Source organism: Leopardus geoffroyi, chromosome A2 (assembly GCF_018350155.1).
Source record: "Leopardus geoffroyi isolate Oge1 chromosome A2, O.geoffroyi_Oge1_pat1.0, whole genome shotgun sequence".
In the NCBI taxonomy this organism is placed as follows: domain Eukaryota; kingdom Metazoa; phylum Chordata; class Mammalia; order Carnivora; family Felidae; genus Leopardus; species Leopardus geoffroyi.
Window position 1 is genome coordinate 85,259,730 of NC_059331.1, and position 144,179 is coordinate 85,403,908.

The 144,179-nt window shown below is 36.0% G+C and overlaps 1 protein-coding gene across 5 annotated transcripts; it reads left to right on the forward strand.

The window, feature by feature from the left end:
* The first annotated feature begins 37,377 nt into the window (after positions 1–37,377).
* Positions 37,378–114,686, forward strand: CD36 (CD36 molecule). Of its 5 annotated transcripts, none has more exons than XM_045494616.1 (15): positions 37,378–37,407; positions 83,251–83,344; positions 83,831–84,036; positions 93,546–93,706; positions 98,109–98,256; positions 98,694–98,873; positions 100,186–100,277; positions 102,602–102,648; positions 105,547–105,616; positions 106,985–107,172; positions 110,011–110,129; positions 111,150–111,223; positions 111,810–111,864; positions 112,748–112,912; positions 113,753–114,686. In XM_045494616.1, the coding sequence occupies exons 3-14, from the start codon at positions 83,917–83,919 to the stop codon at positions 112,910–112,912; spliced, it is 1,419 nt and encodes a 472-aa protein (XP_045350572.1). In that variant the 5' UTR covers positions 37,378–37,407; positions 83,251–83,344; positions 83,831–83,916; the 3' UTR covers positions 113,753–114,686. The 5 variants fall into 5 exon arrangements, with proteins under 5 accessions (XP_045350572.1, XP_045350570.1, XP_045350571.1 ...); XM_045494614.1 differs by lacking the exon at positions 37,378–37,407 and adding an exon at positions 59,806–59,922; XM_045494615.1 differs by lacking the exon at positions 37,378–37,407 and adding an exon at positions 69,783–69,823.
* The last annotated feature ends 29,493 nt before the right edge of the window (positions 114,687–144,179 follow it).

The following is a 144,179-nucleotide window of genomic DNA, read 5'->3' on the forward strand; positions in this document are numbered from 1 at the left end:
ATTCACATTATTCACTGTCATTCAACTGATATCATGCAATACCATTCAACCCTTTTGTTTTTATCTTTTTCAAAATTGTATTTGTTGGTTTAATTTTAAATGATATTTGAAATTTTTAAAAAAATAGACAATATAGAACCTCTAAAAAGAAAAGGTACAATCTGTGTCCCATTTCTGCCTACCCCCTGGCCCATTTCTCTGAAATAACCTGTTTTAACCATTTCTAGTTTTAATTCTTGTAGTAGTTCCTTCTGCAGCTGTATGTACAATTAGCATAACATAGTGGCTTCAAGCATGGAGGCTGGAGCTAGACTACTGGGTTCAAATTCTGGCTTTACCGCTTACTAGCTGGACAACCTTGGGCTTGACTTTCTGTGCCTCCATTTTCTTATCTATAAGATGGAAATGCAGGTATCAGGTTTAGAAGTTGTAATACAGTAAAGTATTTTTTTTACATTTTTTTTAACGTTTATTTATTTTTGAGACAGAGAGAGACAGAGCATGAACAGGGGAGGGTCAGAGAGAGGGAGACACAGAATCTGAAACAGGCTCCGGGCTCTGAGCTGTCAGCACAGAGCCCCACGCGGGGCTCGAACTCACGGACCGTGAGATCATGACCTGAGCCGAAGTCGGCCGCTTAACCGACTGAGCCACCCAGGCGCCCCTACAGTAAAGTATTTTAGAATACTGTTTGACATGTAGAATGTTAGCCATTCTTAGGAACTCTAAATTTCTAAATATTAACTAACTAATTGCTATACTGCTACTTTTTAAATTATCAATTTAAAATATTTTCTATTGATGAGATGAATATTTAACTCACATATATTGGCTCATCTGTCTGGTCCACTGCGGCCATTTCTGTATGTATTTTAGGCCATGGCTTCTGGGTTTTTACTTTATCTTTTTAGTAATTTCTGATCCCTTTACCCTTTTCCAGAAAACTGTTGGAATCCTGTAACCTGAAAGTTCTTCTCCCATTCATTTTACTAGGTTTATATATTTGTTAGGTTCTTACTATTATTTGAGTGAAGTTTGGGAGGAAAGGAGGTAAACAATATGAGTTTCATGGTGTATTTTCTTTAAAAATCAAGAGTGAGATAGAAGGCAAAATGATATATACTTGTATGTGAACAGGGAAGATAAAAAATTTCTTACAAAATTACTTTATGTTACCTAGTATTTCTGATACTTAATTTCTCATCTGTGAAATAAAGTGATTGAGCAAAATGACTTCTAAGTTCCTTTCAACTTGAACATGTTATTATTATATTTGTTTCTTTTTTCCCCCCTCTCTGTTATAAATCTCTACCCTCCTTCACACTTAACTATTCTGGCCTAGTTAGTTTCAATGAAATGTAATCTACACAAACTGCCCTTCTCCTTTGTTTCCTAACTATGTTCATGTCTATACATGAAATTTGAAAGATAACACATAAACATTCTGCCACCCTTCATAAATAATCAACTTCTTTCAAGATTAGCAAATCAACAGAAATACTTTATAAGCTTTTTTTCCGATTGCTGTTGAAGAAATAAGCTCAAAAAGCCATTTTAGTGTAATTGGGCAATATTTAGTTATGTGTTTGGGGGATATATCTATTAGAGGCTTCTGCATGTTTTGACCTAATAAAGCTGGTAGAACATGACTCTCTTCAAGAAAGCTTGTTCACCAAGGTTGAGTTAAATAGCCCTTCAAAGACAAACATCCAGGATTCATCATGATTTTTCCTGTTTCTTCACATCCTACATCCAGTCAGATCATCAGCAACTATGCTTTACCTCATATACACGTGTAAGAAGTTGACCCTTGAACAATGCAGGGTTAAGGGCACAAACCCTTGCCCAATTGAAAATGCATGGATACCTTTTGGCTCCCCAAGAACATAATTACTAATAGCTTACTGTTGACCAGAAGCCTTACTGATAACATAACTGGTCAATTAACATATATTTTGCATGTTGTATATGTTATATACTGTATTCTTACAATAAATAAGTTAGAGAAAAAGTGTTATTAGTAAGGCCATAGGGAAAAACATTTACTATATTTATACTGTATTGTATTTATTGAAAAAAATCCACGTGTAAGTGGACCTGTGTAGGTCAAACCCATATTGTATGTATGTATGTGTGTTATTGTATGTGTGTAATCACGTGTGTGTGTGTGTGTATATATATATATACATATATATATATATATATATATATATATACATATATATATATATATATATATATATATATATATATATGTATAAAATCCAGCCTTTTCTCAACAACTTCACTAAGACCACCTTCTGTCAGGTCAACCCTATACCCAGTGCCTCCTACACTGGTCTCCTAACTAATCCCTTTGCTTCTACTCTTTCCCCTATATTTCCCTATTTTGAAATGGCTTCCCAACACACATAGAATACAATCAAAACTCCTACCATGACCTATAAACCTTGCTTAATCTGACCTGGCCTCCTCCTACCTTCTCTTCTATCAATTCTCTCCTTTTCCTTTACTCCATTCCCACAACATTGGCTTTGTTGTTCCTCTAATACACCAAACCCTTTCCATCCTTTGGGCCTTTATGCTTGTGGCAGCTCTGGAATGTGGACCATCTGGACTGGTCTCCCAGATCTTTGCTTCAATGCAACACCTCAGAGCAGCCTTCCAAAGCAGCCATGCTCTTCTTCACCCCCTGGCATTCTGTTCCCTTTATCCTAGCTTATGATAATTTAGGATAAGCACTTACTATTTTGTGACATCATATAGAACTATTGATACTTATAGATACACATTTATCTACATTTTACTTCTGTCTCTGTCTTTCTGTCTCTTCATCTGTCTATCTTTCTGTCTCTGTATTTTTCTCTTTCTTTCTCTTTCTACTTCTCCCAACCCAAGGAAGGGTAAGGTTAGGTGTGTGGTCAGCCTCCTTCTCTGCTGTACTGCTGCTTATAGCACCTAGGATAGTGCCTGAAAAATACTAAGCATTTAAAATATTTTTATATTGAATTCTCACTGGCTATTTAATTGCTTCTAAATTGCTAGTCTGGAAGCAATTACAAAGTAGGAACCATGTATATCTTACCATTTGATTCCTAACACTGACTAGAGTGCTTGGCAAAAATAACACTGTGTTAAAGACAGAAGGAATAAAAGTTCTGAATTCAACAATGAGTCTTATTTGGAAACCACCTATTATGACATTTATATGAAGTATTCTAAAAATTATAATAAATCACTGGCTTCATAAAATTTCTAGGCTTATGAGCACTTTTTGAATAATTTTTTAAAAAATGACAGCCAACTTTTGAAATTCAAAATCCATTCAGATTTTGTGATGATCACTTTTCAAATATCTGTGGTTTTCTATTATATACAAGTATCTTGCATTTATCAATGTCCTACATTGCAATTGGACACACTGTATTAGAAATGAGGACATTTTAAATAACCATACGAATTTGGGCAAGTCCCTGAATCCCAGGGTATCCCATTTGCTTCATTTGTAAGTTGAAAAGAATCCTATACATGACATGCAAAATGCTGTTATTCTTGTCATACCACATGTGTTATGTCATAATAATATTGGCTTTTTATAAAAGAGTAGTGAGTCATCATTAATCATACAGGCACACTTGAGTACCACTTGGAGATGGGCTTAGTTCTGCATAACTGTTTCAGGAACATTGTTCTGGCATGTGGGCAATAGTGAACTACTCATGAGCTGAGTACATTAGCATCTGCTGTGCTGTCTGTATGGAAAATATAAACAGAGCCTCTTCAGTTCAGTTAGGCAAGATTTCTGACCCTTGAATCTATTTCCCTGTTGGATTATCATATCTTATGAAGGCAGATGACTTTCTTTTTTTTTTTTTTTTTTAATTTTTTTTTTTTAATTTTTTTTTTTTTCCCAACGTTTATTTATTTTTTTGGGACAGAGAGAGACAGAGCATGAACAGGGGAGGGGCAGAGAGAGAGGGAGACACAGAATCGGAAACAGGCTCCAGGCTCTGAGCCATCAGCCCAGAGCCCGACGCGGGGCTCGAACTCACGGACCGCGAGATCGTGACCTGGCTGAAGTCGGACGCTTAACCGACTGCGCCACCCAGGCGCCCCGAGATGACTTTCTTTGAATTAAAAAAAAAGATGTAAAAACCATGTTCAGTGCTTTATTGTTTCGCAATGTTTACAGGTAAAACAAATTTATTCTTTAGATTAACAAATCACATGTCCAGTGATGGCTTCCACTCAAATATATTATTTACTATGTACACATTCTTTATTTTTGAAGAACTTGAGAGTCGATCAAGAGAAAGAACTACAACATGACTTGCAAGCAGAATAGTGGCATTTAGAGAAGTGAACAAATTTTGTTTACTTCTCTAAATGCCACTATTCTGCTTGTTAGTCATGTTTTGGTTCTTTTTCTTGATCTAAAGTTCTTCAAATTCTATTTAATATAGAACCCAAACTACAAAGATAGGGCAACAAATATGGTTAATAGAGACCATAAAGGAACTCCTTTACAAGGCATTAATTTTCAAGGCTCACTAATATTTCAATATTATCCTATTTTTTAGAAATACCCAAACATTGGTGATACAAATTAGAGCTTTACCAAGAGCCTATTAGTAGGCAGAAATAGATGTGGTAGGCTACACATAATGATTACGGGAATGCACTTTGCTTCAAAAGAAGTAAAATAAACCAAAAAAAAAAAAAAAAGGAAAAAATCAACTAAAAAATCTATGCCACCATTACTGTTTCCTTTATAACTTTAAAGTGTTTTGGTTTTATAAAGTTACCTTTAAGTTAAAAACATCCTTGTATTAAATTATGGAGTATTTGAATGTTAGGAATAATGGGTATTTAGTTTTAGTTTCAAGGTTTTGAGTACTAGACAGGCATTGTGCTGTATCAATATCAAGATAAGACTAAATCAAGAGCAAAACAACAGAAAAGGCTAGAGAAATTGCAGATCAGGATTAGTACTCTTGGTAGATATAAAGTAAAATATGGAAGTGAAATCCTGGAAGATTAGCTTAGACTACAAAGACAGAAAAGCATAAAGACTTAAGAAAATAGTAAAATTCAGGAAAGCATAAAGACGGGAGTAGACATTAGAAACATGAAATTGAGGAGCTGAGACCCGATAATCAAGAGACAGGACCAATGATCATATGTGATGGGGAGTCTTTATTTCACTGAGGAAAGAATATTGAGTTCAAAGGGGTAATATAGCAGAAGCCCTTGAGTTAGGAGTAACTGATGAACATTTCATTACTCACTGGGAAGTTCACTTACTGTGTCCTTATCACCTTATCACTTGGTAGGAGTTACCAGAAATAGGGTTCATGGTAGTGACCTTCAGCATTTGTAGGTATGTCTTGCAGTGGATATGGCTTTATAGCCATAAATCAAAGAGTGAGAAGTATGTCATATTAATATGGTTCTTTTTATCAACTCAGATTCTGAGTATCCAGTCCACTGGGAAGTAATTCAATCTCTGTTATTATGTTCCCCTCCTTGTCCAAGTCATGGGTAAGTCCTAGAGGCTTAATCTATACTAAAGCCCCACAGGCTGCGCTTTTCTCCTGTTCTGATTATCACTAAAATATCTAATGACCAAGTCTCATAGTGCCCTGAGTTTCTAGGCTTCTTTTTGAAATTTTGGATACAAAAACCTCTGTAGAAGGCAAAAGTCCTGGAGATGCTTGGAGATACTTCCCTAGGCACAGCTCACAGCCATTGAGATCCTACCCCTTTAAAAAGTCCTAATGTGGAGTCAACTTCAAAGGACCTCTATTTGATGCTCTGCAAGAATATTCATGGTAAGAGCATTCAAATGGCATAGCAAAATGTTTAGAAATAAGGGAAGTAAAAATGGAGATCAGTGACATATGTACCTCAATATTTTATCTTGTTACTTCCCCCCACTAGTAAACCTCTATGTCTTCTCAAACAACATATGTTTCCCATTCCTGTGTGGCCACATACTATCACCACAGTCAACATCTCCACCACCACTAGAAAGCTGAAACATGTGCATGTTATCCCATAGGGGGATGTTACCCCCAGCATAGTGTGACACATGTGCAAAGTGGTGCCTGTCAACACCTCAAGAACTAAAATGATGAGCTTGAGCACCAAGATAATGTTTGACAACCCCTTTTAGGAGCCCATTTTTCTTAATTTTCCTTCTAAAATAACTTTACCCTACCCAGGTTCTCAGTCTTAGGCTCCGGGGCCCCACTTGTCCTCAGAGATAGGTGAACTAAACATGAGCAAGGCTGACCTAACGGCAGCTGTATAAAGTTTCTATTTGCTACTAGTAATTACAGCAGCCACTGAATCCTATTCTCCAGCAATACCGTATCATCTTCCTAACCATTTCCTTCCTTTTACCACACCTATATCAAGACCTCCTGATGATATCTTCCTAGATTAAGCCAGCTGGGTATTTTTATCTGACCTGTATGAGGTCCAGGCTTTCAAGGGCAAGAGAAGAATGGGGATTTATGGAGAATAATTCATATAATATCATATGTGTAGTCTGCACCTGTGTTCTCAATAGAGGGTGGCTGGATTGCTCTGGCACATAGGAGGCTCTCAACTAATTGTTGAATGGGTTATTTTCCTTATACTCCTGTAGCTTCAGTCTCTGCCTTTCTATGGACTCCTTCCCAGTAGCAGTTCACCATACTGTCTCGCCACCCCTCTACTTCATCTTCTCAAATCCTTATGTTCTTCTCCACTGCTTGATCTCCCTCTGTCAGCCAAATTTCCCAGGAAAGTTCCTTGTGCTTGGCCATCCCTTTCCAGTTCTTATCCCTCTCCAGTCTGACTTCCACCCCCATAAATGCCTCTGATTGAGGTCAGCCATCGTCCTACTTGCTAATCTCACATTTCTCAATTCTTACTGTACTTGCTCTCCCTTTGTTGAGAAATACACTTCCATCAGCTTTTGTGACCTTAGCATCCATTTGTTTTCTTCTTCTTCCTCCCCCTGAGGATGTTCCATCTCAGTCTCCTCTGCAGGTCCCTCTTTCTTTGCCAAGACATTAAATGTACTAGGTATTAATATACCCAAGAACTCTGGCCTTGTACTTCTTCTTGCTCTCCATTTTCCCTGGCACATCTCACCTTCTCCTTTGGCTTCAGTTGTATGCTGATGCTTCTCGATCTACTTATAATTCAAATACATCCCCTAAGGCCAGAGGTATATATTCTAGTACCTATCAGATGTCTCTATGTACCACTGGCACCCCAGACTCAAAATCGCCAAAGCTGAACTTATCATTTCTCCTTAAAACCCACTGGTTCTCTTATTTTTCCTTCTCTCTCTCTCTTTTTTTTTTTTTTTCATTCTGATGCTATTATTGTCCTTTTACCTTTAGACTCCCACCATTTCTCCCACTTCTGGCAACCACCAGTCTTTTCTTTGTATCTATGAGTTATTATTTTGTTTTTAAGTGTCTACATACAAGAGACATTATATGGTATTTGTTTTTCTCTGTCTGATTTCACTTAGCATAATGCCCTTGTTGCAAATGGCAAGATTTCATTCTTTTTTATGCTGAATAATATCCCATTGTGTGTGTGCATACTGTAATATGTATACTAGATATACAGTAATATAGACACATACACTCTCTCTATATAATATATACTCTAATATATCTGTATATATATAACAAATTTTTATCTGTTCATCAATCATTAGTCTCTCAGGTTGCTTCCATATCTCAGCTATTATAAATAATGCATTTAACCTTTTCAAGTTGTGTTTTGTTTTATTCAGGTAAATATTCAAAGTGGAATTGCTGGATCATATGGTTGTTCCATTTTTAATTGTTTAAGGAACTACCATACTGTTTTCCATAGTAGATACACCAATTTGCATTCTAAACGTGCAAAGTATTCCCTTTTTTCCACATGCTTGTCAAGACTTCTTATTTCTTGTCTTTGTGATAATAACCATTATAAAAGGTGTGGTTTTGATTCATTTCTCATTGTGGTTTTTACTTACATTTCCCTGATGATTAATGGTGTTGAACATATTTTCATGGGTCTATCATGTGTATGTCTTTTTTTAGATAATTGTCCATTCAGGTCCTCTTGTCCATTTCTGAATTGGATTATTTGGGGTTTTAATGGCCATTGAGTCTTATGTTCTTCATATATTATGAATATTATCCCCTTATCAGATATAGGATTGGCAAATATTTTTGCAAATAGTTTGCCTTGTCAACTTGTTGATTGTTTCCTTTGCTGTGCAGAATCTTTGTAGCTTGATATAGTTCCACTTGTTTATTTTTGCTTTTGTTGCTTGTGCTCTTTTAAATTTTTTTACATTTATTTATTTTTGAGAGACAGAGAGAGACAGAGCACAAGTGGAGGAGGGGCAGAGGGAAAGAGGGAGACATAGAATCTGAAGCAGGCTTCAGGCTCCGAGCTAGAGCCCGACGCGGGGCTCCAACTCACAAACCTCGAGATCATGACCTGAGATGAAGTTGGATGCTCAACTGACTGAGCCACCCAGGTGCCCCGCTTGTGCTTTTGATATAAGATTCAAAAACTCACCACTGGGGCACCTGGGTAGCTCATCAGTTAGGCGTCTGACTCCATCTTGGCTACAGTCATGATCTCACAGTTTGTGAGTTTGAGCCTCACGTTGGGCTCTGCACTGACAGTGAGGAGCCGGCTTGGAGTTCTTTCTCCCTCCCCCTGTACCCCTACCCCACTTCTGCTCACTCACTCTCTCTCAAAATAAATAAACTTTAAAAAATTAAAAAAGAAAAACCAAACTCATCACTAAGACTGATGTCAAAGAGCTTACCACTTATGTTTCTTCTAGGAGTTTTATGGTGCCTGGTCTTATGTTCAAATCTTTAGTCCATTTGAGGTTAATATTTTGTGTATGGGATAAGTAGGGATTGAGTTTCATTCTTTTGCATGCAGCTTTACGGTTTTTCCAACACAATTTATTGAGAGTCTGTCCTTTCCCCATTGTATACTCTTGGCTCCTTTGTTGTGAATTAATTGACCATGTGTACAAGAGTTTATTTATGGGCTTTTCATTCTGTTCCATTGGTCTGTGCTTCTGTTTTAATGCCAATACCATATTATTTAATTACTATAGCTTTGTAATATAGTCTGAGTGAGGGAGCATGATGCCTCCAGTTTTGTTCTTTATTTCTTTCTTTTTTTTAATGTTTATTTATTTTTGAGAGAGAGAGAGAGACAGAGCATGAGCAGGGGAGGGGCAGAGAGAGAAAGGGAGACAAGGAATCTGAAGCAGGGTCCAGGCTCCAAGCTGTCAGCTCAAAGCCTGATGAGGGGCTCGAACCCACAAACTGTGAGATCATGACCTGAGCCAAAGACAGATGCTCAACCGACTGAGCCAACCAGGTGCCCCCCCCCCAATTTTAAATATTGCTTTTCAATATTTTGTTATTAGTGTAAAGAAATACAACAGATTTTTGTGTATTGATTGCATATCCTGCAACTTTATTGTATTTGTTTATTAGTCCTAAAAGATTTTTGATGAAGTTTTTAGGGTCTTCTATATGTAATACCATATCATTTGAATATAGTGAGAGTTTGACTTCTTCCTCCATTCCTATTCATACATACCTTTAAAAAAGTTTACTGATTTTAAGCCTGGGATGCTCCCAGTTTTGAACATTGAGCAACCCAAGAAAACCTGACTGCAGACAGAGTATATAATAGCATTTTATCTTCTGTATTTCCCTTCTCTGTGCTATAATCTCAGCTCTGCAGACCTTCCTACTTGCATATCTTATGTTCCCATCATCTCCTCACACAGTCCTCTCTGACCACTTTCCTTGGCTATCAATAGCTGAGCTGAGATTACACTTCTATCTGTCCTTTTACCTTATTTTGAATTGAGCAGCATAGTGATAAAACATGGGTCTACTTACGAAATAAAAGGAGCCCATTCTGCAATTAAAACCAAGTCTTAAGATACTAATATCCTAAAGACACATGATTACGATTTGCCTATTTTACTTTTTAAAGTTTATTAATTTATTTTGAGAGAGGAGGAGAGAGAGAGAATGGGAAAGGGACAGAGAGAGAGGGAGAGAGAATCCCAAGTAGGCTCTGACTGTCAGATGCAGAGCTTGATTTCACAAACTGTGAGATAATGACCTGAGCCTAAATCAAGAGTCAGACTCTTAACCAACTGAGTCACCCAGGTGTCCTGCCTATTTTAAATATTAAGCAGTATAAGTGTAAATTTTCAAAAGAGGATACAAATAAAAATGACACAAGAGCATTGTTTAAAAAATAATTTATTTATTTTGAGAAACAATGCACAGAGCCCAATGCAGGGCTTGAACTCACGAACCATGAGATCATGACTTGAGCTGAAGTCAAGAGCCAGTTGCTTACCAGACTGAGCCACCCCGATGCCCCAACACAAGAGTTTTTGATCGGAGAAGGGAAATACCAAATCTAAAATAGAAGAGTTTCACAAGGATGGGAAGCCAAGGAATCAAAATAAAACTTCTACTCCAGATTTTTGCCTAAAAAGGAGCTCTAGGAGTTTCTGTCTTGCAAGAGTTCCTATCTGGGTAGACACAGCTGTACTGAGCCCCTGCTTGTCACCAGGCTTTGCTGTAGACACTGGACCATTCTGCAGTAAACCACAAGGCTACCGGATTAGTAAGGCAAATACTTTTATTTCAATTTAACAGACAATAAAACTGAGGCCCAGAGAACTTGACTGAGTGATTTTCCTGAGGTTCTTGGAGACAAAGAACTGCATCAAGAATTCGAGTCTCCTCATTGTTCTTAGTAGACCATAACTACAAATCAGACTTTAGCTACAGGATTCTAATAAACCTTGTCACGGTTTCTTACTTCCTGCACCCATCTGTTCTTCACTTACTGGAGTATCATTCTCCATTTTTCTCTGTCTTTTCCTCTATTTCCCAAGAACGTTTTGCACTTTGGCCTTGAGATTATATGCATTGCTCCATTATCTTAAATAGACCCAGTCAAAGATTCACATGATAATCTCTGCTGTATGCACATTGGTCAAGGTGCGAGGGAGGCAGGAAGTGTGCCAATACATTGCATAAGTGCCATGAACATGTAATCGGATAGCGTGACATGGGACAAAGTGACCAAGGGAAACAAAGAATAAGGCAGAATAAAAGCAAAGGGGAGAAAACCACCGGACTGTTACTACAATGTACTAGAAGCAGAATAGGCTAGGATTCTTCTGTAACCACAATGTTGGAGAGTTTACTGACAGAAGGAAGTCTAAATAAAATCCAGAATCTAATTACATGAAAAGTTATTAGGCCATTTGATCCATGATCAAAGACAAGAAATAGACATTTCCCCTGCAGCACAGAGTATGTGATCTCCCTATGGGTGCTGAGATATACAAAGCGACATGGATGTCTGATTTGCTCACTAATGTTGTTTGTAGTTTGTTTGTTTTTTTTCTCTCTGAAGTGTGTTGCAGTTTTTTACAAAAGATCATAGAATTGGGGAAAGTCTTAGAATATTCTTTTATGCAGTCTCTGAAATGCCATGTTTTAAAAATGTAAAGGAAAGGTATTCACTTCGCATGGTATTTTCTCATTTTAGGAACCATTTTCTGCTCACCCTCAAATGATTGTTTTGTACTATCTTTGCATGTTTAGCAAAAAATGGGTGATCTGTACACTCTAACTTTATACATAGCAAAGGTTGGAAAACAACTCTGGTAAGGATGCCTGGGGAAGGTGCTAACATCTCTACCTTTCCCTTATAGAAAAGTCTAGAGACGATAGTTTTTCAAATCATCTTATTCAACTCCTGCTGTCACACACCTTGATGTCACCACTTATCAGTATCCAAGATTTTCTAAATAGTTTTTAGACACATTCTTGGAGTGAGTGTACAAGAGATGTCTGGATATTACAAAAAGAAATGTTCTGGGAGTGGGTATACAAGAGATTTCTGGATGTCAGAGAATTTAGGATATGAGCTCATTCTGTTTATTTACAGCTTGGTTTCTCTTGGGAGGAAATGTACTCCCTTTTCACTTACAGGATCTCCTACGTGGAAGACAATTGTTCTTAAGTCCTCCTGTTTGTCCTTTCAATCAAAGGTCTTGGGCTTGAGATTGATTTTTCTTCAAGGCTATATAAGTCTTGGTGTTGGCAGGATGATTTTAGAGAAGGTACAAGATGGAAAAAAAGGAGTACAAGTTATGAAGGCAGTGGGTTGACATGCTATTTCTTGTAAGTCCTTAAGGAATCTTCAACTGTGATCAACTCCTCCCAACTGAATGAATACCACTTTTAAATTGAATTAATATCATAAAGCAGTTGTAAAAAACAATAGCAAGTATATTGTTTATAAGGCAATGCTAGTTCTATTTCCTATTCTACTATAAGAAAATGAACATATTTTATTTCTTATACTCTTATGTTAAAAATATAAGTATAACCGGCAGGCTGCATAAACTAATATTTCCTTGGAACACTATTCAAACCATGGTTTTAATATTGTCTTTCTTGATATAATTTTTAATTTTTTAATTGATTTTTTCTGCTTAAAGATGAGAATGTTCTTCAAATGTAAATAAATACTTAAAAATGAAATATATATATATATATATATATATATATATATATATATATATATATATATAATTTATTCCACTAAGTAAATGTGAGCACTTTAAAGGTTTCATTTTTTTTCTTCCAATGAAAACGCTATTTCTTTTCTTTTCTTTTCTTTTCTTTTCCTTTTCTTTCCTTTTTTTTTTTGTTTTGAAAATGCTATTTCTTATTGCCTAAGAGTGATTCAAGACTGACTGTTGTATAACATCAAAATATTAAGAAATTCAATGTCATTAATTAGGATTTAAAAGGAATGATTAGAACTAAGATGGACATATTACATTCATCATGACAACTTAGTTCTCATTCATTTAGGCTTTTCCACTATTCATATATATGTATTTTTTTTTGGTTGGGATATTTTTCTGATGTTCTAAATACATCTTATTATAGTTCATTTGACTATTATTCCTAGATATTATGACAACAGATATCTACAGAGCATAGTCAAAAGACAAACAACTTTGATTATGATGGCAAGCTTTTTTGTTCATTTTTTATGTCTTCTAAAGTCAAGACATATGTTTAATTATCTTTTTTTTTCTTCTAAGATTTTATTTAAATTCAAGTTCATTAACATATAGTGTAGTATTGGTTTCAGGAGTAGAATTTAGTGATTCCTCACTTATATACAACACTCAGTACCCTCCTTAATGCCCATCACCCATTTAAAACATCCACCCCATATCCCCTCCAAAAACTCTCAGTGTGCTCTCTATAGTTAGGAGTCTCTCAGGGTTTGCCTCCCTCTCTGTTTTATCTTATTTTATTTTCCCTTCCATTCTCCTATGTTCATCTGTTTTGTTTCTTAAATTTCAAATATGAATGAAATCACAAAGTATTTATCTTTTTCTGACTGACTTATTTCGTTAAGAATAATACACTCTAGTTGTATCCACATCATTGCAAATGTCAAAATTTTATTCTTTTTGATGGTTGAGTAATACGCACACACACACACACACACACACACACACACACACACCCCACAATCTTCTTTATCCAAAGACAGTCTCTTCAGTAAATAGTGTTGGGAAAATTGTACAGTGACATGCAGAAGAATGAAACTGAACCACTTTCTTACACCACACACAAAAATAAATTCAAAATGGATGAAACACCTAAATGTGAGACAGGAAACCATAAAAATCCTAGATGAGAACACAGGCAGCAACATTGACCTTGGCCTCAGCAACTTCTTACTAGACATGTGTCCAGAGAAAAGAGAAACCAAAGCAAAAATGAACTACTGGGGCCTCATCAAGATAAAAAGCTTCTGCACAACAAAGTAAACAATCAACAAAGCTGAAAGGCAGCCTACAGCATGGGAGAAGATATTTGCAAACGGCATATTGGATAAAGGGCTAGTATCCAAAAATCTATAAAGAACTTAGCAAACTCAACACCCAAAAAATAAATAATCCGGTTAATAAATGGGAAGAAGACATGAACAGATATTTCTCCATGAAGACATACAAATGGCTAACACACACATGAAAAGATGCTCAACATCACTCATCATCAGGGAAACCAAATCAAAACCACAATTAGATACCACCTCCCACCTGTCAGAATGGCTGAAATGAACAACACAGGAAACAAAAGATGCTAGCGAGGATAGGAGAAAAGGGAAACCCTCTTACTGTATTGTTGGGAATGCAAACTGGCACAGTCACTCTGGAGAACACTATGGAGGTTCCTCAAAAAGCTAAAACTCATTCGAGTTTTAACCTATGACCCAGCAATGGCATTACTAGGTATTTGCCCAAAGGATACAAAAATATTGATTTGAAGGGGCACATGCACCCCAATGTTTATAGCAGCACTATCAACAAGAGTCAAATGTAGAAAGAGTCCAAATAGCCTTTGTATATTTCAATTTCAAATTTATATAGTGATAAATCAAGGAGAATTTTAGAATCCATATAACCCATAATCTAACTTTCAAAGGCCCAGGATTCTGATATCTCTTGTTCATAGCTGAAAAAATGTTTTATTTAGGTTTTATTAAGTCCTCAGTCTTTCAAAAGGCAGTCTTAGTTGAGGCAGCTGAGTATTGGGAAATCATCCAGGTGTTTGGAAAATATAGAGTTATGGGTAATCCATTAGATATCCATTTCCTATTAAGAACTATAGTTGTAAGAGTAAAAACATAACAACTGATTACGAGGATAAGAAAGGATGTTACAATCAAACTACATTTTGACAATTGATAAGGAGTGGTTCTAGCAGCAAGGATAAATAATAAAGCCTGGCTGATAAATGACCATTTCTTTTTCTAGTAGTTTATCCGCACTATAGTGTTCTTTACATGAGACACTTATAAGGCTTAACTGAAACGGGTAAAGTAAATAACTGTAAGGTGGGGTGTCATAGCAGGAACCAGAGTAGTCAAAGAGTACGTATAAGCTATACCTTGAGGGAACATAAACCCTGAGTTACCCCTTGGAGACATAAATTCAGTGTAGTGTAAAGATGAGGAGTTTGCAGTGGAGTTATCCACTAATAGCAGTATAGCAGTGACCCGGAAGAAGGCATTTACCTTTTCTCATCTGCCATCTGTGTGACTTGAGTTAGCACTTATGGTTTGAATTCATTTTGAATAAATTAGTTCATGTATATGTGTCAGCTAGTCTGGTTTTTATAATTACAAGTCATCAGAATAGTTGCTCTCAAAAGTCAGCCTTGCTCGAGAGAATGCAAACATAGAGGTCCTTAAGGATGGCCTGATATTGGAGAGAATTCTGAGACCCAAGGGGAAAGATAGGTTAACTTGACTTGAAAGCTAAGCTTCAAAATTGTTTGATTGTGAAATAGCAAATCCCTGTGCATGATGGAGGCTCACTGTTCGTGATTCTGATACTACAGATGATCAGAATTCCATCAAACTTTTGATTGATAATTATTACATTATACAATGCTTTGATGAATCCATGCATTAAAAGTACCCATTGAGTACCCACTATGTTCTAGACACAGCGATGACTGCAAATCACTTCCCTCCATGAGCTTCCAATTTAGTGGATAATGATAGTTAATAACACAAGGCAGCATTTGTTAATTTTCAAATGAGTGTCATTGACAGTAAATTCTCCAGGAAACAATCTTTCTCAACAGAGAGGCTCATAAAGCCTCTTTGCTCCCTGACATTAATCTGTCCATCTTTCATGTGAAACCAAACATTCAACTAAATTTACATTCTTCTCCAAGGAGAACCAGCTGGTGTTTATAGTGAATCCTTTTGGCTTGATTATTGCCATGTACAACTTATTCTTTATTTCTATTTTATAACATGACTGGAAACAGCAACAAATTTAAACAGAGACATTAGCAACGGTCTCCAAACATAGTTAATTTATGTCTTTTAAAAATATGTATTTTTAAAGCATGGTGCAAAATTACCAGAAGTTTCTATAGCATGATTATAAATGTGAAATACATTTTCATGAAGCCACCAAAATATTTAACCTAAATACCCCTTTCTGAGAGAAACTGATAGAAAAGCATATGTGGCATGCTGTTTTTCAGGTCGTTATTCAAAGGACTTCGAAAGGAAGTTTGTGAATTCATACAATTATTTGCAGAAAGTTAGATGACTGTAATGTTCATTAATCCAATGAACCTATTCAAAGGTATCAGAGGTATCTCACAGAATGTAGGGATATAAATATCTTTCCTGGCTCTTATGTGTGCTGTGTCGTATGGGTTAAGAGGATATCTAAGTGTTTCTCGGTGATTTAAGATAAATGAGACAATTCTTGAGACTGTCCTTAGAATATTTTTAAGATTTTTACAGATCAGATTGCTGCCCAAGATACTTATTTTCTATGATTACGAGAAGAGTAAGGGGATCCGGAAATCCTACTTAGTTGTATAGTCTGAAAATGTTTTCAGAGATGAAGGGAAGCAAGGTTTGGGTAGGGAGGAAAGGAGGATGGAGAATCACTGGTCACATACACCTTTTGTTTTTAGGACCTCTTTGGTGCCCATTGGAGTGTGGGAAGATTTGCTAATGTCACCGGTAAGCTAACCTAGTTCTCTCACAAGCCCACCGCTGGCATGGCTCCAAAATGTCAGGTGGGTGACTTCTATCCTCAGAGTCTGATCAACTCCCCCTTTAATGATTCTTTATCACCTTGGTAACACATCAGTCTCTCAATGTAACCAGCAACATTTTGTCATAGAGATCTTAGAAATAATTTGTCCAATTTCCATAGAAAGCCTTCAGTGTGACAGGCCCTGAGCCAAACAAGGGGCAACTCACTAATACTGAGTTGTTACTGGCAAATAACTGAGCCAAACTTCCAAGGGCATTTATATGATAATGCAACAAAGGCAGTGGAATACAGTTCTCATTTTGGGTATCATGAAGAAAAGTAGAGGTAACATTCTTAGACTCAATGATTTATGTTATCTCTTTGGTCCTATAGATTTCTAAATTTCTATTATAGCAAAACGAACCCGATCAGTTTCTTCTGTCTTGTAAACTGCCTTTCAGGCAATACAAAATTTCACTACGGCTTTTATCTACTGACCCCCAACCTTAGTCTTTGCAATTCTAATCTAATCTCTGATTATGCTTTCAACTTTCAATATTTGCATGTCCATTCATTTTTCATGTGTCCTCCATAATTCCCTTCCCTTCATCAAGGCCTTTTGGGCAAATATATCAAAGTGATCTGCTGTCCAAATGGCAAAATGTTGATAAACGCTGAAGCTGGGGAATGATCCTGTAAGGTCATTAATTATACCTTTATTTATACTTTTTAACTTTTTTTTTTAAGTTTGTTCATTTATTTTGAGGGAGAGAGAGAGAGAGAGAGAAAGAGGCAGGGAGAGAGAGAATCTCAACCAGGCTCCGCAGGACTTGATCTCATGAACCGTGTGACCATGACCTGGGTTGAAATCAAGAGTCAGATTCTTAACTGACTAAGCCACCCACATGGCTCTATTACAAATTTTACAGAAAAAAGTTTATAGGAAGACTCACAGACTTAAATGTGCTTCTTCTATCCATTAAAGAACATAAATACGTCCATTAAAATACATAAGTATTTTCTGTATTAATTTCATGTGGAATCAAGTCTTTGTATGAAAGTCTGTGGGTCTCCTATGGTTTCTAAGTTTCCTTGATGAGGTGATGTCCATGTAAATCTTGATCAAGAGTTAGGCCCTGAAGTCCCAACTGCTAAATTCACCGTTTCTATGTGGGAGTCATTGTTGTTAAATTTAAAATTCCACAAGTCTGTGACTCTTTTTGTAACACATCACTAATGTTAGGGACCAGATGTTTCCTTTAGATCACATTAGGGTTTGTTATGGGTTTCCCTTTTTTTTCTCTTATGATACGTATGTAGCAATATGCACACTGAAGGCTGTTGTTTGAGGAACATTACAGTGTAGAGTCCTTCAGGTGGAAGCTTGAAATAGTTTCTCAGTGACAAGGAAGGGAAATGTGACAAGGGGAAAATGTGGAAAGGAAAAAAAAAATAATAAGAGGAACAAGCACAATGTATATACCAGATGAGGCTAAGGAGAAAATAGAAAACAATCTCTAACTTGTTGAACTACTGTGATCTTAATGCGAAAAAAAAAAAAAAAGGGGGGAGAAATGTTCCAATTTGCATTGTTAGTTTAATATTGAGAAACACTTTTAATAACTGTCTTTTAGGATGTGAATATATCTCCATGGCTTGATATTCTCACTGTAACAGTAAATTTTCCATTATGTATCATTTAATGGGAAAAACAAAAATACTGATGTTACTCACTGTGCTTCTTTTGATGTAACTTTTGCTCCCTATGATCAAGTAGAAAATATGTACCAGCAAAGGGCATTCAGGATTGTCATGGCTATTATAAAATTCAAGTTAATTGAATGGTTTTATTAATATATCATCTTTTTGCTGACTTTTACAAGTGATAAAATTAAGATTTAGAGAAGTTAAGTGACCTGTGATCACATGTGTTATAAGTGGGAGAATCACCATCCCAGATCTCCTCGGTCAGAATTGTTTAATTTTCAAGGACTCCCATTATATGAACAGCTCATTTTTTCCCTTTGATACTAAAAAAATAGCATTTAAAAATATATTTTGAGGGTTTTTTTCAGCTTTTCAAGTCTTCCACATAAAATTTAAATGAGTCTCAACAAATTGTCATTTAATTTTCAAACACTGAATTGTTGAATCCTATATTTCATCTAACTCTCATTGCAAGTGGTTACAAGTTTTGCCTGATAAACATTATTTCTCGAGATCTCATTATATTTGGAAACAGGATATTTCCAAAGGAAAGAAATGACAAGGCTGCATCTTTTTTTAATATCTTAAACAACTGCTGTATTTTAGGGATGAAGGCCAGCTTCTTCAAAGTCTCATGAAAAATCATGATGAGGAATCACATGTGACTAGGAAAAAACAGGCACTAAATTTTGTTTGTATGCATGCCAATTCACAGCCCAGAAAGGAACTGGTTGGTTTATTTTGCTATCTAGTAACTTTATGTATAAGCATATATACAGAATATAAATAAATTCTGAAAATACCTTTAAATATTCAAATGTCTGTTTTAAAATGCATTCTAATAGGTGATGTATGAATTCAAGAGGCCTAGATAGACTTCATTTTAAATTCCAAACTGTTAAACACAGGCTGGTCATTTGGGACATCATCTGAGAAGATTTATTTTTTCAAGGGTCGAGACCTCATTGAAAATATCCCACTCAAAAACTGAGAAACCCTAAATGCAGATGAAATGAGCCGAAGCAAAGTCAGTAAGATAAGGCTGAGATCCACGTTCCTGGCCAAGAACCTAGGCACACCATGGTCGGTGGTGAGGCTTGAGGATAAACTCAGAGAGCAGTTTCAGAGCTGGGTGTGAGAGTTAGGAACATCATGAATACAGACTGGAAGTGAGCAGGCCGGTCTGAGTTTCATAGGCTGTGTGAGCTGAGCAGTAGAGTTCAGATACAGCGATGCAGACGAATTTCTCACAGATTCTGAATAGAAACCTATGTCGGTAAATAGATAAAATGACGGGACAATTTTCTTACCTTCCGGCTGGGCTTTACCTCTGCTGTCAATGAGGGCCTCACACTATGAACCCCACGGCCGCGCACCCACACAGCCGCTAGGATATTTAAACTGGGAGTCAAGGAAAGAAGTTCTGTGATTACATGCTGTGATCAGTGTATTGGCCTATTCTATTGGCACGTGTGTGAAACATACCTTAAGCACATCACTTAACAATGTATAATTTCTACAATCTTCCTTCATTGCAAAATTCATGGCAGGCACCCCGTTGAGTGTGTTTGTCACTCCCTGTGGCTGCTCTTGAAATATTTACGGGAACATTAAAGAAAAAATATCCTCTATCACGATAAGTATGGGATAATGAAGACAATTGTTGAATTTTATATTGTACACATGAAAATAAGCACTGTATGTTAACTCTACAGGAATTAAAAATTTAAATGTAAATATGAATATAAAAATAATAAATACATACATAAATAAACAAACAAACAAACATACATATATACATTCTCAGGTTCCACAATCTCAGAACAAAAAGTCACCCATGGATAGGTTGCAGGGACCCAAGGTTAAAAACCATGGTAGTGACTCATATCAAATACACTGCTGAATGAGCAGTCATACAAATGAATACATTAACAGTACTGGTGGGATCAGCAAAAAGAAAGTTTCCACGATTGCACAGATAGGGCAAATCTATATACTATTTTCAGACCTTTGACCTTTGCTCAGATATGACCCAGCTAGTCTTCTATGCCTTGGCCTTTGTATTTTATCTGACCCTTTACTGCTAATAGACATGAAACAAATCGACAGCCTTTTCTTAAAATTTTCCATTTAAGTTTGTGCCCTTTTTTCCCTTAGATTTTTTTAAAATTTATTTTTAAATTTACATCCAAGTTCTATAATGATTTCAGGAGTAGATTCCAGTAATTCATCCCCTGTGTATAATACTCAATGCTCATTCCAACAAGTGTCCTCCCTAATGCCCCTTACCCATTTAGCCCATCCCCCCACCCACAACCCCTCCAGAAAAAAACTTCAGTTTGTTCTCTGTATTTAATAGTCTCTTATGTTTTGTCCCTCTCTTTGTTTTTATGTTATTTTTGCTTTCCTTCCCTTATGTTCATGTGTTTTGTATCTTAAATTCCTCCTATGGTTGAAGTCATATGATATTTGTCTTTCTCTAATTTCACTTAGCATAATACACTCTAGTTCCATCCACATGGTTGCAAATGGCAAGATTTTATTTTAAAAAAAAAATTTTTTAATGTTTATTCATTTTTGAGAGAGAGAGCAGAGACAGAGCATGAGCGGGGGAGGGGCAGAAAAAGAGAGAGACACAGATGTGAAGCAGGCTCCAGGCTCTGAACTGTTAGCACAGAACCCGACGCGGGGCTCGAACTCATGGACCACGAGATCATGACCTGAGACGAAGTCAGATGCTCAACTGACTGAGCTACCCACATGCCCTGAGATTTCATTCTTTTTGATTGCTGAGTAATACTCCATTGTGTGTGTGTGTGTGTGTGTGTGTGTGTGCGCGCGCGCACGCGTGCGCACGCGCCCCACATCTTTTTTATCCATTCATCCATCCGATGGACATTTGGTCTTTTTCCATACTTTGGCTATTGTCAATAGCGTTGCTATAAACATTAGGGTGCATGTGCCTATTTGAAACAGCACACCTGTATCCCTTGGATAAATACCTAGTAGTAAGTTTGTGCACTTTTAAATAGGATTTGAAGTAGCCTATATTAAGGCACAATGATCACTGCTTCATTTTGCCATTTTAACCACCATTAGTGATCAGAGACAATAGTATGCTTTGAATACTGTGTATAATTTAGTCAATCTGCTTATCGGTGCTTGAAAAGGCAAAAACAAAACATATAGCTGCTAGAGACAAGTAAACTAAAAACTCCAATCAACGATAAAAATTATGGCGTGAAATGAAGACTAGAAAGCTATTAGTGTTGTGTATTTTGAATGTATTCATAACTACAAATGAAAAGGCCAAGGTTAAAATCAGTTAACATAGCTTACTTCTTGCAGGAATCTATGACAACAGTGTCTAAATAAATAATAAAGTATGATCAGCAAACATACAGGTTTTCTTTATAATCTTGTAACAGAGACTATTGTAACACATTATGTAACTATAAAATTATTTGAACTTTCATACAAAAATATAAAAAAACATCTTGTTACATAATATTATTATTAAGTCTTTAGGCTTTATGCCAAAAGTGTTACAAGTTTGATAAATAGGAAATCTCTTTTCCTTGTACCTTTATTGTTACAACTGATGTCTGGCTACATGTTGACTATATAGATAACAATCAAATCATGGGCATGACCAGTAATTATGATCTTAACTTGGTACAGAGATGTCGTGGGTTTGGTTCCAGGCCACCACACCAGCAAATATCACAATAAAGTGAGTCAAATGAATTTTTTTTTTTACTTCTAGTGCCTATGAAAGGTATGTTCACATATACTATAGTTTATTAAGAGTGCAATAGCATTACATCTAAAAAACCCCAATGTACATGCTTTAATTTAAAATGCTTTCTGGATAAAAAAACATTAACTATCATCTGAAGTTTCAGCAAGTAGTACCCTTTTTGCTGGTGGAGGTTTTTGTCTTGATGTTGACGGCTTCTGACTGATCACAGTGGTGGTCGTTGATGAAGGGGGTGACTATGGCAATTTCCTAAAATAAGACTATGAAGTTTGTTGCATTGTTTTCCTCTTCCTTTCATGAATGATTTCTCTGTAGCATGTGACTCTGTGTGATAGCATTTGACATTTGACCCACAGTAGAATTTCTTTCAGTCCTCTCAAACCCTGCCACTGGTTTATCCACTAAGTTTCCGTAATATTCTAACTCCTCTGTGGTCATTTTAATAATCTTTATAGCATTTTCATCAGGAGTAGATCCCATCTCAAGAGACCACTTTCTTTCCTCATACATGAGAAGCATCTCCTCATCTGTTCAACTTTTGTCATGAGATCACAGCCATTCAGTCACATCTTCAGGCTCCGTTTCTAGTTCTCGTGCTATTTGCACCCCATCTGTAGTTACTTTTTCCACTGAAATCTTGCCCCCTCAAAGTCATCTATGAGGGTTGGAGTCAATTTCTTTCCAAATTTCTGTTGAAGTTGCTTTTTTGGTCTCTTCCCATGAATCATAAATGTTCTTCATGGCATCTAGAATGGTGAATTCTGTCTAGAAGGTTCTCAATTTATCTTGCCCAGATCCATCAAGAAATCACTATTTACAGCAGCCATAGCTTTACAAAGTATATTTCTTCAATAAGACTTGAATGTCAAGATTGCTCACCAATCTTTGGACTGCAGAATGGATATTGTGTTAGCAGGCATGAAAACAACATTAATCTCCTTGTCCACCTTCATCAGCGCTCTTGTCAAAGAGCAGTAGTATTTTGAAAGCAATCTTTTTTTTTTTTTTTCCTGAGTAGTAGGTCTCAAGAGTGGGCTGCAAATATTCAGTAAACCATGTAAACAGATGTGCTGTCATCCAGGCTTTGTTGTTCCACTGATAGAGCACAGGAAGAGTACATACAGCATAATGCTTAAAGACCCTAGGATTTTCAGAATGGTCAATGAACACTGGCTTTAACTTAAAGCCACCCACTGCATTAGGCTCTAACAAGAGAGTCAGCCTCTGTCCTTTGAAGCTTTTTAAAGTCTTTTTTAGAGTTTATTTATTTTGAGAGAGAGAGAAAGGGTGAAGGAGGGGAACCGAGAGAAGGAGAGAGAGAGAATCCCAAGCAGGCTCCTCACTGTCAGCACACAGCCCGACACAGGCCTCAAACTCATGAACTGTGAGATCATGACCTGAGCCAAAACCAAGAGTTGGATACTTAAGTGACCTAGCTCCCCAGGTGCCCCTGTCCTTTGAAGCTTTGAAGCCAGGCACTGACTTCTCTCTAGCTATGAAAGTCCTATCTGGCATGTTTTTCTAATATAAGGTTGTTTTGTCTCTCTTAAAAATCTGTTGTTTAGTGTAACAACCTTAATTATTTTAGCTTGATCTTCTGGAAAACATGCTGCAGCTTCAACATCAGCACTTGCTGATTCACCTTTCACTTTTGTTATATGCAGATGGCTTCTTTCCTTACACGTCATAAGCCAACTTCTGCTAGCTTCAAACTTTTCTTCTGCAGCTTCCACAACCTTCATAAAATTAAAGAGAGTGAGAGCATTGCTCTGGATTAGGCTTTGGCTTAAGGGAATGTTATGGTTGGTTGACCTTCTACTCAAGTCACTATAACTTTACATCAGTAGTAAGCTGTTTCATTTTCTTATCCATGTGTTCATGGGATAGCACTTTTAATGTCCTTCAAGACTTTTCCTTTGCATTCACAACTTGGCTGTTTGGTACAAGAGTACTAGCTTTTGGCCTATCTTAACTTTTTTTTTTATTTATTTTTTATTAAAAAAAAATTTTTTTTTCAACGTTTATTTTTTATTTTTGGGACAGAGAGAGACAGAGCATGAACGGGGGAGGGGCAGAGAGAGAGGGAGACACAGAATCGGAAACAGGCTCCAGGCTCTGAGCCATCAGCCCAGAGCCTGATGCGGGGCTCGAACTCACGGACCGCGAGATCGTGACCTGGCTGAAGTCGGACGCTTAACCGACTGCGCCACCCAGGCGCCCCGCGGCCTATCTTAATTTTTGATGTGACTTTCTAACCAAGCCTAATCATTCATAGCTTTTGATTTAATGTGAGATATGGGATACTTTTTCCTTTTACTTATCACTTACAGGCCATTGTAGGGTGATTGATTGAAATAACTGACATACAATGTTATATTAGTTTCAGGTGTACAGCATAGTAATTTGATAATTTTCTACATTATGCTTACCCTGATAAGTATTGTCACCATAAAATGTTATTAGAGTATTATTGACTGTATTCCCGATGGTGCACTTTTCCTCTCCAGGACTGATTTGTTTTATGACTGAAAGCTTGTACCTGTTAATCCCTTTCATATATTTGACCCATCTCCTACCCACCTCCCCTTTGGAAACCATCAATTGTTCTCTGTATTGAAGATTCTGTGTGGTTTTTGTTGTTTGGTTGTTTCTTAGATTCCACACGTTAATGAAATCATATGGAATTTGTGTTTGTCTGACTTGTTTCACTCAGCATAATTCCCTCTAGATCTGTCCATGTTTTCACAAATGGCAAGATCTCATTCTTTTTTATGGCTAATATTCCTTTGTATATGTATACCACAGTTTCTTTATCCACTCATCTATGGATGGACAATTGAGTTGCTTTCATGTCTTAGCTATTGTAAACAATGCTTCAGCAAACACAGCGGTGCATATATCTTTTTGAATTAGTGTTTTTATTCTATTTGGGTAAATACCCAGTAGTGGAATTACTGAATCATATGGTATTTCTATTTTTTAATTTTTTGAAGAGCCTCCATACTATTTCCACAGTGGTTGTGTCAATTTACATTTTCACCAACAGTGCACAAGAGTTCCCTTTTCTCCACATCTTCACCAACACTTACTTCTTGTCTTTTTGATACTAGCTATTCTGACTGCTATGAGGTCATATCTCATTGTGGCTTTGATTTGCATTTCTCTGATGATTAGTATTTTGAGCATTTTTAATGTATCCGTTGGCCATCTGGATGTCTTTTTTTTGGAAAAATGTTTATTCAAATATTCTACCCATTTTTTTGTGTTGAGTTTTGTATGTTATTTATACATTTTGGATGTTAATCCTTTGTCAGATGTATCATTTTCAAATATCTTCTTCCATTCAGTAGGTTGCCTTTTTGTGTTGTTGATGGTTTCCTTTGATGTGCATAGGCTTTTTATTTTTTTTTTTTTAATTTTTTTTTCAACGTTTATTTTTATTTTTGGGACAGAGAGAGACAGAGCATGAATGGGGGAGGGGCAGAGAGAGAGGGAGACACAGAATCGGAAACAGGCTCCAGGCTCCGAGCCATCAGCCCAGAGCCTAACGCGGGGCTCGAACTCACGGACCGCGAGATCGTGACCTGGCTGAAGTCGGACGCTCAACCGACTGCGCCACCCAGGCGCCCCAATAGGCTTTTTATTTTGAAGTAGTTCCACTAGTTTATTTTAGCTTTTGTTTCCCTTGCCTAAGGAGACATACCCATAAATACATTGTTAAGGCTGATGTCCAAGAGATTATTGAGTATTTTTCTTTTAGGACTTTCATGCGTTCAGGTCTCACATTTAGGTCATTAATTCATTTTTAATTTATTTTTGTATATGGTGTAAGAAGAAAGTGGTCCAATTTCATTTTTTTTTTTGTACATAGCTGTCCAGTTTTCTCAACAATATGTATTGAAAAGACTGTCTTTTTCCCATTGTATATTCTTCCCTCCTTTGTTGTAGATAAATTGGCCTTACAAGTATGGGTCTGTTTCTGGGCTCTCTACCCTGTCCTACTGATCGGTCTATTTTTGTACCAGTACCATACTGTTTTGATTACTATAGTTTTGTAATATATCATGAAATCTGTGATTGTGAGTAGGGTTATTAATTGGCCTAATTTCAATATTATTGTGTCCCAGGGAACAGCGAGGCCCTAAGAGAGGGAGAGAAACCAGAAACAGCTGGTCAATGAAGCAGCCAGAACATAAACATTTATCAATTAAGTTTGGTGTTTTATATGGTGGTTTGTGACACCCCAAAACAATTACAATAATAACATCAAAGATCACTGGTCACAGATAACCAAGAAAAATATAATATAGGTGAGGTAAACAGCATTTTCCCTATCTATTCTTCTGAATGTTAATAGTAACAAATTTGGTTGGACTTAATTTATGATAATAGCATATTAAGTGCAGGAGACAAGATTCCATGAAGGCCCCCAATATTCCTGGTCCTGATATACACACCTTATATGATTTCCTGTCCCTGTGAATATTGTAATTTTCACTCCAGTGATAGTATGTTTTATTGCAAAATTGAAGGGAATCAATCAGAGGGAGGCCTTAAAAAGAGACAGATTTCCAGTGTGAGAGATTCTCTTGCTGTTTTCAAGAAGTAAGCTACTGTGTTGCGAGAGGGCCACATTCAGTTAGGGTCTGAGGGCAGCCTCTAGGAGCTGAGGACAATCTCTAGCCAATAACAAGCAAGGAAGAATGAGCCTTAGTCCTACAACCACAAGGAACTCATTTTGCCCAACAAACACATGAGAGTAGAAGATGACCCCAAACCTTAACTGAAAATGTAGCCCAACAAAAACCTTGATTTCATCCATGTGACCATCTCAGAAGAGAATTCAACAGCCCCCTGCCCAGACTTTTAAAATACACAACTGTGAGATAATAAATAGGTACTTCTTTAAGCCACTAAGTTTGTGGTAATGTGTTATGAAGCAATAGAGAAATAACTCGTTAAGATTTTTTTGTATTGTCTTGTTTTGTTGTTATTAATTCTCATCATTTCTTGTATTCAAAACAAAACAAAACAAAAACATGAAAGCTATTTCATGAAATATAAATATTCTTTCCTCCACAGAAATTCTTTCATGGACTTAGGGTTCAATTTTCAATTTTAAACATTTTAGTTGTGGGCTAATGTGATAAATAAATATATGACAAATAGTTCATTTAACATGTTAGTAAATATTTCCAGTATGCCTTTTGTGTGCTATGTAGTATTCTAAGCAGCATGGAATATGGCAGTAAGCAAGACAGTGAAAATTCCCTGGCCTCAAGGAGCTTACATTTGCATATGGTGGATACTAAAAACTTAAAAAATACCAAATAGATATTTTGGAAAATCAGGAAGCATAATAAACAGAATAAAGAGGAGTTGGAAGATACAGGATGATGAGAAATTAGTAGTTCAAACACATTGGCCCTGAGAGAGGTAACATTTGGGCCAAGGAGCTGAATGAAGAAAGGAAGCAGAACCAGCACACAAGTATCTTGGAGAAGAGGGTTTTAAGTAGAGGGAACAGCTGTGGAAGGTCCCAGATGTAGTCTGGCATGTTCCAGGAAGGCCTGTATGGTTTCACCAAAGTCCATGAAGTGGGACATAGTAAGAGACAGGCATGAAGCAGTGGTCAACATCAAAACCATAGGAGGTCTTTTGTGTTTTGTTTTGAGTAGGCTCTACACTCCATCTGGAACTCAAGCACATGACCTCAAGATCAAGAGTCGCATAATCTACCAACTAAGCCAGCCAGGAACCCCCCTATGAAGTCTTTTAGATTCTGAATCTTTGAAGATATTTTCTACTTCTCAACCTTTTGTTAGAGCTCTTTGGAGACACTGTCCCTTTTAATGTCTATCTCATAAATGTCTACTTAATTAAATTAACTTACAGTACATGAAGAAGTTTGATGTCTTCTGAAGGACTGTAAGTTTTCTTTTAGGATGAAAGCTGTGATACATATCAGCATTCCCTTGTGAGCCTGGCTGCCAGGAGATACCAAGCTTGACTTGAATGAACTAATTCCTCAGGTTGGCTTTTGGGATAAATCCATCTTTCCTCCTTCACAGTTGCCTTTGTTATTTATTTATTTCATGTATCCATGGATCTTATGTTGTTTATCGTTTTTAGAAATAGGTACACTGAAAAGGGGGGCGGCAAAACTACCACATTTGCCAATTAGAGATCTTTCTTTCTAAAACTATGATTTGTATAATACTCATTAAACAACTGGTTAGAATCTAGGGACTATGGATTAAATTTAAATGAAATAAGCCCTCAAGGTCATCAAAGAGATTAAATATGTATGCTAAGTATGATAAAATAAGGTTTAAGTTTACAGGGAAGTAAAGGGTCACATACAATACTATGGGAGGTCAATATAAGAAAAGCTTATGCCAACGGGAATTGATGAAGACATGACAGAGAGGAGAGGCTTTCATTGAATTTTGAAGCAGAACTACTGTAGGCTGCTACATATGATAATGCTTATTGTACACTGAACAATACTAAGGGGTACCGTTTACACCGTATATGTGATAAATTATATATAAATATAAATATTATGGTATAAGAAATATTATATATATGTATATGTATATATATATGTATATATATGTATATGTATATATATATGTGTGTATATACATATATATATATATATATATATATATATATATATATATATAATATGGCACTTTTCTTGCAGAGTGCAGTGGAGTGTCTTGAAGAAGTGGTTCCTTTCATTTGCACAAAGTAACCATATGGGCTAATAGCAGCATTAACAGTAATTTTTAAACATGGGAGTATTCATTAATTCTGATTTAATTTGTCTGGGATGGAAATTGAGCATGTTATGTTTTTTAAGGCTTCCAGTATACACACCATGTTAAAGGATTCATTGATTTTGAAGAGTAACATTTAAGTAGAACATCAAAAATTCTAAAGGAAATACCTGAAGCAGTGGGAAATGCAAGGTGAGAATGCAGAGACCATTTCCCTGAAGGACAGACTTCATGCAGGAATAGAAATGATAGTTGAGAGCCTTCAATGGTGGTCTAAAGAGGTTAAAGTCCATTCTCTGGGCATTGGCTACAATTAATGTTTTATTGTAAATAAATAAGTCATAAAATCTAATTTGTTTTTAGAAGATTAATCTATAAGCAGTAGGAAGGATAAATGAGAGAGGAGTAATTCTGCATGCAAGAAAGTCAATTAGGAGACCATGGCAATAGTCAAGGTAGGTTGGAATAGAAACCTGACTTGGGTAGAGGCAGTTAAAATAGAACACAGGAGACAAACGGAAGATACATGGTGAAGTTAGAATTGTTAGGGACTGGAAGATGATGGGGTGCATGGGCAGCAGTTTCAGGCTGAGTGACAGGAAGCACAATGATATAAGTGCAGAGACTGGGGGCACAGTCTCAGAGATAGGGATGTGGAGACGTATGTTTAGGGCAGCGGGGTAGAGATGTCCACAGAAATGCAAGAGTATTATATCACTGTGGGTCAATTACAGAACAGTATCTCCCAGCTCAAGATTTGAGTCTATGGAGAGAGGAACTCAAATCTGGCTACCTGGAGCACTCTAACCATGAAGCAGGTAACTTAACATTACTAAACTTCCATTTCAACTTGTTAAATGGTAAATATTAGTTTTATCTTCAAAGTTTTTTTTTTTTAAATTACATGACATAATACAGACACTGTGCTAGTATATAGAGAATTCTCAAAATGCTAACTAAACTTACTATTAAGATAGAAGTTTGGGGTAAAAAATAGATTTGGGGATTAACTGGAAAGGTGCTAAATCAAGCTCATAGAGTTGCCAAGGAAGAGAAGATATAGGAGGAAAAGAACAGGGATAGGCCTAGACCTTCTTAGATGCCTACATTGAGAATGCAGACAGAGCAAGGGCAATCCAAAAATGGACAGGAAAAGGACAGTTAAGAAACTGGGTATCAGATCTTCACATGAAAAAAAAAACAAGACACAGAGAAAAAAAAAAAAGAATCATGTGAACTGTGATCTGAAGAGTGGCGGTCTTAATTCCAGAACTTTGTTAGAACCTTCTGACTGACTCAGGATAGTCTTATTTAATCCTCCCATTTCTCTTAAAGAGGATCCCACTACAGTGTACTAGACACTGCTTTGTACAATTGCTCACCAAGAAAGTACTAAAGGTTGCTTGATTATTAGCTGATTATTATGTGATAACATCAAAACAAAATACTACAAACAGAAAGTGCTACAACATGGAAGTAATAATTACAGCTACCAAGGCTCTGTCTGGTTTTAAAAACCGATGGGACATCTGCTTAGCTGCTAACCATAATTGGTTACCAGCCTGTTGTTTTGTTGTGCTGGAAGAAGGACTTTATGTTCTGTGGATAATATTTGCTCTTGGTCCAGGGGGACCCAAGTTTCCATTAGATTACAAGCTCTACAGACATAGCCACATGTATGCAAGACACTTGCACAGTTTCTGTAGTCACTTTAAATTTCCTTTTAGTACTGGATTCTTTCAGGGGCTTTTTTGGTTCCTCTTCTGTTAGAACTAACAATCCCATGAACTTCTAGTCTCTAAGGTGTCACTTTGTGTCTTGTGACACCTCCTGTCATAGCTTTGGGAAAACTTCCTAGGATAACCTAAACAAACAAAAAAAAAGATAGATGATGTTACAATATAACCATTCACTCCTGCTCACATTGTACTTAATTCCACTCATTGATCTCTTCATTTATACTATCTTTAATTCAAGAAATATTATTTCAGCATTAGCTCTGGGCCAATCACTGAGCTAGATGTATTCTCACGTTATCTGTAGAGTAAGTGTTCATGATAGGGTGCAGAATGACTTTTGGAATAGCTTCAATTTAAAGACTTCCTCAATGAATTACTCTGCCCCTTTCTTCGTACACCACAACTACTACCATCACCAAAATCTGTTGATTATACCTTCCAAATATTTTTTTAAATCTATGTGGATATTTTCCTCCATTTTTCCTACATCCATTTTTGGCCATGTGACCATTCAAGTCAGTAATAACTCCCTGACTAGTTTCCCCACATCCATTCCTACCTCTTTTCAATCCCAGCAGCCATGATGCTATCAGAATTTGTTTTTTAAATGTAATTGAGATTCAATCATGTATCTCTCTTGAAATTCTTCAAAGTCTTCCCATTGTTCTTGGGGTAAATCCCTGCAAATATCTATGATATCTGGCTCTTTCCTAACCCCTCTGCATCATCTCCTTTTACTTTTCCCTATCCTCGCTCATCCAGCCACATTGTCCTTCTTCTTTCCTGTCCATGGCAGGCTGCTTACAGTTGCTGGCTTCTTACCTCTGAATGCTTCCCTAATCTGCTGCTTCTTAAAATTTATACTCACTCTTAGAAATTAGTGTGTGTCTGTGTGTATGTGATGTATATCTATATACATTTGAGCTCAGTGATAAATAAAAAGCCAAAGTTTGTGCTCCCAAGTATTGTTTAGTGAAAAAAGTCAGGCATTATTTAAGAAATACTAATATACAACCATAAACTGAAGTAAACTGGAATAAATTGAGAAGGGATGTTACATTGTGATAAGATAAAGCTGAGAGGTCAGAGTTGCTTCCCTGATAAATAACACACACACACACACACACAGTTTCTTAAATAATATGTATATATCTGTATATAGATATATATCCATATCTATATATAAACAAATGCTTACAATTTATATACACACATATATATGATCATACATATATATAATATATACATATACACACATACATATGATCATACATATATATATAATATATATACATATATATGTATATTAGAGAAACCTCTCTGTTCAGTTTAGCTTATCACAATGACACTTTCATTATTTATCACAGTTTATGATAATGCATTATGATTTGTTAAATCGTGCTTGTTTTCCTTCACTAAACAATAAGATACTTGAGAGCCCAAAGCTTGGCTCTTAATTAGCCATTTTCCCCCAAAGGAGAAGCACAATCCTGTATACATCAACAAAATTTCAATATATCTTGCTGTTGAATTAACAAATGATTAAATGATGACCAATCCAACTTAAACAGGAAGAATGCTGGGGCTATAATATTTCATGTAAATTCTTGACAAAACTTTTATAATTAATGCAGATGACATTGGAAGGGAGATAAAAATAAGGCTATGAAATTTAGCAGTAATTTGAAGCTTCAAAGACTTAAAAAAAAAAAAGCAAAGAGAACCACTCTGTTAGATTATTTTTAATGGTATAAATTACAATTGATCCTCATTACTTTTGAATAACAGAGCTAGAATTCTCTCCTAAAGTCAGTTTCGAGAATAAATGGTAAGAAAATCTTTACCCTAAGCTGATGTTCAGAATAAAAGCATCTCATACACATACAGATTTGAGGAGAGCAAGAGAAGTTTACTGTGAAGTCTTTTCACAGCTTTCCTACAGGTAAATGCTCCTTATGGAGAAGGTCTTTGAGTGAAATTATTCATTACATGCTAACATGGGAAAGCAAACAGACAAACAAAACTCTGGTAAGAAGAGTCTGATAATAGAATCAGTTACAAATGAGCCCCAAAATGTCTTTCAGATCCTGAAAATACACATTAAGTAAGCTGATAATAATCCAAGGGCGTTTTCCAAATATGTTTTTCCTAAAAACAAGTTAGCAAGGTTAATGTGTTGAAGTGTCTTGAATATTTTCATTGTTTTCAAGTGTGGACGGGGGTTTATGCCAAATTTCCCCAACAAGGCCACAAACTGTTCTTTCCCTGTTATGTTACAGAGCCAGGGACTCAAAAGCGCTTTACTGTTAACTCTTACACAATGGACAGAAATATGAAATAAGGGACAAATCTTTGATTTAAAATTTGAGTTTCTCTGAAGAGAATTTTTTTCAAGCATATTATTAATTTAAAAGTCCTAAACATACTCGGCATGGCATGCTTAAGGATGAAGTCAGTACTGTTATTAATACTTGATGAAGCCCACTGGATGATGCTGGTTGGATAGAGAAGAAAGATATCTGGAAGAATAGCACCCAGAGGCATCAGAGACATATGATTGGGAGTTGTTGAGAGGGAGAGAAAATATGATTACTCTTAATGCCACTGTATTGATGATGCTTTGCATACCTTATTTTGAGATGAACTGCTTGTTTGGAGAAAAAATTTTCACAAAGAAATGGGAAATTCCTTAATAACATCTTGCGGGGAACAGTATCAACAGCTGTTAACAGCTGCTATTAACAGCAGGATTATGGGTTCAACTTTAATGCCTTAAAGTTCTGCCATGCAGCATGCAACCAAAATCAGAAGAGGTTTTGGTTTTGTCTGGTTTAAAAATTTAGGTTCATGATTTGTTCATTATAGCCACTCTGACTGGTGTGAGGTGAAACCTCAGTGTGGTTTTGATTTGTATTTCCCTGATGAGGAGGAACATTGAGCATCTTTTCTTGTGCCTGGATGTCTTCTTTAGAGAAGTGTCTATTCATGTCTTCTGCCCATTTCTTCACTGGATTATTTGTTTTTTGGGTATGGAGTTTGGTGAGTTCTTTATAGATTTTGGATATTAGCCCTTTGTCTGATATGTCATTTGCAAATATCTTTTCCCATTCTGTTGGTCGCCTTTTAGTTTTGTTGACTGTTTCCTTTGCAGTGCAGAAGCTTTTTATCTTCATGAGGTTCTAATAGTTCATTTTTGCTTTTAATTCCCTTGCCTTTGGAGATGTGTCAAGTAAGAAGTTGCTGTGGCTTAGGTCAGAGAGGTGTTTTCCTGCTTTCTCCTCTAAGGTTTTGATGGTTTCCTGTCTCACATTCAGGTTCTTTATCCATTTTGGGTTATTTTTGTGATTGGTGTAAGAAAGTGGTCTAATTTCATTCTTCTGCATGTTGCTGTCCAGTTCTCCCAGCACTGTTTGTTAAAGAGACTGTCTTTTTTCCATTGGATATTCTTTCCTGCTTTGTCAAAGATTAGTTGGCCATACTTTTGTGGGTCCAATTATGGAGACTATAGATACTGGAGAGGATGTGGAGAAATGGGAACCCTCTTGCACTGTTGGACGGAATGTAAACTGGTGCAGCAACTCTGGAAAACAGTGTGGAGGTTCCCCCCAAAGTTAAGAATACAACTACCCTATGACCCAGCAATAGCACTGCTAGGAATTCACCCAAGGGATACAGGAGTGCTGATGCATAGGGGCACTTGTACCCCAATGTTTATAGCAGCACTCTCAACAATAGCAAAATTATGGAAAGAGCCTAAATGTCCATCAACTGATGAATGGATAAAGAAATTGTGGTTTATATACACAATGGAATACTACTTGGCAATGAGAAAGAATGAAATATGGCCTTTTGTAGCAACGTGGATGGAACTGGAGAGTGTTATGCTAAGTGAAATAACTCACACAGAGAAAGACCAATACCATATGTTTTCACTCTTATGTGGATCCTGATAAACTTAACAGAAGACCGTGGGGGAGGGGAAGAAAAAAAATTACAGAGGGAGGGAGCCAAACCATAAGAGACTCTTAAAAACTGAGAATAAACTGAGGGTTGATGGGGGGTGGGAGGGAGGGGAAAGTGGGTGATGCACATTGAGTAGGGCACCTGTTGGGATGAGCACTGGGTGTTGTATGGAAACCAATTTGACAATAAATTTCATATTAAAAAAACAAAAATAAAAACATAAATAAAAATTTCGGTTCATCCACACTTGAAAAGCAACTGATTTGGGAGGAAAAGAAAGTCTTGGTTTTGACATTCTGTGACGAAATGTTTAATTTTGAAGATAGTTGGTTAAGAAAATTCCTGATGATTCTCTGGATGAAGGGGTCAGAGATCTTGTCCTTCTTCATTATCCCAGAGCCAGAGTCATTTTTTTTTTAGTTCACTCCACCACTATTCCTTCCTTTCCCTCACCACTACTCATAAGTTGGTGTCTAGCAGGGAGTGAACAATGGAATGACAATGAATATATAATTCATAGAAAGGAAACTCAGACTTTCTTATTCTTATTTATAGGACATAATCCATATTTCAAGATGATGGTGCTTAGAATGTTGAAGGCATTCTGATATTCATTGTGTTTCGTAGAAAATACGTGTGATCCTGAGTTTCATGGAAAAAATGCTTTGCACACATAGAACAATACTTTTTTTCAATGAACAGGGTCACATTTTATGATAGTTGAGAACGTGACCCCCTCACTTTCTCATGCAAAATTTCCCTGGTATTGGCTACTTGACCTTACCAGCTGACTCTGCCACATGGATATCCCTCCTCTATGCTGTTCATCCAATCTCTAACTGCCAGACATGCTATTATGGCTGAGAAATGGCCATCAGCTCTGGAAGGTCAAACTCTGCTTACACAAAATCAAGAGGGCATGGGGCATCTGGGTGGCTCAGTCAGTTAAGCATCCAACTCTTGATTTCAGGTCATGAACTCATGGTTTCATGGGTTCAAGCCCAGCTTTGGGCTCCACACTCTCAGTGTGGAGCCTACTTAGGATTCTCTGTCTCCTTCCCCCTCCCCTCTCCTGCTCTCTCTCGCTCTCTCAAAAATAAACTTAAAAAAATTAATGAGGACGAGTTGTCAAAAAAGAGAAATGCAAGAGATGAGAAATATTTCTGGCTAGAGTCATGCCTTACAGATCTATATTTTCCTTGTGCTGGAAACATAATGCTTCTGGGGATTTTCTGGTGTCATAGCAATACTCCACAGGGAACATTTCTGTATTTTCCCTAACTTTGTCTTAAATAAAGAAAGAAGCCTTGGAATTACTCACAGGATGGGTAATCTGATACAGATAAAGTATGGATGACACTCATTTTTAACCTGAAACTGTATTGTATGATGGGAAAACAACGTACTTTCAGTCAAAATCCTATGAGTTAGACTCTTATATGAACCACTTATTAGCAGCCATTGTCAAAATCTACCATTTAAGTTCTAGTTTTCTATTCCGTAAAATGGAACATAAAAACATTAACTTGATTTGAAAGGGTACTTTTGGATTAGGAAAAGAGAATGAAATGATATCTACTTAGCAAAGTGCCAAGAACATGGACAGTTCTCAATACATGGGACCTATTATTAAAATACAAAAACACTGGTTTTGGTAAATTGAAAAAAGAATCATTCTCCCTTCTGGGATGGCCGGTACGACTAGTTACAGATCAGCTTCATTTAGAAAGTGGTAACCCAAAATCCATTATTTTTCTTTAATGCTGTTCAGTAAAACATACTATTGGTTAAAACATTTAATACCTCAAAATCTCAGGGGAGCAGTATGGCTTTCCTAGTTCCTCTGTTCGATTTGTTCAAATATAGAATTAGAGATCCTTAAATTATGAGTCCCAGAGAGTGATTTATTGTTAGAAATCTTGCCATTATATCTTCAGAGTAAGAATTTTAATCATAGCTTCTCAGGCTGAAGGTAACTTCATTTATATGTTTACAAAGACTACTAAGCAAAATTCAATTTAAATTAGCTACACTATACAACTATACCAAAAGTTGAACTTAAACCAAAGCACCTGGCAATGGATGACACTTTCTGGCTCCATAATTGAGGCAAACAATAAAAGGACCAAATCACTATCTGCAGGATATAGGAGAAAAGATACTAGAAAGTTTACCAAATAGATGCTCACATTTAAGGACTCACCTGCCAAAGATCCTTTAAAAAATAAACAACTGAGAAAATAATTCTTAATGTTCACTGTTATGTTTCTTTTATACTTCACCAGGAAAGGAGAATTTGAGCCTGTCTCTATACTATCCCAAAGATGGTAATTATGGAGAGAAGCGAATTGATTATTAATGATTATTTGAATCCTCATGTTTCATAAGCACTGAAGCTATTTTTTAAGGGGAATAACAGGTTTTAACAGGAAAAGGATTAATGGTTTTATTTTCCTCAACTGAGGCACAAAATGAATGAGAATTTTCAAGCTAACGTTCCTTCCCTCTGGCTCAGGTGTCTGGGATCTATATTTATCTTGTGTCAGGCATGCGCCTGAAGTGCTGGAAGGCTCAGGCTGTCAATGGCTTTCAGATGTCAGGATAACCTTAAAGACAGATGAATGGCCAAGACCCCGTGCCTCATTTTTGAGTTCTCAGCTGCTGCGCTGTGGAAATCATGTGTTTATTTTCTGCGTCTCCTCCTACCACAGTCTCTCTGAAGCTGACTTCAGATCCTACATCGAGACAAGCCAGCTCCCCTAGAAGTTGGTGAGCAAAATCACTTTTGTTTAGGGGTCTGACTGTTAAGGTCTTTGTTGTTGATGGGTTATCATCGGGCAGGTATTAATAATTATTATTTTTAGCTGTTTAGGAAGATAAATATTATCTGTTGGAATAATTTCATCTATGATGCTTCTTCTAACATTTGTAAGCTTTCAATGAAATAGATGAATAGACTCTTGACACTTAAATTTAACATTTCCACTAGTGTCTAAATTCATCCTATGAAATTCCCATTTGCACATTTTCCTGGCTTTTATTTCGAAAGTATCAGAAAATGTAGAATTCTTATCAAAAGTATAATATTACTGGCAATCTTATTCCCTCAGATTATCTAAGTTGATATGGCTTGTCCTTATCTAGACTTCTTATTTAAATTGCTATTTGCCTTCTTATAGCATTTTTAAAATATCCTTTTGAAAAGGACACTGTAAAGCCTGATTAAATTTTTCTCTTCCAAATTGGAAAAACTTTATTTTAACTGAGACTAGAAGTTGAATATTGTTCATGATATTCTGAAAATGTTTTTTGGCACATTGTCATGACTAACAAGTATATTTAAGAACTAATTTAACATACCCAATCCTCTAAACAAACTGACTCTTAGAAGGAAAGAAGAAAATAATCTTTCCATATATAAACATATTGATCATTAGTGGTCATACAAACTGTAGTGACTGTGGGCACTGCATATCTTATTTTGGAGGGAGGGGGTTTTGTCACATAGCAGAACTTTGTTACACGGTGTGTTTCATAGTATGGCTATTTAAGGCCAGAAAACAGTGCAAAGAATGATAGAGGAGTAACTTATGCAGAAAGGAAACTTAGCGACATACTCATTTAGAGACAAAACCAGATGCTGATTAAAATCAGTAACCTGTGACTCCCCACATTATTTTGCAAAGTCTTGAAATGAACTGGGTAGAATTCTTTACCTTTTAAAGAAGATCATTTCCTTGTATTCTTTGAAGAAATGGTTGCTTGAAGCTGTGCTGAATTCTGGGGAAAGCATTCTTCACTGATACTTACAAAAGTGTCAACTTCCTGTTCCCTTCCTGTGTGAGAGCCCAGAACTCAGATGGGATTGGGATCAGGTGAAAAGGAAAAGGCAGCCTGTGTTTTTCTCAGGTATACCTGACTAAATAATGAAAGTGGGATTTGTGGGGCAATACATGAGACTCCTGTAATCTTGGCAAGGGAAGGAGAAATATTTTCAAATGATGTACAACACAAACACTAATTATTTGGAATCAGATCCCTTTGTAAAAGACAATGACAACTTTGCAGCTAACTGTTCTGAGAGTTTAAGGAAGAAAGCAAACAACTGAGGATAATAAAACAATTGTCACCTGGGAAAAGGTAAGCTCTTGAACTCAGAAGAATCATTGTCAGGCAAAAAAAGGAGGAAACAAACAAAAAAAAGCTTTCCAGTGGCTAACAAATCAGTGGCAAAGACCATGTAAGACTGCAGAGTAGGCCAATCAAATGGAAAAATACATTTTGTTTTGTTTTTTTAGAGTGGAGAAATACATAATAATCTACTGATGTTAATGTGACTGGCTAATTTTGCTTTTGGCACCGACTGCTAATTAAGATTACTCATTAAGGAATTTAATCTTCTTAGTTTTTAGCTAAATTTCACAGATTTCTGAAATTAAAAAAATGCTTTCAAATGTATGAAAAGGGAAAATTTTTTTTATTGGTAGTTTTCTTTAAAAATTTTTTTTAACGTTTATTTATTTTTGAGACAGAGAGAATCAGAGCATGAACTGGGGAGGGTCAGACAGAGAGGGAGACACAGAATCCGAAGCAGGCTCCAGGATCTGAGCTGTCAGCACAGAGCCCCACGCAGGGCTCGAACTCACGGACTGTGAGATCATGACCTGAGCCCAAGTCTGACGCTTAACCGACTGAGCCACCCAGGCACCCCATGGTTGGTTGTTTTTTATTGCTCTTCTGATGAAAACTGCAAAGCACATACCGCTTTACTATAGCTTCAGTACAGCTTCAAAGGAGTGGTGGGCAGTGAGGCACGGGGAGCTATCGCAGGTGGAGGAGGGACACTGTGTTTTTATCAGGGTCCTGGAATCCTAAATGATTCCAGGTTAAGAGTGATTCTCTCCATGACAAACAATGAACTGTTGTTCATCAGGAAAATGAAACTGTCTAAAACTAGCACAAGTACACAGAGAATATAAAAAGAAACCTAGGTTAGTAAATAATTAGTCTTACTGTTTGCTGTGTTGTATCACAGGGCAGAAATTGACTAAGACACTAAACTTTTACAAAAGGCTTTGAGTATGCCACTGGCTCCCCAGTGAACTTCCCAGCCATTTCTTTTTGAAGATTGGTAAGATGGATTTTGTTTTGTGTCTTCTGACAAATTTAGCTGTGTGGAAAATGATGAACACTTTTAAGGTGTTTGTTGGTACACTGTTGTGTAAAATGTTTTGAAATATACCTAGAGACCTTTGTCACACAAACACTGTCATCTCACAGAGGAAATGACAGAAGGTTGGCAAGCATTATTGAGGGGCATAGCAGACAGCTTGGCTCCATTCACCAAGGACTCCAGAGTGCCCCCAAATAGAAAAGCGTTGTTTTTCCTTGAATGCTTGTGAAGTTTACAAGTGGAATAATAACAGCGCTTTAAAAAGAACTACTAGTTTCATCTCTTAATTTCGCTTCCCTCATTAAATCTTCCAAATATAAATGTTAGATTTCTCCCATGTTAATTTTTAGGAAATTGGAAAGGATATTAGTATTCATGTCATAGTTTTAAAAATTAAGAACACAGTGTAATAGAAATGCAGGCAGAGGCTCATTTTGCTCTATTCTGGAATTTCATTATTACTCTTTGAAATGTAATAGGAGCCAGGGTAGAGTGTCCTTCTTGTATCTCAATCCAGGAAGCTTTAGAAATGAAATAATAAAAGTTAGTTTATTCACTACAGTGGTCCCATAGTATGGACCCTAAACACAAGATCTTTTTAGAGAAGGCATAAATTTGTAGTAAGTGAGCAGGATCTTTTCAACAAATATTCTTGCTTTAAGAGCGAACCCTAAAACAGCAAACCTATTTTGAATACCTGATGGAGTCAACTATCTTTCAGAGTCACTTATTCATTGATGCATTTGTTAAAATACATATGGATGAGCATTCACTGTGTGTAGGACAGTGTTGTAGGCTCTAGAGAACATTATTAACAATTTTCTGCTGGATGTTTATAAGGATCCTGGATCTTTTTACAGGTGGTGGTTCTAAATTTTGTTTACATGGAATGAAATCTTTTGATGAAAGTTAAAAAAAAAAACTGTTAGTAAATGATAAAGATGTAGGATGATTTTGTGGACATTTTCCCCACCATGCACACAAGCAAACCACTTAATGAACCATCCATCTCCTGAAGAAGATAGGCTGAATAGGTGACTGTTACCTTTACCGAATTAGAAGGAAGATGATGGGCACAGTTGCCTCCTCTGCCTGCTCTCAGCTTCTTGCCATTGCCCCTACAAATGAAAAAGCCATATTTAAAATGCTGAGTAACTTACATAAAGCACACGGAAACCCCTTCCGAATACACTAACATAACTGAGTGTGCACCCTAAGCTTTAATAGCCTATTTAATAGGGTTTAATAGCTCTTAAGGGTTACTTTTTGTTGAAATAATCAATATGAAATGGGGAACAGGCACAAATCCAAATTTTAGCTCAGTCTCTTGGAGGGGAAGTGGGGAAGACCTCTAGTTTTTACAGAAACCTCTCATCTCTAGGAGCTTCTCATGCTTCTAAGAGCTGCTTGGTCAAAAGTTAGATCTAAGCAGACACGTGGAGGGGCAATTAGAGTGCAGGAGGACACATGCTGTGATAAGGGTATGCACAGTGATCAGGGCACTGGGTACAGACCTTTGCTATTCCCTAGAGACAGCTCTTGGGCGGGGCTATAAACTTCAGGGAGGCAGGGGTCATTTGTCAACTGGGTATCATCAACATTGCCCAGTGCCTGACACGTAGTAAGCACTCAATAGCTAGATTTTATTCATCTATTCAAAATTATGTCTAAATCTTTTCTAACTCCAGTGTTCACCTTTCACTGATTATCTCTAAGCGGGTCAAGTCCATGGACCTCATTTATTTCACCTACTACCACTGATTTCTTAGTCTTCTTCCTCCACCCTCCACACCTTCCCCCCACAGTCTGCATGCAAAACTTAGATGTGCTTGCTTCTGCATTCAGCCTCAGAGATGTCTTTACTCTGTGTGCCAAGTTTTGGATAAAGCTAGAGAAAAACAGCACTGTCAGTTCTACTCAGGGTCCACTGGCCACCTTCAAGATTTTCTAACCTGGCCCCAGGTACAAGTTATGATTTCTCTTCTCACACTTTATGAGAAATCACAACATGCATAATAGTTGTTTGCCAGTCTAGTCACACAGAACCCCCAAAACCTTCCCTGGGCTTGGAAGCTGTGGCCAGCTAGTGGTAGAGGGGTGGTAATCATCTGTTGTCTTCCTCAGCCCCTTGGTCAGTGCTCCTCTGTGACTTTACTGAGAGCATCTTGCAAGTTTCTTCCTTCAGTCTGGCAAACCTCTGTGTATTGCGTCTGTACTCTGCACTCCTATTATGATAACTCAGTAGTAACATTTTATGTTTTACCAAATGAAGTCAGGAAACAATAGGATTAGGCAAGGAAAAAAGTAAATCTTGCTATGAAGAGGCATACTGCAGGAAGCTTACTATAATTGTGCCCATTATCTTCTCTACCCCATTAATATTCCTCTTAAGGAATAAAGGTGCCATTTTGTTTTCTCTCTAAAATCTCCCACACAGAACTTCTGTACATAGTAACGGCAAGAACATTTCTGAAGCTGAAATCCTCTAAAATAAATAAAAGCAATTGAAACTAACTGAATGGTCTTTTGTGAAAAGAAAACTACTTACTAATTATTTACCATGGCAAAGCAACAGCTATGAAGCTTGGCTTTTTTCTGAGGTTTAAAGCTGGAAGTTGACTTTCGGTGGCTCTCCCAATGTTTACATTTGTTCACAGCAAAAACTGCAAACATTAGAAGTCGGAATAGTTCTTAACATACTCTCAAACCAAGATCCGCTAATTTTATAAGTGAGAACCCCAAAGCCCATAGACATTAAATGAGTTTTATGCGCTTCCCTAGGCATTGGATTGGCAGTCCCCCTGTTTGCAGTTTTTCTAGGGTCCCCTTCCCCGCCAATATCTGTTAGGTGACCTCATCAACTTTTACAGTTTCACCAATAGTCTATATTTTGCAGAGAAGCCAAATCTACATCTCTTGGCCCCAGTGCCTGCTAGTCAAGGTCCCAGTGTGGATGCTTTATGTCCTATGTCAAAAGTATCTGACCCCTTTAAAAACATAATCTGGTTTTGTGTTTCATGATACGCATTTTATGTTCAAAATTAAACTGTAATCAGCCCCAAGATAGGTGTGACATCATACTTGAATTTATCCTAGTGTTTAGTAAAATATATGTACATCCATATACTCTGCAAATACTTTTCAAACAAATGCATAGGTTAAATAGTTAAGTATATCCTGCCAGTGAAACCAGAGATTATAATCACTCTGATAATAATTATATGAAATGGTTAGTATTTAATGAGAGGCACTGTAAACATTGGCTGAAGCACCCTCTCTATAGTCAGATTGAAGAGGTTTGAAATTTGGATCGGTCACTTCCCAGCTCCGTGGCCTTGGGCAAGATGGTAAACCTCTCTGTGCCTTTGCTTAATCTGTAATATAGAGATTATAAAAGTACTTACTTCATAGGGCAGTTGTTTAAAGTAAGCGAGTGACTGTATGCAAGATACTTACTCAAGTGTCTTCCTTGTACATGATAAGTGCTTAGAAGGGTGAACTATTATTTAATTGTCAAAATAATTAAAACATGTCTAATGTTATCCTCATTTTAAGAATGAGTAAACGGGTACCTGGGTGGCTAATTTGGTTAAGGATCCGATTTCAGCTCAGGCCATGATCTTGTGGTTCACAAGTTCGAGCCCTGCATCAGGCTCTGTGCGGACAGCTCAGAGTTTGGAGCCTGCTTCAGATTCTGTGTCTCCCTCTTTCTCTGCCCCTCTCTCTCCTTCCCTTCCTCCCTCCCTCCCTCTCTCTCTCTCTCTTTCTCTCAAAAATAAACATTAACAGTGGGTTAACAAAAACATTAATATGTAGTGGGTTAACAGTTAACAAAAACATTAATAATGTTAAAAACATTAACAAAAACAGTGAGTAAACAGAGAGATTAAGAAACTGTCCCAGGACCTTGGAGCTAATTAAATGAAAATGGGCCTAACCTGAGCCCACCCTCACATCTAGTCATATTGTTTCCTTTCTATTCTTTTCTTTCATCTTGTTACTAGACCTGAAACCTGGGACTCATTCTTGATTTTTTTTTCTCCTTAACCTAGCTATCTATTCACCAAGGCTTAGCTCTTCATGCTCCCTTCTAATATCTCCCCATCTCTAATAAGTATTTCTGAAATCTTTCTCAACTTCTTCTTCTCCAGCCCACTATAATTCAGACCATATACTTTTCTGCCTAGAATAGTTCAGAAGATTTCCTCTGGCTTTCTGTCCAATCTACTCTCCAGAGAGCCAGAGCCATCTTCCAACCCTGAATTTTATTGATTTTATCCCTAAAATCATTGAGTAGCTCTCTATTGCTTTCAAGAGAAATTCTTGACAGAAAGAATTCCTAGGTATTTAGGCACACGTCTTGGTGTGGTTTGTTTATATTAGGTCTTTGTGTTGTCATCTGTTCCTGCCTCTCTCGTGTCCTGTCTTGTCTTTCCAAAACTCATATGCTATACCAAAGCCTTCTCAAAATATCTATTTCCTCACTGTGTGTGTTCTTCTGGATTTATATATTTGGGGGGAATGGCTCTGATCCCTTTACCTTCTCCCACTTTCTTTACCTGGGCCTGTATTCTATGGTTCTCAAGGAAGATCACACTTCTTCTACCAAAATGTCCTTCATCTCTCTTCCCCAATCCACTATTCTTCTCCCCACCTGAGTGCAGGTGTCACAATGTATCATAACAGTCTGCTTAGGAATTTATCTTCCTAGCCATGCTGTGAGCTACTTGAGTGTGATACCAGGATTTTGTTTTGGTCATTCTCCTATTTTGTCCCAATTAGAAGTCCAGACCAAGAATGCCAGTGGAATTTATTTTACTCTTGCAAAGGCTACAGATTAATGAAACATTTGCCAGTGTCCTGGAGAAATAAAAGTATAAATAAGTGAAAAACGAAGTTAATGATAGGAAAGCATCCTATCATTTCCTATGATAGGAAAGTAGCTCCAAAAGCAATCTGAAATTTTCAAGAATGAGGAAGAGTTTGATAGGGGAAATGACCCAGTATTTTAACCTGTAGAAGTAACTGCAAAAAGCCTGGAGCAAGAATCTGCATATCCTCTGGGTTGTGACATGGAGGTGAAGGGAGCCAGATCACAACTTGGTTCAGGTTCCAGGCATGACCGCCCAGCAGGTGCTTGCTATGTAGGCAAAGGGTTGAGGGCACGATAAGATTAGGAAAGGACATGCACTACGATGTTGAGTCAAACTCCGAGTCTGATCTAGTTTTAAATCCTTCTTTCTTTTGGAAAAAAACTCCTGGCAAGTAAGGGCTAGAGATTAGAGAGTGAGAAGTATATCTCCTAGCACTCAGTTCAGTTTTAACAGCTATTTAAATCAGATTGGATTTAACACAGCTGTTCTCAAAAAAATTGTTATATATGTGAATAACCAAAAATGTTTAACTCAGTTCTCATAATGCTTGCTTTTCAGAAATCGTTGTTACATTGCTGTTTTAATTACCTTCCTCATCACCATCCTTAGGATCACTCTTGCCATTTTCTTAATCTACACTTGTACCCTGTACTTCCTACCCTGATTACCATAAAATTTTAATCCCTATTAAATACAGACTTTATCTTAATCCCTTTTAAGAAGTTGCTTAAAATTAACCGACCATTATCTTGATGGCCCTTTACTTGGAGGGCCATTAGTTCCCTAATTATATGACCCTATGCCTATGCTTTGTACATACCACAATAGTATATTATCTTCAATGTTGTGACCTAGACTCCTTCCCTTTAGTGGGATTTTAGTGAAAAAGACAACATTCTCCCCTAGCTTCTTTTGAAACAGGATTATAAAGCTCTTCAGTGGTTCAATGTCCTTCAGCTCTTGATGTGTCCTCCCCGTGCCCTGGCTTATGTCCCCTAGCTTGGCATATTCTTTTATTCTATATTTGATATGGCTGCTCTAACCTTAAGATCTTTGTTTGATGCCATTTTGCACACCCATAATCATTTCTCCTGTTCCTCATCCCTAAGGCATCTTCTAATTATCCTTCCTTTAAGTTCCATTTAGTCTTCCACAACATTCTGGAGTATTGTGGTACCAAATACGTCAGAGCTTCTTGATAACACTGGCAGGAAGAGCCAAGCTTGTGAGATACTTTATCACTGTCAATGGTCTTTAGCCAAAGACCTGCAGGAACACACCGGTAGTTGAACAAGTTGAGTTGATTATTCATCTCAAAGAGGGCAAAGTATATCACAGGGAAACAAGGGTGACTCAGTAAGAAGGTGGTAAAAAGAAACTCATATAGAATTTGGATTTGGGGTGATTAGATTGGAAGTGGGGTTAAGGAAACAGAGTTGTGCTCTGAATTGGATGTTGTGGGGAAGCAAGGTAATTTTACCACTGGGGGTCTAATAAACCTTATCTAGGAGTAGGGAAGAAGAGACTGGCTAAGGCTGTGATTGGCAAAGCAGCAGCAATGACCCATATTAGCTGGGAAAGGGAGTTATGTGGTATCTTAGTGTTCATAAATGCTCTGTGTTTAGACATCATTATAGAGCGCTTGGTTTTTGTCATGAACCATCATGATCATAGAGTGGCCTTTTCTAAAGTTGATGTTCTGTCAAATTGTTGATGTTCAATAAGAGGATACCAAGGCCTGGCTGTGAGTACCAGGCCAACGTCTAGAAACAACAAGACCTACCAGATAGCAGCAGACCAGGTCCTGGACATCAGGAGCTATTTTCTCTTTCACATGACAAAATTCTTTGTTGCTTCAGTAATGAAACTTACCTCTATGAAATCCACTTTCCACTACTTTGGTTATAAGATTCTAATAGAGTTTCTTTGTAATTTTCTCCCTAAGCCCTATGGTATAGTCACTGCACAGTGTTTTAATACAAAATCTCATTAATTTGATGCTAGTAATTTGATGGTCACTGAGAACCACAAGAGATCAATCTGTGTATAATAACTACAACATGCACAAACTGTTTAGGGAATTGATTCAGTTCCTTGCATTTACACTCTAAAAACTAATGTGTTACATAAATGAAAAAAATATACCATTGACAGATAAGAAATAAATGGAATAAAATCTTAATTTCATGTAGTGAAAGTTACTTGTGGAAAAATTAAGCAGTCTTTCCACTTACTATACAGGATAAGAATGTAATTAACCAGAGATTGTAAAATCTTGGAGTTGTGAATTATTGTAAATACAGTATTTCTGGAAATCTCCATCTAAGTTTAACTTAAATAAATGTGGTTTAAAATATATGTGTCAATTTTCTACTTAGATATTCTAGATGCCACCTAAAATAAATTGAATCATCTTTTTCTTTTACATAATAGAAAATCATCATAAATTTTGCTTAAAAGAACATCTAGTGAGTGATTCAAGTTCATGATCGAGTATTCAATGTTTTAGTAATGTGTGGATTTCAAATGAGTAGAAACATTAACAAATGACCCATGCTTCTAATTTGCTTAAGAACTTGTTATCAAGTCTACAGAGGAGGTGTTGTGGGTGGGGATGGGACAGGAGTGGGGGGAGGGCGTTAAGGCTACAAATTAAGCTTGATTCCATAAGTGAAAATTACCTTTCCATAATGTATATTTGAGACATTTGGATTTGGAATATTGTTAAATATACCACTCTCTTTATATGTATATGCTTTTTAAACATGAGCTGCATAATAAATGCAAGGTTTCAGTCCCATATATAAGGTTAAGATTTTCCACCTTTGAGTTTTTTCAATTGGTCTTAAAATAGAAAAAAGGCAATACAAAATAGAGATTTGTTATCCACCTCTGCTTTATTTATCATATTATTAATAAAGAGAAGCTATTTTCATTGAACTTTATAGAATTTGCCCTTAGTTATCTTTGAAGATAGGATCTAAGCAAACAAAGATGTGCATTTTTTACTTTCCCCTTAAGATTTACCCTTTTGCATGATCCTAGTTCATCTTTCCTGTTTTCAAGTGAAACATGTAGCTTTGTTTTATGCGAGACAGTAACTGAACAGGAAACTGACATTGAGAAGTTAAAACTCGAGTTAAACATTTCCACTGTTAATTAAATAACAAGGTTTAAGTCTTTTTAAAGATTACAGATGTCTGTTATGAGCCTAGGCGATGTGAGTTGATTCAAGTCTTGTACAACCACTGCCATCGTTTTGGATGCGACATCTGAATGGTTCAATAGTTAGAGCAAGGTCATGGTAACTGACTTAATTCCCTGTTAATAGTAATAAAAGGAGAACAATACCAATAAGTATAAAAAAATCCATTAGTTAGTTGGGAAATCAGTATTCTTGGAGACCATTCTTTATTTTTTGCAGAGTCAAATTTGCATAATGTACTCGGGGATATGTGTATATTTTAACATTACAATCTGGAAGACTGCTGTAAATAAACATAATTACTGCTTTTTGTGATGGTCAAAAGGAGTACTTCGTGTGCCCAGTTTAGCAAGAGATACCTATTTTAAATGGAAATTTAAAAATTTAGGGTCAATCACTTTTCTTACCTGAAACATTCCTGCACTTGGCGTGTTTCTGCAAACTACATCCATCATGGATATTCTTAAAATGATTGTTGTATGACTTATGCCAGAATAAAATGGCACCTTTCTCCTCTTACATCTGATCCTTGTTTTTCCAGGGCATATTATTAGCCTTAGGGGCAAACAGTAGTGATTGTTTTTAATTGCAAAAACCACACAGAGGGGCGCCTGGGTGGCGCAGTCGGTTAAGCGTCCGACTTCAGCCAGGTCACGATCTCACGGTCCGTGAGTTCGAGCCCCGTGTCAGGCTCTGGGCTGATGGCTCAGAGCCTGGAGCCTGTTTCCGATTCTGTGTCTCCCTCTCTCTCTCTCTCTGACCCTCCCCCGTTCATGCTCTGTCTCTCTCTGTCCCAAAAATAAATAAACGTTGAAAAAAAAAATTAAAAAAAAACACACAGAGTGTTTCTTGGAGAATATTCTTGTTTTCCACTAGCTTAGATTCTCTTTTTTCCCTTATCCTTTACCTCTTTAAACGGTCCTAATGCATTTACATTTTATGCAGGCACTGGTCAAACAACTGCACCAAAAAGCAGGTTCATGTAATCCTTTCATTTATTGCATATTCTTGACAAGGTCCTTCTGTAAATTACTGAGCCTAGTCTAAGCAAATGAAAGGATAAGTGTCTCCTACATATTGGTCCATGGCCTTTGCAATACAGACCTCCATCTCTTGACCTTTGTTCCCCACACTTACCTCCACATCTCCCCAACCCCCATGATGATGCTAAAGTGCTGCCCTGATTCCACACCACTACCTTAAAAGCTAAACCACTGCCTGGAATGTGAAGTGGGGAAGAGGAGAAATTAAGAGATTAAATACTTCCTAATAGCAGTGGAAGTGTGTGAGTGTTCCTGTTAACAGCTTAACTGCTGTGCTATTTGTTAGCATTATACTATATTTGACACTTCAACCGGTGCCGGTATAAGAGAAGTGTCCAGTTCTAGGTTCCTTTGGATTTTAGTGTTTTGTTTCTGCTTTTACGGGAGCTCTTGGTTCAGTTTTTACCCAGTTTTCATTACTTCTCCTATTCCTACCCCTGCTGTTATGCTCCAGAGCACCATCAAAAAGCTTTTCAGGAGAGTATTTCTCCCACTCAGGAGGAGAACTCCTGGGGCTGGCTTCGTTTTATAGCCCTCCTCGCCATGGATGCCACCACACACTGCAAGTATCTTCCTACTACGCCAAAAGTCTGTCTAAAGTGAGTCCATCTCCTCTTCATTGACTGAATACAAGTTTTAGTTCAGAGCCTCATGTCTTCCCAGTATTCATTAGTCTCCTGTGTAGACTCTCATCCCAACTTATTGCCTTTCATATGACCCTTTATAAGTAACAACTCTTATCTTGTCATTTCCCTGACTTAAAGTGACTTAATGACTCTATTGTGCTTACAGAATAAAACTCAAGTTTCTTAGAATCATGCAAAGGGCTTCAAAAGCTGGTTTCTGCTCATCTTTCTCACTTTGTGCCATTTCTCTGCAAAGAATTTTGTGGTTTTCCAAATACATCATTCCCTTCTGGCTTTGAATTTATACATGCTGTTCTTTCTACTTGTCCTGACTTTACAACCTCTTGGATGGTTAGAAAATGTCTACGTATCCTTTGACGCCTTTCCATTAATTTATAGTGTATCTCCTCTCAACAAAACCACAATCTCTGAAAGACATTTCTTTTTCATCTTTGTGTCCCGGCACCAAGATCAATGTCTGGTTATAGTCAGTGGTCAGTAAGTGTTTAAGTGAATATATGAGTTAATGAGTGTCCAAATACCTTTCCTCCTTTTTCATCCGAAGCTTGGAACTTTCTTTATTCTACTCTTTATCATTTCTCTCAAATAAGCTTAGGGGGAAAGCTTCATGAAAACTCTTGGAATTTTCTCCAATAGTAGTTCCCAAGTGTAAAAACTATAGGCTATATAATTATTATTTATTATTTATTAAATAAATCTGAATTCAAGTGCTACATATTTTGTGACATTGAATAAATTGTGTAACCTTTCAGTATCTTAGCTTCCCCATCTGTAAAATGGGTGCAAAGTTATCTTAGGGTTAAGATTTTAAAAGCCAAACTATACATATACATATATATGTGTATATGTGTATATATATATATATATATATATGTATACACACACACACATACATATTTATGTATATATATAAATCTGAAACTCCATTTCCTCATCTGAGAAATAAATCATTTAGATTAAATGACTTTTAATATCCCTTGCAGGTTTCAGATTTAGGGGACATGAACTTTGGTCCCTCTTCTCTTACTATCTGTGACACTGAGAAGATAAATTTTCAGGTCCTCTCTGTGCTTCTTGGCTAAAATGAGGGGGTTGTACTAGGTGATCTATAAAGAATCTTCCAATCTAAGTTTACTGGATCATCTGTTATCTAAATCTATACGTCTTTTTCCTTTCTTTTGTATATACTTACTACCATACAGCGTCCCAGGTTTGTTTTTAAAATTACTGACTAATGAATATAATTTCACCAGGGGAAAGTGTTCTCGATTTACAGATATACAGGCTGGGAGCTGGTAAGTAACAGGTTATATAATATCTTGGTCAAATTCCAAACACAAGCAAATTTCCGTGTGTTGACTTTCTGATCTACAGAATTCTATAGCAACTGTTTGTAAAGACTTCAAAAAAATTTCAGATTAAATAGGAGTAATGTCAGCAAAATAGCAGTTTTAGAAATTTCTAGCACCCATTCTGTCTCAGAAACCTCAATCTGAACCACTACCCACATGAAAATACCTTTATAAGAGCTAAGGTTTCCAGGTGATGATTTACGTATGTGTGTGAAGCAGGTACCATGTTTTTGTAGAGACATTGAGACTATAGCCCATGGCCTCAATCGTTTCCGTAAAGTAGAAAATAAAGCAGTTTCCTGAGCAGATACATTTCCTGGGAAATTGTTAAGAAAATGAAGATGTGGCACAACCAAGGGAGTGAAGGGAAGAGACACAAGGTAGGAAAAGAAGTAAAGGATTGGTAAGTAGTTACTGCGGACAGCTCAATTCAAATGTAATCTTGTTTTGGGCGCCAGGGTGGCTCAGGAGGTTAAGCTTTGGACTTTGGCTCAGGTCCTGATCTTGAGGTTCATGAGTTTGAGCCCCACTGTGGGCTTTCTGCTGCCAGTGCAGGGCCCACTTCCTCTGTCTCCCTCTGTCTCTGCCCCTTCCCTGCTCCCCTGCTCATGTGTAGGTTCTCTCCCTCTCCCTCTCCCTCCCTCCCTCCCTCTCTCTCTCTCTCCCCCCCCATAAACATGAAAAATATTAAAAGAAACAGATATAATACTGTTTTAAAATGTATTTGATTATCAAATGAATGTGATTGAAAAAAGTCAAATAGTATTTTAGCACCTAAAGAAAAAAAGACCATTGTCCTATTTTCCCTAGCTTCTCCCATTCCCCATGGCTCTTTCCAGGAGAAAAATATCTTGAACTATTTCTAGATAACATACTTACAGTGTTAATTCTTGATTTTATGAAAAGTATTCTCTTTTACACATGGCCTTTGATTTGTTCCTATGGAGAAGGATCTAGTTTTTACACTACACTACAGAACCCTCCCTCCATTTTACCCACTTGATATAGTGACCTTTCTTGATAGTATTGACGGTCTACCTTCATGTTACACATTTTCGTAAAAGGAGAGCCACAAGTTTGGAATGAGTGCTTTCTTTCTGGTAAAATTTATTTTTTCCTGGTGATGATAATCACCTCCTAAAATCCTGTCATCCTCCTGACCCAATACTAACTTCACCACCACCCCCAAGGCCTGTGACATAATTCTTATCCTAGAACTTCTTTTAAATTTCTTCCTGGAAATTCCTTTTGTCTCTCGGTTGTCAGACAAGCTATATTCTCCATCCTCTGTCTTCTGATTTCTTTGTTTACTTCCTTACTTTGGTGGAGTTTCTGTTCTGGGAGTTCTTTGAACTCCTTAGGAAAGGATAAAAGACAAGTAAAATTTGGGAACTTGCCGATATTAAAATTCTCCTTCTTGAAAACATGTTTGCATATAGAATTACAGTTGGAAATCCTTTTCCCTCAGATTTTTAAAGAGATTGCTCACATGTCTCCTAAATTCCCAGTGTTCTGACTTGGTGTGACGTTATTCCCAAGTCCCCCGGGAGGCTTTTAAGATCTTCTGTTATTCTTGATACTCTGCAAGCATGTGAAGACAGACAGGTAGGACAATGGCCTGTGGCCATTTCAATCCACCATGCTAAGCTGGCTGAGTTCTTGTACTCTGGAGACTTACATCCTTCAATTCTGGATAACACTCATGCATTCTATCCTTACCCCCCCTTTTTTTTTCTGGTTTTATTTTTCTTTCCCTGGAAAACCCTTCCTATGAATGTTGGATCTGTTCTGTTCCTCTGATGGTGCTCTTGTGGTTCCTGTACTGATGTCATGCCTGTGATATTCCAAATGCCCTGCTGACTGTGTTATTTCTACAACCATTGCTTAAATTTTCTTTATTGCTACCTTTTATTTCCCTTTCTATGACTTTATGATTTTCTGTTTCACTGGTTTCATGATGGAGTATCTTCCCTTAGTTGTCTGAACAGAGTAATCACAAAAAAATATTTAGTGTTTTTTATTCCCTTTTCTTATATTTGTCCTTATTGTCTCCTTGCCTGTTTTAAATACTGTCGTGCATGTCAGAAGTGTTCCTCAAATGTTTGGTGATTGTCCATTTACATTTAAAATTGTGGCATATAAATACGAATCTCATTCTAGAGTTTCATTGACCAATATGGTAGCCACTAACCACAGGTGGCTATTGAGAACTTGAAATAGACTTAGTCCAAACTGAGATGTGCTACAACAGTAAAACAAAAACCAGACTTGTAAGTCTTTGTATATAAAAAAAGTAAATTATCTCCTTAATAATTTTATGTCAATTATTATAATACATTATAATAATGATAATATAATTAATATATTAACACATAATTTATATATATAATTATTATATTAAAAGGATAGTATTTATGATATTGGGTTAAGTGATATATTAATATTAAAATTAATATCACCCATTTATTTATGCTTTTAATGTGGCTAGTGAAGATTTCAAAAGTATATATAACATGAGGCTCACGTTCTGCTTTTATTGGACAGTGTCCCTCTAGAGGGATCAAGTAAGCTTCTGGTCATTTCATTTTCCTCCCCCATTACCCACTTCTACTAGGAAGTAATGTAATGTGTTCTCTTGGACCAGTCAGTTCCCCCAGAAAGAAATCCTGTCATTTCTTGCTCACTAGAGCTCTGGAAGTGGCAGTAGAAAAGGAATCAGTATGTGGAATTTCACTTAAACTTATTTCTGCATGGATCTCCCTCATGCCCCTAACTGGGCCTTCTGTTTTTAAATCCAGAGTTCTTTGCTCAATATTGTCAAAGCAGAAACACCCTACTTTTTAACAGGGTGAGGAAGGAGAGTGCATTGGCTGAGTGGAGTATTTGAAGAGAAGATCTGGGGTTTAGGACTTAGACAGTCAACCAAGTTAGACCCTGCTTCCCATGGCACTCCATGCTGCTGGTTCATGACCCTTTCTGGAGTTATTTAGCAGATCCTTTTTGCTTCATATTGGCTTTCTGTTCTAGGCATAGATGTTGAGAATCTGACATTTTAGGGCCCATTATCATGAGTCCATTTGCTTTCTAAATATTGACTTATTTTCTGGATTTTGTCATCTAAATATCTGGGCTGAACACACGTGTTCATGGTTTTGTTTTTTTTTTAATTCTATTACTTTCATTTTAATGAAATTTCAGGTGCATGTGAAAATGGATTCAATCTTCCATGTTTAACCAGAGGTCTTTAAATCACTCATCTTTTCCTTCATTATTTTCTGTCAGATTATGCTCAGGCATTTAAGTTTCCCATAACCTGGTCTAAATATACTTCCCTCTACCTGAATAGGTCAAACCAGGCTTATATTTTCCACATGCCTTTTTTTTTCAACCATACCAATGATAGTGCTAAATGCTTTATGTAATTACCTAATTTTATATTCTGAGAACCCCACTTCCTTCTACTTATTTATATTCAACTAATCTTCTAGGGAAGATTAAGGATCTGTGAGTTCTGTGAACATACTCTTAGGACTTCATTGTTTCCTTGATTGTTTCCTACATTTTACAGTTTTTATAATATGATGAAATGATATTGTGAGATATTAATCCACATGATTTTATCCCTCTACCCTCTTCCTTCTCTTTGAACTGCAAAATAGGAAGCTGCAAATTGGGGAAGGACCTTGAGTGAAGACAAGAAATAGACTTTATGTGAATATTCAGTGTTAATAAAGATATGAAAAGCAGTTATGATCAAACTGACACATTGTTCTCAACATTATTTCAAAGTAGCGCAAAGGGCAATAAACTTGAATAGAGGTGGGAACAAAGGAGCTTAGATGTGGAGGAATCCCAGAGAGCTACTGTGGTCTGCCTTGCCGCAGACACATTCCTAAAGGCAAGCTTTCTCACCTCCATCCCCAGAGGCGAATATGAGGATCTCAGAGCTGAGGCATGCCTCAGAGAGAACAGCCTCCGAAAACACTGTGTCCATCATGGCTTCAGAGCAGTGGTGTATAATAGGCTGTGTGTGATGTGTAGGCAGCTATGTTTAGAAACAGATTCACAGAGCTCTTGGGGCCCTATCACTCTGCTCAAGGCCCTACACAGTTGCATAAGTAAACCGAGGAAAACAGGGCCATTACCTGCCAAGTGCTCACAACCAGGACAAGGAAAGCCACAGCCACCAGTTTAGAGAGGGTATTCTGTGTTCTAATCTCTTCGTCCGTTTTTTTGGTAAAAACATGCTTCTGATAAGATTATCATTTCACAAAGTAAATACAATGTGATAGTGCAAGAAATAAAAACTGTGATGTGATTATTTAAAAAGTCAACCAACACACATCAATGCTACGCGTCACCTGCCCTGCAATCAGATTCTGGAGATAAGTGCAGTGACTTTGGAAAGGACTCACTAGAAAGAACTTTGCTTGTACGTAGCCCAAAGGAGGAAGGGGCACAAGATACCCTTTCAGTGGTATTTAAAACTAGATTTGAATAATTATTTGTCCAGTTGTCTCATTCTAGGAGCTTACCCATATATCTGACACTTATTGTGGGTTTAAACATTGAGCTAGGTATAGTTCAGAGAGAGAGGAGTCCAGTCCCTGCCTCCAGGGAGTTTGGGAGTTACCTATTTGATAGAGGGAAGCAAGACTTGGCTTCCTATTACCTAATCCAGTTGAGCAATAAACAGGGAGAGACTCCAGGATAAAGTGCCTGACAGAGGTCAGAGTAGGGGTTGCATGTGAGAGAGTGTCCTGTCCTCACATAGCCTCTGTGTCTTGTAAGGAGAGCCTTGACATGAATCTGACCAGAAGGCTTTATATTTGAGTGGCATCTGTAGGAGTAGATTTTAAAATGATTAATCTGGGATTGGGAAAAGATTTCTAAAGTGGGGGAAATAAAGGATATAAGAGGATAATCAGTGCTTCTAGAAAGCCAATGTCCCTGACTTAATGCTATGATCTAGACTTTACAATTTCAAGAATGTTTTATTGTCAAAAATAGAAGGACTGAGAAATTTTTATTTAAAAACAGTTTTCCTCTGCTTTCAAGTGGAAACACATCTACTGCATTTAATTTCTTTATATAGGAATGCATCATTGAAGTTTTTATCTTCTGTGAATCAGTACTTGTACAACCTCAGGTTTCTTGTTTCCTGAGGCATGAATATGACTGTTTGCTTTCTTTAAAGCCTAACATTCATAGTAAGAGGATATGTTTTATCCTGAGTAAGACATACACAAATATACTAAGATCTTCTTAAAATTTACTTAATACAACAAAGAAATCTCTAAGTGTCATAAGCATGTACCTTTTGATATGTTCAGCCTGATTAGTTTTAGATTTAAGAATCATTAAAGTGCTTGCAAAGTTATATATACACCTTAACTTTCAGTCTTCATTATTTTCAAATCAAATCACTGAATCAAATTAAATTGGTATGCTTACCAATTTATTGGTATGTCAACATATTTACTCTCATTTTCTAAATTTAAATGACTTTCCACTATCTGTGAACGTATGGAAACACCAAAGACGTTATAAAATGTATCCAGTATGTTGTTACTCTTTTTTTCAGCATTAAGTAAAATTTGGGGGCTTTGAGGAAGAAGTTTTAGTTCCTTCTTGGACTTATTTATGCAAAGTTATAATTCTTGGCAGCTTAATACAAATTGCTTTTGAATTTTAAGAAGAAACCACATTTTTCCCCTAACAATGCCTGAACATAGCAGGCATGCAATTAATTTGAAATTAATTTCCTCTAATCTTATTTTGATGTTGCTGGCAACAACTTTTTATATTTTCTTCCTTGAGGTCACTAGCTTTTTGGTAGAAATTGCTCTTTTTAAAGATGGAGAAATACCTTCTGCCTTTAACCTTTCTCTGTGTTGGCCAATACATGGTAGTCAGTCTCTGACTTATGCTTGCGGAAGAAGCTGGAAATATTAATCCCTCTGTGAAGCTTGGCATCTCTCCTGCTGAAACTTCCCCCTCTGTATGTCCTCCGCTGTGCCATAAACCTTCCATTAAACCACCTATCATATTACTATAATAACTTTTCTGTATGTCTATCTCTCCATGAAGATAAGTTTTATTTACCTTCATAAACTCTGGACCCAGAAATACCCAGTGCCAAGAGGAATAGTTTAATAAGATAAATTTCTTTACATTCTTATTTAATGTAACTATCATCTCTATATAAGAGTGATGAAAATAATTTTAAAACCTCAGGGTAGCATAGCAAAATGTGTCTGCTGAGAGCTTGATGTTGGCAAAAGGTAAAGATTTAGATCTGGGCAAGGAAATGTTTGTATGTGACCATGTATCCTTATGTCTTCCTACTAATCTTTGCTATTGCTTGTTGTATGGATGCATAAACTCAAGGTCATCCATTTCATACTGATGCTGAAAATTTTAGCATTTATCTAATTTTCTTAGTTTTCCTTGTATTATCTCCTCTGTAAAAATGTGGCTCATAATACTCAATTAGAGAATTTTTTGTGGACATAAATAATGACAAATGGAAGCATTTAGTATGACACCTGGCCCATGGTATAATATTAACAAATAGGTCTTCTCCCTTACTCTTTCCTAGAACTTTTCAAAGTGTTCTATGTGAAAGGGAAGAAATAGAATATATTAATCAAGTAGAAAATTTTTATTTTCATATTTAATAACTAAATTTAAATAATGTTGAAAGTGTTTAAATATTTAAAATAAATTTGAGAAGTCCAAAGAACAGGAACCAGAATAGCTTTAAAAAATGAACTTCACTCTAGGGATAGTATCTAGTGCATGACAATCAAAAAGAGGTAAAAATTATTCTAATTATCCAGGAATTGAACTTTAAGTTGGTGAGCATTGCTAAAGAGGAACAAAGAATAATGATATATACACAAAACGAAAGCAATGCTTTAGCAAATATCAAACCAGAACCTAGAAGAAGATATGTGACAAGAGGTAAAAACTAGAGAAAACAGAAGCATAAGGAGAAAAAGAAAGCAATGTTTTTTTGAAAACCATTAGGGCAATGTAGAATAAGCATTTCCAGTTCTCTGGGTCTCTGTGACCTCTTCTGCTCAATTATCAGGACCAGATGATTCCTAAGATTCCTTCAATTTCTGCAGTATAAAGGTCATGAACAGAGAGAAGAAATGTGTCATGCGTAGAAGTGGGTGAAAGGTCTTTGAACTAAGAGTAACAGCTATTTATATCTGAGTAAATGTGGATGTTCTGGGAGCCTAGGAAACTCTGTTATCTTCTACCGTAGAATCTTTCTATAGAATTGTCCTCTGCATGTGAGGTGCGTCCCCAGAATGTGAGCTCCTTGCAGGGAGGCATTGCTAACCTATCCAAGCTGATTTGAATATATTCTATTATTGGTTTATCTTAGTAAATATTGGTAGCCTTCAACAACTAACAGCAGGGAGAGCTATAAATCTCCTTCTTAAAACAAAGTGAAAGCTCTCTCAGATTGGCTTCTCACTGAAGCAGATGAGCAGCAAGCAGCAACTCAACCTGTTACCCATGCCCCACGAAGCTTTCATGCTCTACTTTTCAGTTTCTCAGTAGTCCTTACCTGGACAATTCAAAGGCATATGCTTAACATGCTAACTATGGAATTCAACTAACCATACTGTCATAGTCAGACAATGGGGAATGCCCCCAAATCAAAAGCTACACAATGGGCCATTTCTCCACTGAGCCTTAGGCATCTGGGCTTGGTGGGTTTTTATAACCTGTGATGTAAGAGTAGGGAGTTAGCCATATTTCTAGCCAACTCATAAATCTTTGAAGCCATTCATTTCACCACTGGGAACCTCATTATTATTTTTTATGGAGAGTTTCAGATTTTACGAGATAAAGGTAATTAAATTACAGATTTTGATTACATGGTAAATAGCTCTAGAATGAATGTTCACAACCAGGGTAGCACCCCACTTTAGAAGGTGGATTGAAAGTGTTCAGTACTCACACATTGTATTTATTCTGTTTGTTTCAAGTTTTTGTTTAAATTCTAGTTAACATAGAGTGCACACGTTGTATTTTATATGGAAATATTTTCAGTGCATTGCAGAAAAACTCATGGTAGGAAACATGCTTTCTTCCTCTTTGTGGCCGAGTTCTTGGAACACAGTGGTCACATGATAAATCTTCACCAAATATGTGTATGTATAAGGATGCATATTATCAACAGTAATCCCCAGGAAATTACTGCCTAAATGATGGGAGAAAAATCATATTTTTTTTGTCTAATTTAGCTTATATTATAATGGCTCGATTTGTTTTTGGAGTGTCTTTACTTTTTTATTCTAATGAGTTGCAAAAATAAGAGTACACCCACCAAATATTGCTATCTTAGTTCTCTTACATGGCAAAAGAATGTCATAACTATTGTAGACCCCAAGCTGTTGATTTTGCAATGCCCTGACCAAGAAGCCTCTTCTCTCCAGCTTCCACAAACTAGAATATTCATCGATGCTTTGATTCTTCTCCTAAGAGAAGTGTGCATGTTTTTATCAGGTTCCTATAACAAAGACACAGGATGAAAAGAGTCAAGGGAACCGCTCTAAGAAAATAAGTAGGAATATCCCTGGAGAGGGATCTGCTTCTGTGTTCTTTTAAACGTCACGGCGTAATTGTTTCTTTCTATCCTTTTTTTTTTTTTTTTTTTTTTTTTTTTTTTAAAGAAAGAACCAGGGTGAGGAGCAGCTTACTTGTAAGCTGGGGAAGTTGGCAAACACTGGCGGCAGAGCCTAACTTTGGTTTAGCAATCATACTGCCTCTGTGGAGTGTCACTCAAAACTCCACAGCCATTCTTGGATACTTGAAGGTGGGGCTCACAGCAGTCAGCAGTGATTTGACCCAGCACTTGGGGCAAACATAACCACAGTTATCAGTGTTAATTCCATTGTCTTCCAACCAGCATTTTGCAAGTGAGTTAATATTGGAGGATTTGCCCTTTTTCATCGGACTTCAAACTGGTAATTATGCTTATGTAATCCCTGTGAAGTTTTCTACCCTAACAACATAGGATGCAAGACTGGTTCCTTTAATACTAAAATCTTACTTTGATCTGGTTTTTTGCTTTCTTCTTGTCCAGTTTAAGCTCTGCCTGCATTTCTCTCTTCTCTCGGAGAGTATTTGAGATACAGACCTACAGGCACCCTGTCCCCAGCTTTTTGATAAGTTTTATCTAAAAGAAAATGGAAGCAGTTGTAACTTTACCATGTATGATCTTGCCAGTAATAAATACAATACTAAGTGATAAGAGGATATTAAAAAATACTCAGAAGTATCGAAACCCTCCAACAAACATGTGGTTATATACATGCAGCAGTGGAGGAGTATCTTAACAGAGCAACAATGTACTAAAAGGGCAAATTCATGCACAGTTCTTTTATTCTTAAGAATATCTGTGCCCAGGGAGACTGTTAAACTGCAGATGATTTTTTATAATTGCCTGAAGAGGCAATTATAATATAGTTATGCAAGTTTTGGACTCTCTTATTTGAAGATTGTAACGTAGAGTGGGTGTCTTTCCAGTCTTGAAGAAGAATCTATCCTTTCCCATTTAGAATCAACAGTAATCAGTAGATATCACAGGAAGAGTTTCGACTGCTGACATTCCTGGTATGTCTCTAGTCAACAGGTGGCTTCCTGGGACTTGTATGAGAGGTGATATGTCAACTTTATTTTACATTCAGGTTACAGAACTCTATCATCATATTGTATATGCAGGTTACTGAATCTTTGATGCAACAGCTAACAGGATACAGGAAGTAATGTTACAAAATTTACCATTAAATTAGAACCAGTTTTCAATTTGCACATCATTCCTCCAATGTTTTTCCTGGTAAGAGCTAGCCACATGGAATGATAATGGGAGGCAGGTACTAGAATTAGGTAAAATTTTACAGATTTCAGACTTAATCATTTTACTGTTCACATATAACCATTTCTAGTAATGGCATTTTATTCTGACCTGCATTGTGATACAGTATTCTATAGGAACGGACGATATCTGTCTGTGTGCCTTAACTCTCTTTCACTTTGATTATCTCAAATAGTTGGAAAGTAAGCCTTGTGAATTAAGAGCTCTAGAGGCAGTGGTTTGCCTCTGTGGGTACTGTGTGAAGACAGGAGACTCGGGGAGAGTGTTTGACATAGACAGGGGCGGGAAATGCTAATATTACCTCATTCAAAGAATTCCTAACCTTGCTTGTACCTCAGACCTATACAATTCTATTTGATGTTTGGGTAATTATTCAAGCATTCTAGACAAACCATAATTAAACGATTTCAATATAAAATCACAAGCAATTACTGGTCTATAATTATGTATGCTACCTAAGTATAAATAATTAGAAAACAAAAAAATTGAAATGACCTGCTGTGTGGTAATGCTGCTAAACAGATATATTTTTTTACACTAAAAGGCAAGGACTTTATGAATGCTGGCATTATGTAAATGACTTTGTCTTTAGAAAGTTGGATTGTGCATGGTATCTTGTCTGTTTACTCAAATATTTGCCTGCTCAACACATACTAGGTATTGATCATTTTCTGTACCTAATTTCATCCACTTAGCACTTTAATAATCAATTAATTCCCTATCACAAATATTATTATTTGATCAATTAAATGGATACCAACACAGGGACATTTTATAGCAGGTCACTGCTCTACTGGGTCATCAGGGAATCTTCCACTGAGTCTGGTACCACAAGTTTTCATATTTCTCCCTTAAGGATGATGAAAGATCAGTGGATTCCTAAGTATCTGAAGTCTGTGGAGCCTTGGGTTGCTTAGAAACAGTGAATATGGGCTTGCTATGGCAACCCAATTTATCAGTGAATGAAAAGCCAGTTTAGCTGGCATTGTGCCGCCTCTCCATACTTTGATGGTAAGAATATTCAGATCAGATCCTCTATTGTATCAGTAGTTTTTATTATTTATACAATAAAACTATATTTATTAGCAATTTACATATTTATATATTTATTTACCAATTGCAAATTACCAAATTTTGACATAGGAACTTACAGTTTATAATGGATAGCAACTACATGAAAATCAAGCTGAAACTTACTATGTAACATTAGTACACACTTCAAATTTGTTACGTCTGCTGGTTATTACCCCATTGCCTAACTTTTATGTATAGGATTTTCATTAAATTAAAAGCATGAGAAAGCAAGACTAGTAAAGTATATTATTTATGTGATAAAAAAAGTTTCTGTAAATTTGACTTAGATTAATAATTCCATAAAAACAATCTATAAATTTATCTATGTAATGTAGTACATTTTAGTGATATTTTCATTTTATATTCACTCTTTGTTTGCATATAAATAGAATAAATGTGGTTTACCATATTTTTAAAAATCTTATGCTATAAGTAATATACCATGTAATCTGACACACAAAATGTATTAGAGAATTAATTTATTTGAAAACACATCTTTATAATAATGGAAAAGATTTTAGAGTCTGACTCTCATCCTCAGTTTGAGGATTTGCTCCTTGGAGTACATTTTCAACTATTTTGCCCTTTCTGATTTAAGACAATTTTTCCGATTTTAATGACACATTTTCATTTTTTTTTTTACATATTCATGCTTTATAAGACCATAACCTGTGCACCTCTTCACATGTAGGTGTTGTATTTATCTTATCTGCCTATTGACTCAAACTCTTGTATGTTTGTCACAGTCTGTGGCGGAGGCAGGGCTGGCAGCCTCTCCTGAGACAAAAATGCTACCAGGTTCTACTTACTGTCCTTTTCTCCTGGGTTTTGGCATTTATGCATTTTGTTTTGATATTTAAGAGTTCATAGCCATAGTATAAAAAGTTCTCTTGAGAGTAAAAAAAAAAAAAAAAAAAAAAAAAAGTCCATCTCAGGTTGCCATGGGATAAGGAAGGACACATTTGGTGATATTTTCGATTTTTTCTTTGTACTTTATTCATTTTTACAGACTTCTGAAATTGATCAGTGTTTGGAATCCTCTAGCATGTCTCTTCAGCTGAGCGATGCCCCTCTTAAAGATAAGTCTCATGTCACAGATGGTAACAAGTACAAAGACAGAACTTAAACAGAGACAGAACTGCAGCCATTTTTCTTGAACTAACTGCTATCAGAACATAAAGGCCAATCCTCAGAGGTGCTTAAGTTTCTAGTGACTGGGCCATACTAACACTCTTGACAAAGGTGCATTTTGAAGTCAGATAAAGACCCACTGTCTTTTAACAAAATAAATGAGCAGTCCAGAATAAACCCTCTAAACAACCCAGAGGAATCAAACTATTAGCAAGGGATCACATCAGTTGATTTATAAAAAAAGATGGTCATGTAAAAAATTAGACGGTAGTGTATTACTATTCAGAAGACTTGGCGAAAATTTGATAGGCAAAATAATACACCACAACCACTTATAATGATCTACATTTAATACCGAATCATGGTTTTTGGTGTGAATTATTTTAACAAATTTTAGGAATCTTCATTTTAATAAATATGTCTATTCCTTGATGTGGATACAGAAACACAGTTAGTATATTAGATCATTTAAAATGTTTGGGGGGGTACCTGGATGGCTCAGTCCATTGAGCGTCAGACTCTTGATGCTCAGGTCATAATCCCAGGGGTATGGGATTGAGTCCTGCGTGGGGCTAAATGTGGGGCCTGCTTAAGACTCTCTATTTCCCTCTGCCCCTGTCCTCCACTCATGCTGTCTCAAAAATAAAAATAAACATTAAAATGCTTGGGAAAAGGTTATTTTGTAGGAGCATGTCATTCATCCTTGTATTGTACTTACTCAAAAAGTATCTGAAGAATGACAGAATCCTTTGTAAGAATGGTTTTCAGTTTTTAAAAAAATGGCCCTGACTGAGCCACCCAGGCACCCCAAGATATTTGCTAATGTGAAAGAATCAGACTATTTGTTTAATACATGCAGATTTTTGCTTAAAGCAGACCACACCTGTTCTTTGTTGCACTTCACGCCTGGTGTCTACTAAATATAAAAAGGCGTACATAGAAAATAACCATTCCTTTTACACTTGATATCAGACAACATGGAGAACCAAGGATAACCTTCTTTCCTACCAAATTATATAATATACCCATGTTTCCTTTTGATCTATCCTGTGATATCTATAGAATAGGTTCTTCATTATCTATTCAATGTGTATTTGAGCATCTATTATGTGTCTGGCACTGTTTTAAAATCTGGGATATAAAAATCACTACCAACACAGTTCCCAGTGAGTACATTATAGGGAGCTTCATTGTCATCTGCGCCCTTGCAACTCCTGAATGAACTGAGCTTTTTATGACATATTTTATGAGTATAACACTAAAGAGTTCTGGACATATGCAGAAGAAAATAGAGTTACATGGTATTTTATATGTGTTTAATGTTATACTAATATCTCTGTTACATATAGTGTAAAAAACCATATTTCTGTCCTTGATTCTTTTTTTTAGAGGTCTCCTGATTGTGTTTCTTTTTTTTTTTTTTTTTTTTTTTTTTTTACATTTTATTTATTTTTGAGAGAGAGACAGAGCACAAGCAGGGGAGGGGCAGAGAGAGAGAGAGAGAGAGAGACAGACAGACAGACAGAATCCAAAGCAGGCTCCTGGCTCTGAGCTGTCAGCACAGAGACTGACGCAGGCCTTAAACTCACAGACAGCAAGATCATGACCTGAGTCAAAGTTGGACGCCCCTCCTGATTGTGTTTCTTGATGACACTTAATGAACAAGAACTTTGGTTAGCTATTTTATTTGTGTAAACGAGCAGTGATCTAAGATCCACATTTTACATAGAATATTGTGTTTTCAACTGAAACTAGCTGACTCAATAGAGGGATTTTAGGGAGTCCACATAATTGAAAACTCCAGAGTTAGCACTTGAATTTTTTTTTTTTTTTTTTTTTTTTTTAGGAAGAGAGAGGAAGAGGAGCAGGGAGAGAGAATCCTGAGCAGGCTGCACAGGGTCTGACATTGGGCTCAATCCCATGACCCTGGGATCATGACCTGAGCCAAAATCAAGAATTGGCACTCAAGGACTAAGCCACCCAGGTGCCCCCAGTGTTAGTACTCTTTAGGCATAGTTGGATCAAACTTGTTGGCTCTTTCTCCTTAACTTTCTCTCTTCCACTTGTTTGGGGGTTGGCTTTGACCCAGACTGACCTACCCTGAGTTTTTAAAAAGTCCCCCAGCAGGAAGAATATGTGTTTCTTTACTCTTCTACATAGAAGATGGGGATGGCGTGGGGGGGGGGGGGTGGGTAGATAATAGTAGAAAGACTGATTCATACCAATGTTGAGCAAAGGAGCTTTTGTGAGTCCTGAGGGAAAATGCATGTTCTTGTAACACTCCCTATTTAATCAAAGGAAAATTTTAAATAGAGCATTGGCATTCTTAGAGGCGATGTCTCTAGAATCAAAACCTTTATAAATCAAAATATGGAGGCAGTTTTTGAATCTTCTGTACTCAGTATGGAAGGACATCTCTAAATGCTGAGTCAGTCACTCATGGCTTCTAGATCACAAGTCACTCCTCCCTATATAAAAGGCACTAAGGTTCTAGGGTGCGAAGTCCCTGAAGAAACATCACTATCTTGGGGTGCCTGGGTGGCTCAGTCATTAAGCGTGTGACTTTGGCTCAGGTCACGATCTCACGGTTTGTGAGTATGAGCCCCACGTCAGGCTCTGTGCAGACAGCTTGGAGCCTGGACCCTGCTTTGGATTCTGTGTCTCCTCTCTCTGCTCCTCCCCAACTTGTGCTCTGTCTCTCTATGTCTCTCAAAAAATAAATAAGTAAAAAAAATTTTTTTAATTAAAAAAAAAAAAGAAACATTACTCTCTTTCTTTCCTCTGGGAAATTCTGAGGCATAGTGAAAAATCCCTTAAATAATCAACTAAATTCATTATGTTCCATCTTCAAAGATTGAAGCCAATTCCCTCAAACACATCTTAGTACTTATTTAATGGACTTAAAAACAAAAAATAAAAGACATTGTTCTCATTTTTAATTGTATTTGCATAGGATTGGATGAATATTGAAAGAGTGATACATATGATGGTAGAGTATTATATCCTAGAGATAAAAAGCTTTCCAAGTAATGGATTTGCACCAAAAGACTTAAAAAGAAGATCACACTGTATTTTTTTCCCATAACCTGGCTGACATAACAGACAAGCCAGAGAAAGTTTAGTAAATAGCATAAATGTAATTTAACATTCATTTTTTGAGTTTCTTGAAGAATTTAAATATTTCCTACTATACAGAATAGTAAATGCAAGGCTAATAGATTCAGTTGCAAAATATGGTGAAGTTTTGACTAGAATACTTTTTGGTAATATTTTGATACCTGTAATTGTACATTGAACTGCCACTGGAGGCTGGACGCCTTTCAAAACAGAAATATCTGTTAAGTGGATGATGTAAGCATGTTTGTAAAAGGAGTGAAGGACCAAATGAATTCATGGTTTCTGCTGATTTAGGGATAGATGTGCTTTTGTAAATGCAATTGCAATAAGTCATGTGAATGCAACTCCAAATTTACATATCCCAAATCATGTACCCTTTTGAGAGCATACTAGAAAGATAAAAATGAAATGTCAAATAGTCAAATAGATATCAATCAGGACAGATACACATAGGGTAACCAAGGAAGAAAAGAAGCATGTAAAAGAGAGGAGTCTATACGGAGGCTTACTATAAAAACAGTATTTTGTGACATGCCTCTTTATAACATAGGAAACATTGTAATGGTTTTTAATTTTGAGTTAATTCATGAAATGGTATGGTTTTACATGCTTTTATGGACTTACTTCACCTCCCAATTTTACTCACAGTAGCTTTCTTTTCTCCAGCCTACTGTGATGACCCAGTTTTCCCTGTGGAGTTGTAGAAAATGAGAGGAAAAACAGGCCTAGCAACATTCCTGGATCATATCCAGAAAATGTTCTTTAGTCCTTGGAACACATGAAGGATGCTGCTTCAAGCCTTGCACAGGCAGTTTGGGAAAACAAGAATATTCTCAGCATTCACCCTGAACAGGAAAGCACTGTGCTCTTAACAAAAGGAGCATCACAGAGTCCACTGAAAACCACTCAGATAATATAAGCACTCCAATTCACATACGTACCTCTACTCATGAACTGGAGACACCGTGGAGGAGGATACTTTGCTTACCTAAATAACACAACCGAGAGACCTTGGGCCCTAATAGCCAAGAAAACATTTGTGTCCCAGTTGTCCTGAGGACAAGTGAGCTAATCAAGCAGAGCAAAACTAGCAGGACTAGTTCAGTCATGTATGAGGGACATTCTGTAACAATTCAGACTCCATAACCTACTATTGGTTCCTTGAATCACAACCTCAGAACAAAAGACAAGAGTGACATTCAGGAATCTGAAAGGGATGGTCATGATAAACAGGTTTTGAGTCCTTGGTTGCTTGCTGGCGAGCTCAAGGATGACCCATAATTGCAGAGACGGTGCTGATACTACCTGAACCCACCTAAACCTACCCTAGTACAGTTACCACAAGGTCAATTCCTCTATCAGTTCCCTTGTCAGTGCCCTATATTGCAAAGCAAGGTTTAATGCTACTGCGAAAGTTGCTGCTAAAGTAATGAAATTTAATAGGCAAGTCAAACTTCTTTATGATTCAAAACTGAAGTATGGAGATCACAAAGGGAAGGTTTCACTCTACCTCTGATATGTTGCGATTTCTTTCTATCTGTCTCATGCAACATAGAGTGCTGGTGTACCACTTTTTATTCTGTCTGGATTCTAATGTTTATGGCATCTGGAATATGCCCATTGAAATATGTAAAGAAAGTGATTGAAATGATCCATAACATTTCCGGGTAAACATTTGTTTCTGAAAATTTTACATGTATATATTTTCAATGTTTTTGTTTGTTTTTCTTACAAACAACATGAGGCTTTATTCAAACAGAAAAATACATTTAAAAAAATTTTTTTTCAACGTTTATTTATTTTTGGGACAGAGAGAGACAGAGCATGAACGGGGGAGGGGCAGAGAGAGAGGGAGACACAGAATCGGAACCAGGCTCCAGGCTCTGAGCCATCAGCCCAGAGCCTGACGCGGGGCTCGAACTCATCGGCCGCGAGATCGTGACCTGGCTGAAGTCGGACGCTTAACCGACTGCGCCACCCAGGCGCCCCAGAAAAATACATTTAAAGTAAAATGTTCGCTCTTGGAATCCTATGGGTTCTTTGAAATTTTAAGAATTTATTTCAAGTTCTTCCAAGGAATTCATTTGATAAGTAACACTCTAAACCAAACTTGCTGGTCTCTTTGAAGACAGAAAACTCAGGCTCATTGAAGGGCAAACCCTTCTCTTAAGCCCACTAAGAACCAACCTGGGCAATGATGGTCCACAAACTGTTTTACATTTCTTTAAAATGCCGGGTCACTCAGATGCAGGGTTTATCCCACTTCAAACAAACAGAAAAAGAAAGGTATCGGGAATATAGTTTTTCCTGTGTAGTGATTTTTTTAAATAAATTATTATTGTATAACATGTTTCTTAGAAACCTTTTTTTTTTTTTCTATCTTTAAAAAGAAACCTAATTAGGTCGGTCTCCTTCTATGTCCCTGAAGAAGAGTGTGTGTGGGCGCATGCACGCGTGCGTGCACACACACGTGCATACAGTATGTGTACCTAAGTCTTGTAGGAATCTGATGTCCAAGTGTGTATCTTTAAACTTAAGGTAACAGATTATCAGATGACACGGATGTCCATATAATTAGGTTTTTCATTGTCTCTAGTGTGATTAGCATGTCTCCATTAAATGGAATAAAATCACTTTGAGTCTCATTATCCATCTTTTTTCTTTGATTAAATGTATTTTGTTTTTATACATTCATCACACACTTCAGCTTTTTACTGGTGTTTAAACAGAGTTAAAAAACCTGACATTTTAGGATTTTAAAGTACATCCTTTTGATCAAGCCATGAGCTAAAGCAAATGTAAACTGATGTCCCTAACCCCTCTTAAAATTATTTTATTTATTTAATTTTTAAGACCCCACTTCAGGGAGTATCTTAGGTTACTTTTCTTAATGATAAAATTTGTTTTGATTTTTTTTTTTTTGTATTTCAATTGAATAGTTTTTTTTTTTTTTACATTTTTCCTGTCCTGTGAAATTTCATTTATTATTATTTTTTTTATTTTTGGGACAGAGAGAGACAGAGCATGAACGGGGGAGGGGCAGAGAGAGAGGGAGACACAGAATCGGAAACAGGCTCCAGGCTCTGAGCCATCAGCCCAGAGCCCGACGCGGGGCTCGAACTCACGGACCGCGAGATCGTGACCTGGCTGAAGTCGGACGCTTAACCGACTGCGCCACCCAGGCGCCCCTGTCCTGTGAAATTTCAAATTCATTGATTATATTTTTTCTCAACCTTTTTAAATTTGGCATTTGTTAACTAACTGCTTGTTTTCTTTATTGATTATTGTGCTTTTTTTCCTACTATTTCACCATGCCATGTTTTCAGGCCTTGTTATCACTTTGCCTGAATATTTCTGGTTTTCCCCCAAATAATATCCCATCAACTGTATGAATACAAATTACCCTGACAACTATGCTGATCATACCATGTCCTTATGTTTCGTAGTATCATTTAAATGTTGACTTACTCTACTTCCCCTTAGAGAGTTGAGTCAGCTTTGCAAAGTGTTCAAGTAAAGATTAGGTCTGTCAACATTTTTAGATGGCCTGTGAAATTTACATATTGATTTGGCCCTGCCCACGTGAGTACTGTCCACATATACAGAGGTGCTCTCTGTTAAATCTCTTTCACACACAGCTCCTACTATGGCTTCTATTAAACATATGGGTAAGTTTATTTTATAATTTTAATTCAGTATGTTTGCTTGTGTCCTGTGTTTCAATTTATTAGATCACATGGTTTAAGTCTAAACTTTAGTTACCCTGATATCCTATGTTTTACCTTTATTAATGTCCTTGAAATTCTCTTTTAAAGGCCATCTCAGAAGCCTGTATTTTAGTCTCTCAAGTTTTACTGGCATTACATTATACTGTTATATCTTAGTTACGTACATATAGATTTATTTATTTTTGTTCTTGCATGTTAAGTCCTTCCTCACCGTAGAAAAGAGGTAAAGCATGCCATTGATTTCATACTTTCACAAATAAGGTAGCAATTGAAAATGATAGATGTTTATACACACACACACATGTGTATACATGTGCATAAATATGTGCATATGTATGTGCACATCAATCTCTATGGTTAGTTATCCCCAAGGATTAAAGTGATAAAACAAATTTTACTTACAGTTTGACACTGGTAACTAATGTTTTGAGATAGTTTACACATCTGTAGAAGGATTTAATTTCAAAATAATTCTGTTACTACTTACAGAATATGTTCACTGTTGATTCTTTGTTATGATTAGATATCATTTTCCTCTCAGTGTAACATCAATTTATTTAAAATTGTTACTCAATTTGTACAAAGGTGTTGAGAAAAGTATGTAAAATTAGGTATTGTTCAAGAACTTTTTATCTGCTTTTTTTCTTTCAGAAAAGAGTATAGGCTCTTCACTTAGTCTCTCTGGGTTTTAATCCTTGATTTGGCACATACTAGCTTTGTGACCTACTCTAGTTGTCTAAGGAGCCCAACGGGTGATATGATAGGTCAACAGGTAACACAGGTGAAATACTTAGTTCAACAACTGACAGATAGTAAGCCTCCAGTATGTGTCAACCCCCTTATTATATCATCATCATAATTTGTAAGTCATTGCTTATCCATACAGTCCACAAATGCAATGTATATTATATCAAGATTCTTCTTTTCATTTCCTGAAATGTAAAAAAAAAAAAAAAAAAAAAAAAATCACTTAAAAAGTTCCATCTCCTAACAGAAGCTGCATACAGATTTAAATTAGGTAAACCTAACATGTGATTTGATCTGCAGCTTGAGGGTGTGGATGGACTCTGTATGATGATCCTCTTTGGCAAGAAAGAAAATCAGAAATACAATGACTGTGTGTTACTTACTGAGTTCACAAATCCTGCTGTTACTAATAATGTGATCAGAACTCAGGCCATGTGACCCTTCTTCTAGAACTCTTACGATTCATGTATCATCTGCTTCTCAAATATGTTGCAATATTTGTCATTCAATTTACTTTACTCTTCCTCTTTTACTTCGTGTTAAATTCCATGAATCAGCTTCTCTAAAAAATACTGTTACAAAGGATTTTGTAAACCATAGAAATGCTAAAAGAAGTTTTATTATATTTAATACTTCTGAAGTAAAGAGAGCCTTTGAAAGCATGACACTATATTTAAAAGGAAATTACTGTGAAAGTTAATGGCATACAAGTTTTAAATTGTAGTAATATAATAATACAATGAAAATAGTAAAGATTTTTTTTTGTCAAATGCAGAAGGCTGGTTGTTTCCTTACCAATTAACAAAGAAAGGACAAACAAATTTAAAGAAAAAAAAAGATGAACAAGGATATTATCACAAGTATTTTATTTTAGTTTATTTTTATTTTTTTTTTAATTTTTTTTTCTCTTTTTTTTCTTTTTTTCCTTTTTTTTTTTCAACGTTTATTTATTTTTGGGACAGAGAGAGACAGAGTATGAACGGGGGAGAGGCAGAGAGAGAGAGGGAGACACAGAATCGGAAACAGGCTCCAGGCTCTGAGCCATCAGCCCAGAGCCCGACGCGGGGCTCGAACTCACGGACCGCGAGATCGTGACCTGGCTGAAGTTGGACGCTTAACCGACTGCGCCACCCAGGCGCCCCATATTAGCCATTTATATTTTAAAATACTTGTGATAGGGGCGCCTGGGTGGCGCAGTTAAGCGTCCGACTTCAGCCAGGTCACGATCTCGCGGTCCGTGAGTTCGAGCCCCGCGTCGGGCTCTGGGCTGATGGCTCAGAGCCTGGAGCCTGTTTCCGATTCTGTGTCTCCCTCTCTCTCTCTGCCTCTCCCCCGTTCATACTCTGTCTCTCTCTGTCCCAAAAATAAATAAACGTTGAAAAAAAAATTTTAAATATAAATGGCTAATATACTTGGGAAAATAGGTTCAACTTCATTCAATTGAATATTTACCAATAAAAAAGTACTTGTTAGAAACTTAAAGTTCAGTATACAATAATGTAGACAGGCATTCTCACACATTGCTAGTACACACTAACAATTTCACTTACTGCTGTTTATTGGTGTCCTAGAACAGGTAAACAAAACTATGTATGCATGCAATGATATTGTAATAGCGTCATACAGTGACAGTTGAGAACTACACTTGCAGTGAGCACAGCATAACATAGATGTTGAATCACCATGTCATACACCTGAAACTAACTTCGTGTGTCAGCTATACTCAAAAATTTTAAAAACTACATAGGAATTTTTAGCATTTTTTGGCAAGATCAAAGAACTGGAAATAAAACTATGTCCATTAAATAGGAGATTGGTTATTTAAAAGACAATACACCTGTTAGTATGGAATATTTTTCAATGATGGAAAAAGCACATTAACTCTATCCAAAACATGAGAATATCTCCAACGCACATAATAGGAGAAGAGTCAAGTTTCAGAAAGTATGATTTGGTGTATGAATGATCCCATATACATAAGAATGTAAATTGAAAATTCATAAAACTATAGGGGGTAGGGGAGATTTTTATAATTTTCAATACTTTTTTTTATTTGCCCATATTAGTTTAATAAAGTCCCTAAAATAAACATTTGCTTAATGGCTAATCATCACCATAGCAAGTATTTACTAACTATACATATGAATCCTTTATATTCTCACTGTCAGTCTTTACAACAGATTAGATCCATTGTAACTAAGAGAGGGGAAGTAGTTAGCAACCGTAACACACTTTAGGAAGTGACGAATTCCAAAGCCACACTCTGCTCCATTGACTTTCCAAGCAGATGCTCTTCATCCCAATCAAACCATTGAATATTTGTGGTACAGACAGCCAACATAGTAACGTCTGACTTCTGGCCATTCTTGCTCCGTTTTAGATATTATTATGGTTATGACAGTTGTTGCGTGTGTCCATTTACTTAACCGGTCACCAGCTATGAGTCTGGCCTGCACTCTGGGGATTCAGCAGTGAGACAACCAAATGTCCCCCTCCTCATGGAGACAACATTCTAGCAGATGCAAAAACAGGACCAAACAGATAGCCCAGTAGATGGCTGATGGTGCTCTGTAATCTGAAGAAAATAAACCAGAAGGGAGAAAAGAATGGAAGGGGCTTGACTTTGAGTGTCTAGTAATCAGACTCCTGTCAACTGCCCTCACTTAGTTCATATTATGACCTTCTTAGTTAGTTTTGCCCACTTTTTTCCAAAAAAAAGAAAAATAAGAGTAGTCATTGAACTCCCAACCCCCACTCAATACGACCATTGCCCAGTAACATCAGGATTCACTTGTCTGTCTGGGTCCAAACCCTATGTGGTCTCTCGCAAAACAAAGGTTCCCAAAAAACTGTGTCTAAGCTGACTTCATTATGTTGAAAGTTTTATCCTTCATTATACTAGATGTATGTAGTGCTGCAGTGGATTTACATAAGGCAAGGGGTACTCTCATATAAAATATATCTCTTCAAAATACTGTGGGTATGTAAGCTTTATAAAATGAAAACCTCAACATTCTTTACTCTGAAATGGGTACAGCATTTTTCTGCCTTGTTTAAGGTATATATTTTGCTCAAATCTAGAGAAATGATTGCAGATTTTACTTAGCTGTGCCCTCTCGGGGTATTACCACACGAGACTCAGAAAGCTCCTCAGGAACTGCTGTCTATGGGATTGAACACAGCTGCCTCTGGGAATGTAGATTTGATTCTTTGGACTGCTCTTGGGAGTGTGTGACATTTTCCTCTCCAGAGACAGTCAGAGGGTTTGGATGGCATTAGGCTACTGATGAGTGATCCAAGTAAGTTCAGTGTCAACTTAAAGCATGTATTGTGCTTGTATTTTTTCCGAAATGTCTTTCTCTAATAGTGTTCATAATTTCATCATAATTTAATGATCCTTTCAATATGTTTAAAATATGCTCTTTAAAATAGGTACTGTCTGAACTCCTGTGTTGGTGAGCTATTTCTCAATTTTCATACAGGGGGTGGGGGTGTAAGTGTGTTTGAATTAAAGTTGAGAAGAAAATATATCAAAGCAGCTTCAATACAATAAAATAGATGTTTTTAATCGAGATATTCATTAAAATAGCCTTTGTCTACCTTTTTTGCTAATACAGCAAATACCAGAGATCACAGTTAGAGAAATCCTCTTTTCAAGCTACCTGAAATCTGTGTAAGTTATTCTTTTAAAATGAGTAGCATAAATCACATGGAAATTGTCCAAGGCCATTTCTACCTGATCTTGATTAAGCGGTGTAAAATTTGAAAAAAAAATCCCAATATATCTAAAGTATTAATATCTAAGTATTAATTTTTAAATAAATGTGTTAGTAAAAATACCTTGGAAAAAGAAAGTAATGCCTGAGGGAAAAAGAGAACTTTGAATCCTTTTCCAGTTGTATTGCACTGCTAACAAATGAAAAGATTCACCACATACTCAGAAGGGGCCAACATGACCAATCCAATGATAAGAACTGGTTTAAATATGATCTAATGGACTAAATATATTTCTGCCTGTTATTGTTAGCTTACTTTATTTCAAGGTTGACTTTGAGACATTTATTCAGCTGGCCTGTCTGATAGATGACAGTTTAACTGTCTAAAGATTTTGATCTCTCTTACACGATTTTGAGAATTTCTCTGCAAGAATGGGTTCTTAGTATTGAGGGTCTCCCCCCACAGGCTTTTTATTTTTATTAGGTTTTAAAATAATACCTTTCTTTTAAAGTAACTTATGTTTATGCTGTTTTTTACATTAAAAGGTCATCTTAGATGTAATCTGTTTAAATGCTGTTTAATAGTTGTATTTTGGCTGATGAAATTTAAGGGAAATTTAATTTTTTGTTTTTATAGGGATATTTTGCTCTGCTCATGAAACTTCTGTAAAACTAACAGAAAATGATGAACAGTTAAGAATTTCCAGTTAAAACAATGTGCTATTTCCTTTTTTAAAGTCGGTTTGTCATCTTTGTTGATAGTATCTCCAATTGTTTTCAAAATTCTTAGTCTTTATGCACGTCAAATTAATGCTGTATAGCAAGGTACATTTTAATTCAACATTATGAAGTTTTGTAAGCTAAGTCATGACAAAGAAGTGATACTGCTAATCCTTCCCAGTTTATAGTTTCCACCCCCGGAACCCTATTCGTCATCTGGAATAATGATTGTGCAGTAAAACAGAATACATAGAGGCAGCACAGCAAGTCAGTTCCTTTTGTTTCTCTGGCCTCTGACTTACTTGGATGGGAGAATGGCCAAAAAAAAAAGTCTGCTGAGTATCTCAGATATAGGGAATGGGTCCTCACCAGACCATAAAAATAGACCAGTAAAAGCCATAACAGTAGTGTGATATGTGTGTGTGTGTGTGTGTGTGTGTGTGTGTGTGTGTGTGTGTGTGTGTGTTTTCTTTCCTAATTCCTCTGGCAACAAACCACATACTGGGATGGGATTTTTTTTTTTTTAAGCATATTTAAACTCACACACTTTATGTAATGAGGATTTCAGTGTAGGGTTTTTCTGCAGAATACCATTTGGTCCTACTAAGAACCGTCTGTTCAAATGTTTGAGCATTTGATTGAAAAATCCTTCTTAGCCTTTTTAAAGGTAAGTCATATGCTTTTTTTTTTTTTTAACAGAAAAGATTTCTATGTCCCAAATGATAGATGACTCTACTATATAAACCCTCTTAAGAAGTTGTAAAACAGTAACAACAAAAAGCTTGTAACTGTTTTGTTTTTTTTTTCCAAGTCATTATTTAAAAATTGGGTTTGTGTTGTTTTCCAAGTTGCTAATCTTTCTACATTTTATGTTAAAAAATATTAAAACCTTGTCTAATGTTCAATGACATTTTATTTTTGATGTTTAAAATCTTATGCCTGCTATAAACCTTTACTTTTTAATATTTAAAAATGAGTTTTAATCCAATTGAAATTGTAAAACTTTCATTGTACACATAGGCTATTTATACCTGGTTTTTAAATTAATAATAAAAAATTATAAAACAAATATAATACATTAGTTATAAATGATTTGCCACTCATGTCAATATGCTTTCCAGTATGCAATTAACTACTGAAAAGTAACTAATTACTTTTCAGAGTCATTACTGTGTTTAAATTTTTATCTGAATTGCATCAAGTTTTCGTGAACCTGACTTTGTAACATGGTTAAACACAATATGTATTTTGTATATGTTCTTGTTAGGTATTTTTTTCTAATGAAAAAGATACTATAATTGTTACTGGGAATGGTAAGTTATATTGCAAGTAATGATTCTAGATTTAATTAGTATAAATTATATAAAATTTGGTGAGAAAATAAAAACCAAAACTAATACTTTTCACTATTTAGGAAGCTTATAAATTTCAGCAAATTATTTCCTTGAATGTTGATACCAAGTTTAAATAAAGGATAAATCACTCTAGAAAAATTACAAGTTTCAAATTAATTACAGTAAGTTAATTCATATATAACTGTAAATGGCATAAATTCTCTGGAGTAAATCTTATACAGTTTCTAGAATCACCAAGAAACATAGTGAAAGTTTTTTAAAAATGTTTGCATGTACTTTTCAGTCCTCTTCTATGTGGTCTTAAGTTAGTAACGTCTTTTGGGTCTAAAATAAACATTGCTTTCAATACTGGCTCACAAAACAACCAAAATGAAATTTTTAAAAAGTTTTGTTATTCAGCGTCCAGTGGTCCATTGGGTTTTATAAGAAAAAATATGAGGAAAATTTTTATTTACTAGAAACACGATTAAACCAAAACAATGATGAATCAAATACATAACCATCAGCTAACAGGTTAGCCCAGGAAGAATATCATAATTACAACTGGAAAATATGTGGGCAGAATGTACTGGAAATTTTAGAATTTCTAATTGCCTCCCTTATTTTTTATGAAAACGTTTGGGCATGTTTACTCCAACACATTTGAATCTTGTGGATTTTTTGTTTCTGAAGGAATTCTGTAACTATATTTTGATTTAATTGTAAGCTGTTTTAGTTCACTAGCCCAAGTTATGGCTAAAAGTTTCAAATAGCATCTTCTAAGCTAGCAGATGCCTCTCCATTTGGGTGATACTCTAAGTTCCTATATACATAAATAATAAATAATTTCATCAGATTTTATTGTAATCTATGTGTTTTGCAAATAATCATTCGTGTAAACTATACATATTTATTAGATTTCTAAAAAAATATTTGACCAATATGAAATAACACTACACTGTATAATAGTAAGGTTGTTCAAAATAATATTTCATGATAACATATCAAAATAACATTTCCTATGATAAGAATTTTATACTAATATCATTTACCTTTATTTGGCATTCACAACCTTATCTGTTTAAAAAAAAGGTTTTTTTTAATGTTTATTTATTTTTGAGTCAGAGGCAGAGCATGAACAGGGGAGGGGCAGAGAGACAGGGAGACACGGAATCTGAAACAGGCTCCAGGCTCTGAGCTGGCAGCACAGAGCCCGACTTGGGGCTCAAACCCATGAACTGTGAGATCATGACCTGAGCTGAAGTCAGACGCTTAACCAACTGAGCCACCCAGGCGCCCCTTACAACCTTATCTGTTGAGTGATATAGCATTTTAGAGAAAATTAAGCCACAGAGAAACTATGCTATTAAGACCCAAAACTGAACCTAAATCACTTGACTTCAAATTCCAAAATCTGAACTATTGTAGATCACATGCTATCTTACTGTTTATACTATAATTTGGGGTGGGAAAAAAAAAAGCATTCCTGTCTGAGTTTCAAGGATCAAGAACAGCTCTAGACAATCTTATTTAAACCAACATGAATCAAAGAGAATCATTTCAAACCTATAGTAATCCCTGTAATCAAGTACTCCAAAAGACAGGCTCATTTCTAGAAGGATCCTTAGTATGATACATGAAGTACAATATACTTACTGCTTTAATTTTTTAAGACTACCACCAAGTTTTAAATTGTAATATTTTAAAAGTATAATTTAGTGATGTGTCTTATTGTTTCATATTATAGATGTTTATAATTTTTTTTTCTATGGTGTATTTTTAGCTACACCTATTCTAATATGATAAAAAAAGGACTGTGGTAACTTCAATAAGAAAAGATATGAGAGAACTTCTCATCTAGTTATTTAAGAGTCTTCTGCAGAGCCCTTGAGTTCTGTGAGGATTACTCAGAACCCAAGTGAAGTGTGACACGAAGGGGAAAGGGCCACAGAGTTCCTGCTCCCTTTTATCAGAAGAGGTTTTCTGCTTATATGTTGGAATTTCATGTAAAGAATTCTGTCTCTAAACAGAAGTTTATAAACAACTGATCTAATGGCCTTCTGTTTCCACATGATGAAATGCAACCAGATTTAAATCACTGATTTACACCCATTACAAATAGCTGGGATTTGAATCTGCATCTTACTCATGTCTAGGAAACCATGGCTTTGTAAACACACCTAGTTACAGTGTAGGGCCAGAAAGTGAAAAGGAATTTAATTCTGAAAGCTCACTTTCATCATTTATACACAACTTGTTAAATTAATCACCCCTCAAAACTCCGAAAATGGGGTCTGTGGGCAGATACTGTATTTATTAGGTAAAGAAGGCTGTGTATCAAAAGAACAGTGTAATGTGTGTGTGCTTGAAAACAGAAGTGTGTGGTCTGGTTTTCAATTCTAAGAAAATGTGGGGGGAAAGTTCATGGATAGAATAAGAAATCTGAGATACTCACTCATGAGTAAGAAAATGTCATCCCGGCCCTGGCATTCATTTATGGTACAAATACTTTTGTAATCTGAAGCCTTTTCAAGTTTTGCAGTTTACATCCCAGAAAATTTACCTCTGGGTCATGCCTTTTCTGGGTGGAGTTTCCCAAGGAATACAGCTTTAATCACACATGGGAAGAATTACAGATTCTCTAAGAATTTTCTCTGATTTTCTGACCTATTTACTGGAAAGGTTTCTTATAGCTCAGTCTCTCAAGTTTCTACCACCAGGTTTCCAACATAATGGAAAGACATAATGCTCATAAATTCATTCTGGAAACACTCCACTGATTTGACAACAAAAAAGTAAAGAAAAAAAAGTACCCTTTATTCCTTCTTTCAAAGATAACCCAAGGGAATAAAATACACTCACAAATTCTACAAAAGGAATAGGATTTATAATCTATAAACTGATAGGATACAGCTGATCTCCCTCTAGGCTCCAGAAAGGTATGTGATAAGTGATATTTTAAAATACGCCTTTTTTTCTTTTCTCTGCTTTATACAAGTCTCAGCAATTGGTTTTTCTTTACTGTACCTGTGATGATTCTTTGCTTTCTAAATTTATTTACTTGAAACAAGAAGTAAATTATTGCAGATTTCTATGTCTTGTCTATTCCTATGAAGGAGAAATAACAATAATAAAATGCAATCCAAAATTAGCAAGTGAAATAAATTACTATTTTAATATGTAAGGAATTTGTTATTAAGAAAACCAAGTTCACAAGACACATTTACAAGCCTTACCAAATTTGAGAGGAGAATGGGGACAAACGACACTTTTTTTTTTTTCCCTGAAGATAAACATGGGTGGAAAAACTGGTGAATGTGCTGTAACCTGAACTTTTCTCTTATGTAGTCAGCGTGTGTCTTACATAATGTGTTGGATCCTCCTTTGCCTCAGGTGAATAAAACTAAATTTAATAATATGAAGTATAAAGCTAAGGGAGGAGTTTAATAACAATACTTCATTACTCATGGTTTCAAGGCACTGAAGGATAATGAACCCAAGTAATGTCGCGTATCTTACGTATTATTAGGGGAAAAGGTTGGAAACTTACAACAAAGTAACAACAGTGAGTGGATCAGTTAAAAATTTGAAAGAAGTACATAAACGCAGTCTCTCTCAAAACTATTAGTACATGTGTTAAGTGATGTTAGATTAATACTTACATCTTTGCTTATATATCATCCAGACCAGTGTTATTCCAATAACTATCTAACGGCATGATCAACAGAATAAGTTACTGGATACTTCTTTTTTCTGATGGGCTTGACTCAACAGCAGTGGGATGGATACACTATATCACTTCAGTTTTAAGTTTAAAGCAGACAGAGCCTATGTAGGACCCAGGCATGACCATTACTTGACAGGCCTGGGGCTCAGGGTCCTCAGAAGTCATAATCATGAGTTTCCAGGTTTAGAGAGGGAAGTATTGGACAACATGTGCTGTTGCCTGAGTCCTCCAGTGGACATTCTTGGGACTCTTTGCCCCTTGCAGAAACTTTCCTCTGTAGTACATGGGCTACTTGAATAAAGGAGAATAATTCTGGCAGAAGTCCAATTCACAACTAGGTTATGGCACCTAATCTGGAAAAGGGCAGATAAATGCACAAAATATTTTAGCAGCCATAGAATTGTAATTTTTAAATCATTTTATTTCCATATGTCAGAGTTGCAAATGACATTATAGGAGTGAAGTTTTTTAGTGATATTTATATAGAACATAAAATAATTTTCCGAAAGGGAAATTTAATACTTGAGTTGTTTCTTTTACGTTTTTATTTTGCTAGAGAGAAAAAGAGAAAGCATGAGTGGAGAAGGGACAGAGGGAGAGTGAGAATCTCAAGCACGCTCCTTGCTGTCAGCGCAGGGCCCAACGAGGGTCTTGATCTCACAAACCATGAGATCATGACCTGAGCCGAAATCAAGAGTCAGACGCATAACCAACTGAGCCACCTAGATGCCCCTTCAGTTGCTTTTTAAAAATAGATTCATGAGGGGCTCCTGGGTAGCTCAGTTGGTTAAGGGTCTGACTTTGGTTCAGGTGATGATCTGGTGGGAGTTCGAGTCCTGCATTGGGCTCTGTGCTGACAGCTGAGAGCCTGGAGCCAGATTCAGATTGTGTCTCTTTCTCTGCCCCCACCGCCTGCTCATTCTCTCTCTCTCTCTCTCTCTCTCTCTCTCTCTCTGTCTCTGTCTCAAAAATGAACATTTAAAAACATTAAAAAAATAGATTCATGATACCATATAAAGAAAACTGCAATTTGACTCTGGGGATTTCCTTTCCCAATTTTTAATTGGCTTTGCAAAGCCATAGATTTCTACAGAGATTCTCATAGAGCTTCCTCAAAGAAAGGAGTATGTCATGTGGGAGTAGGGAGACTAGGCTGGGAATCAAGGTCACAGGGTTGCCACCACTGTTGTACTCCACAGTCACTCTGCCTGTTGGTCTTCCACGTAAGAATCTGAAGAACTGATTCAGCTACTTACATTAAGAACTGCCGATCTCATCCTAGCATCTTATTTTACACATGAGGAAATTCAAGTCCTAAAAGATGAAGTGATTTGCCCATTGTCATCTGGCAAGAGAGTAGTAGCACATCAATTTTTGGTTTAATCTACTAGTCTACTGGCCTTAACTACACTACGTTATTAGATCCCTGTCTTGATTACTACTTTAGGTATAACTTGGAAATGAGACATAGAGGATGGTGTCTGAAATGATGATTCAGCCAATGATTACTTAATTGGCTCCCTTGGATATGACTATTCGTCCATAGTATACAGACCACCCAGATGGGTAGCATGTTACATGATTTCAGAGGGCAAGGAAAGCTGTTCCTCACATGCCATCTCCAAACAATTAATACAAAGCAAACACCACTTGCTCAGTGAGACACGGAAGTCCATAGGAAAACCAAATTACTTGTTTAGACAGCTTATAGACGGTCCTTTTACATTGGGAAAAAAACCCAAAAAACGTGTAATATTAATATATTCACACTTCTTAGCTGCTAGAACCTTGGTGTGAATGAATTCAGTTTATCCTCCTTTACAGTGGAAGTACCCTAGATTGAAGGCATGGGTAAAGGGAGATCACAAAGATAAGAAAGGGTAAAGAGAAATAAATAAAATTGTCATGGGAAAACTCTAACATTTTTTTTTTTCAACGTTTATTTTTGGGACAGAGAGAGACAGAGCATGAACGGGGGAAGGGCAGAGAGAGAGGGAGACACAGAATCGGAAACAGGCTCCAGGCTCTGAGCCATCAGCCCAGAGCCCGACGCGGGGCTCGAACTCACGGACCGCGAGATCGTGACCTGGCTGAAGTCGGACGCTTAACCGACTGCGCCACCCAGGCGCCCCTATGTAACATTTATCTTCACAATATTGAGGAAAAGTCTAATTTTCCTTATTTTCTTAGCTATGCAAGCAATATTCCTGAAAAACTGAACGGTTCCTCCAGTGGAAATAAGTACTAAGAATATCCTAAGAGTGGCACTTCTGTTGGAACAAAGCTGTGGAGGGAAAATCTGAGACCATAACAAAGTAGAATTTTTGTTATTACATTTACAGTGTTGACAGTAATAATTGGCATGTGACTCTCTTTTTTTTTTATCTATAGTCTCCATTCTGTTGGCATTTATGTTTTCCATGGCCTTGGGCAATAAAGTAGGGAATTTTTGTTTACAAGCTACAAAGCACATTTTGGCTCTTTATCAACGTTAGGTCAGCCCCATTTAAAAAAATTCTGTTACAACCAAAATATGAAGGTGTTCTAAAATCCTAGAAGTAATAAATTCTTATTAACTTTGTTAAAATAGAATCCACTCATTTCATTAATCATTTTCTTTCAATCTTTATGAAATAGCCACATACTGTATAGAAAGATATCAAAAATAAGACTGACTAGTGGAAATAGACACTGGCACAAATTAGTTGATTTTAACAGAATTGGTGTGAATCAAATGTTCATGATGACAAAATAAATAATGTTGCAGTTTCATATGTAAAAATAAAACAAAAACAAAAAAACCCTGTGAGACTAGTAGCAAAGAAATGCCTATCATTAAACATCCTTTACATTCATTATGTATTTTCTTTAAATTCTTCCCACCTTTAGTGTATTCAAAAGCCAATTATTAACAATGAAATTGAAAGTACATTCTTTAAAATATTTGTTTTTAACACTATAAAAAAATTCAAGCATGAGCTCAGTATTCATGAAAGATTTTTTTAAATAGTGATTATAATTTTGGTGTTATTAGACAATATTCTGCTATTAATTTACTGACAATGCATTTTCCCAATGTAACCATGTTTTTTTGTCTTTTTTTGTTTTGTTTTGTTTTAACAGATAGCTTACAAATGATTAGAAGAATTAATTCTTTCTGAGACTCCTCAGATCATTTCCTATAAAATTTGTATCTTGCTGTATACTTGTGAATAAGGTATAGTAAAGACACTGTCTATTACCATACTTGCTTAGCATTGAACATAGAAGACATGGGTCAGGATACCTCCAGTTTGCAGGAGAACTCCAGGCAAGATGTGGGTGGCTGTGCTTGAGTGGAGAAGTCAGATAAAGAGCGAAGATGCATCTAAGTGTCCTGGGCTGAGGGTAGGTAGATGAGGGAGAGAGTACAGTAAGCAAGTTCTCCTTAGATAAGATTTCAGTGTTAATCATCCATAGGAAGAAAATTTTAAAAGAGGGGAATTTTAAAGAAATACTCTATATGACAGTGTTCTTTATTTCTTCCACTGGTAAATAGTGAAAAGCAAGAAAGGAGAGGACCTAACCTAGAAAGTCAGTTTCATCAAACAAAAATTATTTATTCATAACCGGCTAAATGCTTGTTCAGTTGTGTTTTCTTTGTACTTTGATCTTCTTGTACTGATATTTAAGCTTCTGTTTTATGATCTCTTTCTAATGCTAGTACCAGACCTCTGGAAACCACCTAATCAGACCTGGGAGTTTGAAAGAAGCAGGTGCTGAACCTTAATTTCTCCCCTGATTAAGAAAATGGGCTGTGACCGAAACTGTGGGCTCATCGCTGGTGCTGTCATTGGTGCAGTCCTGGCCGTGTTTGGAGGCATTCTGATGCCAGTTGGAGACATGCTTATTGAGAGGACAATCAAAAAGGTACAAGTATTCTAAAGGATACTTCTTGTCATCCATTTCTTGTCATTTGTATTTCGTGGTAACTGGCAACTTTGTATCTTTAATACAAAGGTGATTATGAGCCATTACAACTTCACACAGTTGAGAAATGTTAAAAGCATAATGTACTTTTAACATGAATGCATCACTATCTTAAGTATAATATCCAAATTCTCATCAAAGGTGTTTAGAAGTGTACAAGTTAGTAGAAATAATTGTTTTTCATTGTGCCTAAGGACTATATTGATGAGCTTTTGAACGAGAAATAAGTATGTGTATTTTGTGTATTATATATAAATTTAAAATTGTGTTTAATAATGAAACAGGAATCTTTGGTAAAGCTGGTATAATTTTTTTATTTGGTAAACTTGCTTTTTATAATATATGTAATAACATAATATTGTTTTATAAACATTCCTATTTATAAACATTTATACTGATTCTGCCAAAATACTTCCGGAAATGTTATGTAGGACAAATGTCAGCATAAATGAAATGAGTTGACTGTAGTTTTAACAAAAACTAGAGTGGTTCAATAGCCAGACTTTGCACAACAAAGTAGAGTTCATCTTCCACCTTCCTTCCTTCTATTGTGCTTCACACTCACCGACTTGAACTGAGAGAGAGTAGGAAGACTAGAATAAGAAGCAGATTTGCTGACGTCCTAAATCAGTGGATGGCAAATTGAATCAGCTTCAGGAGTTTGAAGACAGGGTTTAAAAAAAAAAAAAGAAAAGAAAAGAAAAAAGTGAAGCCTCTAAGAACATTCCAAGAACAAGATAACATAAGAACAGGGATAACTGTGCACTTTGAGAGTGTGTATCCTGCCCCAGGGCTAGTATGCTCAGGTTTTTTACACATAATCCTACCCAAGTAAAACTTATCTGAGTGCTGGCCTCAGCTCTCAGCCTGCTTAGATGTCAATGCCCTGGCAGAGACAGATAGACAGATAGATAGACAGATAGACAGATAGACAGACAGATAGATAGATAGGAACCATTACCTCAATAACATCCTATTGTACTATCTTTGATACTAAGACATTAATATTATATATATATATATACACACACACACACACATACGTATATATATACACATACATACACATATATGTGTGTATATATGTGTGTATATATGTGTGTCTGTATGTGTGTGTGTGTGTGTGTGTGTGTGTGTATATATATATATATATATATTTACTCAATAATAACATAGGCATTTTTATCTTTTGCTAACAGATTGTAAATCTTCAACCCCATGCATTTAACGTAAAAATATATTGTAGGGGCACCTAGGTTGTTCAGTTGGTTAGGCGACTGTCTTTGGCTCAGGTCATGATCTCATAGTTCATGAGTTTGAACCCCACATCAGGCTCTCTGCTGTAAGCACACAGACTACTTTTGATCCTCTGCCCCACCACCCTCTGCCTCTCCCCAGCTCTACTTGCTTAGCATTTGACAGAGATGACATGGGTCCACATACCTTCAGTTTACAGGAAAACTCCAGGCAGGATGTGGGGGGCTGTGCTTGGGTTGAGAAGCCAGATAAAGGGAGAAGATGCATACAGATATTTATTTATATATAATATATATATATATATATTATATATAAATAATATAGATTTATATATTATATATGTTTATTATATGTTTATATATTATTTATATATACATAAATATAAACATAGATAGAAATTGAATGTCATCCCCTCCCTTGGAATGTCCAGTTTTCTTGCTATTATTTATGATACAGTTCAACAGAGACAGGCAGATGCTGGTGAGGTGGGGCTTATGTAACCATGTGAGTTGGAGCTCCATTGCACAGCACTCTCCCTATTCTATAAATTCTGCTTCCCTTCTGGGCCTTCTGTGGAGAAAGAACAGATACAGTATCTGTACTAACACTCAGGCTATAATTTATCTTTTGGAAAAGTCTCCAGAATGGAAATTCCCAATAATCTCCCACTACACAGCATTTTAGACTGTTTTCTTCCAACACACAAATGGTGTCCAGTAGTTGAATATTGTTCACTTATCTTTTTCTTCTTCATTCAACAGTATTAGTACAGATAGTTTTTCTGTTCAATCATGTGCAAAGAGCTAACATCTATTTCAACTGTCTAATGTATATCTCTAACTTCATAATAGTTGTTCATGAGGAAATAAGAGTTTTGAGATGTCAAAAAATTTACTTTTATATAGTGACAGAGAGTAAAATAATTTTTTTACTTCAACAAATATAAAATTTAACCAGGGGAAAGCATAGTATACCAAAACATAAAGAACCATGAAACTAGGGTATTATATGGGAATTTGCTATTTAGAAAGATAAGTCTCAAAACATTTGATCACTTCCGAAAGGTGAAACTGTTGGATTTTCAAAAAGGATACGATTTTGGAAGTTCAAAAGAGGGCTGTAATAAAGGCATCAGAGAGCTGAAGAATATTATAGGAAAAGGTGTGAAATGCAACTAAGTGCTGTAAAAAGGGAAGGAAGAACATATCAAATGTGCCCAAAATATGGGATCTACAAAAGAGATGATTAGAAAAAACAACATGGGGTAAAATATATGAAGCTTTGAACATCAGGAAGAAGAATATTTAATTGGCCATGTGACAGGCAGTAGTGGTTGGTGGATCTTTCCTGGTAGGTGTAAGAGATAACAAAACCTGCATTTAACGATTCATATCACATGGCTTCCATTTATTTAGTGCTGTGAAGAGCTTCATATATACTAGTTCATTTAATCTTTGCAGATATCTATGAGATCCTCTTATTGTACCCACTTTAGTCACAAGACCTTAAATCTACTTGCCAACTCATGTGGCCAAAAGGAGTCAGTTCCCAAACCTAGACAATCTGAAGGCAGAGACTAGATGATACACAGTCTTGTGCAGTATGATCCTACAATAAAAAGAGTTGGAGAGACCAAAAACAGGAGAACAGGGGGCACGTGGGTGGCTCAGTCGGTTAAGCATCCAACTTGTGGTTTCAGCTCTGATCATCATCTCACGGTGCATGAGTTTGAGCCCCACATTGGGTTCTACACTAACAGTGCAAAGCCTGCTTGGGATCCTCTCTCTTACTCTTTCTCTGACCTTCCCCACTCACACACTTGCTCTCTCTCTCTCTCAAAATAAATAAACATTAAAAAAAAAGAGTTTAAACAAAAAACAGGAAAACAAGGAAAAACTATGCAGGACATGGCCATTTTCAAGGAGAATGTAAGATTCCCTTTTAGAAAGATCTTTGCACAATCTGCACATTATGTAACAAAGGCACTCTGGGCTAGTGTGGTGGAGTACATAGAAAAAAATGGGTGATGGAGCGTAATGGCAGTTTGGATATGGAACTAAATTAGGAGGGAGAGTAAAAACACTTCAAGATGTCCAGTTGAATTATTGGGAGAGATGTATATCTTAGGAGAATAAAAGAGGTTTTATGAGTGTTTTGACGTGAACATCAGTATTTCAAAGGTCAGTACTCAGATTGGTTTGATCATTGATCTAGAGATTACAGATAAAACTAAACAATCTATTTGCTATCTAGATGGCTTGAACGTCAAGACAAAAAAAAAGCAGACAGATTACTATAGGTTTTATACATAATTCAGAGGTATAAAAACAAAAAAAATGATTTTATGAATGAAGAAATAAAAACAGAAGAGTGTAATTACTTTGGAGGTTAATATAAGGCTAGTGCTCAAAGAAAGAGAAAATGCTCTGAGGCAAATGAAAATTCAGGAAATAATGATTAGGACATGGTTACTAATGTTCTTGAAAATATAAATTCAGTAGGGTAGGGTAATAAAGAGAGGTATGCAACAAAGAAATAGAGTGCTTTCTCTTCCTGTTTTTGAAATAAGAGTTATCTGTGCAATCTTGTACAAGACAAAAGGGGATGGTATGGATCTAGACCCTAGAAGGAAAAAGAGGCACAAAACAGATTTAAGGAAGAATGAGTTTCCAAAAATATTAAATGATAGTTTATATTGTATGCCTGCCACATATCTATAGCCTAAAACTAATCACCAGAACCTCTCCAATGGTCAGAATCTGTGATACATTTAAAACTAAGCCTGGTTTTGCTCTCAGATTTCCATATAGTCATGTTGATCTTATCAACTTTAGTCCTATAAAGATGCTGGGATTTGTTCTTTCTTTATACAGGGTATTTCTTTTTTCTTTAGTTTACAAAACTGTTCTAAAAGTAAGTTTGGAATATATATCTGTTTGAAATACAGTTGGAGTCAAATCTCTGAATTATGTGTAAACTCAAAGAGCCAAATCATTTGGGGTAAAGCTGTTATTTTACAAACAAAGAATAATTTTAGTACCAGTCAGTTTTTGCCGCTGAAACTCACTGAAGATTACTTTCTTCATTTAATTGACTAACAGCAAATTGGGAAAGTTATTACCTATATACAAGCACCTTTTAAAACTATTAAGTTGCTTAATTAAAAAAAAAGATCAGAAAATCATCCCATAGTTATCTCATTCATAAAGCAAAGCTGGGACTCTATGATATCTTCCAGTTCTAAAAGAGATAGCACCCTGAGAAACTGGCATTTAAAATGGTCTAAAATGGTCCAGAAAATTTATTTCTTTCATATATGTATATACATATATATACACATATATATGTATATATATATATAAAATGTGTATATATATACACATATATGTAAACAACATTAACAATAAATAACAATATTTATTAACAATAAACATTAAAAAATATATATATAATGTGTGTATAGTGTATACAAATATACAGATGTATATATACACATGTATACATATACACATGCATTCATTTTACTCTTAATTTTTAAGGGATATTTTCCAGGGACTTCATGCTTTTTATGGATTACAGCTGAGAACTTTCTTACCAGTACTTTTGACTATGATTCCTAACAGATAAGAGTGGAGCCAACAGATTTATGCAACCTTATGTAGACAAGCAAAGTCAGTGGCATTAGCTTCCACAAATATAGAAACTGGCACAGCACTTTGGAAAAAGGTCAAAGTCCTGCCACCGTTTATAAAAGATAATTTATCACTTGACACTGTTAATATTACTTGATGAATGTTTAATGAATATTGTATAACAGTAGTAATTTTAAATAAATTTTAATTTCCCTATGATATTAAGTATAGAACACCAAGAAGGAAATTAAAGCTCTTTCTTTCCTCCTAAAAGACTAATGTTAAATTATACATCATTTCTTTGCACACTTCCTGAAAAGAATAATCCTTTAGTAACTTGTAAGACATGCTTTCAGATAAAATAAGTTGAAATAATTAGTTGTTTATTAAAATAGCCAATATTGGACTCAATAGTCCATATTTTAATAATATAAATTAACATTTATATTGCTTCAATAATATGTGCTTATTGTATTTCCAGATATGAAAAAATAATTTGTATAAATTATGCTAATGATAATATATGAGAACATAAGCATGAACATGAAACAGTCCAAAATAAATTTTAAATTAAAATAGAGGCATAAAAATGAATTAAACACTACATACATTAGCATTTTAATAGCAATAATAAAATTACTTAAAAAGGGTTTCAAGAAATAGCAGGTAAGCATATATAATTTTTCCCCCAGTCCTATTTTTATTGACATATCAACATAATTTACTACTCAAGCCAAATGCAGAATCTCCCATATTAAGTTCTTACATAAATTTTGGAGGCTAATGACCTGGGTTTCAGAAACATTAAATCCAATCAGTTTCCCCAAATTGGTGTTTTAACTGATGACTTGATAATCTGAGACTGAAGTCGTTTTTTGACTCTCAGCACAGCTGCCACTAACATTGTAATTCAGTCTCCGTGAGCATGCACACGCAAGCATGCATGCACACATATGCCCATGTACATAATACAAACTTTTTTGAATGTGGGGAAATGGTTTGTAACTGGTCCTAACCAGAACAAATTGTGGTAGTAACTGGAAAGGCTGAAGACTCTTTTCAATATGAAGAAACACAGTGTAGAACATTTTAAGGAAGTTTTGATGTCACTGCAGTGAAAATAAATGTAAAAATGATTAAATCATTTAAAGAAAAAGAAGTGTCACCGTATACTACATGAGTTATTGCCACATGACTGGGTTAGACATCTCCATTTACTCTGGAGAGTAAACATTAGAGTTCTTCCTCCAAAGAGTAGATAGGATTTGTATAATAGCCAACATTCACTGAATGCTAGCTCTGTGCTAACACTGTTGTTCTAAGTGCTCACATTTATTAATCTCTATAAGAAGCTAGAAGGCTATATATTCAATTAAACCATATTCAACTCATGTTGAGTTTCAAAATACTAATCTCATGTGGTTCAACCTAATATTATTATTATCCCTATTTTACAAATGAGGAAACTGAGGTATAAAAAAATTAACCTGCCCAAGTTTAATGGTTACCATGGCACCCAACTGGGGATTAAACCCATAGGATCGAGTTTCATTCTTAAACACTTTACTCTGTACCCGGAGAGAAGAAGCCACTCTATATGTTCAGGGTAGGGATAGGATAAGGAAATGTAACTCATAGGTTAAAATCTGCTACACACGATCCTGTCTATTAGTACTTTACAAGATCCTTGAGAAATGGGACAACATATTTTCCACATTGGTACTCTATCTACTCCACCCATGGGAAGTTATCAAGGACATTTTAATAATTACCCTAAAGTTGCCAGTGGTGGTGATGGACACTGTTTTCCTGCAAAAGCAATAATCTAGTGAGTATGTAACAAAGTACAAGATACTACTATTCCAAACTTCTGCTTTCACATTAATGTAACAAAATAGAAGTTTCAAAGGTCAATAGTTTTCAACCCAACTGGAGACCATGCCATAAGAGTGTCATTAGTTTGGAATCTAGCCAGCCCTGGGACTAGTCTACATGCTTAAAGTCAGGGACAGATACTGATGTAGACATCAGCCAAATGAGAGGATTTTGAATTATATTGTTTTTTCATGTGCTCATTTATCAGCTTTGTACTTCTAACTTAGTGAAAGGTTTGCAAGATTGGCTAGATAGTGCAAATCCAACTTAACTTCAAGGCCTTTTAAATTCACAAATGATGTAAAATCTTTTGCTCCTTTTAAAATTAAGGGAACCTGTGGCTTGATTTAGTCTTGGTACTCAAGGAGTGGCTACCCAATTTTCTAATACATAGAGTAGTCTTAGGATCAGAAGAAATGCATTCCTATTTTGACCGCTTCAATCTTTTTTTCTTTGGCTCTGAACAAACGATGGCATTATGAAACTATGCAAGATTGGAGTAAAAAGACCTGATTTCTCCATTACCTCCTACAAAGTTGTCCTATAACATTGACTCATCATCTGTTTTTCTTAGGACTCATTTCTACCTCTGAATAAATAGAGATGGGGTTAAATGACCCTAACTCTAACAGCTAATAATTCAATGCATTCATTTCAACTTTTTGCGTTTCATCTTTGCCATTTAAAAAATATCTCCAGATCAACAAATAAGGCAAAGTGATTCCTGGCCTTTAGAAGAAAGGCATGATGCACTTCTAGTCTTTTGATGTTAAATGCACACACATTAGAGTTAGGGAGGTTTTCTGCCCTGCCAAGTATCTTCCATCACTGTTCCTTTTCAATTCTATAAACATTAATTGAGTTTCTTTCATTAAGAACTAATGTAAAATGTGTGCCTTAAGAGGTGTATGATAAATAATTGATATTGCATTGTCCTTAAGATTTGTATAGTGCAAAGGTAGTAATGTGTAGGTTCGTCTGTATCTTCCCCTCATAAAATCTCTTGAAATTGGTAAATTAACATAGCTTTCAGCTTCAACGATCTCATCAAACATATTTACATGCTTGATCTGCATGTAACTCTATCTTAATATGGAGCTTGTTACTATTGGAAATAAGATTTTTGGGGAACTAATAAAAAGTTTTTCAAGGACAGTTGGTCATAAAAAGTAATGGTCTAACATCAACATGAGCACAACAGTGAACCCAGTGAAAATGCATTGCAACAGCACAGGATTTTGTAATAGCATTTCAGCTTGGTTCCCTGTTCATCTCTAAGGAATTTCCTTATTCTCTGGATTAAGCAATAAGTAACATATCCTGGAGATATGAAACTTAATCTTACTTCTACCAACTAAGTGCAGAGGTGACAGGAAAACTAAAAGACTGTAATAGCATGGTATGAAAGAGGACTAGTCTAAGCGTCAGAGACTAGGATTTTCATCACAGTTCTGCTACTATTTGCCTGGGTTACCCATGGGCCAGCCACCTGGTTCCTCAGAGCCTCAGTGTTCTCTCCTAGAAAGTATGATATTGTTCAATGTCCTTTCCTGAGTCATCATTCTATGAATTGATGCTTCCAGGTGAAGGAAACAAATAGATCAGATTGTTCCTGTATTCATAGATCTGCTGGGATTCATTTTCTGTGAAATACTTTTCTTCCTCTTCCTCAAGCACAAAGGTAGAGCTTTCCATTCTAGGCATTCTTCCCAAGGTGCTTAATTGGGAATACTGCCTGCTACCAAATCACCTCTGTTTGCTCTAGTTACTATAGCCTTATAGACTTTGGGCTAAGACAGTGAAAGCCGGGGAAGGGAACTGGGAGATCATCTATAACCACCTCTTTTATAGATAATGATATTGACCCTGAGTGGTTTGGTGACTTTCCATCCAGTTCCACAGCATCTAAAGCAAGGGAACACGTTTCTAACATGAGGTTTTGTGATTACCTCATTGACATTTTTTCCCACTTGTTTATCTTTACTACATGGTGCATTGGTGATTTTTAACGAATTCCACAAAATAATAATAGGATAATCTCCTCATTTCATCCTTTTATTGTATAAGTAATAACTTTAATAATAACATTAGACTGTTGTAGCTTCTGGAAACATGTCTTATTTAGTTGTCACATATATACTAAGTTAGTGATTGAGAAGGATTTTGAAGAGAAGAAGTCAAATTTGTGTTTTTCACCAAGAAATTTTTTTTAAATTTAATAAATGTTAAGTGATCATCTTCTGAAGTGTCCAACTTTTGAGGAAAAGTTAAAGCTTTCAATACCACCAGATTTTTCTCTCTTTTTTCTGTTTTGTCTCATCAATCTAACTGAGGACAGCAGAGAAGTTAATGTTCAACCTGGTAGGAACTTTGTTAGGTTTAATAAAATTTGCTTAATAAGTTATAACTGTTGCAATATAGGGTCACTCTAAAGCTTGCCAATGGTTGGCCTTACATCAACAGCCATGTCTGCAATATTATACCCTGATTCCCTTTGTAAAAGGTTGACAAGAAGAGGTTGCTATAGTAATTTTTTGAAAACATTTCTGTTGCAACTGTGTGGCAAGGTTCTCATGAAGAAGGTACTTGAGCTTAGTCCTTGCCTTGGCTAACAAAGTTATAAACTCCCAGAGGTGCCCATATTTACTACAGAGAAATAACCCAAACTTGTTTTCTTTTTCATAGGAGGTTGTACTTGAGGAAGGTACCATTGCTTATCAAAATTGGGTTAAAACAGGCACAGAAGTTTACAGACAGTTTTGGATCTATGATGTGCAAAACCCACAGGAAGTGGTAGCTAACAGCAGCAAAATTAAAGTTAAACAAAGAGGTCCTTACACGTACAGGTGAGTCCTCACAAATAAGTGGCATTCTTTCCTTGACCATACATATTTCTGAAAAACTTCCACTTGAAAAATGCCATTGTTTTCAGATGTACTTCTTCCTGTTTCCCAGTAAAATATCATGAAATATTTTGTTTCTGCCTATATGGAATCCTGATTTAAGGATTTAATGATTATAAGAAATACAGATTTTATTATAAATTTAGCAGTATCAGATAACCACCCTACATTTAAGAAGTCACGGGTGTTTTACACTTATGACATACATTCTCAACAACTCTGACATATGCATGCATAATAGAAAAAATCTTATCAGAATTTTAAGAACCAGAATATTTTAAGATCCTAAAATTGCATACATTTTATCAGTTATTCTCAAAGTGTGGTTCCCAACCCGACAGCAACAGCCTCACCTGGGAACTTGGTAGAAACACAAATTCTGAGAATCTGCAGATTTTCCCAGATCAAATGAATCAGAGACTCTTGGGTTGGAGCCCAGCAATGAGTTTTACAAATCCTCTGGGTGATTCCAGTACTTACTCAATTTTGAGAACCACAGCATTAAACTGATTTTATGTAACCGCAGTACCTGCTAAAGATTTCTAGAAACTAATTTCCAAGTCATATGGGTGTTTATATTGATTCAGTGGCTTCATTCTTATATTTTTTCTAGAACTGAGACCAAAATGCTATGCCTTTCTCTTATATACCCTAATAGTTTAACACAATTCTAAATAGAATGTTCGGGTATTAGAACTAGAGGGGAATGATTAGCTAGGACTTTTCATTTTGTATACTAAAAAACTGACACCAAGGGATATGAAGTGATTGTTTATGTTTACACAGACCTAAGAGATGGCACCTCCTAGATTTTTGTATGTATTTTTATTTCTTATTTAAATTATATACTATGTGTTTTCTCCAACTATCAAAGTAACACAAGGGGGGACTGAGGTGTTAAAAGCACTAACTGTAACCAAAGATTAGATTTATGATATCCATGTGGGAACACCATTAAGTCCTGCTGTATCATTTGTTATACAAATGTGTGATTTTCCCCCAAGGATAATTACAACTGGTTACTTACTTTGATCAGTTCTTATCACAAAATTACATATTTATTATGATTTCATATAATTCATAGTTTTAATATCTGTGTTAGATAGTCTATATAGTTTCTTTTCCATGCATTAATATATTTTTAGATTGACTACTCACACACAAAGTATAATAAAATAACAGTAGTTGTGAAGGTAGTGGCTGCTGCCATAGTATGTGATATATAAGCTACAGAGGGCCTTGGTGCCTTTTCTGTCCTAGTAATTGTCCCCAAGTCTCCTGTCTCTGTGCATATGTCTGTGACTATTCACAGTACTCAATACTGTGACTATTCACACACTTGGTTTTCATTGTTAAAAAAAAAAATTGGAAAATGTTTTTTTCATGGTCTTAAAGTTACCATGTTATTATCAAAAACTTATATGAGATGTGCATGGGTGGCTCAGTTTGTTAAGTGTTTGATTCTTGATCGTGGCTTCATGGCTCAGGTCATGATCTCTGAGTCATGCAATCAAACTCAGTTATCGGCTTAACACAGAGCACGGAGCCTGCTTGGGATTCTTGCTCTCTCCCTCTCTCTCTGCTCCTCCCCTGCTTGTGCTCTCTCTTTCAAAATAAACAAGTAAACTTAAAAAAAAAAAAAAAAGCCTATGCGAGTATCTTACTCCAAAAAAAAATTGTTAAGAAATAATAATCTAAGAAAAATTGTTTAAAAAATTATAACTTGACTGAACTGCATGCGTGTGAGGAAACTGAATAGTTGTTAGAATTTGAGAACTCTTTCACTTTTATTTTGCAGGGGTATTTTTTTTTATTTTTAAAGATATTCCTTGAGATATGTAGAAACAAACAATACTGAATCTAGCCCTAGAGAGCTAATACATAGTTACTTTTTAGAGACTTTAACCTATCTCTCTAAGGGACAAAAGGGTTAGTTTAGATTTACTTGGAGAAGCAATGAGGGGAAGGTTGAATTAGGGAAGTGGGATTTGCAGCTAAAGTTTATAAACAATAAATCCCATTTATATAACAATGTTAAAGGGAATTCTAAACTAGGGTTCATCTTAAGATGTCACCAAAATGGAGTCATTAGTGTCTGTCTGGATACCTTAAATAATAAGAAAATAATTGATTACCTTTCAGAAAAAGTTAATTTCATATTCTTCCTAACAGCTAATAAGTTTTACTGAACCTGCCTCCCTATAAATTATACCCTGAATACATTTGAAATTGGAAGTGTAGGAGGATGTCCCTCTTCAAACACAACCACAGCTTATTTGGCTGATGTCTGTTAAAGTGAGTTCACTGAAATTTTGACAAGGTACAGCATTGGTCAAAGCATGAAATTGCCTGGATTGAGATCTTAATTATACATATTGTAAATTACGTGGTCTCTATGAAGACTCATTAATTCCTTTAGAATATTCTCAGGTCCAACATTAATCTTTTATTTAAAAAAAAAAATTTAATGTTTATTTAATCTTGAGAGAGAGAGACAGAGTGTGAGTGGAGGAGGGGCAGGGAGAGAGGGAGACACATAATCTGAAGCAGGCTCCAGACTCTGAGCTGTCAGCACAGAGCCTGACGACATGGGGCTTCATGAACTATGAAATCATGACCTGAGCCTAAGTCAGAGGCTTAACTGACTGAGCCGCTCAGGCACCCCTCATCTTTTATTTTTTTAAGTTACTTGGCTTTGGCAGGAGTACAAAGAAAGCAATTTGGGGCAAAGTCTAAGGCAAATTTCTCCCTTTTACCTCATTAGCCAACACTTTCCAAAATCTGTGTACATTTTAATTTTTAAACAAAAGAATTGAGCAATTATGTTCTGCTTCTAAAAGTATTTTCTAAACACAGGCCTCAGTTAAAAGATTTTTCTCTTAGTGCCATCTACTGGTATAATGCTGTAAGTACAACTTAAGTATATTGGAATGTGGGTAACATTTTGCTATTGTTTCAATTATTTTACATACATAAATTTTGCTAAAAATTAAAGTACTTCAATTTTAAATGCTAATAGTAGGTTCTGTAATTTAAAATACAATTATATAAGAAAAACTGGAAGTTGACTAGTAACAGACTGTCTTGGGTGCTCTTTCATATTTGTATATTACTGGTATGTCTACAGTACTTCAAGAAGAATAAATAATAAGGCTTTGATGACATTATATTAAAAATAAATTTTCTATAGTACTGTGAACTCTTTTAAAATAATGTGAGCCATTAACTAATTTGTTTATTCATGCAAAAAATTATTTATCATGAACTCAATATGTGCCAGGCACTCTGCCTGTGGATACAAAACACTCATAATCCCTACCCTGCAGGAATTTACAACTTTATTACACCGGAGTGAAATGTTGTTCCTTGTACATGGGTTTTCAGTCTTTACTTTAGCTATCTATTCATCTCATGTATGGACATTCACATATATGATAGTGAAATGAATGATATATACCTCATTTTGTCTCAATAAACATCTTGTATTTGGAAAAGATTTTTCTTCATAATAATGAAGATTATTCATTCACCCTTCCCCATGTTCCTAAAAGGTATTTGGTACTTATAAGCCTAGAGATTTTACAGCCAGGAGCTTAGAACTAATAGGTATTTAATATACGGCAGGGATGGTGAGGGGAATTGACCTGTAAAATGGAAATTATACTCCATTAGTTATCTTTCATTCTCATTAAAGTACTAGAAAATATGGAAAAGCCAGTGCTGAATACGCTATGTACTTAGAACATTCTTTCTCATTTAAGAAAATGTACTCTTAATATTCCCCTACTGAAACCTTTCTGTCTCCTCCTTACCCTCAGGATCAAGGCCAAACATTTGAGGATAGGATGCAACTCTTTTATGCTTGAGATCTTGCTTACTTCTGTGGCTCTATTTCCCATGATACTCCTTATTCTCACCTTGCAATCCATCCAAATTCAACAATTTGTGTTTCTAACAATACACCATGGGTCTTTTTACCCCACTCCACCTAAACTTCTGTTTGTCATTCAGACCACCTGGGTGGAATTGCTACCAAAATGGCTATCATTACTCCCACTATGACAGTCCCAAACCTGGATTTATATTTGTTCTGGGTTTCCCCCTGGACTCTGCATAAGCTCTCATAATGACACATGTTACTTCTCCTATGTTGTGAAGATTTGGGATCACCTCTAATACACTAAAGACCCCGCATTGGCTTACTTGTCATTTTAAACCAATTGGTTGGCATCACTTGTGATGTATTCTATATACTCAAAAATTATTTGTTACGTGAATGGATGGCATTGTGAGACCTGTTCACTTGAGACAATTATTTTGAATTTTATTTACTTCTGGTTTTCAGAGTTCGTTATCTAGCCAAAAAAAATATAACCCATGATCCTGAGAACCACACAGTCTCTTTTCTTCAGCCCAATGAGGCCATCTTTGAGCCTTCACTATCAGATGGAACAGAGAATGACACTTGGACTGTTCTCAATCTGGCTGTAGCAGTAAGTAGACCAACAACAAAAGTACTGGTTTTGAAATACTCTAGGATCCACTGTAGTGGATCTTATGATTAGAACTCTCATCAGATATTCTTCATTTTGTCATTTTAATAAAAATATGTTCCTATGTCATTATTTTGAATGGTTTTAGCATCATTTGGAAAAATGACAAAATCATAACAACTGAATTGGAAGACTACTTTATCATTAAAAAAAAATAGGATTGAATTTTAAATGTCTCCTTGTGACTGGCACTGAGGCAGAGAAATGTAGTCATCTAGGGATTAGATAAATTGCACTTTTTGTCCTGGCAAGATTGAGCAGTAATTTTAAAGATAAGGTTAGATTTGTTTCTATTAAACTTAAGGCTCGTATTAAATCCATCTATGTGTTAAAAATATACTAAAATTGATGTCTCAAACAGTGATTTTTTTTTATAGGCTGCACCCCATCTCTACCCAAATGCATTTGTTCAAGTGGTACTCAATTCACTTATCAAAAAGTCAAAATCTTCCATGTTTCAAAAAAGAACTGTGAAAGAGCTCTTGTGGGGCTATAAAGATCCGTTCTTGAGTTTGGTTCCATATCCTATTTCCACGACAGTTGGTGTGTTTTTTCCTGTGAGTACCAAATGTGAATGTTGATTTTTTATATCTTAGATAAATATAATGACATTGGCAATTTATAATTTTACAACTTAGTGTGTTCACATAATTTCTGATCTGGGAGTAGATATTCTAATTTTTATTTTATTATTTTTATTATTTATTTATTTATCTTGAGGTTATTCTAATTTTTTAAAGTCTCTATCTCAGATGGCTCTGTAGTTAGAAAATTTTACTCATCTAAATTTAACAATTAAATTTAAAATGAATAAACTGAGATTTAATTAGGTTTCCATTCTTTGATAAATACACAATTGTCTAAAATAGGTTGTAAGCCAATAAGGCTGTGAATAATATTTTCTGTTTTGATTCCCCTTATCAAAAAATCAAGTTTAATACCGTATTTTTCTTTGTGTTAAATGTATTCATCTTAACATTCCTCCTTCTCCAGAACTCTCACAAATTTGTGTTAATAAAAATTTAAAAGTTAGCCTAAATTGGAACACAGTGAGATTGATAAATCAGCAATGTCCTATTTTAATGCACTTTGTCAAAGAAATGGCAGTTTGCAGATGAAAGAAAAAGTGAATTTGGCAATGTACTTAAAATAGTTTAATATTTTGAATTATAAATAGGACAAGCTAACTACTGAATTAGAATTTTGACTGATTTATTTGGCACTATATGTGATATTAGTTATATTCTCCAGTTTATTATTGTTATTTTACCTTTAGATAGTGTTTAGGATTGAAAGGTTATATGCCACTAAATAGGAATGTAGAAAGCTTTAAAGGATCAGAGATTCAGTTACTATGTTTTGACTCAAAAACTCTTAACATCTTTCCTTGGCTGATTGCATTTTTAATTTTGTAGGCCTAAGTTTTATATCCACTTGTTAAAGATCATACCATTTAGAAAGAAAACAAAAAATATCCTAACATTTAGAAAACCTCTAGAAGTCTTCCCTTGTTCTCAAAGTTTTTTCTTAATATCCCCTTACCTCAATATAATAGGAGTAGTGATCAAAATTGCCTTACTGGCTGAGTTATGACTAGAGTTTGGATCATGGCAACTTCTGGTATTGGTCTTTCTTCCTTTGTCTCAACCCCTAGCACTTATTTCGAGGTGCCATTTATAGCCTATGTTTTTAAAATGTTAAAGACCAATAATTTTAAAACTTTATTGCATATATATTTCAGACCACATAAAATAATTATTAGTAATCGATAACTGGTATTTGAAAAATATGAACATGAGTTACATACTTTATAACTTGGAAACTATGACTTGTCCTAGAAGTAATTTCTTCTTGTACATATCTTTTCAGTACAACAACACTGCAGATGGAGTTTATACCGTTTTCAGTGGGAAAGACAACATAAGCCAAGTTGCTATAATTGACACTTACAAAGGTAAAAAGTAAGTATCCAGGTAAAGTGTGTAAACTCCAAAGCAGGAGGGGTATTTATTTAACAACTGCTAAGGCACAGGCACTAACTATGGTCCAGATCTGCCTCTATCTCAGCCCTGGAACTTCGTGTTCTTTGAGGTGTTAACCCTTTAGTTGTGACAACTGGTCACTAGTGCATAGTTGCTAAATATCAGCCTCACTATAGAATTAGCTTTACCTTTGTACACAGGTTCTCTTACATAAAGAAATCCAAAGTGAATTCCATCTCTGTTGCATGGCCACCATCACAGTACACTCATACGGCCACAAATGAAAGGAAGAAAAGCATTACATCAGCTGATCAACTAGCAGGTAGAAAAACATAGTTTTCTGGGTGTGTTTAACTTGTTGTATTGAGCCTATCAAATAAAAATTGTTCATTCCACTGCATGACTTCATGTGTCTCTATAAAGTTGAAAACTTAATGAATCCATGCAGATGTTGTCATGGCGTTTTCCTTCAAAATTTCTTAATTTTCTATATTGATAAATCAGCATTTTATACCTTTATCAGTGCAAAAGTGGAATTAGTACTGCAAATATAGTTCTAAAGTTGCCATATTAAACTTGAAAATAAAGACCAGGCCTCCTCTGAAGTGGTAATAGAATGATTACTATTCTATCTTGTTACTACTGGATTACTACTCTGCTACTATTCTGAATGAATAGTAGATAGTCATGATTTGCTTTTTTCCCTAGCTCCTGCTTAATCATCTAGGGTACACATAATTTATCATGTAAATTTATCATGTAAATTTATCATGTAACAAAGGAAGAATCTCAATAAATGTCAGGGAAGAAAGTCATCTTCTCTTTTAATCAAGGTTAATAAATATGCTTTGGATCAGTTATTTCCTGGAAAGAATACAGTAATCAAAATTCAGAGAGATTAAAGGTTTTTATTAATTAATACAAGTAACCACTGCCTCACACTGAGTCCTTATCTAAAAATTGCATACAACCATTAAATAATCACTTAGGTAGTAGTTTTTCTTCTATAGATTCCATACTAACATCTTTTTATAGAAAAGTATAGTGGAGGAAAACTCACACTCCTAGATGCTTATTGCAATGAAATCACATCACTGTATATTGAGAAACACAAGCATTTTTGCCTTTTCAATATTACAGAGATATTTTGAGGAGAGTTACTAAGTGCTTCTAATTAGAGTAAGAATTCCACCTCAGTTTAAGATTTGATAAGCTTAATGTAACTGATCATGGCAAGAATGAGCATGATTAACAGTTTATTCCGTTTAAAAAAGAAGTAACATATTAAAAAAATAAAAATAAACAGTGAGACTAATTAGAAAAAAAAAAATTTTTAAAAAGAAGCAACAACTTGCCTTGACATCTCGCTAGATGATACATTATCAGTGGGGAAAAACCTGGTTTTGCATCACCAAAAAGTGGCTGAGGATACAGAGAAATTTTTACTATTTTTATTGCTTCCAGATATATATACATATATCTTACTTAGACATCAGTATAGAAATTAATAAACTCTGTCCTACTTTATTTTTTTTAACGTTTTTATTTATTTTTGAGACAAAGAGAAACAGCATGAGCAGAGGAAGGGCAGAGAGAGAGGGAGACGCAGAATCCAAAGCAGGTTCCAGGCTCTGAGCTGTCAGTACAGAGGCTGACACAAGGCTCGAACTCACAGACTATGAGATCATGACCTGAGCTGAAGTCAGACGCCTAATCAACTGAGCCACCCCAGTGCCCCAACTCTGTCCTACTTTAATGCAACCTTATGCAAGAGTTAAAAGGGAGAAAAGTATAAATGGATGATCTATATGTTTCCATCTCTTTCTTCGACATCGGCTTTTCTTTCTTCTTCCCTACACCCCTCTTCTCCCTCATACTGAGCTTACATCAGTTAACCACTTAATATTTACCTATGTATTTTGAAAACTCAACATATTACCAAATAGTTCATTTCTCAAAATGGAAAAAAAATTCTCCGCTATGTAGAGATCTAAATTTCTGAGGTATTTCTCCTTTTTCTTTTTTCAGAACTGTTTTCTATTCTAAGTTGTGTTAAGTTAACATTTGGCACTTTTTATTTTATAATCTGGCACTTAATGGTATTGGGCACTTAATTTATCTCAACAAGATGAAACCTTCAAACAAAACATAAACCACAGGACTTAGAACATTGCTTAAACTTAGCATTTGTCACACATCTAATCTTTATTTTAGCAATATTGAATCATAATAGACAAAGTAATATGAGAAAGGTACTCTAGAAAAGAGAATGTTTATTCATTTCCTTTCTTTTTATTCCAAAGGAATCTCTCCTATTGGCCAAGTTATTGTGACATGATTAATGGTACAGGTAAGGGCATTTGTTTTGTGGTAATAATCACCATGAACCCACCTCCCTCTCTCCCACAAATTCCACCATTGTACTTACAATGTTCTGAGTGTTAAGGTTATGTGTTTACCTATCTTTATATCCCAAGGACATAATTGAGAGTGTCTATTGTTACACAGGCTTAGTAAATGTCTGCCTAATGTGATGGGATTTCTGAAGATTAATCCTTGAGGATTAGCCTTTACTGCATTACTAGGGAAACATTTGATTAGTAAAACCTTGACTACATGAACTATCTTCATGGCAACAGAAGTAAAAGAGTAAAAAGAAAAACTTAGAAAAGTAGTTAATATTCACATGTTTTATAAATACTGTACAGAAAATGATTTAAAATTGAAACATTTTAAAAATGAAGATAATTACAAAAGGTAAAATCTACTTTCAAGTGAGATTTCAAGCAGAAGTAGAAACTGTGAAGTTGCAAGACCGAGCCCTGTATTTCCGAATAAGGTGATCAGAATGAAAGAAAAAGAAAAACAAAAACTTAACAGGTTTCATGCCCACTAACCATGAAAAATGTGTGCAAAAATGAATATTCTGAACTAGAAGTGGGGAGAAAAGTAGAAGGAACTTAGATTTGCAGCATGGTTAGATTTGGCTTCTTCTTCTCCATGAAGAAAAGCAAAATACATGTAGACCTATTAGTTTAAGAACTAAGGTTTTAAAAAGCAAATGGGGATCAATACCATGAGGTAATTAAAACCTGAGATAAGGTGAGCTCTCAGCAATGCAGAAGCAAAGACAGAGAAGCATGATGTTTACAAAGTTGGTGAGGCAGTACCCTGTAGGAAAACAATATATTAAAGATGAAGAAAGTTAAATACAAAGTTATGTAAAGGGTGGGGAATAAAAACAAAACACAGGGTATTTACTTTCCCAAAGGTATTGTTGAGCTTTACATGCCTATTTAATTTTGTTACCACTGTCTTCTAGAAAACAACAGCAAAAACACAGTTGAGTTTGCTTTGTAGCAAGTTTCAAGAAATCCCTAAACAAAGCATTTCTGCAAATAAATTGTCAAGTGTCCTAACACTACTAACTCCAACAATTACATAAGTGTAGTATTTCAGATTTTAAATACAGAGAAACAGATTGTACTGCTCCTTAATAGTAATGGATTCTTCATGGTAATGAAAAGAAAAAAAAAAAAAAAAAAAAAAGCTATTAAGCAATTCTGTCCAAAGCTAAAAAGTTTTAAAAGGGAAGGTAAAGGATTCATTAATCACAAAAATATAAGTACATGAGCATCAGGCATAAAGTTAAAAGTATCTAAGAGGAAAAAAGAAGGAAAACAAATGAGGATCAGAGGGAGATTGGCCAGAGCAGAGGACTCCGACGTGATCACTGGGAGAGAGATTCTTGGTTGATGGCCTCAGGGAAAAGCAACCAACAAAACTGAAAAAGTCACAGTATAGAAGTGTCCCCTCTACCTTCAGTGAGTAAGAGACAGAACATGAAAATATTGATACACATCTGAGTGTTTAAAAAAAAAAAAAGTCTGCAATCTTGTACTTATTTCCATGGTACTTGTTAGAAATAATTATGGCATAATCTTCAATGATATTTCAGATAATGATTCTTACAGCTTTTTAATGTATTCTTTTCCTTCAATGGTTAAAGTGTTGGAAAGGCAGTTAGAGATGATGTCCATTGAGTCACCTATCTGGGGAGTTTAAACTAAACTCTAATATCCAATGCTCCCAATACCACAATCAAATTCATGTGATATTCTATTTCATTGATCACAAGAGTATGAGTGAAATGTAATAAGATCACAAGGTTGAAGCGTAATTGAAGGATGGGCACTGTTTACAACAAACACATTCAGTTCTGTGGCTCATTTTAGTGATACTTATTTGAGAAGCTAATAGAGGAGTTACCGAGTTATTTCCTTTTTTTTTTTTAATTTTTTTTTCAACGTTTTTATTCATTTTTGGGACAGAGAGAGACAGAGCATGAACGGGGGAGGGGCAGAGAGAGAGGGAGACACAGAATCGGAAACAGGCTCCAGGCTCTGAGCCATCAGCCCAGAGCCTGACGCGGGGCTCGAACTCACCGACCGCGAGATCGTGACCTGGCTGAAGTCGGACGCCTAACCGACTGCGCCACCCAGGCGCCCCCCGAGTTATTTCTTCATATATCCAGTGTGTTCCATGGATCATAACCATAGTATAAATTCAATAAACACAACAAAGTCCTTTTTGTAAGGTGATGGATACATTTCAAAGTAGTTAGAGGAAATTCTAGTTAGTGAGAGAATTTTAATAAATTTTTAAAATATTACTCAACCATTAGGACAGACGAATGAATCCCTATAAAATGTAAGAACAACATAACTCTTAACTGAAGTCCTAAGTGAATTTCATAGAAATAAAAGTGCCACTCTCCTGAAAGGGTGGGGAGATTTAAAAAACAAACACAATCACAATTTTAACAACATGTGATTTTGCTATTACTTTTGTAAATATTTATTTTTAAGGTGTGGGAAAATTTAGCATTAAATTAAATACCAATGAATATATATATAGTGTACAGACTTACTGAATATGGTAGCTGCTAGCCCTGTGTTGCTATTAAGGAATTGAAATGTGCTGTAAATATAAAATACACATGGGATTTTGCTAATTTTTAGATCGATTACATGTTGAAATGATGGCATTTGAGATACATTGGGTTAAAAAAATATGTACCTGTTTTGTTTTGTTTTTTTCCTAAAAGCAATTGGCTACTAAAGAATTTAAAATGTACATCTACAGTTTGCATTATATTTCTATTGACCATACTGGAATAGAGATTTCTAGATTTTTCTAGGATACACATTACATCTAATCCCTTGCCACTGGCTTGATTTTTGAACAGACGCAGCCTCATTTCCACCTTTTGTTGAGAAGACGCGAGTGTTACGTTTCTTTTCTTCTGACATTTGCAGGTAAGACCAAGACGCCTAATGTATTTCTGTAACTTAGAATTTTTTTTTTCCTCAAATGACAAAGCACAGACCAAGAAGCTTATACTTAATAATTATGTTTTCTGAGAAGACTAAAATACACATAGGGAAATTTTTCTTGATTTATTCAGGATAAATACAATATGGAATTGATAATGTGCTTATTAACTTTTCTAAAAATTGAGGGCTACAGGAGGATATTTTACATAATGCAAATTATTTTATTCTCATTTTTAAGCGTGAACTTTTTTTTAAAAAAAACTAAACTAGTAGTATATTCAATAGCAATTATGTCTAGAAGCTCATCCCCATCTTTCTAATGTTGTCCAGAGAAGATGATGCCTTTGTCACAGAACTATGTTAATGTCACATTAACAACCTCTTTTAAAAATGGTGGAACCCAGTAGATACCACATAAGCATTGCAGCCCACGCCAGTTCACTCTTAGCCCTTTTCCTAAAGATCATATGTTTATGGGCAAACATTTAAAATATCTCAGTATTTTCCTTATCTGTAAAATTGAAGAGAGCAGTGTTTCTTCATATAGGGTTATGTGGGGATTAGAAGAAATAGGTATAGAGCCCCACACATTGCCTAGGTGTTGGTGAGTACTAAGTAAACGATGGAGGCACTCAGTAAATAATGAGATGTATATCAAGAGACTCACATGCAAGTACCTCAGTGAGTATGTGGCCTTTCTCTCCAGGATTAAGTTTTGAAAGAAAGAAATTTTAATTGTATTTCATGTAACCTGGGCACAAATAAAGGATTTGAGGGAAGTCATATAAATATTTAATCTACAGAGGAAATTAACTATGAGAAACGTCTTCAGTGTAAATAATCCATGGTGATACATAAGCAAAAATTGCTCTTGGAAGCTTTTGAGAACAAAGAATAGTTCATGCTCAGGTATTGTGTCCTGGTATGCCCTAAAATTTCACAAGAAAGTTTTTTTCATGTGAATTAAATGAGGATTTAAAATTCTAACAAGAGTATCCAATCTTTCTTTTAATTTTTTTTAAAGTTTATCTATTTTTGAGAGACTGAGAGAGATAGAGCACGAGCAGGGGAGGGACAAAGGGAGAGAGAGAGAGAGGGAGACACAGAATATGAAGCAGACTCCAGGGTTGGAGCTGTCAGCACAGAACCTGATGCGGGGCTCAAACCCACGAACTGCGAGATCATGATCTGAGCCACAGTCAATTGCTTAACTGACTGAGCCAACCAGGCGCCCCAAGTATCTAATCTTTCTTATTTAAAGCAAGAATATAATCTAAAATTAAGAAGAAAAAAAATCTCTAAAATGTAGTTTAGGTTCCTGGAATAAAGCTCTTTTTTCTCTGTGTTTAGGTCAATCTATGCTGTGTTTGGAGCTGAAATTAACCTGAAAGGAATCCCTGTCTATAGATTTGTTCTTCCATCCATGGCCTTTGCATCTCCACTTCAAAATCCAGATAACCATTGTTTCTGCACAGAAACCGTTATCTCCAATAATTGTACATCATACGGTGTATTAGACATTGGCAGATGCAAAGAAGGTAAGTGTTCTCAGTGTCATAGTCCATGATATAATTTGAAGCCTTGATGATGAGTGAGCATCATCAGGGAAATACAAATCAAAACCATGAGATACCACTTCACACTCATCAGAATGACTAAATTAGCAACACAGGAAACAGATGTAGGTGAGGATGCAGAGAAAGGGAAACCCTCTTACACTGTTGGTGGGAACACAAACTGGTGCAGCCACTCTGGAAAACAGTCTGGAGGTTCCTCAAGAAGTTAAAAATAGGGGCGCCTTGGGGCGCCTGGGTGGCGCAGTCGGTTAAGCGTCCGACTTCAGCCAGGTCACGATCTCGCGGTCGGTGAGTTCGAGCCCCGCGTCAGGCTCTGGGCTGATGGCTCGGAGCCTGGAGCCTGTTTCCGAGTCTGTGTCTCCCTCTCTCTCTGCCCCTCCCCCGTTCATGCTCTGTCTCTCTCTGTCCCAAAAATAAATAAACGTTGAAAAAAAATTTTTTTTAAAAATAGGGGCGCCTTGGGTGACTCAGTTGGTTAAGCATCCAACTTCGACTCAGATTATGATCTCATGGTTCGTGAGTTTTGAGCCCCGCATCGGGCTCTGTGCTGACAGCCCAGAGCCTGGAGCCTGCTTCGAATTCTGTCTCCCCCCTCTCTCTGCCCCTCCCCTGCTCATGTATGCTCTCCTCTCTCACTCACTCTCTCTCTCTCTATCAAAAATAAACATTTAAAAACTTTTTAAAAAAAAAAGTTAAAAATAGAACTACCCCATTGCCCAGCAATTGCACTACTAGGTATTTACCCAAAGGATACAAAAATACAAATTTGAAGGGGTACATGCACCCCAGTGTGTATAGCATCATTATCAACAATAGTCAAACTATGCAAAGAGCCCGAATATCCATCAACTGATGAATGGATAAAGATATATCATATACCACAACTTCTTTATCCATTCATCATTAGATGGACATTTACACACACACATATATGCATACATGCACACACATATATACAATGGAATATTAGAAAGAGTAAAATCTTGCCATTTGCAGTGCTATGGATGGAGCTAGAGGGTATTGTGCAGAGCAAAATAAGTTCATCAGGGAAAGACAAATACCATATCATTCCACTCATATGTGGAAACAAAACACATGAACATATGGGAAGGGACAAGAAATACCATATCATTCCACTCATATGTGGAAACAAAACATATGAACATATGGGAAGGGACAAGAAAAGAAAGGGAGGCAAACCAAAAAGACTCTTATGTACAGAGAATAAACTGAGGGTTGCTGGAGCGGAAGTGGATGGCAGATGGGTTAAATAGGTGATGGGTATTAAGGAGGGCACTTTGATGAGCACTGGATGTTAAATGTAAGTGATGAATCACTAAATTCTACTCCTGAAACCAGTTTTACACTATATGTTAAATAACTAGAATTTTAATAAACACTGAAAAAAATACATAAAATAAAATGCAACCTTGAGGCACCTGGGTGGCTCAGTCAGTTAAGCACCTGACTCTTGATTTCGGCTAAGGTCATGATCTTGAGGTTTGTGAGATCGATCTCCTCGTGGGGCTATGTGCTGACAAAGTCTGCTTGGGATTCTCTATCTCCCTCTCTCTCTGTGCCCCTTCACCACTTGCTTGTGCACACTCTCTCTCAAAATAAATAAATAAACATTTTTAAAAAATGCAACTTTTACCCAAGATCCTTTTCAACCAAAATTTAAAATTAAAGTGAGAAAGCAAGAAGACAGTTAAGGAAGTGCGTAATAGAATAATTTTGCTTTGATTTTTGTTTTGTTTTTGAGGTCCCAGTTGTGTTCCAGTGTTGTGAAACTTAGTTATTATTAGGTAAAACCATACCGATATTTCCCTTCTACTTTGGACAATGTCTATTTAGGTCCTTATCCCATTTTTTATTTAATTTTATTAGGTCCTTAGCCCATTTTTTGTTATCTGGTGGTTTTTTTTTTTTTTTTGAGTTCTATGAATTCATTATATGTTTTTTATATCAACTACTTACTGAATATGTGGCTTGTATCCATTCCACAGTTACACTTTTCATTTTGTTGGTTTCCTGGGCTCCTTTCAAATAGATGGCAAAATAAGAATAATTCCTAGAGTACTTTGAACATCCCAACTTGTCCATATGCCATATTTCTAGATTTTTCTTCCCTAGAAATTGGTAAATAAAAATATGATTTCAATATGTCTCTGAAAGAATTGACTTAAAAACAAAACTTGGAATCTTATTTAGCTCACCTCCTTCATATTGGAGTCAATGTGAAGGCAAAAAAGAAGACCTCTTAAATTAATTCTCAGTTCACAGACTTATTACTGCCTGAAACAAGAACATGATTGAAATTTTATGCTCAGCAGCTCATCTTTACATATTGAAAATTGACATCTAAGGAAGAACAGCAGACATTAACTTACTGTTTAATAGGATGATGCATAAATTTTTATTTTCTTTTTGTACAATAGTGATCAGGTAATATAATTCTCCCCCACCCTCACTCCCCAATCATTGTTCAAGCCTAGTTATGCATTCTTTGATTTTAAAATTTTTATATTTGGGCTGCCTGAGTGACCCAACTGGTTAAGCATCCGACTTAATTTCAGGTCATGATCTCGCAGTTGCTGAGCTTCAGCCCTGTGTCGGGCCCTGTGCTGACAGCTCAGAGCCGGGAGCCTGCTTCGGATTCTGGGTCTTCCCCTCTCTCTCTTTCAAAAATGAATGAACATTAAAAAAAAGTTTAAGTTTTATTTTTAAGGAAATATTTTTTGAGTGGTATGTGAAATGAGAAAAATTATTTATCTCCAATATCTCTTAAAATGTTTTCAGGAAAACCTGTGTATATTTCACTTCCTCATTTTCTACATGCAAGTCCTGATATTGCAGAACCCATTGAAGGCTTAAATCCAAATGAAGACGAACATAGCACATACTTAGATGTTGAACCTGTAAGCAAACATATTATTGATCTGATTTGTTTCATTAAATTGAAAAAAAAATAAATTCTCTCCTTGTTAATTGCAGTTACTGAATCACAGTCTTGATATATTACTATTATTTCAGTCAAAATGACATTGATTTCTTTCTATTGTTGCTTATGAAATGTCAAGGTAATTAAATTTCAGTTTCTCAGCATATGGAAATTTATATGCCTATCTAATGGTTCATAGGTCAGGAATACCAATGATGGGAATGATTCTAATTGGCTTAAAACAATTTGAGATGTATAAAATAATCATCAAACAGTAATTTATAACTGTAAATACTGCTTATATGAAGAGATACTGTGTATTATGAGGAATTAAAAGATATTTTATGGGTATTATGTGAATTCAGGGCAAGATCTATTTCACTTAGGGTCAAGAAAAATCAATAAAAATTCCTGTAACTCAACAGTTTAAAGTTTTAAATGATTTTGATATTTTCCTCTTCAAAAGTCAAATGAAATGTCAAAATTTTAATAGTCATGTGTCACTTTAAATAATGATACAACTAGTATAATTACACTGAGGATACATGGATTTTTACTGAATATATATCTGGCCTTATGTAGTTTAAGAATCTAATTAAATGAGCTCTGTGTTTCCATATTGTTGATTACCAAAACCATGTTAGGTAACTATCACGAATCTAACTAAAACCTTGACATTTGGTTGGGCAAAGAAATTGTGTATGCAAATACCTGCATATACACATGTACTTATAGATAGCTATTTGGTTAAATATCACATATCTAACTAAAGACCTGACATTTTGTTGCACAAAGTCATTATGTGTGCACATACCCGCATACATATATATGCCTGCATATACACATGTAATTATAGATATGTAATAATTTAATATGTCCAATTAATTTCACAAGTTTCAAGTAGTAGTGTCATATTAAATTTTACATAATAATAAAAGTAAGTTTGGATATTACAACTTTTTGTTTAAAGTTGGTAATTAGTTTGTTCTCTTTTTAGATAACTGGATTCACTTTACGATTTGCAAAACGGCTGCAAATCAACATATTGGTCAAACCAGCAAAGAAAATTGAGTAAGTCTCTTAAGTGAGGTTATCACTGCATGATTTTTGTAGTATTTTCTTTTCATAGACTAACTCACATTCTTATAAGAAGTGGAAAGAATATAAAATTTCAACTTCTTTTGCTTAATGTCATTAAATAATTATTAAATGCTTATGATAATTTTTTAAATTTACAATTATGCCTAGTGTTTATAGAAATGATATTTACACATATTTTGATATGTTTTAATTTAAGTATTTGGTGGTATCTCTCATTTTGCTAGCTGTCCAGATACTTCTATGACCATAGTTTCCAGAATTCATATTTTACCTTCCTGGGTAGAATTTGTTGAAAGAGAAAATCTGTGCTTAGAAAAAGTTAATCTAATTATATATCTGTATTAAACAGATTTGTAAGCATGGAAAATGTCTGAGGAACAGCTATATTAACATTCAAATGACTTGTTACAGGGAACAGAAATCAAGGAACTTAACCAAGTTGCAAAAGCAACTAATTTCTGAACATATATTTACACTAGTACCTACTGAAATTTCTGTTGTGTATGTGTAATATATTAGTATATATTTTCATAATTACTTTTAATGTATATTACAGGGCATTAAAGGGTCTTAAGCGGAACTACGTTGTGCCTATTCTTTGGCTTAATGAGGTTAGTATTTTTATCTCTCAGTCATTAAAAACAGTAAACTTCATTGGTGTTTCAAAATTAAATATATATGTATAGTTTTTGAAGTTGTATATGTTTTCATTGCCCATATAGATGAATATATATATATATGAATATATATATATATATATGAATATATATATGAATATATATATGAATATATATATGAATATATATATATATTTGAGAAAACCCAATCACATAGTTGTATCAGTTTTCAGTATTTTTCTTTTAGAAAATCAAAGCAATTTCTATCATTTTACATTATTTTCAAAATGCATCTTTAGGCACTTTTTCTTGGCATAGTGCTTATTTTAAGAAAGAGTCATACATACATGTAACTCCAAATAACTCAAGACTCAGTGAATATTATACTGGTAATAAAAGTCAACCAAACTTATAAAGGCCAGGTTAGAATAGGTGTATGCAGTCTATCTTATTCCCTGATGACATAATTTTAGTGTAAACCGTGATATCAATTAGCCCCAGAATTGGGGAATGCAGTACATAAAACTTCAGAGCGATTGAAACTATTGAAACTTTGCCACTTCCCTTGGTTAAAGGGAGCATCTTTTGGAAAGGATGTTAGTAAGGTCATTCTGAAGATCAGTGAAGCCTAGCATGTTCAATAGTGCTATATAACATGTGCAAAGTGGGGGAAGGATTATATTTCACTAAGTATTCTACCTTGGCATTTATTGCCGCCTTTGACATGCAAAGTGAATTCTCCTAGTTTATCTTGAAGATACAGATGACTAACACCTATGCAAGTATTTGGAGGAAAGAGTGATATGTAAGTGGAAGGTTTTAAGTATTTTGCTTTGCTCATCTATTCAAATCATGTTAATCATTAACTTTATTACAGACTGGTACCATTGGTGATGAGAAGGCAGAAATGTTTAGAAAAAGAGTGACTGGAAAAATCAACCTTCTTGGCCTGGTAGAAATTATCTTACTCAGTGTTGGCGTGGTGATGTTTGTTGCTTTTATGATTTCATACTGTGCGTGCAGATCAAAAAAAGTAAAATAAGTAAGTATACACCAAAAATTATTTATTACCTGTATTCATTTTACCAAAGAGGGGTTATAAAATTAGCCTACAAACATTTTTAGATTTGTCTACCCAACTACCATTTTCAATATATCCTCCAAGTTTTGAGATATCTAATGTAAATTAAAACACAAAGACTGAATGAGTAAGGCCTATGAGCATCAAGCAGATTACTACATTGCATCTTAAGTTCTGGGAGGAATGGAATAAAAAAATGAAATTATCACCTTTGAAAGTACGAATATAGCTTTAGTGCAAAATCCTGACTTTTAATTTTTTTAAATTTTTTTAATGTTTATTTTTGGGAGAGAAAGTGTGAGCAGGCAAGGGGCAGAGGGAGAGAGAAGACAGAGGATCCAAAGCAGACTCTTTGCTGACAGCAGAGAGCCCCATGCAGGGCTCGAACCCCAAACCTGTGAGATCATGATCTAAGTCAGAGGCTTAACTGACTGAGTCACCCAGGTGCCCCAGTGACATTTTGTTTCTTGATTATTTCTAGCTAATTATAGCAAAAAGTCACAAGTAATTAATACATTATTGTCTAGGGCAGGTTATGGGAGATCGAAATTATTTTTTTTTAATATGTATTTATTTAGAGAGAGCCTGAGCATGAGTGGGGGAGAGGCAGAGAGAGAATCTCTGTGTTGACAGCACAGAGCCAGATGTGTGGCTTCATCTCACCAACTGTGAGTTGATGACCTGAGCCTAAATCAAGAGTTGGAGGCTTAACCAACTGAGCCACCCAGGCACCCCGAGATTAAAATCCGTAAGGGATTTTCCCACTGCTTTCTGATTAATAACATTTCTTCTATTTTCCAGGCAGTAAATGAGTTTCGACCTTTACGTACCAGCTACATCAGGACCATTGTTACTATTGACCTACAAAATGAAGATTAAATATGCTTTATTTTTATGAAACACACCTTCTAGTTGAAGAAATGGTGGCATTATTTTTGCACTAAGCAGCAGATTTCTAACTGATTTTAAGATATTAAAAATTTATACTTTGAACACAAAACCGGAGCCTTTTAAAATTCTTCATGTGCACAAATTAATTTCAGTTTCTACGGACCTGGCTCAAGCATGAACCAATTGTTTTTATTTGGTACTGATTCACCAACTGGTTCCCTGGTGGCAAATTCAGCACAGTGCACATTCTCAACAAGTGTTGGACCCTGAACGCTTGTCTTCTTTATCAAGGGAAAACATCAGCGTCCCTATTCGTTGCAATAGACTGACGCCAGGACTGTCAGTACATCACATTTCATGAGCACCACTAATTGTGAAAGACATTTAAGAATGGAAAGTAAATGATTGGCCTTGGGAGCCATTCATTATATATTACTTGTTTCTTTCTCTGTGGAATCCTTTGTACAGCAACAGCAGGCATTGTAACCATTTTCTTACTTTATAGCAAATGGGCTTATATTTTATCACTAATTATGCAAATGGACATTATTTTTAGCACATTTTGGCTCTTCATGTTTAAGAACTTTGTCATCTTCCACATCCTGAAGCTCTTCTAGCAATATGGGGAGACTGTGATCTTTCTGCTCAGTTACATGCAACTTATGCTTGGCAACTTCAGAATCCTGTGCTAGCATTAAGAGATGTAAATGACAATAAAGGAATTATCATACGAAAGATTATCAAGGATTGAATTGTGTTAATAGTTATTTGTTGTAATAGTTCTTATTTCCCTTGTCACCTCGGAAAGACTGGTCTCAAACATTAAAATATGTTCTTCCTTAAATTCCTGTGTTTTTCATGGTTCTTGTGACACAAAGCATTTACCCTAATTTAATATTCCATCTGAATCTCTATTTCCTTCTGGCATATGCTTTCTGAATTCAATCATGACAACTTTCTCCTAGGCTAAATTTTTAAGCGAAAAACAAACAAACAAACAAAAGATATTTTGTTTCATCCTCTGCAGAAGCAGGACTTGAGCTCTGAACTGAAGGATTTTTCCTTTCTATGAGGAGACATACTGGTAAGTAATCCTGCTTTCTTCAGCAAGGGTTCACTTATTGGAGAGAACTAGTCCTCCTAAAAAGTTCCTCACAGAAAGGGAATATGCACAACATTGTCTTGTGTTTTATACACAGTGGTTTATAGGACAAAGTAGTAGTAACTGGTTTGGATATGAACATTGATTAAAAGTAACTTGTTTTCCTCACATTACCTTCCAGGGAAAATACTGAAAATCCAAAGACACTGCCAGTTTGGAGGGATCATTAGAATATCTCAAAAGTGTACTGATTTAGTGCCTTTACATTTAATTGAAAGTGGGGGAGGGTGGAAGGTATCCCTGTAAGCTAGTGACATGTAAGATTAGATTCTGGACATCTTATGTGTAAAAGTGGACATGTTGATCTAAGAGATATATGAAGGAAATTCTTGAACAAGGTAGGACTAAAGAATTGGATGAAAAACATACATAGCCACCTCACACAAGATCTGGATATCCAATCAATGATTCAGACTTTAAAATCTTCATAAAGAATATCCTCTCACCACATTTAGGTATCAGGAAAATATTTTCACTTCTGGGTCTTTAGTATTGTTTAAACGCATGTGTGTTCTAATATTTATAATTATACATTTTCATTCCAAACTATCTTTCCTCACCACCACACAAAGCATGGTTGTTCATACCCTAAATTTGAAAATCTACAGCATCTGCAAACGTGTTAACATAAGTTAGACAACCTACAACATCTAAAAATGTGTTAATGCTTATTGTTGTAGACAAGTGCATGAAGAAATAAAATCTCTATAGCTTTTATCTCAGGAATAAAAAGATAAAGGGGATATCATTTAGGGAGAAAAAAAATGAAGCTACAGACAAATTGGTTATCCCTGAATATCCACTGTGAAAGTACTGGATGTTTGTGTCTAATATGTGCAAGTGCAATAATCTGTCAATCTTTTAACCCATTATCAATGTCTGAGCTACACAACATTATTTGTAATTAAAGGAAAGGCAGAGAGAACTCAAAGTTGACCTTCATTGGCATGTTCCTTGAGAACACCTCCATAGGCTCCTAGATACGCGCCAAACCTAAAGCTTGTCCCTCAGGCCAGAGCTCCTGGACAAATTGAGCTCTTTCTCAGATAAACTGGGTTATGTGTCAGCCTGTTGTCTGTCCAATGCTCTGGGAATGGTAATCTGTCAACAAATATCTCCCGATTGTTTCAGGCCTATGGAATCCAGGCACATAAACTGCCCCAGACACCAGACCAGGTAATCAAAGGGTGTTTCCTGGGCAGCGCTGCAGAAATCAGGGCACTAGATTTGTGTAAAAGCTCCCCTCTGGGAGCTACTGGCACTCAGAGGCATGGTAAGGAGGTTGAAATTGATGCCTATTGACTAGAGCAAGGCAGAGGACACAAAGATAGCACCCACCAGCTTCTCTCCCTGGAGAGTAGCAGGCCCACTAGTGCTATGTTAAAATCCATCTGGAGATTTTTTGTTTTTTTGGCTGCTACCCAGTTGATACCTAGAGTACTTGGCTTCAGGGCCAGCAGTGTATACATTTGCAGTTCCACAAGACTGTATATATTTCCAGACCTTAAAAGCTGCTGCTGCCTGAGGGTCTGGGTCCAGTCTGCCTGAATACAGATGCCTACTGAGATCCTCCCCTTTTTGACACTGACATGTCTTGGCACACCTTCATCTACTGGGAGTCATTAAAAAATAAAATAGGCTCCTTGGAAAATCACAGATTTAAGAGATGACCAAAAGTTAGGGGCAGGGTTGAACAATAAGGGTCATCTACAGGAAGATACTCCTTCAAATCAGAGAGGTGGCTATTTCATCTAATGCATAGAAATTGTCACAGAAAGTCAAGCAAAATGAAGAAACAAAAGAATATATTCCAAATTTTAAAAAATACAACTTCAGGAAAAATTCCTTAATACAATGGAGATAAGTAATTTACCTGATAAAGAGGTCAAAGACACTGTCATAAAGATACTCAAAAAACCCAGAAAAATGGATGAACACAGTGAACTTCAACAAAGAGAAGATAAAAGTATCAAACAGAAGTTACAGAAGTAAAGAATAAGTAAGTGTACTGAAAGTACATGAGAAGGGTTCGACAGAAGCCTAGAAGATAAGATGGAGTAGAAGAAAGAATCAATGAACTCCAAGACAGGGCAGAGGAACTCATCCTAATCAGAACTGCAAAAGGAAAAACAAAAATTAAAACAAGGGAAGATACCTTAAAGGACTTAAGGGACAACATCAAGCAGGCTAATATTTGCATTAGAGGGGGCCCAGAGGAAAGGAGAAAGAGAAGGTACAGAAAACAATTATTTAAAGAAATATAGGCTTAGGGGCACCTGGGTGGCTCGGTTGAGCATCTCACTCTATTTCAGCTCAGGTGATGATCTCATTGTTTGTGGGATCAAGCCCTATGTTGAGCTGTGCGCTGACAGAGCAGAGCCTGCTTGGGATTTTCTCTCTCTTTCTCTACCTCTCCCCTGCTCACTCCATCTCTCTCAAAAATAAATAAATTTAAGATATATATATATAGGTTTAAAACTAACCTAACCTAGGGAAGAATAGCCATCCAAAGCCAGGAAGTCCATAAAGTTCCAAATAAAATGAACTCAAGGAAATTCTCACTAAGGTACATTACAATTAAATTTTAAAAGTTTAAGACAAGGAGAGAATCTTAAAGGCACAAAATAAAAACTACTTGTTATGTATAAGGGAACTGTCGCCTCCCCCCATAAAGTTATCAGAATTCTCAGCAGAAAGTTTTCAGACCAAAAAGAAATGGCACAATATATTCAAAATGCTCAAAGAAAAAAAATCCCAACCAAGAATATTCTACCTGAAATCAAAGTTATCATTCAGACGAGATACAGAATTTTCCAGACAAACAAAAGCGAAAGGAGTTCATCGCTACTAAAGTGGCTTTATAAAAAATCTGAGAGGGAATTTAAGATGAAAAGAAAGGGTGCTAATTAGTAACAAGAAAACTTATAAAAGTATAAACCACACAGATAAATGTATGGATGGTAAAGGTAATTGATTATTCACTATTAAAGCTAGTATAAAGATTAAAAGTCAAAAGTAAAACTATAATAACTAAAGGGCACACAAGATTAAAAAGAGGTAAAACGTGATGCCAAAAAAAAAAAAAACCATAAAAATATGGAGCTTTAAAAATGCATTCAAACTTAAGTTCTTATCAACTTAACTGTTATAAATAGAAGTATTTATATGTAAGTATCATGATAACTACAAAGCAAAAACCTCTAGTAGATACACATAAAATAAAGAGTAAGAAATCTAAACATACCATTCTGAAAGTCATCAATTTACAACAGAAGAGAGCAAGAGAAGAAAGGTACAGAGAAGAACTATAAAATAGCCAGAAAACAAGGAACAGAATGGCAAAGAGTACATACCTATCAATAAATACTTCAAATGTAATTGGACTAAATTTTAGAACCATGAGACAGAGTGGCTGAGTGGATTTAAAAAATAAAAACAAGACCAAGATACAGGCTACCTACAAAAAAATTCACTTCAGATATGAGGACACACAGAGACTAAAAATGAAGGGATGGAAAATGATATATCATGCAAATGGAAACCAAAAGAAAGTTGAAGTAGTTATAGCAGACAAAAAGATTTTATTTTTAATTTTTTTAATGTTTATTCATTTTTGAGAGAGAGAGAGCGAGCACGTGCACGAGCGGGGGAGGGGCAGAGACAGAGGGAGACAGAATCTGAAGCAGGCTCCAGACTTGGAGCTGTCAGCACACAGCCCAATGTAGGGCTTAAACCCATGAACCGTGAGATCATGACCTGAGCTGAAGTCAGAAGCTTAACCAACTGAGCCATCTAGGCCCCCCACAGACAGACAAAATAGATTTAAGATGAAGACAATAATAAACATCAAAGAAGGACATCATATAATAAAGGGGTCAATCCAACAAAAGGATATAACATTTACCAATATTTATACACCCAATATAGGAACATATAAAAATGCAAAACAAACTTTAACAAACTTAAAAAAAAAAATAGACACCAATACAATAAAGTAGCAGATTTTCATACTCCATTTACCTAAATGAATAGGTCATCCAGACAGAAACATTGGCCTTAGACCAGATGGAACTTAATTTTTATATACAGAATATTCCATCCAAAAGAAATAAAACACATATTCTTCTCAAATGCACATGGAATATTCTCCAGGATAGACATATGTTAGGCCACAAAAAGAGTGTAAATAAATTTTAAACTTAGAAATCATATCAATATCTTTTCTGACCATAGTGGTATAAAACCAGAAATCAATTATAAGAAGAAAACCAGAAAACTTACAAACATGTGGAAATTAAACAACATACTACTGAACAACCAATGGATCAAAGACATCAAAAGAAATTTTTTAAAAATTTTCCTTGAAACAAATGAAAATGGAAATAAAACAAACACAAATGTATGGGATGCAATTAGAGCAGTTCTAGAAGGGAAGTTCATACCAATGTCTACATCAAGAGACAAATATCTCAAATATAAACCTAATTACATCTTAACTAAAAAAAGAATAAATAAAGCCAAAAATTAGCAGAAGAAAGAAAATAACAAAGACCAGAACATAAATAAATGAAATAAAGAAAAAAAAATAAAATAGAAACAATCAATGATAGGAAGGACTGGTACTCTGAAAAGAGAAAAAACTAACAAACTTTTAGCTAGATGAACCAATTAAAAAAAGAGAGAACTCAAAATGAGAATGAAAGACAAAATTTACAGTGGATACCACAGAAATACATAGGATCATGAGACTATTATTAACAATTATATGTCAACAAATTGGACAAACCTAGAAGAAATTGATGAATTCCTAGTACTATACTACCTACCAAGACTGAATCATGATGATATACAAAGTGTAAAAAGACTGGTTACTAGTAAGAAGAGTAAATCAGTAATCAAAAACCTCCCAACAAAATTCCAGAACAAGACAGCTTCACTGGTAAATTCTACCAAACATTTCAAGAAGAATTATTACTAATCCTTCTCAAAATCTTCCAAAAAATAGAAGAAGTAAGGACACTTCCAACCTCATTTTACAAAGCCAGAATTATCTTCATACCAAAACGAGACAAGGATGCCACAAGAAAACAAAATATAGGCCCAAATGTCTGATGAACATAAATTCAAAAATCCTCAACAAACCAAATTCAAAAATACATTAAAAGAATCATACATCATGAACAAGTGGGATTTATTTAAATAATTCAAGAATGATTCAACATCTGCAAATCAAGCCATATGATAGTACATTAACAAAATGAAGAATAATAATCATATGATCATTTCAATAGACACAACAAAATGCATCATCGATTAGTGATTAAAACTCTCAACAAAGTGGACACAAAGGGAACATATCTCAACATAACAAAGGCTATATGTGATAACAGCACAGCTAACATTATACTCAACAGTTTCCTCTAAGATCAAGAGCAATACAAGAATGTCCCCTCTCATCTATTTTATTCAACATAGTATTGGAAGTCCAGGCCACAAAATTAGGCAAGAAAAAGAAATAAAAGGCATCCAAATTAGAAGCAAGAAGTAAAACATTCACTATCATAAAGAGAAATTAAGAAGACAATCCTACTTACAATTGCATCAACAAAAGTAAAATACCTAGGAATAAATTTAAACAAGGAGGTGCAAGATCTGTACAGTAAAAACTATCTGACATTAATGAAAGAAATTGAAGGAAACACAAAGGGAAAGATACTCCATGCTCACGGATTAGGAGAATATTGTTAAAATGTTCATGGTACCTAAAGCAGTCTATAGATTCAATGAAATACCTATCAAAATTCCAATGGCATTTTTCACAGAAATAGAATAAATAATCTTAACATTTGTGTGGAACCAGAGAATAGCCAAAGCAATACTGAGAAATAAAAACAAAACTGAAGGCATCATACTTCCTGATATCAATCTATATTACAAAGATACAGTAACCAAAACAGTATGGTATTGGCATGAAAATAAACATAGAGATCAAAACGAAAGGATAGTCTCTTTATAAGAGAGACTGTGTTGAGAAAAATATATAACCACATGCAAAAGAATGAGACTGAACTGCTTTCTTAAAACATGCATGAAAATTAACTCAAAATGGGTTAAATATTTGAATGTAAGACCTGAAACCATAAAACTCTTAGATGAAAACATAGACAAAAAGTTCCATGACATAAGTCTTGACAATGATTTTTTTGGATCTGAAATCAACAGTAAAGGCAACAAAAGCAAAAATAAACAAGTCAACTACATCAAACTAAAAACCTTCTGCACAGCAAAGGAAACCATCAAAAGGCAGCCTATAGAAAGGGAGAAAATATTTGCAAATCATTTATCTGATAAGGGATTAATATCCAAATATATAAAGAACTCATACAAATCAAGCAAAAAACAAACAAACAAACAAACAAAGCACTTCCCAGGGGAATTCTACCAGACATTTAAAGAAGAGTTAATACCTACTATTCTCAAACTGTTCCAACAAATAGAAATGAAAGGAAAACTTACAAACTCATTCTACAAGGCCAGCATTATCTTGATTCCAAAACCAAAGACCTCACTAAAAAGGAGAATTAGGCCAATATCCCTAATTCACATGGATGCAAAAATTCTCAACAAGATCCTAACAAATAGAATCCAACAGAACATTAAAAGAATTATTCACCATGATCAAGTGGGATTTATTCCTGGGCTACAGGGCTGGTTCAGTATTCACAAATCAATCAAGGTGATATACCACGTTAATACAAAAAGGATAAGAAGCATATGATCCTCTCAATAGATGCAGAAAAGGCATATGGCAAAATAGAGCATCCATTTTGATAAAAACCCTCAACAAAGTAGGGATAGATGGAACATACCTCAACATCAAAAAGGCCATATAGGGATGACCCACTGCTAATATCCTTAATGGGGAAAAACTGAGTGCTTTTCCTCTATATTCAGGAACAAGACACCTACGTTCACTCTCACCACTGTTATTTATTTATTTATTTATTTATTTATTTATTTATTTTTTCACCACTGTTACTTAACACACAGTACTAGAAGTTCTAGCCTCAACCATCAGACAACATAAAGAAATAAAAGGCATCCAAATTGAAAAAGAAGTCAAACTTTCACTATTTGCAGATGACATGATACTGTATATAGAAAACCTAAATGGGGCATCTGGGTGGCTCATCAGTTAAACATCTGATTTTAGCTCATGTCACAATCTTGTGGTTTGTGAGTTCAAGCCCACATCAGGATCTCTGATGTCAGCACAGAGCCTGTTTAGGATCCTCTGTCTCCCTCTCACTCTGCCCCTCCTCTGTTCACACACACACTTTCTTTCTCTCTCTAAAAAATAAATAAACATTAAAAAAAATTTTTTTAAAGACAACCTGAATGGCTTCACCAAAAATATTGCTCAAACTGATACACAAATTCAGCAAAGTTGCAGGATATAAAATCAACATACAGGAATTTCTTACATTTCTCTACATCAATAATGAAGCAGCAGAAAGATAAATCAAGGAATCTATCCCATTTACAACTGCACCAAATACCATAAGATACCTAGGAATAAACTAACCAAAGAGGTAAAAGATCTGTACTCTGAAAACTATAGGACACTTATGAAAGAAACTGAAGATGACACAAAGAAATGGAAAAACATTCCATGCTCATGGATTGGAAGAACAAATATTGCGAACATGTCTATACCATTCAAAGTAATCTACATATTTAATGCAATCCCTATCAAAATACCAACAGATAGACCTAGAGCAAACAATCCTAAAATGTGTATGGAACCTCTAAAGACCCCAAGTATCCAAAGCAATCTTGAAAAAGAAAACCAAAACTGGAGGCATCACAATTCCAAACTTCAAGCTATATTACAAAGCTGTAGTCATCAAGACAGTATGGTACTGGCACAAAAACAGACACATACATTAATGGAAGAGAACAGAAAGCCCAGAAATAGACCCCCAACTATATGGTCAACTAATCTTCCAGAAAGCAGGAAAAAATATCCAATGGAAAAAATAGTCTCTCCAAAAAATGGTGTTGGGAAAATTGAACAGCATCATTCAGGAGAATGAAACTGGACTACTTTCTTACACCACACACCAAAATAAATTCAAAATGGATAAAACACCTAAATATGAGGCAGGAAACCATGAAAATTCTAGAGAAGAACACAGGCACCAACCTCTTTGACCTTGGCTGCAGCAACTTCTTACTAGACAAATCTCCACAAGAAAGGGAAACAAAAGCAAAAAGGAACTATTGGGACTTGATCAAGATAAAAACCTTCTTCCCAGTGAAGAAAAAATCAACAAAACTAAAAGGCAGCCTATGGAATGGGAGAAGACGTTTGCAAATGACATATCTGATAAAGAGTGCCAATAATCTATAAAGAATTTATCAAGCTCAACACCCCAAAAAACCAAATAATCCAGTTAAGAAATGGGCAGAAGCCATGAGTAGACATTTTCCCCTAAGAAGACATCCAGATGGCCAACACGCTCATGAAATTATGCTCAACATCATTCATCATCAGGGAAATACAAATCAAACCCATGATGAGTTACCACCTCACATATGTCAGAATGGCTGAAATTAACAACACAGGAAAGAATAGAAGTTGGCCAGGGTGGAGAAAGGGGAACCCTCTTATACTATTGGTAAGAATGAAAACTGGTACAGCCATTCTGGAAAACAGTATCGAGGTTCCTTGAAAAGTTAAAAATAGAACTACCTTATGGTCCAGCAATTGCACTATTAGGTATTTACCAATGGATACAAAAATGCAGATTTGAAGGGGCACATGCACCCCAATGTTTATAGCAACATTATGAACAGTAGCCTGATTATGGAAAGAGCCCAAAAGTCCACTGACTGATGAACAGGTAAAGAAGATGTAGTATACATGTATGTATGTGTGTACACACACACACACACACACACACACACACACACAATGGAATATTACTTGGCCATCAAAAAGAGTGAAATTTTGCCTTTTGCAATGATATGGATTGAACTACAGTATATTATACTAAGCAAAATAAGCTCTTCAGAAAAAGACAAACACCATATGATTTCAATCAGACATGGAATTTAATGAGCAAAACAGATGAACATAGAGGAAGGGGGAAAAAGGATGGAGACAAGCCATAAGAAACTCGTTTTTTTAATGTTTCTTTATTTATTTTGAGAGAGAGTGAGCAATCAGAAGAGGGGCAGAGAAAGAGGGAGAGAGAGAATCCCAAGCAGGCTCCTTGTTAGCACAGAGCCTGACATGGACACATGGACTCATGGGGGACACCACCACCCATGAGCTAAATGGGTGCAGGCATTAAAGAAGGCACTTGTTATGTTGAACAGTGGGTGTTCTATGTAAGTGATGAATCACTAAATTCTACTCCAGACACCAATATTACAGTATATGTTACCTAAATAGAATTTACATACAAATTTGAAATAAATAAATAAATAACACAACAACTACATGAACAAAATGAAGAATCCAATCTAAAAATGGACAGAAGATCTGAATAGACATTTTGATAAAGAAGACATACAGCTGGCCAACAAGTACATGACAAGATGCTCAACATCCGTAACCATCAGGGAAATGCAAACCAAAACCACAGTGAGATACCACCTCACACCTGTCAGAACCCAAAAATTGAAAAGACAAGAAATAATAAGTGTTGGAGAGATGTGTATAAAAGGGAACTATTGTACTGTGTTGGTAGTGGTGCAGCCACTATGAAAAATAGTATGGAGTTACCTCAAAATATTAAAAATAGAACTACCACATGATCCTATTCCACTACTGGATATTTTCTGAAGAAAATAAATATACTAATGAGAAAGATCTGAACCCCTATGTTTACTGCAGCATTACTTTCAATAGCCAAGATGTAGAAACAACCTAAGTGTCCATCAATGGATGAATGAACAAAGAAGATATACACACATATAACAGAATATTTTTCAATCATAAAAGATTAAATCTTGCATTTGTGACCTGGATAGACCTTTAGGGCATTAAGCTAAGTGAAATAAGTAAGTCAGAGAAAGACAAACAATGTAGGATTCATTTATACGTGGAATGAATGAATGAATGAATGAATGCCCATCTCACAGATATTAAAGATTGCTGATTGCCAGAGGTGGGTTGTGTATGGGGGGTGTTATTGAAATGGCTGAAGGAGGTTGAAGGGTACAATCTTCCAGTTATAAAATGCTTAAGTCATGGGGATGTAATGTACAGGATGGTAACTAGAGTTAATGTTATGGTACTTCATATTTTAAAGCTGATATGAATATAAATTTGTAAACTCTTATCTAAGAAAAAAGTTTTGTAACTATGTCAGTGACCGATGTGAACTAGACTTATTTTACGGTACAGTATGTACAAATATGTTGTAATCTTAAAACGAATGTAATGGTATATGTCAATTATACTTCAAGTAACAAAAAAGAATATTCAGCTTTGGTTATAAGAGAGATAATAGGGAGAGAAACTAAGTGTTAAGGAAGGAAGTAGTTTGTGTGACAAGTTAGACAAAAACTAGAGAATTTGGTGAAAATAGGAAGGTACAAAACAGAAAGGTACAAAATTGCCAAAATAGGAAGGCACATATGAGTCCCTACATATGTGCAATACATTTATATGAGACGTAGCAGTATCCCATTTTCCCCTGCCAATAGCATGCAGAAAAAAAACAAAAACCAAAGGCCTGGCTATCTATCAGGTCACTGGTTCTCTACAGCTGTAGCTAGACATACTTTCCTCTGTGTCTCTCCAATATAACAAGGGAAGATTTTGATACCAAGCATCCTCTGTACTTTGGACCCCCTTGCTCAAACCTCAGCTCTGGTCTTACTATCTTCACCATCAACAGGGAAAGCTGTTGCAACAAAATGAGTGACAGGCAATATGATTCAGGGATAGTAGGGCTTCCACTCTGTCCTAAGTTTGTAAACGTACTCACTCACTTTCTCCTAACTTCTCACTGTGTATTTTTAAATAGATAAATTAGGTTATTTGATAAGCTAAGATTTTCTGAGACTTTCTGTTTTAAGACCTGTGGCACTGCCCCTGGATGTATACTCAGAAGAAACTATTGCATCAAGATCATTTCCTACACAACACTAGAGTTCTTGTAGTATAAAAACAAAAACAAAAACCAAACAAAAAGCCCAACACACAACAAACAACTTTGTTTGTTTAGAGTAACTTAGCATGCAAAATAAGAAGAAAATATTCAGGAGTGTTAAAAATGGGTGGGCTCAGCAGGGAGGGGCCAAAAAGGCAGAGCAGCATGGAACTTTTTTTTTTTTTTTTGCCTCTCTCAGACCTGAAATGCAGCTAGAATACCACCAAACCATCTTGCACACCTAGAAAACTAATTTGAGGATTAACACAACAATCTGCACAACTTGAACCACAGAACTTGGCAGGTACTTGGCACAGAGAGGTGAACTGGAGGAGAGAGAAGCCACAGAGTTTAGGGAGCTGGTTCGCTTACTGACAGAGGACTGAGACTGGGGGAGAGTATAGGAAAAGCACTCTCCCTCCCCCCACCCCCCACCCCCCGCCAAAAGCAGCCAGAGAGAAAGAGAAAGAGTAGACTGAACAAAAAAGGGAAAAGGAGAAAGGGACTTCAAGGGACTGAACAAAAAAGGGATAAAGGAGAAAGGAGAAGGTTTAAATTCCATTAAGATGCTATAAACAGGAGAGCTCAGAGTCTGAAACTTGGCAGCTCAATACATGGTGGACCACTGGTGGGAAGGGTGAATTCCCAGGAGCAGACAGTGAGATCCAAGGGGTTCTTAGAACACACAAGGAGAGGTGGTTTCCCTGCTGGGAGGACATGTGGTAGGGGCCGAGCGGCCTTCCCCCAGGCAGAGGTCTCAGCAGACCCTGGAGAACAGCCACATTTGCTGGGGTTGGAACAAGGACATTAACGGTTCACTGAAGCCTGGCATCAGATGGTGTTGTGGTTTACATAATCCCTGAACCACAGCTGCTACACAATTGCACGAAATTTTTCTGGGGTGGCCTTCCACCGGCCACAGTCTCTGTGCATCTAGAGCAGCACAGCCAAATGAACATTCCAGGGGGGAGGCTGGCACCCAGCCATTGCTCAGAGAGACGCTCCCCCAGAGGGTTTGAGTGGGTCAAAGCTACAGGGCACTCAGAAATGAGGGGTTTGGAAACACAGCCCCATCTAAGATAAAACTCCGGAGGGAGGTGCAGCCTGGCAGGCTGATGGCTTGGTCATGAACAGTGTAGAAGCAGGGAGTAGACGGAAGCAGGAGAAAAAGGAGGGGCGCTTGATTGCCAGTGGGCAAGAGCACAGAGTTCTGATACTAGAGACTGGGTGGCTGTGTGAAGCCATTATCACCCTTCCTATATATGCACACACATGCCTACACATGCCACAACAATCCATCCTGGTAAACTAAGTAGCACCATCTACTGGAGAATGGAGCCGCTACACCAAGACCTTCCCAACTGGGCCACCATGCTCTACTGGAACACACAAATCTCTTCACCTGCTTAGTATAAGGACTATAAAGTACTTCATAGTTTGACTACTAGGGGAAATTGTACTTTCAATCATATTTCATTCTTTTTGCTGGTCCATCAATCTAATTTTTTTCTTTTTCTTTTTTTATTCTTGAATACAGAAAGAAAAAATTCATTATCATTTTCAATGTTTACAAAAAAGACTTTAATTTTTTCTACTATATTTTTACTTTATGGTAATTTTTTAAACCCTATTTTATTTACTCATCTTATTCTATTTTATTGTATTCATTTTTTTAACTTTCCCACATTTTTCTTTTTCTTCCTGTTTTTTTTCTTTCCTTTCCTTTCCTTCCCTTTTCTTTTCCTATCTTCTCCCCCCCACCTTTTTTTCTCTCTCTATTCTATCAAGCTTCTTCAACAACCAGACAAAAACACACCTAGGAGCTAGCATCCTTTATTTGATTTTTTGTGTTGTTTTTAATTTCTTATTTTTAATTATTATTTTTATTTTATTAATACTTTCTCTTCCTTCAAAATCACAAAATGAAGGAATTCACCCCAAATGAAAGAACAGGAAGAAATGACAGCCAGGGAATTAATCAAACAGATACAGTCAAGATGACTGAACCACAAATTAGAATCACAATAATAAGAATACTAGCTGGGGTTGAAAAAAGCATAGAACCCCTATCTGCAGAGATAAAAGAAGTAAAATCTAGTCAGGATGAAATTAAAAATGCTATAACTGAGCTGCAAATTTCAAATGGATGCCATGGCAGCAAGGAGGGATAAAGCAGAGCAGCAAATCAGCAATATAGAGGACAAACTTATGGAGAATAATGAAGCAGAATAAAAGAGGGAAACTAAGGCAAAAGAGCATGACATAAGAATTAAAGAACTCAGTGACTCATTAAAAAGGAATAACATCTGAATCATAGGGTTCCCAGAAGATGAAGAGACAGAAAAAGGGATAGAAGGTTTATGTGAGCAAATCATAGCAGAAAACTTTCCTTACCTGGGGAAAACACAGACATCACAATCCAGGAAGCACAGAGAACTCCCATTAGATTCAACAGAAACCATCAACAAGGCATATCAGAGTCAAATTCACAAAATACTCAGGCAAGAAAAGAATCATAAAATCAGCAAGGGGAAAAAAGTCCTTAACTTATAAGGGAAGACACATCAGATTCACAGCAGACCTATACACAGAAACTTGGCAGGCCAGAAAGGAGTGGCAGGATATATTCAATGTGCTGAATCAGAAAAAATATGCAGCCAATAATTCTTTATCCAGCAAGGATGTCATTCAAAATAGAAAGAGAGATAAAAAGTTTACCAGACACAAAAACTAAAGGAGTTTGTGACCACTAAACCAGGCCTGCAAGAAATTTGAAGGGGGACTCTCTGAAGGGAGAAAAGACAAAAAAAAAAAAAAAAAAAAAACCAAAAGCAAAAAGACTAGAAACGACCAGAGAACACCACCAGAAATCCAATTCTACAGGGAATAGAATGGCAATAAATTCACATCTTTCCAAATGTCAGTGAACTAAATGCTCCAAAAGACATAGGGTAAATAGAATGGATAAGAAAACAAGATCCAAATGCTGTTTACAAGAGAACCACTGTAGACTTAAGGACACCTTCAGATTGAAAGTAAGGGGATGGAGAATTATCTATTTTGCTAACAGTTACCAAAAGAAAGCCAGAGTAGCCATACTTATATAGACAATCAAGATTTTAAAATAAAGACTGTAACAAAGTATTAAGAAGGGCATTATATCATAATTATGGGGCCTATACACCAAGAAGATCTAACAACTGTAATCATTTATGCTCCAAACATGAGACACCCAAATATATAAATCAATTAATCACAAGCATACAGAAACTCATTGATAATATCATAATAGTTTGGGACTTCAACACCCCACTTACAACAATGGATAGATTATCTAAACAGAAAATCAATAAGGGAACAATGGCTTTGAATGACACACTAGACCAAATGGACTTAAGATATATATTCAGAACATTTCATCATAAAGCAGCAGAATATACATTCTTCTCAAGTGCACATGGAACATTCTCCAGAATAGATCATGTGAGGACACAAATCAGTCCTCAACAAGAACAAAGAGACTGAGACCATACCATTCATATTTTCAGACTATAATGCTATGAAACTTGAAGTCAAACACAAGAAAAAATTTGGAAGGATAACAAATACTTGGACACTAAATAACATCCTACTAAAGAATGAATGGGCTAACCAAGAAGTTAAAAAGGAAATTAAAAAGTACATGGAAGCCAATGAAAATGATAACACCACAGCCTCAAACCTATGAGACACAGTAAACACGTTCATAAGAGGAAAGTACATAGCAATCCAGGCCTTCCTAAAGAATGAAGAAAGGGGGGTGCCTGGGTGGCTCAGTCGGTTGAGTGTCCGACTTCGGCTCAGGTCGCAATCTCACTGTCAGTGAGTTCGAGCCCCGCGTCAGGCTCTGGGCTGATGGCTCAGAGCCTGGAGCCTGCTTCCGATTCTGTGTCTCCCCCTCTCTCTGCCCCTCCCCCGTTCATGCTCTGTTTCTGTCTCAAAAATAAATAAAACGTTAAAAAAAAAAAAAAAAAGAATGAAGAAAGGTCTCAGATACACAACCTAACCTTACACCTTAAAGAACTGGAAAAAGAATAGCAAATAAAACCCCAAACCAGCAGAAGACATGAAATAAGAAAGATTAGAACAGAAATCAATGCTATCGAAAACAAAAACAAAAACAAAAACCAAAAAAACAGAACAGATCAATGAAGCCAGGAGCTGATTCTTTAAAGAACTAACAAAATTGATAAGCCTCTAGCCAGTGTGATCAAAAAGAAAAAGGAAAGAGCCAAATAAATAAAATGAAGAATGAAAGAGGAAAGATCACAACCAACACAGCCAAAAAACAAAAATAAAAGAATATCATGAGCAGTTTTACACCATAAAATGGGCTGTCTGGAAGAAACAGACAAAGTCCTGGAAACATATAAACTACCAAAACTGAAACAAGAAGAAATAGAATTTGAACATACCTATAAGAAGTAAATAAATTGAATTAGTAATCAAAAATCTCCCAAAAACAAGAGTCCAGGGCCAGATAGCTTTCCAGGGGAATTCTACGAGATATTTAAAGAAAAGTCAACACCTATTCTTTTGAAGTTGTTCCAAATAATTGAAATGGAAGGAAAACTTCCAAAGTCATTCACTGAAGCCAGCATTACCTTGATTCCAAAACCAGAAAAAGACCTCACTAAAAAGGAGAACTACAGACCAATTTCCCTGATGAACATGGATGCAAAAATCCTCAACAAGATACTAGCAAACCAGATCCAACAATACATTAAAAGAATTATTCATCACAACCAAGTGGAATTTATACTCAGGATGCAGAGCTGGTTCAATATCCGCAAAACAATCAATGTGATACATCACATCAATTAAAGAAAAGACAAGAACCACATGATCCTCTCAATAGATGCAGAGAAAGCGTTTGACAAAAGACTAACATTCTACTAAAGAATGAATGGGCTAACCAAAAGTTAAGGAGGAAATTAAAAATTACATGGAAGCCAATGAAAATGATAACACCACAGTCCCAAACCTATGGGACACAGTAAACACGTTCATAAGAGGGAAGTACATAGCAATCCAGGCCTTCCTAAAGAATGAAGAAAGGTCTCAGATACACAACCTAACCTTACACCTTACAGAACTGGAACAGACACTCAGATCAATGGAACAGAAGAGAGAACCCAGAAATGGACCTCAAAACATATGGCCAACTAATCTTTGACAAAGCAGGAAAGAATATCCAATGGAATAAAGTCAGTCTCTTCAGCAAATAGTTCTGGGAAACCTGGACAGCAACATGCAGAAAAATGAACCTGGAGCATTCCTTTCTTGATAAAACACTCAAAAACATAGGGATAGAAGGATCATACCTCAAGATCATAAAAGCCATATATGAAAGACCCACAGCTACTCTCATCCTCAATGGGGAAAAACTGAGAGCTTTCCCCCTAAGGTCAGGAACAGGACAGGGATGTCCACTCTTGCCACTGTTACTCAACATAGTATTGGAAGTCCTAGCCTGAGCAATCAGACAACACAAAGGAATAAAAGGTATCCAAATCATCAAGGAGAAAGTCAAACTTTCACTCTTTGCAGACAAATAATATTCTATATGGAAATCCCAAAAGAATCCATCAAAAAATTGCTAGAAATGACCCATGGATTCAGCAATGTTGCAGGATATAAAATCAATGCACAGAAATCAGTTGCATTCCTATACACCAACAATGAAGCAACAGAAAGAGAAATCAAGGAACTGATCCCATTTACAATTGCACGAAAAACCATAAAATACCTAGGAATAAGCCTAACCAAAGAGGTGAAAAACGTATACACTGAGACCTATAGAAAACTTATAAAAGAAATTTAAGAGGATGCAAAAAATGGAAAAATACTCCACACTCATGGATTGGAAGAACAAATATTGTTAAAATGTCATTACTACCCAAAGCAATCTACATATTTAATGCAATCCCTATCACAATAACACCAGCATTCTTCACAGAGCTAGAACAAACAATCCTAAAACTTGTACGGAATCAGAAAAGACCCTGAATAGCCTCAGCACTCCTAAAATAGAAAACCAAAGCTTGAGTCATCACACTCCCAGACTTCAAGCTGTATTTCAAAGCTGTAATCATCAAGACTGCATGGTACCGGCACAAAAACAGACAGATCAATGGAACTGAATAGAGAACCCAGAAACGGACCCCAAAACGTATGGCCAACTAATCTTTGACAAAGCAGGAAAGAATATCCAATGGTAAAAAGTCAGTCTCTTCAGCAAATGGTTCTGGGAAACCTGGACAGCAACATGCAGAAAAATGAACCTGGACCATTTTCTTAAACTATACACAAAAAGGAACTCAAAATAGATGGAAGACCTAAACATAAGACATGAAGCCATCAAAATCCTAAAGGGGAAAGCAGGCAAAAGACTCTTTGACCTTGGCTGCAACAACTTATTAGTCAACACATCTCTGAAGGCAAGTTTCCATTGCAAAAATGAACTATTGGGACCTCATCAGGATAAAAAGCTGCACAGCAAAAGGAAACAATCAGCAAAACTAAAAGGCAACCAACAGAATGGGAGAAGGTATTTGCAAATGACATATCAGATAAAAGGTTAGTATTCAAAAGCTATAAAGAACTTATCAGACTTAACACCCAAAAAAAACAAATAATCCAGTGAAGAAATGGGCAAAAGACATGAATAGACACTTCTCCAAAGAAGACATCCAGAAGGCTAAAGACACGTGAAAAAATGCTCAACATCACCCATCATCAGGGAAATACAAATTAAAACCACAAAGAGATACCACCTCACACCAGTCATAATGACTAAAATTAACAACTCAGGCAACAACAGATGTTGGCGAGGATGTGGAGAAAGAAGATCTCTTTTGCATTGCTGGGGGAATGCAAACTGGTGCAGCCACTCTGGAAAACAGTATGGAAGTTCCTCCAAAAATTAAAAAGAGAACTACCCTATGACCCAGCAATTGCACTACCAGGTATTTATCCAAGGGATATAGGTGTGCTGTTTCCAAGGGGCACATGCACCCCAATGTTTATAGCAGCACTATCAACAACAGCCATAGTATGGAAAGAGCCCAAATGTCCCTCGATGGATGAATGGATAAAGAAGATGTGGTATATATATACAATGGAGTATTAGTTGGGAATCAAAAAGAATGAAATCTTGCCAGTTGCAACTACATGGATGGAAGTAGAGGGCATTATGCTAAGTGAAATTAGCCAGTCAGGGAAAAACAAATATCATGTGACTTCACTTATATAGGAGGAATTTAAGATATGAAACAGATCAATATAAGGTAAAGGAAGCAAAAATAATACAAAAACAAGGAGGGGGACAAAAAATAAGAGACTCTTAAATACAGAGAAATGAGGATTTCTGTAGGTGTTGTGGGTAGAGTGATGGGCTAAATGGGTAAGGGGCATAAGGGAGGACCCCTATTGGGATGAGCACTGGGTGTTATACATAGGGGATAAATCACTGGAATCTACTCCTGAAATCATTATAGGACTATGTGCTAGCTAACTTGGATGTAAATAAAACGAGGAGGAGGAGGAGAAGGAGGAGGAGGAGGAGGAGGAGGAGGAGGAGGAGGAGGAAGAGGAGGAGGAGAAGAAGAAGAAGAAGAAGAAGAAGAAGAAGAAGAAGAAGAAGAAAGTATTCAACAACCTTGCTAAATAAACAACAAATTACAGATAGCATATGCAGTATAAGGCCCAAATGGCAAAATAAGTCTCTTTTAGCAACTGTTTGGTAGGAGTTTCCTGAAGTCATTTGGTCGAGAAAGACTGAACTGAATGAAAAAGATAAGTAGATGGACCAATGGCTATCAATAGTTAGCAAGGCCTATCATAGACAATACTGAGGGAAAATCCCTGGATCTCTAGGGGAAGGGAAAGTCCCTAGAGTTAACTGTATGAAATGTGCAAGTTGATGTGTGGGTTTAAACACTGACACCATTAAATGAGATAAACATTTATGATCAACTAGTTTAATTCACTGCCACACTGTAGAAATACTTAGAAAAAAATTCTCAATGTTGTATTAATGTTAAGGTTCACTTTTAAACATTGAAGTTATATATGTCACTCAGTTTTATATACATGAATGAGATATTTATCACTGATGAAAATCTGCTCAAGCTACTAAAATAGGAATCAGCATACTTTTTCTGTAAAGGACCAGATAGAAAATATTTCAGGCTTTGCAGGTCATATGGGCTCTGTGTCAATTGTTACTACTTAGCTCAATCATGTAGCACAAAAGCAGCCAAAGACAATACCCAACAAATAGGTGTGGCTATGTTCCAATAAAACTTTACTTACAAAAACCAGGAATGGACCAAAATTGGCCTGCGGGTCATAGTTTGTTGATCCTGTACTAGAAAATACCTAAACCTTGCAAATATGGTATGATTCGTAATGTTGAATGACTTGGTTAACTTGGAAGTTTCCTATACACTACTATTACATAGCTACACAAGTAAGGTATTTGTCACCCAAAATTTGGGCTCTAAAGAATAGATATTTAACTGATTCAACTGCTTTTCCACACCAAGAATAAAACTCGACGTTGGGATTAGAGGCCCATCTTGATGGGGCTTCTATGCTTGATACTATAGGAATTGTTAAATAAGAATTGCCATATTTTTAATTGGTGGGGCCTTCTCTTCTAATTCAAAATTCATTTGCTCTCTTCTCAGATACTCTTACGTTTGTTGGAGAAAAAAATTTTGATTTGCTTTGATTTTTGTGGGAAGATATTTGGAAATCTGGGGGTTTTATGGTTTAGAGAATCATACTTCAGTTAGGTTTTTTATTTTTACTTTTTAAATAATAGTTCCGGTTTCTACCATGACTAAATGTAAACTTGTTTCCTTTCTCTTAGTTTTATGGGTAATAATTTAGTTCTGGTGCCCAGGTTTGAATTCCAGGCCTACCATTTACTGTATGACCTTGGAAAAATTATTGAACCCCTCTATGTCTTAGTTCCCTCATCTGTAAAATGAAGGCATTAGCAGCCCCATCATGGAGTCACTCTAAGGATTCAATGAGTTAATGTGTACAAAGTGCTTCCAACAGTGAATGAAGCAGAGAAAGCATTCAAATGTTAATTAAGACCATGTAAATTTGGTAGATCACAGCAAATGTAAGAGACTTGTCTAATAACTCACATTTCTCCTCTCTCAAATAAAATTCATAACACTGGAAAATTGATCCAAACTAATCATCCTTTGGAAAGTTCTGAAAGTTTATTATTACCATGTTGTACTGTTGGATCCCATATTTGACTTTGCCCTACTTACAAGCTAATAATTTACCTATACTGTGCGTAGATGTGGACAGCAGATAATGATACTCCTGGGAAAGAGATGAATGGCCCTGTTACTTATAGCACACCAAAGCATGAGCATCGGCATATTTGCTCTCAGCTGCCCTTGACTCCAAGTATCACAGGGGCGATGCAATACAGCATGGATGGTATTGCACTATGGATGCACTATGGATGCTATGCACATAGTGGGTTTGTATCCCAGCTGAGGTACAATGAGTTTCAGGAATCTACCACTTTGAAAGTAAACAGTATGCAAGGCTGCTTTTTGTTTGGAGATGGGAGTGAGACATTCCTGTATCCCTCCCGATGGACCAGTGTCCTAAGACAAGGACCACGTAAGGGCCAGGGCCAGGGCCAGGGCCTTCCTCACTTGGCACATCCAGCAAGGCACACAGGAAAATGAGAAGCCTGATGACTACTATCTCTTTCAGTGATTTTCATGGCCAAGTAGTTTGTGTTAGATTAATTTCTCTTTACTCTTTTTAGCTATATGATAAACAGTTTGATAAATGTGGGAAAGTAGTATTAAACTTATTTCTTCCTGGAAGGTTTCTCAGAGGCTTTAATGTGCTATAAATCTCCAAGGAGAAAAAAAAATACTGTTCAGTATATCCCAAAGTTTTAGGACTATGAATTCCTTTTACTTAAGAATAATTACTTATGAATGCTAAGTACATTAAAAAAAAAAACTGTTGGCTGTTCCTATTTTGCATGTTCCTTACAAGGTATATCTTGGTCTTTTTTTTTTTTTTTTTTTTTTTTGGTCACTGTAAAATGACCATACCTTTAATCTGTGCATGTATATAAGGTACCTAGGACCAAAAAAAGGCACATATAAAGTGCTCAGTATTTAAAACCATTGTTGTCTCTACTCTGTGGCTTTTAATGACAAGCTAACCTTAATCATCTGATCATGAGAGTGACTGCACTGTTTTACTAACTTCTTATGCCACATGACAAGTTCCTGGGCTACATAGCTACCATCGTTAAGTGAATGCCAAACGCTTCTTTAGTTCCTTGCCAAGACTTTCTGAAATTCTTCTCTCAATGGTACGTGACACACATCTTACTAATGCATTTATCTTATATTCAGTATTTCCACATTCTGTGGCAAACTCTATTCATCATCCTACAATATGTATGTTAATCTATCACGACATTCAGGAGACATTGCTCCCATTGATGCCATGGAAATTTCACTCATAAAACGACATTAAGAAGCATTGTTAGTAGCAGCAGAGAAAGTGGTGTCCCCAAACATTTTGTCCACCTCCCTACATCGCTCAGATCCCTACAATTAGGAGTCATGCAATAAATTCTGGTCAATTGTCTGCAGATGGAAGCAACATGCGATACTTACTCAGAAGCTCTAAAGAGATTTTAAATCACTGTTACCTGTTGCTACACGTGACATCAACAGGGACAAGATAGTGGGCTTCATCAACCTGGCTTCCTGAGTGACTGTGTGCAATACAGTCACCACTCACAAGTTTGAGGCATGTGGTATGAGAAAGAAAAACCTGTTGTGTTATGCCATGAAGATTTTGTTATGTTATATTATAAAAACAAAACCATTTTGAATAGTAAAGGATTCCCCCCAAAAAGGGATTCCCCAAAATTGTTTAAGTTGTTTTGGGGGCCACCAACAGCCTATGTAAAATCTATGCTAATAAGTTCAGCAAAACTTGAAGACCCTTATTTTGAGAATGAAAATATACTGTAGTGATGTTTACTAAATGGTGTCTCTTTGCACACGAATTCTTGGATATGATACTATATGGGGAAAATTGGTCCTCTGGTGAAATATTTGGGAGATATTGCAAGCTACATAGCCCTCTAAGAGAATCATAAGATATACAAGCATGATATATGTTCCAAGATACCAGTTACTCTTTTAAGCCAATGTTTTCTAAATTTAAACATGGAACACAGTTTTTTCCATTAAATATTCATAGTAGTAACTTAAAGAATTCCAATTTGGGAAAGTCAACATGGAGAAATGTTTAATACTTCTCACTCAGGCTGCTATGTAATAAAGAAATTATGCATATTTCATATAGCTCAAGAGCTCCAGGATGAATAGGTACAATATAAGAAAGATAAAGAGTATAACTGTTCACTCAAAAAAGAAGCCTCTTTACTTCTACAAAAGTACTTGGATATAAATAAATAAGGACAACACTGAACTTCAGCAGGCAGCAGTCAAGCTCCAAAAGCACATAGATTATTTGGTGGGGTTCCTAAACAACCTGAACCTTAATATGTGTATGTACACGTACAAGGTATATGTGTACATACACACACTCATGCACTTAACATGTATACTATATACATGTGTGCATGTATGTGTGCATAGAACAACACAAGAATGGTCTTGTTCATGTAATGTTAGGTTTCTCCAGCATATACCCTGAATTTTATGAACCGTAAGTTTGGAAAGCCTAGTGACTTAGATTAAGTTTAGAGAGCAAATATTTATTGAATACCTGTTATATGCCAAACATTATTCCAGTATCATCAGATGTATCAATTTTAAAAAATTGTTTTAATGTTTATTTTTTAGACAGAGAAAGAGCATGAGCAGGGAAAGGACAGAAAGAGAGGGAGACACAGAATCTGAAGCAGGCTCCAGGCTTTGAACTGTCAGCACAGAGCCGAATGCGGGGCTCAAACTTGTCAACTGCGAGATCATGACCTGAGCCGAAGTCAGACACTCAACCAACTGAGCCACCCAGGGGCCCCAGATATATCAATTTTTTAAAAGACAGGCATGCACAATTAAATTAGGGTGATGTGATAAAGTGCTAAGCAGTACCTTCATACTGAGTAATAAGGGAAGATCTCTGTAAGGATTTGACATCTGTAGTAAGAAGACCGGCCCTCCAAAGATGTCTATGCCCTAATCCCTAAAATCCCTATAAACTGAGACTGTATTTTGTTCCATGGCAAAGGGACTTCAGAGTTGTAATTAAAGTTATTGACTTCAATTGGGAGATTATCCTGTCTTATCCACGTGGATCCAAAAAAATCACAAGAGTCCTTCAAAGTACCAAACTTTTTCTGCCTGCAGGAAAAAGAAATGTAGCAGAAGCAGACATCAAAGAGGAGGCAAGCATATATTATTCAGGTCTTGGGAAATGGAGAGGAAGAGTTAGAATAATTTCTATACAATAAGACCATATTATGAGGATGTACCATGAATTATAAGGAAGAAGCTATGTTATGCAGCATTTCCAAACACATTTTTTTCAGAGCAACTTACTGGAATAGTGTTCCATAGAACAGGCTCTGGGGAAAAGTCATCCAGACAGATTATAATTCATATTTGTGAAGGGTAAAATGTTTTGGTTGAAGAGTAATTGTGCAGTAGACAGGAGCTCCAAATTTAGTCCTGTCAATAACTTTCTGAGTAAATTTCATTTGCTTCATCTATAAATTGAAAGAATTGAGCTGAGTGCTTTTTATCTTTAAAATTCTAGATTTTTTTCAAAAACTTATAGTAGTTATAATATGATGTTACAGATACACAAAGAAGAAAATTGTGATTGTTCCTCTAAGATCACATATTATTACTCTACAATTGATTGTATTTCCAAAATAAATTGACTGAAACTATTCAAAACATCTTAATATTTTATATATCTGATGAGATTTGATTATTTTGAAATCTGTCCTCTCACTTAAGACAGTATTTCCCCATGTTTAAGGCTTTTGTTGAGATTAAAACTAATTTAATCACACCTCACAGACCACGTGGCTGCCTTAAATATCCTGGAAAGACATCTTGGTCTATAAATGGTTCATGGGCTACTGGTGATTCTCAAATTTAATGGGCGTCAAATCGCGTGGGAGTCTTGTTAGAATGCAGATTCTGATTGCACAGGCCTGGGATGAGGTCTGTGATACTGCATTTTTCACAAGCTCCAAATGTGATGCTAAGACGGCTGCTCTACAGGCAGTAGAGGAGACTTTTTAATGCATTTTCTATAACTGCCAGCCTTTCTATAACTGCCAGTGAGATTGGTCAACTAAGTATTTCTCTTCCTGATTGCTCATTGGCAAATAGTAGTAACAAGCCCCGCTCTAAAGGCCTCAAAGAGTTATTGGAAGGTGAAATGAGATTTTATGTGATGACTCAACAAAACTTAAAAATGTTTTACACATTCTTATGTAGATTCAATGATTCTCTCATGAGTATTTTTTTATCCTCTTTTCCACAACATATGTGACTCATGTTAATCATCTTTTAAAACATCATTTGTTGATTTTCCACATAATTTTGGTTTCCTATTACCTGACCAATGCATATGAATGATCCTTATAAGTAAGGTATGAAAACAGAGGAAGAGTATCAACTTAAAAAAATGATTTTTACTGTTATCAATCAACATTTAGTATAATTCTGTAGAATGCTCTAGTTGAAAGAGATTTTAACCTCATTTTGTGGAAGAGTAAACGAAGATGGAGCGAAGGGGGAGAGATATTGTCCAAAGCCAGATAACATGTTAGTAGCCAAAATCCGGACTGTACAAAAATTCCAAGATGACAAAACACTTACGTATACATTAGATAATAAATAATGTGTATATAAGAGTACTTTAAAGGGGCCAGGTACAGATAAAGAGTTTGATTAAATTTCAAAAACAAAAAAAAAATTGAATAGCCTGCTTGGAATGATTCCTTAGTTTTTACATGTGATTCATCAAAATTCCACTAGATGGCAAACAAAACCCAATGTAAAATTAGTGGGCAGGAAGAGGGAAAATGGATAAGCAAGAATTTCTTTATTGATTTACTAATTTTTACTTGAATAATTACTTTACTCAATTTACTATTATAAATTGTATCACTAATATACAGAGAAATACTTCCTATACATTAGCTTATAAGTTTAATAATGAACTGAAGGAGTGGCTATCCAGAGAAAAGGATTTGGTATAGTGGAAAGAGCATATAAGGAGGCTTGAGACTTAGTCATAGTTTGACATTAAACGAAGGAATTATGTTATCTAACCTCTCTGAAATTCACATCCTTACTCATAAATTGTGGATAACAAATAATAAAGCACCGACTAAGTGGAAGATTGTGAGTTGTATGGAAAATTGCTTTGTGAATGATAGAGCAGTACTCAAACATTGATTAATGTTATAATTTCAGTCTCCTCCCCCTTTTCAAAATTTTTTTTTTAACATTTATTCATTTTTGAGAGACAGAGAGAGAAAGAGGACAAGCGGGGTGGGGCAGAGAGAGAGGTTGACACAGAATCGGAAGTAGTCTCCAGGCTCTGAGCTGTCAGCACAGAGCCCAACGTGGGGCTCCAAGTCCCGAACTGTGAGATCATGACCTGAGCTGAAGTCGGAGGCTTAACTGACTGAGCCACCCAGGTGTTCCTCCCCTTGTTTGACTGAGATGGTAGGAATTGAGGACCTCAAGTCAGGCTGGCCGCGGTTAACCAATCCACACTTTGATAATCACCCTCAATGTCCTCCTCAGTCTTCACAGATTCTGGCTGGCTTCTGTATTTGTCTCCCACATTCCTTTGGACATTTTCAAGTTTGTCTACTCCAGGTGAAACATTCTCCTAGTTTCATAGTGGGAATCACAAGGATTCTTGTGAGTTAAAGCCCTGACTGGGCTCTCATGAGAGAAATATAGTAAACTTCTCTAGAGTCACATTGCTAGAGTCACTTAGTTTTCAAATCTGTGACACAGAAGACAGGTGATGTCATACTTGTCCCCTCACATTCTTTCTGCCCTTCTGTAGAGGTTTTGTTCCCCTCCTGGTCCTGTTGAAATTCCAGTAATTCAGATTCAGCAACAGCCCCAACTCCCTCCTTATAGCTCCTAGACTGGTACAGATTCCCACTTGAAAACCATTTCCTAACAAGACAGCTTTATTTAAAATTCAAATTAATTACTGCAATCTGAGGTTACATGGAATATAACTCAAAGCTCTAACTATAGCAGGCGATATGTGAGACAATCGTGCTTTTTTAATATGTGAGAACAAACAGAAGGTGACTTTTCAGATCTGTAGCTGGTTAGCACAATAGTTGTAGAATATTCTCCAATGAAGGCTGTGGCCAAGCCATTATTGGAGAGTGTGATGCTAAACACGCTAACCAGAGGGTGAACCAGCTGTTCCCTGCAGGAACAGTGGGAGTCTTTGAACAACCTGTAAAATGTCTAAGTAATAAACTAAATTCCAAATAACAAAATATTTATCTGTCACTTGCAGGCTATTAGCAAGGTGTGTACCTCTGTCCTTTGTGTTAATAATTTTCACAAGAAAACAAACTTTTAAGCTGTTAATGTTTATCAAGATCTGCTTGACCTCATTTGTGAAGGAGGTGAAATTGATTCACTGTGATTTCTCTCTGGGAACACATTATTCCCAATTCCCAGAAATGCCCCCATGTTCAAGCTTTTTCCTCTTTTTCCCACCCATCAAATCTTACCTCCCTGGCTTGCATTTCCACAGAATGGTAAATACATGATAAGATCAGAATGAATTAAATACTCCTTCTTAGGCTTTCGCATTTCTAAGAAATCAGAATGGGACGAAGCAGGAAGAATATTTGAGACTTAAATGGGTGGGTTCTAAGGCCCCGGAAAGTCCCCCAAAAAGACTGACACCTCCCAGCATCCTATATATAATATATATATACATATATATAATATATATAAATATATAAGTATATGTTATATAATAATTATATAAATATACTAAATTTTTGTTTTTTTGCTACTAACTGGAGACAAGCATCTGACAGAATTGTGACAAACTGGAAGACTATGTTTGCAATGATTTGACTTGAAATGGGTTAGCAAATTACCCTGGCATATATCCCAAAGATGTAAGTGAGCAGCCTCCAAAGCAGAGGTAACTGGGGTACACATAAGGGTCCATGTAAATTCAAACTGGATAGAGCCCTATATGAATTAGGATGTTCTATACAGAGAAAACACGCAGTGCTGAAAGCCCCTAAGTTGAGAGTGGCAAAGACAGATCATCCAAAAAGCAGGGGCTTATATACTGCGTTCCTAAACAGCTTTCCGCATGAGCAACTCCAGAATGAGCAGAGGCAGAATTATTTACCTAGACCGAGCGACATGAAGGAGGGAAGGTGGTGAATACATATAAATATATATTAATAACCTTATCTCTTAAAATGCTAATACCAAGCTCACGTTAGAAAAATACTTCTGCTATATTAATGAGTATCTATAACAGAGTTAGAACTTCAACATAGAATTTTGAGGGGATACAAATATTCAGTGCATAATGGAGACCCTGATCTGGAATATCTGCCTAAAGCTGGTCCACACCAGAACCATGAGAAAGAATATCAGATGATTCTTGTTGTTTTATGCAACTAAATTAGGGATAATTTAATACACAGTGACAGAAACCAGAATACTGGGTGACTCTTATGTAATGTTCCAGGCTTCTGCCTGTCATATCTGCAGAGAAAACTTTTCTGTACTATTCCTCTTCATTTCTCCTACCCAGGCATAAGGTAGCTATCCCTCTCACTTGCTCCCCGAAATCATTTTTAACTTTAATGTGGCATTTATCACAAATAAGTACAATTGACTGTATCCCCTATGAAAGTGTCTGAAGGCAAGCAATATAGAAGCTATTTAAAACAATGTTGAAAAGATAAACATTTAAAATCCATGCTCATATGTTATCTCTGAGGAGTACACTTGTGCATAGAGAGGAATTAGGGACAGCACGAGATGTGGAAGGAGCAATTATGTATTACTCCTAAAGAAAACGTTAGTTTTCCATCTTCAATCTCTCAATAATTTTTGTGTGTACGTGTGTGTGTGTGTGTGTGTGTGTCTGTACACATACAAGGGTCTTATCTAAGCTGACCCACAAGTTTAGTTGAATTTTAAGGAGGCATCACCTTCCAGAGAAGAGCATCACCAGAAGTAGCAAGCTTGTTTTTGATATAATTATATATGAATGATTAAAGAAAGCCACAGATGGTGACTAACAGTGCAAACATTAAATAGAAGAAAGATCCAAATGTACTCAATTAATCAAAACGTATTTATTGAATGTCTGCTGTGTGTTTGGAACTATCTTATTTTCTCGGGGAGAAATGAGGGAATTATAAGGAAGACTTCTAGGGAGTAATTATCTAATTAGTTAGATAAGATAAACACAAAAGAAATTTAATAACAGAGGAGATAAATGGCTTATTTGAGCATATTAAGATCTGATACCACCCAGCAGGAAATAATCTGTGTAAATAAGTGACCAATGCTATGTTCAAAAATATTTTTCAAAGTTGGGACATTTAAGATTTAGGAAAATGAGCTATATAGCAAGCTGAAGCACAAAAGGAATTGCTTATATTTATTTTATTACTACTGCAATTATAAAAAAATGAAGATATGCCAAATAAAGAACTCCTTATTGAATTTTCTGATTAAGAAAGTGGAAGTGCTCCCCTAGGGGATCTGACAACAAGCACTTGTTGATGTTTCTCTTTCAACTGTATATTTAAAGGATACTTATAGATTTCTCCCTGATGTTTTTAAGGCCTCAACATTTTCAAAATTTTTCTTATGACCTACAGGAAAGCATTATATCAAATTTGATTCAGGCCATCAAGTAGTATGTGAAC

Excerpts from the sequence above, each read along its gene's own strand:
- CD36 (XM_045494616.1), top strand. The coding sequence starts at position 83,917 with ATGGGCTGTGACCGAAACTGTGGGCTCATCGCTGGTGCTGTCATTGGT. Across the intron at positions 98,874-100,185 it reads CAGTTGGTGTGTTTTTTCCT|TACAACAACACTGCAGATGG; the intron begins GTGAGTACCAAA and ends ATATCTTTTCAG. Across the intron at positions 100,278-102,601 it reads GACACTTACAAAGGTAAAAA|GAATCTCTCCTATTGGCCAA; the intron begins GTAAGTATCCAG and ends TTTATTCCAAAG.